Source organism: Haliotis cracherodii, unplaced genomic scaffold, assembly GCF_022045235.1.
Source record: "Haliotis cracherodii isolate W230 unplaced genomic scaffold, xgHalCrac1.p SCAF_8, whole genome shotgun sequence".
Lineage (NCBI taxonomy): Eukaryota > Metazoa > Mollusca > Gastropoda > Lepetellida > Haliotidae > Haliotis > Haliotis cracherodii.
Window position 1 is genome coordinate 22,761,360 of NW_027266341.1, and position 137,885 is coordinate 22,899,244.

A 137,885-nucleotide genomic window follows, 5' to 3' on the forward strand; every position below is an offset into this window, starting at 1 on the left:
TAAGTGTTCGAAATATGAATTCATTAAGACAAAAAACATGTTATTTTGTACCTGATAAACAGAACAGAACACCCACACAGGGATTTATGGCCATATGTGGTGATTTCTGGTTGAGATATGTGTCCCCTATGCTTGTAGGAGATGATTAATTTAGGGATTAAGGGATCACAGTAGTGGCTTCCTGGGATATTTCTTTGGCAATTCCAGCAACCCATGCTTTTCATCAAGCTCCTTCCCAGCACGTGACACCTTTGTCACACTCTCAGTTTGTTTATTTGTTGTTTAATGCTGCACTCAGCAATGTTACAGCTATGTATGAGGGCGGTCTGTAAATAATCGAGTCTGGACCAGACAATCCAGTGATTGATATTATGAGCATCAATCTTTGCAACTGGGATACAATGACATGCATCAACCAAGTCTGCAAGCCTGACCACCTGATCCCGTTAGTTGCCTCTTACGACAATCATAATCGCCTTTTATGGCAAGCATGGGTTGCTGAAGACCTATTCTGACCTGGATCTTCAAGGGTCTACACTCTCATTAACATCGCTGCCACCAGTGTGGGAACGGCCATTACAGGAATCTTGAAATTTGCCCTCTAACCCCAAAAGTAGTGACATTTATACTTTTGTGTATTATTTGGGAATGCCATCACAGTTCATTTTGAAAAGTTTTACGATTGACCATATTTCCCAGATGAATTTACCTTTTGATGTTTGATCAGATTGGTAGATTGTAGACGAACGGAAAGTCAACCAACTTCTTCCTTATATTCTTACTATACCAGTTACATGATAGTTGTAATGAAATAGAAATTCAAATTGACAAAAAAATAATGTAATTTAGCAGGGTAAGAGTATTCGGCATAGCAGTCATCACTTGTTTGAAAACATGATGGTCAGTCGGTTGTTAGTTCAACTCCAAGCATGGTTGTAGCTACCTATCACAGTAGGGAGCTTTCACTGGTGGCAGCGATAGTATGGAGAGCTCTGCAAACGGGATATCGCTGTGAGGAGCTTGACTTGTCATATGCAGCGATTAATGGATAGTGGGGTCAAACTCGATGACTTGATTGACTGAGCCATCATACTATGAAGGCATGGGATGTTGCTCATAATATCAGTCACTGATTTGTCTGGCTCAGACATGATTATTTCCTGGCTGCAATCATATTGCTGAGTATGTGAGGTGAGGTGAGGTGAGGTGAGGTGAGGTGAGGTGAGGTGAGGTGAAATTGGGTTTAACGTCGCGTCCAAGATAATTGCACTTATATAGCGACATGCATGCACGTGTGTGTGTGGCTGCTTGTACTAGTCTGGACTGATGCCGATTTATAGTGCTAGCCCACTGAGATACCATGCCACAGTTTAACATGAATACCCCACTCAGATACAGTATACTGGCTCCGAGCCGACCAGTCCTTGTTTTAGCCCCTAAATGCCCAGCGCCAGACAACAAGTACCATCTTTTAACGTCTTTTGGTATGACGCGGCCGGGGATCGAAACCCTACCACTAGACCACGGAGGCAGTCGCTGAGTGTGTCATTATTCAACAAGCAGAACATAATGAATAACGTGACACCAACTCTCACCTGTACTCAGGCCAATATAGCACCATCTCCTTCTTAACTACTGTTGGGTTGGTGCATGGTTAAAGGGTTCATCCCGTCAAATACACAAGTTCAATTCCCCACATTTCCACAATATGTGCAGTCAGTTCTTTGTCCACTGCTGTGATATTGCCGTGTTACTGCTGTGCTTGGTTATGAAAGCATAAAAGCCTTTAAATAGAGTTAGGTCTAGACTTGATTGCATTACAAGCCCCTGTGACATATTAGCTGTGATATTCCTAAGGTGCAGCACTCCATGCTTTCACAGTCGTTCATCGTGTAAAAAACGTATGCATGCTTGGTTTAGTAGATATTTTTTGCATCACTAAACATTAATCCATCTATAGGGTGTACCATCATATTAATATACATTTTTAGTATTATTTGATTTCAGATTTGAAAACCTAAAATTTGATAAATGAAATAAAAAGCAACAATAAGAACTGTTGTTTTTTTTCCTGCCAAAAGTGTCACCAGATTTAAGAAATAAGAAACCCTTAGAATAGATCAATATCAGGAAGTAACCAGATTTTTTCAACTTTTTCATTCCAAGACATATCTAAGCAGCATGCATCTTTCATGTGCTTTTTCACAACACCCTACAACCATACTTTTAAACAATTACTGTAATGTGTTTTTGAATTTTAATACAACAAAAACAACCGTTCAATTTGAAAGCCAAATGATATAACAAATAGGCCTTACATCATACAGAAGTAATTTGCCAATATACAGATGTGATTTTTCCATCAAATAACATAGGCCCCTTTCTTGATTACAGACTTGGGGAACTAGCAGTGCCATTCCTGGATCTAGTTTAATGAGTTCCATGGGCTTTCATGCTAGTCAAATATTATGGGAAACTCCAGCGCAGGAATTGAAATTCAGCTTCATGTTGGACCTTGTTTTTATGTCCCAACCTCTGTGACATTTATGAAAGAAAATATCACTGAATTGAAAGATTGGAAGTGGAATTCTCTGTTTGAGAGTGGGTAGACCATCAAAACGGAATGCCACATGAATAAAGCAATTAGAAGCTATTGATGCTCTTCTAATGTGATGTCTTAGGATGGAAACAGCATTACATTTGCATGCCTAAAACAACAAAACAATCATGTTTTTAAAAAAAGTATTATGTAGGTGGCTGGTTTTGGCATGAATATATGATCCTGAAATATAGATAGAATGTTCGAGTGTTGTCTGCAGCAGAGAACTCCATTAGATTCTCAAAACGGAACGGTAATTTCTTTCACATTTCATACATGGCCACCTAGACATGCTACTGCCTGTCGGAATAACAATCAACATTGTTGTACATCAATATCATTCTTCCGTGGGTTATCACATGCCTTCCTCAATGGGGTCGTTATGATCAGCGGTTATGAACAATTAGTCCCTAGGGCACAGCAAAACCGATGACGATTTCCGTCAATTTTGCTCATAACAGTAGCACCAAGAGACATTAAACAAGGGGCAGCCGTGTAAAGTGTAGATTCCCTAAGCCTGGACATGTATAATAAACAACCAGTTTTCTGCCATTTGAGTGACAGATGGGATGTACTCCACTCTGTTGGTTTCATTGTTTATGGTCTTTGAATTGTAAATGAAACATTTATGTGTTTATTTTCTGTTGGTGATTTTTATAGAAATAACTTGTTAAGGTTTGTTTTAAAAATGTGAAGAGTAATTGAAAATTGTGAATCGGATAAAACAAAATTGTGGATTAAAAATTGTCCACGCATATCTAATGCTCAGTTGACAAAGAGCAACTATTGGAGAGTGCAAACAGCAAGTATATTGATTTGCCATGCTTGAGGGGTTTGTTGTGAGAATTCTATCTTATTGTAGTGGATTGTGTGGAAAATTTTGCAAGTTTCGGATGTGAGTGTGTCATGGCTTGAACCAGTTCTGTATTGGAGGAGTTTCGATCGAGACTGATTGATTATATCGGCTGCAGAATTAAATTGATTTTGTCGTGTGGACCATTCATGTCTAGTAATGAAATGGTTATCTCAGCTCTGGTGATAACTTACAGATCAAAGTACATGTCTGACATTGAGTTGCCGTGGATATAAACTTGTGATACATTAAAAGGTCAACGGAGCAGGATTTGGTGACTAAAATTTGAAGAAAGTGCTTCATGGAGGGATATTTAGGACTTGATGTATAGAAAATTCCTCGCTGTTATTTGATTGGGAGCTTCAAGAGGAATATGTGTCTTTAGGAGGTGGATTTTATGGAACTTTTAGAATTGTTGCTGCTATATTGCAGCAGAGTTGTGAGAATGGGCTTCTAAGAGTATACCCTTGTGGGGTATCAAACCAGGTCTCATGTGGGAGGAGTGAACGCCCTCACCACTAGACTATCTGACCGTGCTTGAAAAGGAAGTGACTGTGAGAATTGTTTTATAGCGGATGGATCATTGGTTCTTTAGTTGGTGGGTTGATTGGCGTGAGTTCCTGAGTGAGTGGCTTGGTGAGTGAGGGAATGAGCTTTGGGTTAGTGAGTAAGTGGGTTGATTGGTGTGAGTGAGTACTTGAGGGAGTGGCTTGGTGAGTGAGGGAATGAGCTTTGGGTTAGTGAGTAAGTGGGTTGATTGGCATGAGTGACTACTTGAGGGAGTGGCTTGGTGAGTGAGGGAATGAGCTTTGGGTTAGTGAGTAAGTGGGTTGATTGGTGTGAGTGAGTGCCTGAGTGAGTGAGGGAATGAGCTTTGGGTTAGTGAGTAAGTGGGTTGATTGGTGTGAGTGCCTGAGTGAGTGAGGGAATGAGCTTTGGGTTAGTGAGTAAGTGGGTTGATTGGTGTGAGTGAGTGCCTGAGTGAGTGAGGGAATGAGTTTTAGGTTAGTGAGTAAGTGGGTTGATTGGTGTGAGTGAGTGCCTGAGTGAGTGAGGGAATGAGCATTGGGTTAGTGAGTAAGTGGGTTGATTGGTGTGAGTGAGTGCCTGAGTGCCTGAGTGAGTGAGGGAATGAGCTTTGGGTTAGTGAGTAAGTGGGTTGATTGGTGTGAGTGAGTGCCTGAGTGCCTGAGTGAGTGAGGGAATGAGCTTTGGGTTAGTGAGTAAGTGGGTTGATTGGAGTGAGTGAGTGCCTGAGTGAGTGCCTGAGTGAATGAGGGAATGAGCTTTGGGTTAATGAGTAAGTGGGTTGATTGGTGTGAGTGAGTGCCTGAGTGAGTGAGGGAATGAGCTTTGGGTTAGTGAGTAAGTGGGTTGATTGGAGTGAGTGAGTGCCTGAGGGAGTGGCTTGGTGAGTGAGGGAATGAGCTTTGGGTTAGTGAGTAAGTGGGTTGATTGGAGTGAGTGAGGGCCTGAGGGAGCGGCTTGGTGAGTGAGGGAATGAGCTTTGGGTTAGTGAGTAAGTGGGTTGATTGGTGTGAGTGAGTGCCTGAGTGAGTGAGGGAATGGGCTTTGGGTTAGTGAGTAAGTGGGTTGATTGGAGTGAGTGAGTGTCTGAGTGAGTGCCTGAGTGAATGAGGGAATGAGCTTTGGGTTAGTGAGTAAGTGGGTTGATTGGAGTGAGTGAGTGTCTGAGTGAGTGCCTGAGTGAGTGAGGGAATGAGCTTTGGGTTAGTGAGTAAGTGGGTTGATTGGTGTGAGTGAGTGCCTGAGTAAGTGGACGGATGGGTGAGTGGGTGGATGAGTGAATGGGTTGATGGGTGAGTGGGTGGATGGGTGAGTGGGTGGATGGGTGAGTGGGTGGATGGGTGAGTGGGTGGATGGGGGAGTGGTTGGATGAGTGAGTGGGTTGATGGGTGAGTGGGTGGATGAGTGAGTGGGTGGATGGGTGAGTGGGTGGATGGGTGAGTGGGTGGATGGGGGAGTGGGTGGATGGGTGAGTGGGTGGATGAGTGAGTGGGTGGATGGGTGAGTGGGTGGATGAGTGAGTGGGTGGATGGGTGAGTGAGTGGATGGGTGAGTGAGTGGATGGGTGAGTGAGTGGATGGGTGAGTGAGTGGATGGGTGGATGGGTGAGTGAGGAAATGAGATTTGGGTTAGTGAGTAAGTGGGTGGATGGGTGAGTGGGTGGATGGGTGAGTGGGGGAATGAGCTTTGGGTGAATGAATGAGTGTTTGTTGGTTGTTTAACGCCTCACTCAGCAATATTCCAGCTATATGACGGGGGTCTGTAAATAATGTTGGATGGACCAGACATGATAAACATCACGCACATCGATCTGCACAATTAGGATATTATGACGTGCATCAATTCATTGAACCTGACCACTGATCCTGTTAGTCATAGTGAGTGAGTGAGTGAGTGAGTGAGTTGACTATAAGATATAGAACATTGCTAACTTGAAGCAACACACATTTGTGTTAACACACATACATACATAGACCAAATACATTAGTATTGTGCTGGTGACTATGGTGTATACAGGTAACACCATGGAAATAGATACTTACCACTCATTGGGATTTAGTTACAATAATGCTGACAGCAGTGGAAAACAAAACTCATTCTAGGTCCAGTATATACATTCTGAAGTTTAAAGTAAATGTGTAACGTCAATAAATGATCACCGTGTTACAAGCATTCTATCTATCTGCTTTAATTGGAAGTCCAGAATGATTGGGCAAGTCAGTTAAGCATTGTTCTGGGCTCCATTGGGATTTTGTATCTGGGACTAAATGTCAGTCTTCAGGGAAGAAAGACAGATTGACAAGTGAGGTGTGGTGAGGTGAAAGACTATTGCACTTACCGGTTATGTAAGAACGTGCATGCATGTGTATGTGTGTATGTGTATTAGGGCTGGGACGATACACCAACTGTGAGATCCAATATGTATCATGATACTTTACTAACGATCTGATACATATCACGATACTTTACTAACGATCCGATACGTATCACGATACTTTACTAACGATCCGATACGTATCACGATACTTTACTCACGATCCGATACGTTACGTATCATGATACTTGCATGTGCTCTTATCTGTGATGTGTAAGCCATCTTTTTCATAGACAGGATGGCCAAATACCTGGCACACTGACGATTTACATTTGGTAGTGTCAAGTATGACACAACAAATGAAAATATTTATGTTTTCACTATTAACTTGCGCTACTGATTAATGTTTAGTGGAACAGTTATTAAAGCAAACATGTAAGGCCAAATTCGATATTTTCTACTTTATGTGCGACTGTGATCGATATTTATATCGAAAAGGGAAAAATCGCATTCCATCGATGCATTGGTGTATCATTCCACCACTAATGTGTATTTGTGTGGCTGCTTTATCTAGTCCTGACTAATACCAGTTTTGTTGTGCTTGTCCACTGAGACGCCATGCCCCCGTTTAACATGTATACCCCACTCAGATACAGTATGCTGACTCCGAGCCAACCAGTCATTGTTATATTCCCTAAATTCCGAGGACCAGTCAGGGTAACAACAAGTATCATCTTTTAACGCCTTTTGGTATGACTCAACCGGGGATTGAACCATTCTCCAGGCAGACACTCTATCCACCAGACCATGGAGGCGGTCGATTGGAAAGTAGTTTGTTATGAGCCACTGTAATGAACACAACTCAAGATCCAGAAGTGGGTCATGTTTCAAAAAAATTAAGTAACAAGCAACGGGATTGATATTAAAATGTTGTTACGTCTTCAGGCGTGCTTACAGATTACTCTCTCTCAGTTGTTAACATGTCAAATTAATTCTTTTACCTTAACTTTCGAATTGAAATACTATCGTAACATCCCCAAAGACTAGTCAATACGAAGTACTAGGAATCGATGATCATGTTGGAATGACACGTTTTGTCAATACGAGATCTGTTTAAATCCAGCTGATCTTGATTTTTTGACAATGTTTTATCTTCTTTGATGAGGTTTTCTGGCCATGTTGATTTGTGTAATTGACATGTGAAATGGCGATAAAGATACTCTTTGGATTACAGAAAATACTTTTTTTAGTTTGAAGGTGATGTTTGTGAAATTTAACTTGTTTGATGTTGAACTGATTTTGTAATCATTAAGTTGACCCAACTAACTTCCGAAGGGAGTCTTATTACAAATATGCCTGATTAATGGATGTAAAGAGGCAGACGTACAATTCTCTGTTTGTCATATTGAAACCCATTACCATAGCCTTGGTCGGACGATGATCGCTGGTCGTTAGTCTCATTCACTTTTGCCTTCCTCACACTTCAAGCTTCAGACATGTGACTGAAATGTGTCCAGAGTGATGGTAAGCAGGGAGAGAACCGAGAATTGTGCCACTCTGGGATTCCCCGTGAAAAGGAGTTCCGGTCAAAAATCGTGTAAACGTCAAAAGGTGAAGTTTATACTTTGTAAACGTCATTTTTTTAAGTTTGTTGAAAAATGAACAGGTCATGTGAGCAGTTAAAATAATTAGAAATCACTTACATTTAAGAAATAGGAATTTATTCTGACCTTCCTCCCATAAAAGGCTGAAGACATTTGACCGAAATTCTGTTCAATTCTGTTCAAACTTAACAATTTGCTTCCTTCATAATTCGTAGCATAATTTTCATTGTATTAAAGTACTGTATATACCGTATTTGTTGTAATATGCACCCGAGTGCTAAGAAAATTGACAAGGGTGGCTGTTTATTGAAACCATACACGAGTTAAATTTGTTTTCAGAGATCGAGCAGCAGTGAAGAAAGCAATAGTTGAAGCTATATGAAACTAAACCATTTCGATAATAGTTACTAGGCAATTATATATCCTTTCTCCTGCAGTTTTCTGTACAAAACTCTGTAATATTCTGGTACAAAGAAAATATGGTCTGACATTTTGGTCTTAGTAAGGAGTGCTTTTAAAGATTACTTACAGATTCATCAGGTTGGTCAAGGGGTGGTTAATGGAACAGGGTGCTTAGTATAGTGATTACGGTAAAAAATAATAATAATACCTCACTGTTTGTTCTCACTAATTACAGAGGCTGATTAATAATTAAAGAGGTGACTGGTTATGATATATGATTATGATTACAAAATGAAGACAAACTTACCTGAAATAACAAATTATCAACATCAATATTGACTTTCTGTGATTTAAATGGTTTAAAAGAGAGTACTCTGTGTAATAATTGGCACAGTTGCTTCTGCATGGTTGACATGGTGGGTTTCTTGGCTCCAGTCTTTTCCATAATGGAGATGGGGTTACTTGCAGGTATTAGCCTAATTTGACTCAATATTTTTGACAATTGAATCAGATGATCTGGAATCATCACTGTTTTTTAGTGATTCATAAACACATGCTTATGATATCATTGGATTGTACACTGGACTCTACTTTTAGCAGAGATTTCTTGATTCGCTTTTTGTCAGACCATTGTGATGTCATTGGTTACTGGTTTTCAATTCGTCTTGATATATTTGATATCAAAAGACACTCAGGGGAGATTCTCTCTATATATACTCACACCGCCACATGAAATATGAATACCATACATGTTGGTTAATACTTGAAGACTTACTCCTGAGTGAGTGAGTTGGGTTTAACGCCGCTTTTAACATTATTCCAGTTATATCATGGCATGTCAGCTTAATGTGGGAGGAAAGCCCGAAGTGATGCAGGTATCAGACGTTTACCACATTGGTGAAACCCACGAGCACGGGTATGGTCCTGACAAACCTAGAAACATAATTGGGGCAAACCGGGATTCGAACCCACAATCATAGGTTTCTGGCGTGCCCAAGGGACGCAAATCCGCATAGCGAATCGCAGCGCCTTAGACAACTGGGCCATCCATGCCCCCACTTACTCCTGAAGACTCACGATATATATGTAGGTATTAATGGTACATCATGACTGTCTTTGTGTGTATTCTCCGCCTGGCGAAGCGACTTATTCAATGTTCAGAGATGCTTTGTGTGGTTGAGTTACATCTTCCTGGATACTTACTTCAGAGTATTCACTGATGTCTAATCTCTGATTATCTTTATACATGATAATATAAAACCAACAAACCATAGCACAAGACCATAAAGATGACCATAACATTTAGTTGTGTGGTAACATTTGAATACGGGCGTCATTTTAAAGAGCTTTTCTATCACTCTTGGGATCATAGGTGTCTCCACAACCAGAGAAACGATGGAGTCTTATGCTTGCATTTGGACTCTTCTCTACAAAAGAGTGAAAACTCTGCCATCAGCTAATGTGTTGGTATTGACGTTTAAGAGTGTATCTATCCACATGGATTAAAATGACCCTTCTCCTGTCTGCACAAATACCACAATCACATTAACTAGGCTTAATTTGTGATGGCAAGTTGACTAAGTATTTTTTTTATCAGCTGTTTTTTTCGGAAGACAGCCACATCGGATTTAATGTTGGTGAATATGTACCTTTCCTGGCAGCATAGACTGATTGATTGGGATCATAGAATATTCAACTGAAACAGGCTTGTATTAAACTGATAGCGTAAATAGCTGTTTCAAGACATTTGTGTTAACTATGCTGTTTTAGTCACCATTCTGCAATCACTCTCTTTTGTTTTGTCTAGATTATTAACTAACTGGAATCAGTTGCAATTGCACTTGGTCATATATACTCAAGATTAAAGACATTGTGAAGATCAAGGCTAGAATAGGTTCAGCAAACTATGGTTGCTGTAAAGGCGACTATGTTTGTCGTAAGAGGTGACTAACGGGATCGGGTGATCAGGCTTGATGATCGTATCCCAATTGTGTGTACTGATGCACATGATGTCAGTCACTGGATTGTCTGATCCAGACATGATTATTTACAGACTGCTGTCAAGTAGGTACAATATTGCTTTGTGCAACGACATAAGAACAAACCTGTCCAAGAGTGAGTGAGTGAGTTGGGTTTAACATCACTTTTAACAATATTACAGTTATATCACAGCGTGTCAGTTTAATGTGGGAGGAAAGCCAGAAGTGATGCAGGTCTCAGATGTTTACCACTTCAGTGAAACCCCAGAGCACGGGTATAGTGCTGACAAACCTAGAAACTTAATCAGGGCGAACAAGGATTGGAACCCACAATCATAAGTTTCTGGCGTGCCCAAGGGACGCAACTCTGCACAGCGAATCGCGGCACCTTAGACGACTGGACGACTGCCCCCTACTGTCCAAGACATCCAGCAGTGATATCTTACCTGAGACTGTGTTATATTGGAAAACAGATAGAAGAAACAGGTGACCGAATTCACCAAGAGTTAACTTCACGATCTTAACTGAAGAAATTTGAACTTGAGCACTCGATGAGCAACAATATGAGTTTATATTTTGAGATCCTGGTATTCTTAACTAGGATATGTGCCAGGATACAAATTATTTCCATTTGGGTTCCTTATCCATTCATCCAGGACTCTGGTATTCAGGTTCCCTCCACCAGGATCCAGAACTCATGACCTGGTGGAAATAAACAGAACAAAATGTAAACTAAATGTTGCATGTACTTACATCGGGCGATGGCCCAGGTGTCCCAATGGTCAGTTCAAAATATAGAGTTGTGCCCATTAGCTGCCATGGTCCACTGGATGTCAAAAGTAAACCCAGTCAGATACACTTAGCACTTTAGATAAACCCATGGGCATAGATATAGTGCTGACAATATCAGTTGGTGAGTGTGTGTGTTGAGTCATGACCACATGACCATCATCAGAACAGCACCTAATACACATGACCATCATCAGAACAGTACCTTAAACACATGACCATCATCAGAACAGTACCTTATACACCTGACCATCATCAGAACAGCACCTAATACACATGACCATCATCAGAACAGTACCTTATACACATGACCATCATCAGAACAATACCTTATACACCATGACCATCATCAGAACAGCTGGTTATACACATGACCATCATCAGAACAGTACCTTATACTCATGACCATCATCAGAACAGTACCTTATACACCATGACCATCATCAGAACAGCACCTTATACACATGACCATCATCAGAACAGTACCTTATACACATGACCATCATCAGAACAGTACCTTATACACCATTATCATCATCAGAACAGCACCTTATACACCTGACCATCATCAGAACAGTACCTTATACACCATGACCATCATCAGAACAGCAAGTTATACACCATGACCATCATCAGAACAGTACCTTATACACATGATCAACATCAGAACAGTAACTTATAAACATGACCATCATCAGAACAGTACCTTATACACATGACCATCATCAGAACAGTACCTTATACACATGATCATCATCAGAACAGCACCTTATACACATGACCATCATCAGAACAGTACCTTATACACATGACCATCATCAGAACAGCACCTTATACACATGATCATCATCAGAACAGTACCTTATACACATGACCATCATCAGAACAGCAAGTTATACACCATGACCATCATCAGAACAGTACCTTATACACATGATCAACATCAGAACAGTAACTTATAAACATGACCATCATCAGAACAGTACCTTATACACATGACCATCATCAGAACAGCACCTTATACACATGACCATCATCAGAACAGTACCTTATACACATCACCATCATCAGAACAGTACCTTATACACATGACCATCATCAGAACAGTACCTTATACACATGACCATCATCAGAACAGCAAGTTATACACCATGACCATCATCAGAACAGCACCTTATACACATGACCATCATCAGAACAGTACCTTATACACCATGACCATCATCAGAACAGCACCTTATACACCATGACCATCATCAGAACAGTACCTTATACACATGACCATCATCAGAACAGTACCTTATACACCATGACCATCATCAGAACAGCAAGTTATACACCATGACCATCATCAGAACATTACCTTATACACATGATCAACATCAGAACAGTAACTTATAAACATGACCATCATCAGAACAGTACCTTATACACATGACCATCATCAGAACAGTACCTTATACACATGATCATCATCAGAACAGCACCTTATACACATGACCATCATCAGAACAGTACCTTATACACATGACCATCATCAGAACAGCACCTTATACACATGACCATCATTAGAACAGTACCTTATACACATGACCATCATCAGAACAGCAAGTTATACACCATGACCATCATCACAACAGCAAGTTATACAAAATGACCATCATCACAACAGCACCTAATGACTTGACCATCATCAGACCAGCAACTGGGCCAACCCAACACTTAGTCATCAGAACAGAACTAGGTGTTAAAAATACCACAGTAAACCTTTCTGTCATCATAGTCTACAATCGGCTGAGACATCCCTCAGTGTCAGTGATCAAGGTGCCTGTATGGAAAATAAGAACCTTCCTTAATGGTTTCTGTTTGACGTGTTATGGTGCCACATCAAGCTTAATTGTTCATCAGACTTCATAAATAACAGTCATTCACAGTGTCTGTGTGTTTGAGTTTTTGCTGAGACTTGTAACTGAAAAACCTACTGCTACGGGAAGAACTCCTTTCAATGATATCAGTGTGAAACTAATGATGTAGACGCCATTTGTCAGGTCACATACAGACAGCCATCAGTAGTGTGGACAAATTGAAAATTGTGAGTAATGTTGACTAAGTGGGAAAGGATTTTCTAAATCCGATCTAAGTAGCACTTGTTGGTAACTGGCATTAGGAATTAGGTAGTTTTTTTAAACTTAATTGTATGAAAATTCAACCAGCCATGAAATGAACTATTTCATATTATTAATCGAAAAGTGGTAAACGTCTTGTTTCAGATTTCCGATCAGATAGTTTTTTTTGTAAATAATGTAGAGATTTAATACTATCAGCAATACAACTATGTATCAAAATGTCTTTTGTGAATAGGTCTTTTATAATGATGCCTATATATGAGAAGCAAACATGAAGATTTCAAAATAAGTTCGAACACTTGAATTCAAAAACTAATCTAATAAGCATATAGCTAGAGTTCTGTGTAAATCCATTGAATCCACTGGTTTAATCTTCTAGAACATAGAAAAGGTACATCCATTAGCAGTAACAGTATCAACTGATCATGGATTTAATTCCAAACGTGTACCAGTATTAATTATGATCCTTCGTTTGTTAGCGTCATTGTAGCCTATGGTTTCACCTCTGTTTGTTTGTTGTTTAACGTTGCACTCAGCAATATTCCAACTATATGATGCCAGTCTGTCAATAACTGAGTCTCAACCAGACAATCCAGGGACTAACATCATAAGCATAGATCCATGCAGTTGGGAAACAATGACATGCATCAACCAAGTCAGTGAGCCTGACCACCCTATCCAGTTAGTCACCTCTTACGACAAGCATAGTTGCCATTTATGGTAAACATGGATTGCTGAAGACCTATTCTAACCCGGATCTTCACGGGTCCCTTGGTCATAGTGAATCGTGAAACAGCTGTATAAAACCTAATGATTGTATTCAGTAAATGTCTTTAATGCTTGGTCATGGTGACTCAGCTCTTGCCTATGACCTCTTGCAATCTCAAGCGCAGACACCATTGATGAGACGCCATCCCGCATCTCATGTTTCCATTACACTGACTTGACCTGTGTCAATGAAATCCGGATTAATTAATTGTCGTTAACTATGCCCAGATAATTATGATGGACAATGTCCTTCCTGGATATCCGATGCTGTCTCTTTGAGCCTCCTTCCTCCAATTAGCATCCGATCCAGATCTTCTGGGTCCAACATGCTCTTGCACTATGATAGGACAATGTCGTGTGGCTGTTGTCCATTCTTCCTGTTTTCTTGACTTTCTCCCCCACATCGTAAACACCTGGTTTCATCACTGGAGCTGTAAAACTGATTCTTCTTGACTCTTGAATTTTGTGTTATCTCCATATTGTTCGGAATGCGACAGATATAGATTTGAATACCCCCTAAGGATTTGATGTTTTGGATTACGCCTACAACTTGTTTTTAGTATGTGTGAACTAATATTTTTGCAAAAACTAGTAAAATGAATTATTGCTCTTTGTCATGTGAGTCCTTTTAAATCTGTGGGGTTAATGCTTTTTTCCCTGGTTCTGAATTCACCGTTCTTACTAATTTTCCACATTTTAGATTAGTTGTTTATGGATCGCACTTTCAACACTTTCCTTGTTGGTATTAAATACTCTCATGTTTGTGTTTCTTGTTGGTTTCTTTCAATCGCTGTTTGAAAACAAGACCATGTACACAAAAATGTGATTAAAAAAATGGAAGAATGGGCAGGTCACCTTTTTCATTTTTCACTTTTGGAACTGATGAGAAACATTTTTTATGTGGTCTTACAGTGAAATCCTGAAACCATGCCTTACAAATTGTTACTGTAAGAATGTGTACATACCGTATTCGACATAATAAATGCCACGCTCTTATAAGCGCCCATGGTGATATTTGCCAATATATTGGCTAGTGAACAATCACAATTAGCACCCCTTCCTATTGATCAATGTACACAAGACTTATTTATTTGTGTATAGTACCACTCGTGTGGTGTTATATGCACCCTTAATTATGGGCAATTTAATTCAGGAATAATTATATATCTGTCGTACATTGCAAATATGAAAATTAGACTGACGTTGAAACTTCAACGTTGTTTCAACATCACTTTGCAACATTGTTGTTTGAATGTTATGTCAATGTTGTTCCAAAGTTGTTTCAATGTGTATGTGGGGCGGTCAGGTAGCCTAGTGGTTAAAGCGCCTGCTCGTCACGTCGAAGACCCGGGTTCGATTCCCGACATGGGTACAATGTGTGAAACCTCTTCCTGGTGTTCCCCTGCCGTGATATTGCTGGAATATTGCTAAAAGCGGCGTAAAACCATACTCAATAACTCACTCACTCACTCAATGTGTATGTGTCAGAAGACCACTTGTAAACCTTGACATTTGTCTTTCAGTACGGCATCCGCTCATGATTGGTTTAATGCCCTGCTCTGGAAAAATATATCTCTCGTATATAAACATTTCAGGCTGTCAGCATAAACCACGATATTTATCTTTCAAGTCTGTTTTTTTTCACCAAAATAATATTCTAATATGAACCCCCTATTCCTAATTTTGAGAGCGCCCTGGGTGCTTATTATGTTGAATACAGTATGTATAAACAGACATACCATTCCTGTGTTTCATAATCTGGAAAGGACAAGGTATGGTAAGGGCTCTTTTAGGCCCATGGGATATGCATGACTTGAGAACATGAGGAAGACGTTTACAAATTATTATGATAGTTATCAGATGTGTTAATACGAATGAGAATTGAACTTTCAAATATTTCAACAATTGCATGTTTGGAACTTATTGCAACATTAAATTTATATAGGTAAGGCTAAAATACACTTCACAATTTTTTATGGCATATTTTGAGTGTCCAGACAAGGACAGAATGTGACAGAAAGTTGTCATACAAATAGCATTCAATATTGCCTTGGAACTGACTCGTTTTCAACATCATTACAACTTAGAAAATAGTAAGAAAACATTAGGCTACTGTTCTCAGTTTTGTAACAATATCAAATATATCAGTATCTCTACCAAACATTGAGCAGTGTATGTCACAGAGGCTGATTTAAGAAGTTTTCAGGAAGTGTTTTTTTTATTTTTGAAAGTGAGCAAGTCTTTGATCCCGGCTTATCCTATTAGGCGTCATAGAAAGTAGCATCAGTAAATGGTAAAAAGTGTATTTTGGATCACAGACTTGCTCAAACTTAGATATGTTCTTCAAGTTTGATAAATTGGCCTTTAATTATCATTCATTTCAGCCACGCTTAAGTCCATCATAAAGCAAAAAGTCCCAAACTTCAAGTGTAAGAAAAAAAAGGTTAGGTGCCAGACATTTGGCTAGGCTGATATTTTTTCAAATCACTGTTTCAGAGGTTTCCACAACTGTAAAATTTGACTTTTCTGCCTCCATGGCCTTGTGGTAGAGCGTCTGCCCAGAGAGCAGAAGGTCAGGGGTTTGATCCCCAACTGTGTCATACAAAAAGATGTTAAAAGATGGCACTTCTTGTTACCTGTCTGGCGCTCAGCGTTAAGGGGCTGAAACAAGGACTGTCTGTAAGCTCGGTCAGTGTACTGTGTCTGAGTAGGCTATTCATGTTCATCTGCGGAATGGTATCTCAGTTGGCGAGGACTATATATTCCGTATTAGTCTGGACTAATACAAGCAGACACACACACACACACACACACACACACACACACACACACACACACACACACACACACACACACACACACACACACACACACACACACACACACACACACATCATGTGTCCTATATCCTACACCACCTCCTTCAGGATAGATGTTAGTAGCCTGATTAACGAGATGTGTTATATGATATTTATGGCACAAACATTGTTTTGCAGAACAGGATCGTGATTTTGATGTATGTAAATTTGATTGAATCAGTTATAGGAAATAAATGATGCTTTGCTTTGATGTTTCTGTAGATTTGTCAGCCACTCCAGAGATGATCTGTATGTAGTTATTGATTGGGACTGGCTTCAGACATGTCAAGTGTCATTTACTACAGCATGAATTCATCATTGACAGTGTAGTGGAAGTCCTGAATATCATGGAAATCCTGAGTTTTAGACTTGTGGAAAACGGATCTATATCTACCACATCCAAGATGGTTGTTGAACTTGACGCCATCTGTTAAGTGACCTCAACATTCACCTAGTTTGTTACCCTGGAACACTATAAGTTGTTGCAGGATTGGCTTGTAGTATAAAACCAACACTGGACGCATAAAACCCCATGTCCCTGAGTGATACTGCTGCAACAAATTTATCTTACCAACATGTTTTAATATGAAATTGTAAAAGAATTCAAACAAATTCAAAATTGATAGAAAAAAGCTGTTTGATGAGGCTTAGGTTAGCTTGCGCTATGTCACGTGACTTCCATTGACTTGGAAAAGCGTGCGGCTGTTTGCTTTGAGGTGGGGAATGAGGGATTTATTCTGCCTCTCAGAAATCCATGTGCAGCCTGACTTACTCGGGGTGGGGTATAAGTGATGTATTCCCCACTGAGAAATTTATTCCCCGCCCAATCTCATTAAAAACAGATTTTTTTTTTCTCTACCGCTAAACAAAGATCTGAGGACATCCCATTACGGGTCACGTCAGACCGACCTTGTGCGAACTTTGACCGACCAATGGAATGACCAATCAGAAGGCAGCTTTCTCGTGCTTTACGGCACTTATTTCAAATTGGCGACTAAGCTTCGAAACATATTTTGAGTGAGTGAGTGATTTGGGTTTAACGCCGCTTATAACAGTATTCCAGTTATATCACGGCGTGTCAGCTTAATGTCGGAGGAAAGCCCGAAGTGATGCCGGTCTAAGACGTTTACCACTACGGTGAAACCCACGAGCACGGGTATGGTGCTGACAAACCTAGAAACATAATTGGGCCGAACCGGGATTCGAACCCACAATCATAGGTTTCTGGCGTGCCCAAGGGACGCAACTCTGCACAGCGAATTGCAGCGCCTAAGACGACTGGGCCACCCGTGCCCCCTCGAAACATATTTTGACAAATTCTCGATATCAAATTTGAAACCTGAACAAAAGAACATTCTGAAATGGCTGATAGATGGTCGAGATTGTATGGATTCAGTGGTTAAACCCGTAACTATCGTTCGGAGTAAAGTTTTCGAGGTTGCATGATTAGAAATGACATTCCGACTGTCACTTTCATAATCTGATAAGCAATGCTCTGATTGGTTGGATGAAAGGTCGTTCTGACATGACCCCTAATGGGATGTCCTCAGATCTTTGTTCAGCAGTAGCGAGAACTGAGGTCTGATTTTGATGAGATGGCAGGATACATAGTATTTTATTAATATCATGTAGACCAATCAGATCTCATCATTCTGACATGGATGTATGACAAACATACATACCGGGGCCATCTGTAAAGTGACCACACCAATCACTCAGTTTGTTACTCTCGAACACTTATACTGACTACATGCAAGATGGTTGTTGAATTTAGGAAAATCAGTATAGTGATGTGAACAATAACTCAGGTTTTATCTGTAGGAAAGGACATGTCCGCCCATTTCACAGCTTGTCCTCACTGTAACTTTACAGTGATTTGTGAAACTGTGTTCTGGAATCTATCCCGTCCATTTTGTCCGGATACTGTTCCTTACACCACAACAAATTAATTTGATTTTCCTCCAGAATTTAAAAAAATGTGAGACTGGAGGCACTATATTTTTTATATGTTTTTTTTAAACAAGTAGTCTATGTACATTAATGTGATTCACTTAAAGCATGCGTGTTGGTAGGACTATATATATGGTGTATTTCATCAAGTAGAGAAAGAAGGCGATACGTGTATCGATTTTCTTCATCTGTAGGTACTTGGGGACTATGAAATGGTGTGAGATGGGGTGTTTGGTAGTGATGTGGGTGAGTTTGAAAATCTAATAACTGATTTATTGTGGCCTCAGTTTGAGTCAGATACATATATGATTAACCCTGATGTTATTTATACAATGGTTTACTGAGAATTAGATGTTGCAACCATTTACTGCCATTTGAACTGGGGAGACACTGGTAGCTCAATAATATAAGGCATTGCAATTAGAGTTGTGTAATATAACTGGTATACCAATATATTGCAACACAGCCATCAGCAATACATGTATCGCAATACAACTCTTGCGTATTGATATTTTCCAATACAGCCACAGAAGATATATATTATCTACTATCTTGAGGCATTTGGATAGACTTTGATCCTATCTAAACCATCAAAACAGCACACGCTTCACGCTGTTTAAATTAACATTCCATATTGATGACATTATAGGTAGTTTCGTTTATCCATACTACCTATCTTGCAATCTGAAGTCTGGATTATTGAATGAAGAAGTACCATTTGAACAGTAATATATATACAATTTGAGCCCAGTACATATTGCAATATGTATCGCAGTTTGATTTTTGTTTCAATACACCAACCCTAATTGCAAATAATTGTGCAGAATTACATCCCTTAGATGGGCCAGGATCCTATTGTCAGGGGTTTGAATCCCATATTCACTTATTTTTCTATTTTTTCATCACCACGCCCGTGTTTCACCAAAGTGGTAAATGTCTGAGACCTGCATCACTACAGTCTTTCCTCCCAACAAGCTTTGATATGAGTGAAATACTGTTACCGTATTTGACGTTATAAGCGCCCAGGGCGCTCTCAAAATTAAAAATAGGAGGCTCTTATTAGAATATTATTTTGGTGTAAAAAACAGAGTTGAAAGATAAATTTTGTGGTTTAAGCTGACAACCTGAAATGTTTATATACGAAAGATATATTTTTCCAGAATTTATTTGCCCAATTAATTAATTAAGGGTGCATATAACACACGAGTGTGTATCATACGCGAATAAATAAGTCTTGTGATCAGTTGGAAGGGGCGCTAACTGGGATTGTTCACTTGACAATATATTAACAAATATCGCCCTTGGCGCTTATTGGAGCGGGGCGCTTATTACGTCAAATACGGTAAATGTTGTCTACTACAAAAGAAGTATTTGGAATGAGGCATTAACACGCTCCCCAATGTATTGCAAAACGAACATATTTTTTAAACATCTTTCTTTACTTTTAAGCAGCAGAATCCCTGAGCACTTGTACACAGCAGACATAATTCAAACTTAACATATCGTTTTTAGTTTCAACAAAATCAGTAAATGCGCTACCGTGTTACTGGATTTGCGGTTCCATCACATTCATGTCTGGTTTGATTACAGGCCGCTGTCACATGGCAGGATTACTGCTGTGTGGTGTCGGGCAACAAACACTCACTTTTTTTATGCAAATTGTCTGAGTGGAGAGTGCTACTGGTAGGGCAGGACATGCTTACCCCTTTCTTTAACGCCTGATTTTCAGTGATCCATTCATATAATTTTCACTGCTTTTCTGCCTTTTACGCCCAATGGAATCTCTTTCAGCGGATAATCAAGACTGATTATTCTCTGGGTTTGACAATTTATACTCAAAGTGCCGTTAAATCATTCCCTCACTCAGTTAAAATGGGAAGTAGGACAGATGTCCCATATCATGCTGCAATTTGCTGTGCAGAGTTGCATCCCTTACTCATGCCAGAATCTAAAGATCAAAGATTTAAATTTAAAAAAATGTGGATGATTTTTTTTTTTTCAGCACCGTACCAATGCTTAAGGGTTTAATCATTATAGCAAACGTCTATGCCCTCTATCACTTTGGGATTTCCTCCTATATTAAGTTGACTCTCTTATACAAACTGAAATACTGCATAGTTAACCACAAGTCACTCACACCAAATGGCATTCAGTAAGATCGTGGTTGAGTCACGCTTGTTGTCTATTTGTTACATGTCACTGCCATTCCATGATAGCTGTAATGAGTGAGTGATTGGGGTTTTACACAGCAGAAATCAATATTACATCTCTAGCATGGTTTCCTTTAATGTAAGGGGTCCAGACGGGCCAGATTTCTGGTCAGTATTGTGAGCCTAGATCCATAGGATGAAACGCTTGCAGTCAGGTCACTTAAAGACTTGTAGTGGACGTAAGAACCATTTACGAATTCTCTGTTCTTGTATTTGAACTGTGCATGCCAATATAAATATGCTTTGCAGATTGAACACAGATTGAAGGTGCGCATAGTTTTTTCGTGAAAATTGGATTACAACGGAGACATATATAGGATAACTGTTCAGTGGTGAGGTGGGGTGAAACGGGGCTAAAAATTGTGTCAAACATTATTGCACCTTATATAGCTTGTGTGTGTGTGTGTGTGTGTGTGTGTGTGTACTAGTCTGGACTAATGCTGATTTTATAGGACTAGCCCACGGTGATACCATGCTGCAGTTTAATACCCAAACTAGGACACAGTATACTGACTCAAAGCCAACCCCAGTCCTTGTTTTAGCCCCTTAATGCCTAGCGCCAGGAAGGACAACAACAAGTACCATCTTTTAACGTCTTTTGGTATGATGAGGCTGGGGATTGAACCCTGGACCTTGTGCTCTCTGGGCAGATACTCTACCACTAAACCATGGAAGCAGTCAACTGTTCAATGACTGTGGGTTTATATATTTGTCTTAGGCAACTTTTTTGTGCTCATGTTTTGCCTGAAAGTTTGTATTACTGAAGCATGCTGGTCTTACTCAAGTCAATGTGGTAAACACACGTTAAAAATTAGCTTTAGTATTGCACAGACAATGTTCATCATGGTCAGTATGGAATCGATGTGTGTCATGTAGAAAGTAGTATTTTTGCACACTTTTCAGTCATATTTCGTTTAGGAGATACTACAATTTTCGTGTAGTGTTTTTCCTTCAGTAGTTTTGATTTTGTATGTCAATATATAATTATGGGTTATTAAAAGGTGAATTGAAATTAAATCATTGATTGCCAATCCACTGTGAAAAACATGTTGTTACCATGCAAATAAAAGCGAAAAAACTTTCCATTATCATTAGAAGTCTCTAATAAAAGCAGAGTCCTTCATACAATTCTAGCTCTGTCATAGGCATGTGTTTATGAGTCACCTTCAAATAGTGATGATAGCAGGTGTTCATGAGTGTATCCTGCCCCACCAGTGCCATCAATCACAAACACATGCAAAGGAAAGTCAATTGAACTTTCCATACTCAGAAGTCATTATTTAGATTAAAAATGGCACAAATACAGCATAGTGCTTGCTATGTATGTATACTTGTAGGTTATAATGAATTATAGTTTGCCAGGTCATCTTCCATATGTCAATGTAAGTTATAACTGTGATGCAAATATGTTTTTTATTCCCATTTTGGGGCAAATTCTGATGTGCCTGGATTAATTTTTGTCTTGTTTTTTCAAAAAGATTGCAAATTTGCTTATATTTTATTGACCAAGTTTGTTATCATTGTTTACTGCACATAATTTGTTTGTTTGTTTATTGTTTAATGCCACACTCAGCAATATTCCAGCTATATGATGGCAGTACTGCACATAATTCTACCCTAGATGAGTATGTATTAAATGCAGTATTTTGAGCACTATTTTGTTTATAGTTTTGTTTCAAAAGTATTTATCAGGAATTATTCTTAAAATCAAATAATTTTAGTTCTCGGTTTTGGTCTCCAGTCCTCCAAATTGGTCTATTAATCAAGATATAGTGACAGTGAAATTATAGTGAAATTCTTGCCTAAACACTGGAGATATAGGTCATCCTACAACAAAGAATGTTATTTTCAATGTGGATCACACCTACCATCATTCAATGACACATGTTTGTGTACACTTATAATCCCCAAGCTCTGCACAGGGTATTTATCTTAATCAAAGACAAAAGCCAGTGTGCAGCAAGCTGCAATGGAGTCCTAATATTCTGTTATTCTGATTCTTAAGTTTTCTTCTGTGATTTTTTATATGCAGTTATAGATTCTTTTCGCCTTGTATTTAAAGGGCAATATGTTTGAATAAAGCTGGGGAAAATAAACATGACATTTTCGAATTGAATTTTATTTCCCAATGTTAAAACAGAGCCATGCCATAGGGTATGATATTACTACAATGCTGATTTTAACCTTTGTTAAAATGTAATCTTTTGTGATATTTATTTTTGGAATAAACATTCAGAGGACATCTTGGGACAGTGGTGACAATTTGCTGTGTAGAGTTGCTACCTGTAGATAATCCAGAAATCTGTGATCAAGGATTCATATCCCATTTTCCCCTGATTATCTTTCTAGGTTTATCAGCACCATACCCATGCTCGTGGGTTTCACCAAAGTGGTATATGTCTGAGACCTGCATCACTGCGGGCTTAAATTTCCTCCCACATTAAGCTGACACACCGTGACATAACTGAAATACTGTTCAAAATGGCATTAAACCCAACTCACTGATTGATTAAACATTCAAGTGCATTCTTCTCCTCCAATGTTTGTTATTTGGAGGGAAATTAAGAAAACGTATGTCCTGTCTTATGTAACAGTAATATAAGTAAATGCATACAATGTAACCATTTTATGTATGAATTCAAAAAAGAAAGCAATACATATAGAACTACCATCACCATTTCACAACCAGGCCTTCACATCAGACAGAACTATATGTCCTTCATGTTTCCAAAACAGAATATGAGCTAGACATTTGTCATACACAACAAGGACTTATTATGTTACAAGCACCCTAAGGAATACAACTAATGTGAATATTGTGTTTCCATATCACACCAGGTCAACAAAAGTGTCATCCTTTGCCGTCCAACTATTATGTTATTTCCATGGCAGTAGACAAAAATAAGGATTAGGAAATAATAACTGCATGACGTTGTTTTCCAAACCAGGGGTTAGAATTTATTATTTTGCCATTTTCATCTCATTTTTCATCTCTTGATTCAGATATTCTATGTAAATTATATAGAGAATCTCACCCGTGTGTCTTGACATTTTCGAATTGAATATTTTTATTAATTAAAACAGAGCCATGACATAGGGTATGATATTACTACAATGCTGATTTTAACCTTTGTTAAAATGTAATCTTTTGTGATATTTATTTTTTTAATGAACATTCAGAAGACATCTTGGGACAGTGGTGACAATTTGCTGTGTAGAGTTGCTATCGCAGATAATTCAGGAATCTATGGTCAAGGATTTGAATCCCATTTTTCCCCAATTATGTTTCTAGGTTTATTAAGGGTTAGAACCAGGGGTTAGAACTTATTATTTTGCCATTTTCATCTCATTTTTCATCTCTTGATACAGATATTCTATGTAAATTATATAGAGAATCTTACCCGTGTGTCTTTTGATATCAAATATATCAACACGAGTTGATAAAAGTGGGAAAACTCCGAGGCTTGCCAGGGAGTTTTCCACTTTTATCAATGAGTGTTGATATATTTGACATAAAAAAGCACAAGGGTGAGATTTTATTTATCATCCAACATCATTCTTCCAACCTTTTCAGTATGTAGACAGTAATAAACAGGGTCTTAAGTGTAAAAAGTACTGCTAACAGCTTCAGTAGCAGAGCCATTAGAGGGATATGGCTGTAATATTCTGACTTCATCTTCCTGAGGCAAGAGAGTTAACTGACTTTAAGAGTCCAGTTTCCACACTTGCTGAACTAGGCTGGTATTATGGAGTTACATTTTGGCTGGACTAACGAGTCCATATCCATAGTCCAATCAAAATCTCGCAACGAAATCAAAATCCTATTCGTAAACTGTGATGCAGATTTTGGTTGATTGCAGGATTTGTAAAGCATGTACGTGTACCACCAACTTATTGTCAACACATATTTTTCAAATTATTTCAAGTTCTTAATCAAGGTGCTCACGTGATTTAATGCACTTCACGATGTAAGACTCTTTTTATCACAATACATAGATCTTGATTATCGATCAGATTGTCTAGACTGGGTGCCGCCATTTTGTTTGAAGCAAATGCAAGTGATACTGGAGGTGGAATCTGATTGGTCCATAGGGGAGGCATGGAAGGGACATAACTCGTAATAGCCACTGGTGGTGCTACGATCAAGCCCAGAAATTCAAGCCTAACTCAGAAAGGGTTGAAACTGGACTTTCAAAGTCACTTAACTCCCTTGCCCCGGGAAGATGTCAGACTGTGGCTTCACCTTAGCCTGATGAATTTCTAGCACACTTCTTGATAGTTCCTGCTGGACTTATTTCGGCATAAGGTGCTGAACACATCAAACATTCATTAAACAAGCATCAGAAAATACACTTTATTATCAGAAATATCCCAACATTTTCAAACATACATAAGTACAGACCAAAGCAAACGTAGTACAGACCAAAGCAAATGTAAAATTTGTAAATTGTCTTGATTTTAGCAGAATTGTGTGATCAAGTGTGGAATACATTTCATCTTAGGAACCTGTTTAAATTGTACAATTTGTACAATCTGATTTCAATAATCACATCACAGATATCTTAAATTTAACTGTGTTGAAACAATGTTTTCTCAATGGCCATGCACCATCACTGTGTTTGATAGAACAATAACGTCACTGTATTTGACAGTCAACAATAAGTCTTTACTGTATGTTTTATTGGCTAAGCTGCAATCAGCTCTTCATCAACCTATGATACCCTTGTGGACCAACCCAAAATATTAATCAGGATCTGCAAATAATCACAGCTCTACAATGCCATCGCGACTTTGTTTAAAGATATACCACATAAAGCAATGATTGCCTTGGGCACAGAGTCCCTTACCAATTTTTCTGATGCAAATATGACAATTGCGATTCAACAAATCCTAGATTTAGTTCTTGACTATCCAGATATTCAGTGTTATTAGAGTTATGCTCCTTAGCTGCCAGCAGGATCCACTGTTAATGGATTTGAATCCATATTTACATCTAACCATGATTCTTTGTCTGTTTTTGCAGGTTTGATCAAACAAGTGTGACCTTTGGCTTCCTCCCACATGAAGGTAATATATGATGATATAGCATGTAGAGAATAACCAAAGGGCTATAGTATATTTAAGGATTGACTGTGTATTTTTTTCGGTTCATTGAGGTATGAATCGAAAAACCGATGTGCAAACTGTATGAATCCGCGTAGCGGATTCTTACAAAAGTTTGCACATCGGTTTTTCGATTCATACCTCAATGAACCGAAAAAAATACACAGTCAATGCTTATAATTAAATTCGACAACGTAAAACATGTTTTATCTACAATAGTTTAACCCCAAACAGTTGCATATATCAAAACAGACAAAAATGACGGCATTGATGAACATTACAGGTGTAGGAATACATACAGTGGCGTGACATGAATCAGGTGATCGTTTAATTTATGCACATAACTTGACACGCCTACACAGTCAGTAGCCAATCAACGGAGAGTGGGATTAAAACAATGTTCATTTGACCTGTCAATTAAGGCAAGAGGCGAAAAGACTTGCAACAGTCAGACTGTAACGAACCGGAAGAAATATGTCCGAGAGAAGGCGGCTGTTTCAAATAACATGGTCATTTACTGCGTGATTCAAACATTACTTTTCTGATTACGGTAAAACAGTTGGAGAAATGCTAGTTAGAAATGAAACGCGAAGACATGAAAGTTGAACCGAGGCGAGCGGAAAAAAAAACTGGCGAGCGAGCCTGCACGTTTGCTGTTTCATTCATTCTCGGCCTTCGGTTTCAAAGGGTAGATTGGACAATGAATATGCATGAAAGTCGCTAAATGTCCTGTGCATGACGATACACGTGAGCAGAAAGGGAATTCCCTCGACTGTAATATTGGGATTCCCCGACATTCCGCAGTAATAAAAGTAGTGCGCAGCAGTGGGCGTGGCTTAATTTTTTACATTCATTGGGAAATGAATGCAATAACACGTGACCAATTCAGCTAATCAGAATGCAGGAATTTCCATGAACACAACGAAAATTTAATTATAAAGGTATATAAGCCATATTTTGAGGAGGTCAGCTTATGTAAGGTTTACACTTTCATCAAACGATTTTGTTGGTAAAAAAAACTACATCATATCCCGCAATGAAAGTGTGAAATTTGCGATAAAACATCACTGGACATGATAATTTATCATTTCGATTGTATTTCTTGTTATTACCCACGTGGTGAAGATACAGGTGGTAAGATACTAAATCCGTACGTCACACGTGTGTCTTACAAGGTTGACCTCGTTTTATTCATTTTGATTGGATAACCGTGACCTCTGTCACACAGGGACTACATTTTTCATTCATAAAAAATCGCGAGACGTCATTCATTTTGCAACTGCAAGGCAGAACTGAAGCAATCTCATGAGGGCGAGAGACATTTACAAACACTTTATGAAACCAAACAAGATAGTCCCACTCATCAAATTCGGTTTGCACTTTATAAAGGTTATGCATAGAGTTTCAACAGACATTATATAATCGAGCTATATCCATCCGATCAATAGATCGAGGGTCCCCATGAGCATGACGCATCCGACCACTTTCGCAACTTTCAATTTGATTTAACGTAAATGGATAAGTGTGGTGAAATGAAGTCAGTTTAAACTATCTGGACAGATATCTAGACTTACTTTGGATGGTTGGTTGTGCCATCAGTGTCCCCTTCGGAGCGTATTTTGTGGCACTGTTTTGGGAGTTGTTTGTTCACAACTGCACTACCAGATCACTCAAAGTGAACATTTCGATACAAATCTTTTGAAAACTGGCCCCAAATAGCCCAAATGTGAACAAAAACATTCCCTATCTCTAGCGTAAAACGCAGTGAGTAGATCCCGGTTGTCTTTTCTTACACCGGTGGTGACTTTGCCCTTCGTTCGAAGCTGTCACTGACATGCCAGCAGACTTGAGTTAATTAATTTTCACGTCTTCAGTATTGGGTGGTTCAGTTAGCATAAATGTCTATGCCGAACACTCTTATTTCCTTCTTCCAAACTGACACAGACATGATAATAATTCAGCTCACAGATCAGGGAAACCGAAAACCATTTTGACTGCACAGCCAGGACACCGGCAGTGCGAGTGACCAATTGTTGGTCCGATATTCAAAGCACGGCGCCAATGGGACTTTTCAAATTTTCGTATAGGTGCCCTTCGTACTAACAACATGGCGCTTGAATAACCATAAGTTGAAGAAATTTTGAGGACCAGAAATAAGATTCTGTAGAAGGGGGTCAGCTTATGTAAGGTTTACACTTTCGTCAAACGCTTTCGTTGGTAGAAATACTACATCATATCCCTCAATGAAAGTGTCAAATTTGTGATTAAACATCACTGGACATGATAATTTTTCATTTCGATTGTATTTCTTGTTATGCTAGGTATTGTTTTATATGAAGGGATTAAGATTACTGTGTGTATTGTCTCGCAAAGTAAGCTAGAATTTAATATGGATTTGTTGATATTCTGTTTCCGATGACGGATCATGACAAACATAGTTTTAGGTTGGGGGTCCGCCTGGCTTATATATCGCACTTCACATTTTCATGCAGATATCAAGGACCAAGTTAATACCTCGGCTTATATGAGACCGGCTTATCTACGGTCATATTCTGTACAAGGAATTACCGATTATTTGTCCTGAGTGAATAAATGGTGTTAGTCCCGATCTTTCAAGAAGGAACTTACAGCATTCATTCAAGAGGTACAGAGATACCATAATTCCGAGTTTCAAGTAGGTTATTCTCTGTACTCATTGTACATTTTGCCATTTCTAGAGAGGAGGGGGCGGTCGGGTAGCCTAGTGGTTAAAGTGTTCGCTCGTCATGTTGAAGACCTGGGTTCGAATCCTGACATGGGTACAATGTGTGAAGCCCATTTCTGGTGTCCCCCACCATGATATTGCTGGAATATTACTAAAAGCGGCGTAAAAGCATACTCACTCACTCACTCTAGAGAGGGAATGGGGACACAGGTGGACCAGTCATCTAAGACGCAATGATTCGCTGTGCAGAGTTGCGTCCCTTAGGCATGTCAGAAACCTGTGATTGTGGGTTTGCTGATAGGACGCTAGACCACGGAGACGGTCCAGTGAAGTACTATGACGTACTATGGCTTCAATTCACCAATCAACATTGAGAATCTCCAAAATGTACATGTGCAAATATGGGAAAGTAGTTACAATTGATCATTCCACCCTTATGGGTGTAAAACTGTTATGTGGTAATAAAACTAGTGCAATAAATGTCACAAAGATATGGTTAATCAAAAATGGGTTCAGAAACTCAAAGAGTGTCATAGAATGTTTTCTGGTGCCAACTATATCATGGCCTTGAACTTCACACATAGTCAGTGATACTGGAGTGAGTCAGTATTAAAGTTCAACCTACTTAGAACAAGGTGAGTGAGTGAGTGAGGTTGGTTTTACGCCGCTTTTAGCAATATTCCAGCAATATCACGGCGGGGGTCACCAGAAATGGGCTTCACACATTGTACCCATGTCGGGAATCGAACCCGGGTCTTCGGCGTGACGAGTGAACGCTTTAACCACTAGGCTACCCGACAGAACCCTTAGAACAAGGCTTCAGTAAGGCACAGCATGTATATTTTAAGTGGGAGGGAATCCGAATGGGATGATGATCTTACAGGTTTGCCTCTTGTACAGACAATTTAAAGCAGATTTTATAATCACGTTAAAACTGAGATTCAAACCCATGATCAGTGGATCCTGGAAAACTAAGGGATACAACTCAACACAGTAGACAAATCAAGGATCGTAAGCAGAGTGATTCTGTGCATTACTCGCAAATAATTTTTATATTTGAAGTTTGCATGATATACAGCTTTTCCATTTGATGAGGGGTAGGTCACATGAATGCGAAATTGACATTCATAAGTGTATGAACGACACAATTTGACGTTCATACGTTTTTCACAAGACCATGTTCTTGTAATGATGTAAACGACTTAAACACTGACGGACTACTTCCACATTCCTGGATGAACCCCTGGGAATTCCCTAGCACAAATACATACAGAAGCGTTCTTTCTGATCATTTATACCCTTTAATCTTGAACTCTGCGTTTTAGTATGCATTGAGAAATGTCAGAGGGTTTGACTGCATGATCGTTCACGAAAATCCTCGCTATGACCCATACTAGTGAACAAAATGATGAAATGCACAACCAAACTATCGTAGTATCGACTCGATCTGTGTCTAGGCTGACAGTGACAGTCTAGAGCAATCTATGAATTTACCTTAGTGCCTATATGGCACATCTTTATTCACCTTTCAATGATCGGCCATTTGATCAATGATGACTAAAACATGTAACCGCCACAGGTTCAAAAACAACTTCCTAAATCACTCCCTTCACGTTTATTGCGTCAGCCATTTTGACATCTTGTACTTGATGTAAATGTATTATGAGGCACTGTCATTGTGATTGACTTACAGAAGTAGTACTTAACAGACCTTTTTCATGTCATGGTGATGTTATAAGACATGTGTTGTGTAAGATGTTTCTAAAGAGCAAGTTGTGCATACATACGCTCATGTCACCTCTACTAATGAGCAACTATTCTACACCTTGTTGTATGGCGGTCAGTGTAAACATGAAGTCACATATACTAAATAAAATTAGAGACCTAGTCCTACATCCTTTGATTTAAGAAATTGTGATAATTTTTTTAAAAGAATTGACTTTCACATTATGTGAGTTCATTTGAGTATGAACCTTCATAGAGTGAGGGCCAAACTGTATGAACGTCGGGTGCTTGCAACTCACACAAAATGAACTCGCACAAAATGAAAGTCCTTGGGAGAAGGTTCTTGAAACAATCCTTAATTTTGTTTTTATTCTAGTGATGCAGATACCAACTTGACTATCCCTAAGGCTATTACTTTTATTCTCTCTCATTTTTTTCTTTGTGGATAAAGAACATTAAAGGTTAACAAAATAAATGTCATTTCAATCATATATTTTAAATCAAGATACGTAGTACTTTTCCTTAATAGAAATTATCTGAAAGAAAAGCAACTAAATGAAAATTCATTTTGTTCCTCACTTTGAACACTACACAAGGACATTTGAATTGTACATGAAGGCAAAAGCATCCTTGATTTAATATGACTTCCATGTTTTTACTCATATCTGAGACATAAGAAAAAGTCTTCAAATATTTCATCAGACATAATGTTTTTCATGTTTAGTAATTTACAAATGTCTTATAGAAGAAATTAGAATTATTATTCGGTCTGACCCCAGGGTGGATATGAAAAGACTTGTGTCTAGTCTGAGAGAAGAATCATCCCTTTAATGTTTTTTTTAAGTCAGGACCAGGAGAACAGAGCAGTATGGCCCTAGTTGTGTGTTTCCACACTTGAAAAGTGTCAGTTTGGTTTGAGAAACTGTCAAAAGATAAGAAATTTGTTTCTGAATACCTTCAAGGTGTTTTCCAAGTTTTGGAAAGTAGAAGCAATTAGCCTCTCGCTGCTGCAATACAAAAGGATTTTGATGGGAACTTGATACCTATGCAGTGTGTGAAGGCCGTAATAAGTAAGTGTTATAGGTTGTAGCTCTCTAGGTCCTGTCATATGATGAAATACCTTCTGTATCATAACTTCTGTTCCCATTGTGATGGTTTAAAGAAATTGTTTCAGAAATACTTACATGACATACTGGAGATGGTGTTGGATGTTTCGTTTTGTTCTTCCATTAGCGGCAATCAATATAAAGTTTGGAATAATTTTTAAAATCTTACTAACTTGGTTTACAAAAAAACCCAGTTTAATGTGTTCATAGCATACAAGAACTGCTCGAACAGACTCTGTGTGTGTGTGTGTGTGAGTGAGTGAGTGAGTGAGTGAGTGAGTGTGTGTGTGTGTGTGTGGGTGGGTGGGTGTTTGTGGGTGTGGGTGGGTGGATTGGTGTGTGTGTGTGTGTGTGTGTGTGTGTGGTTGACTCTGAGCTTGTTTTATGCCTTTAATGAGGAGCATCAGGGTACATATTTGGGTACAGGGATCCAAACCCTGACCTTTCGTTCTCCAGGCAGATGCTCTATCTGCTTCACCACGGAGGCAGTGAGTGAGTGAATTACACTACTTTGAACAATATTTTACTTAGGTCTTTATCACAGCAAGTCAGCTAAATGACGGAGGAAAGCCATCTTAAGATGTTTTTTGTGAAACCAACACGCAAAGTTATGATGGTGACAAAACAGTGATCATAACAAGAATGTTTCTGGGTTTCAAACTTATGATCATAAGATCCTGGAATGGCAAGGGACACAATTCTTCACAGCAAATTGTGGCACCTTACACAACGGGGCCACCTGTGTTCACTTTGTTTGACAGAGATAGAACGGTGGTTGTGTCGTCTAGTGTAGTCATATTGAAATCGGGGGCACGATTGGCGCAGTCGTCTTAGGCGCCGAGATTCGCTGTGAAGAGTTGCAGCCTTTGGGCACGCCAGAAACCTATGATTGTGGGTTCGAATCCTGGTTCACCCCGATTATGTTTCTAGGTTTGTCAGCACAATACCCATTGTCGTGGGTTTCACCGAAGTGGTAAACGTCTAGGACCTGCATCACTTCGGGCTTTCCTCCCACATTAAGCTGACACACCGCGATAAAACTGTAATACTGTTAAAAGTGGCGTTAAACCCAACTCACTCACCATACTGAAATCATATCGATACAAAACCCCAACTCTCTCCCTCCCCGCCTCACCTCACCAGAATATCAAATGGCCAGGCCAGGCCAGGCCTAAATACATGACTGGCCATTACAATATTCTTCTGAAATTATGTACCGGGTAATATTTCAATGTTTACAATGTCATGTCATGATATCAAGAAAGTGGTATTTTTTGCTGGTGTGTTCATATATCATGACATGTCAGTTCAATGTAGGAGTTAAGCCAAAACTTTTAAGGGGCATTTATGTTTAACATTGGTGAAACTCACAAGCATGGGTAAGTGCTGGCCTGTTACACAAGTGATATCAGTGCTGTGATAGAGGTAACTCTCACTGACTTCAGTCGTATTCTAAGATTGCTATGTGGAATGACACTTGGTGAATGACCACCTAATCTTGGCAGGAATGCAACTCTGCATAACCAGTTCTGGTGCCTTAGGTCATGGTACCACCATGCTTCCCTCAGCCCACTTATAAGTGTGTTCCTGCTTTTTGCATATTGACCCTACGTTACTTGTCTTTTCGTAATAACTTCTGAGGAAGTTTTACTTTTCCCCAGGTATGAGGTGTTACTTCTGGGTAAGACCTGGTGAGTTACATAGCAGATGAAGTATTGACTTCAAACATCCAACGTTGTAACTCAAAGACAAGAAATCGAAACATTTGTATTTTGGATGATGGGAATCGAACCCATAGTCTCCTGATCAGTTGTCAGACACTTTAACCAATAGACCATTGAACAGGTTGAAGACCGGTGGTTCAATAGAAAGTACCATGTTTAGTGTATATTTCCTACTTTCCAAGGCTATTTGCCCTTCACGCCAAGTGGAATCTGTTTCGGCAGAAAATCTGGGCTGTTTATTCTCTTGCAATGACAATTTATATTTACTATCATAACACATTTTTGTGCATAATATTAAAGAAATATTAATAAATGTTGTTTCAACAGTTTATTAGTCAGAGAAAACACTTCTCGGTTTTGGTTGAAACTGAGGAGGCGTGTTTTCACCTATATATACATAAAAACTCAACGACACAGAGTGAAATGCCTTGATTTAGGAGAAAACATTATTATTATTCAGTTCTAACACAATAGATTTTGGAGTGAGATATTGATGTTCCCGTGCTGAATGTAATATTTTTAAACTCAGGACATCATACTTGGTATTCATCTGCTGATAAAAACCCAGAAAATTTCAAGGTTTCAAATCTGATTTATCAATGCTTTCCAGCCAAGCAGCTTGCGGTACACACTATCATCTATTTTACAATTTTGATTTTTCTCAACAACCTATCTGTAACTTTATACCTTAAAACACCACTTTCTTAATATTTTATTTATAATAGTCATTTTTATCCTTCTTATTCTGTATTAGTTTTCTGACAAAGCACATTTCTCTTTGTTACAAATGACACATCTGTTTTTTTAATACAGATTTCAATACTGATTATCAAATGACAAATGAAAAGTTCTTTGATGACATTCACATGACATGACTCAGTACTTCCAACCATCTTTAACTCACTCACTCCAACCATCAGAAGGAACATACAGTATCCTAGTTCCAACTTTTCAGCAGACAAATGTCATATGTAGACATATGAAAATAAAAAATATATATTAAAAGTGATTCTATGGCCTTTGCTTGACTAATCAAGCCATTGTTTTGAATTTTTGTTTCCATAAGGACACGCACACTACAAGAACACCGCTTCCTGATTGGCTGAAAACAGAGTGGTGTGCACACAGTATCGTAATGCAGAATGCATATATACGCAAAACATTCTGTAAAAATAAAATGGTGCTGCGATTTTTATCTGTCAAATCAGACATTTCATTTCCAGTAACCATTTTGTTAAATAACTATATTTGAATATCCATTATTTTACTAGAAATCTAGACAGTCTGAATGCTGACAACAAGAAAGTATACACTTCGAATTTGGATTTGACCAAAGAATTACAAAGGTTATCAAAATGTTACTAGGTTTAAAACAGTCGCCAAAACACGGTAAACTTATAAGGTCCAAAATACAACCATGATACCTGTATTAAAAACATCACCATCTAACCATTTGTACTTTCTCTGCCATAGAGGTTATCGCGATTCTTGCTCGATATTAAGATATACACATGTATAACATATAAACACACAGATTTTTATGTTTGATATAAAACTAAAACATAATTATCTTCTACGGGCATAAAACTAAAAAAATAGTTTATCATTTTATCCATATCGATACCAATAGATTTAACCCAGTATTTTCTTGGCTTGTTAATCCGATTGATTGCAGATATGATTATTTTTTTCAGAAAGAAAAAAGGCAGATTTACATTGCTTGGGTACTTTGACGAGTCGAATCACCTCATTTTTTTCCTTTTATTTTTTTTGTGGATTACTGATGTCATAGATATTTACGAGGTATATCCTGATAACACCATCATCAGATTTGCCCAGTCGGTGGGGCAGGTGTTCCAGCTGCTGATAGTGGGGAAATTGGGTCACAGAGAGAGATGGTTATGTTAAGAAGTGCTGCTGTTTTTGTAGTCTGAGTACGCAGATAAATCTGGGGTGAATAAGATTAATTAATTGTATCCTTTGTAGATAGTCAGCACTTATTAATAGTATACACGAAAATAGATTACAACATGATTGGTCTCTTTATCTGTTGGCAATACAGGGAAACTTCATTAACGTGAATGTCATTAACCTGCTTCTACGATGAGTAGATGCATTGAATTAGACAATGTGTTTTCAGATGAGGCCAGACCTTTGTCAAAATCTGGTTACGAATTTGGACTCCCCAAAACTGAAATGTGAAGAAATTAGAATTTTGAAGAGCAGTTTTTTTTATTCCATCAACCAGAAATAAGTACAATGTTTAAAAACAACTCATTTACTGTCGCTATCAATATAAATAACATTAAGGGCATCCATCCTGCCGTCCGCTGTGAGCTAAAAGTTTGAAAGAAACAGGAATGGTAGATTTTGGAAAGTGTACATTCAAGATTTGTTTCATGATTTTTCATGATGGAAACAAGTAGTTGTCCATTTCCAGAGCAAAACTCCAAACATTTGAATATTTCTAAATGAAGCTTGCTATACAAATCAGTCTAGTGTCTAGCTGGTGCCTTTTGATGATTTGGGATTTTTGTTTATACATTTTTTAATGCTTTCATCATGATAAGTTGGACTTTACTGTAAATGAGTGAGTGAGTGAGTGAGTATGGTTTTACGCCGCTTTTAGCAATATTCCAGCAATATCACGGCGGGGGACACCAGAAATGGGCTTCACACATTGTGCCCATGTCGGGATTCGAACCCGGGTCTTCGGCGTGACGAGCGAACGCTTTAACCACTAGGCTACCCGACCGCCCCTTACTGTAAATGAGGGTAGTGCTTGTTTCCAGGGCAGAACTCCTAAACCGCAATCTCATTCAAATCAGACCTTACTTCTCGCTACCGCTAAACAAAGATCTGAGGACATCGCATTTGGGGTCACATCAGAACGACCTTTCATCCGATCAATCAGAGTGTCGCTTACCAGATCATCAAAGTGACAGTCGGAATGTGATTTCTAATCATGCAGCCTTGAAAACTTTAAAACGGAGTATTCCGAACGATAGTTACGGGATGGATGACTGAATCCATACAATCTAGACCATATATTAGCCAATTCGAGAATGTTCTTTTGTTCAGTTTTCAAATTTGTAAGCGAGAATGTCTCAAAATATGTTTCGAAGCGTAGTCGCCAATTTGAAATTAGTGCTGTAAAGCAGGAGAAAGCTGCCTTCTGATTGGCTAATGTCGACTTCTTGTCAGTAATTCCATTGGTCGGTCAGAGTTCGCGAAATGTCTTTCTGACATGACCCAAAATGGGATGTCCTCAGATCTTTGTTCAGCGGCAACGAGAGCTAAGATCTGATTTTAATGAGATTGTCCTAAACTGTGGAATATGTCGGGATGAAACATGCTATACAGATCAGTCTAGTGGTGAACTACTGATGATTTGGGATGTTTACAAATACTGTAAAGCATTATTTTTTATTTCACTGAACTGAAAGTATCCAATGGCAGTGTAGCAAAAGTAGCTCCATTTCTCAATTTCACCAGACCAGGGGGATATGTCATCTCCTAATGTCTCTTGTTCCACCTGCACGTTATTTTATTCCCTACCTTTTTCAGGAAATCCAAAAAGCAATATTTGAAAACAATTTTTTAAATGTTTTAATTCTTTGAGCGACTAACCAGGATTTAAGGGCAAAAAATCCAATGGCCAGATTTTTGCCTGCTTTTAAAATCTTTCCAATCAGCTATCAGCTTTAGGGACCAACCAGTTAATATTCTGGTTTGGGGTGAGGGGGGGTGTTTGGTGTTCGGGATTAGATATTTTTTCAACTTAAGCTGCAAAGACAGAATCTTTGTTATTTAAAACTATGAGCCGGAATTTCTATTTAAGTATAACACCATGCATTATAATTTTTTTGTGACAGGAAATTTCTTTTCTTCCAAAGATTTTAAACATAATTATTTTGTTCAAGAATTTTCAGGGAATGGTTATTTTTTTCGATAAGATGACAGGCACACCCAGAATTTTAAATGATCCCTCCCTTATGTGATAACAAACCCCGAAATGATGCAAGTGTGAAACCTGTGAACATTGAAATATGGAGCTTTACACAGCAAATTGTGGCACCTCATAAGATGGAGTGAGTGAGTTAGGTTTAAGGCCGCTTTTAACAGTATTCCAGTTATATCATGGCGTGTCAGCTTAATGTGGGAGGAAAGCCCGAAGTGATGCAGGTCTCAGACGTTTATCACTTCGGTGAAACCCACGAGCACGGGTATGGTGCTGACAAACCTAGAAACATAATCGGGGCAAACCGGGATTTGAACCCACAATCATAGGTTGCGGTGAATCGCGGCGCCTTGATGACTGGGCCACCCATGCCCCTGGCACCTGTGATGACTGAGGTGTGGTAAGGTGAGATAGGGTTTAACATTGTATTCAAGATTATTGCACTAACATTGTGATATGTGTGTGTTCGTGTGCAACTAAAACTTTTACATAATTTGTAGAAATCTCTACAATCAATGCTTAAGAATAATATTGATTATCTACAGAAACATACTATTGTATGTAAAAGGCAAAATAGTGATGAAATTTATATGGATGGATCGCTCAAAATCAGTCACAACACCAGGTGTTCATGTGTAAGTATGTCCTGCTCTACCGGTAGCACCCCCGCTCACACAATAAGCACATCTTAAGTCACACACATTATAGTATTGGTGATATTATTTGATATTTTAGATCGATATTATGGCATAGTTTATTACCCATGTGGTATTATGTAAACATAACAAACTGTTATGAACTGTATGTGTCACAACACTTGCATGGAACTTCAACCTTTCTGGTACTCCTTTTCATTCATTCATTCATTCATTCATTCATTCATTCATTCATTCATTCATTCATTCATTCATTCATTCATTCATTCATTCATTCATTCAACTGTAATCAAGAATTTGATACCTTAATATAGTGTAGGTTTATTCATTGAAAAAAAATTGCATACATGATGCATTTCATAGATTCATAAATGAATCATCAGTAAAGCTGAATGTTCTAGGTCCAGACAGCTGTAAATACAATTTGATTTAGAATTGCCTGTTGTCTGATCATCTGGAAAAAAATGCCCAAACAAAGGGAATCACTGAAAATCCTGGACATGTCGATGTCAGTCTTCGGTATTCGTTTACATTTATTTGTACAGATGGACTCCATGAATACAAACTCAATGTAGACGGATACTGATTTACTGTACTTTGTGTAGCTTTCAGTGAGAATAATGAAGCAGATGTGAGGAGATTTAACTATGAAGTATCTCAGATATATTCTTTTCCCTTGAAAGTCTAACATATTTGTAAAAGTAGGCTCCATGGACTTAAGGTGATACCAAAGCTGATGAGGTTGTTAGGCCAACTGAATAGGACTGCCTCCGTGGTCTAGTGGTAGAGCACCCGCCCAGAGAGCCCAAGGCGTGTCATACAAAAAGACGTTAAAAGATGGTACTTGTTGTTACCCTGTCTGGCACTAGGCATTAAAGGGCTAAAACAAGGACTGGTCGGCTCGGAGTCAGTATACTGTGTCTGAGTGGAGTATTCATGTTAAACTGCGGCATGGTATCTCAGTGAGCTAGCACTATAAATCGGCATCAGTCCAGCTAGTACAAGCAGCCACACACATGCATACACAACGCTATAAAAGTGCAATGATCTTGGACGCAGTGTTAAAGCCTTTTTCACCTCACCTTAACTGAATAGCATGGTCTATCATTTACGAAATCCAGAGAGATAGGTGGTTGACCTACCCAACACAACATTTGAATCCCACACTTTTATATGACAGTCTGTTTCTTGTGATTGTCAATTTAAATGCAGCCACTGGCTGACCTACTGCATGGGAATTCTCATACGAAAGACGAAAACCAACGATTATCCACAATCATGACTTTTTCTATGATTTGCTTGTAATACTAACATGTCTGTGAGCTCACTGTTATGATATTTTGAAATAGTGCAGTCTATGAACATGATCCTGACGTGAGCATGACTCACCAGCCTGGAAGCATCTGCTTGCCGAGCTGTGGGTAGTTGTGACGGCAAATCAAATTATTTCAATCATTTCAACGTAACACGTGTTGTTTCATTGTATTAAGATAAGTACCATATTCGACGTAATAAGCGCCCACGGCTTTCTAATAAACTGGCTTGTGAACAATCCCAATTAGCACCCTTCCGAATGATCACTGTACCCAAGACTTATTTATTCGTGTATAATACGCAATCATGTGTTATATGCACCCTTAATTATGGGCAATTAAATTCTGGAAAAATATATGTCGTGTATAATACGCACAAACTTTTCTTTTGTAACATTTTGTCAGCATAAACCACAAAATTTAGAATCTTTCACCAAAATTATATTCTAATAAGAGCTCCTTATTTCTAATTTTGAGAGCACCCTGGGCTCTTATTACGTCAAGTGCGGTATATATGGTGATGAAACTATCCTGTGAGAACAGTTTGCAATCAGTTTATATTTCCCAAATAATTCAGCGGCCTCTATACTTAGTTTGCAGGGATGTTATGGTATGCATGTGGGAAGAGATTGAGTTCTTTGTTAATATTATTTACATACTCATCTTAGGAGGACACTTGGAATTTTTTGTTAATAATTCATTCAAAATCACTATGGCTAATAAATGGGATACATAACCCACAAGTATGTCTTGAATACAAAAATGTCACTTTTCCAAACATCTCCTGTAAGCAAGGTGCTCATATTATACATGTATTTATATTTCAATTATGGAATAATGATAGGATATTGAAAAAGCTTTCCATTTCATATTAATTCATAAATTGAAACATAGTACATGTATTATACCAGGACGTTGCTTCTCTGGATGTGTGTGTTTACATGTGTATAGACATTTGTGAAACTGGTTGAGTAAATTATACAGCACATCTTTGCACTTTTGTACATATACCACTCAAAAGATGTTAAGGACCACCTTTTTTTGTAGTTATTTATCTATTATATATAGTTATATCCAGTCATGGCATGACAGTTTTTCTATAGTAATATGAAAGAATCGGGGGGTTCTTTAACTTCTTTTGAGCAGTATATCACAGGTCAATGCTGATTGAGAAACTTTTTTTTAATAACACCACATGTAAATGATTAAGTCAGAAAAACCAGTGGCTGAAAACATGAGCATTGATACAAGCCATCAGGAGGTGAGGACATTCAGTCTGTCAAGTCATGGAACCATGATGAAGCCATCCAGTTTAGTCCTCTCCCATGACAAGCAGTGAGGTGTCTGTGGACCAGGTGAACACCAGTCCTTCTGGGTAGGAGGCAAAATATATTAACAGGGTGATTACGATGATCATTTATGACCAATGTTAATCAATCATGAACAGTGGTAATCAATTATGAACAATGATGACCGATGTTAATCAATGATTAATTAGTTATGAACAATGATGATCAATGATGACCAATGATGATCAATGATCAATCAGTTATGTACAATGATGATCAATGTTGATCAGTGATCAATCAGTTATGAACAATGATGACCAATGTTGATCAATGATCAATCAGTTATGAACAATGATGATCAGTTAAGAACAATGATGATCAATGATAACCAATGTTGATCAATGATCAATCAGTTATGAACAGTGATGACCAGTGTTGATCAATGATCAATCAGTTATGAACAATGATGACCAATGTTGATCAATGATCAATCAGTTATGAACAATGATGATCAGTTATGAACAATGATGATCAATGATAACCAATGTTGATCAATGATCAATCAGTTATGAACAGTGATGACCAGTGTTGATCAACGATCAATCAGTTATGAACCATGATGACCAATGTTGATCAATGATCAATCAGTTATGAACAATGATGATCAGTTAAGAACAATGATGATCAATGATAACCAACGTTGATCAATGATCAATCAGTTATGAACAGTGATGACCAGTGTTGATCAATGATCAATCTTGATCAATGATCAATCAGTTATGAACAATGATAACCAATGTTGATCAATGATCAATCAGTAATGAACAATGATGATCAATGAAGACCATTGTTAATACATAATGAGTGAGTGAGTATGTTTTTATGCCGCTTTCAGCAATATTCCAGCAATATCACGACGGGGAACATCAGTAATGGGCTTCACACATTGTACATATAGGGGGAATTGAACCCATGCCTTCGGCATGATGAGCGAACAATCAATGATGATCAGTTTTGAACAAAACAGCTGTGTGAGATTGGCATAGGAAATCATTTTGAAAAAGCTTTCAGGTAAAATTTAGGATACATTCCTTCTAAAGATATTGATTAAAATAATTCATATGAACACATCATTATGCAAGCAGTTACATCATTTGTATAAAGGACACCAGGTGTCAAGGAAGTTTAGATGGTGGTTTCCCCTAAGATCCGAAATAATATTCAGTAGGATATGTACACACAATGCCATTTAGAAAGTGTTCATTAATGTAACAAATGTTACATTTGGGATAATGCTTTCTTCCTTAAGTACAAATTCTAGTACTAATACAGGGGGCTTGGGACCCATCCAGGATTTGAACCAGTAGAATATATATATTTGAACTGTATAAATACCAAGGTGGAAAATGTATATTTCAAGATATTCTTTTTTTGCTCATTTTCATACGTCAGTAGATATATCAAATGAATTATGCTTACATGGTTGACTGTTGGAATGTATTTGTTCGATCAACATCACATATGTATCTAAAACATTTTTGATGAATTGCTTGGGTGGGTTTCTGTCTAAAAATGCTTCTTTTCAGTCATTTTCAAAGGCTTGGTGTGTTAGAGCTAGGTCCATGGTGTATTTTGACATTTGCCAATGAAAGGGCAAGTGAAGTGTTAAATTTGAAGCCACTTCGAGCATTTGATACTTCTGTTTCTCATGGGATTTATGCTCTGCCTACACTCAGTTAAGTTACCAGCAATCTGCCTGGTCACATTGAATATATGAATTTTATGTGTAGGGTGTTGGCACAAATAGAAACATATATCTTTGTATTCACTGTGTTGGATGTGTGGTATAGCCAATTTGTGAAGCGGTTAACTGTTACAGTGTGTATACTCGAAAGTATGTTTACTTGTGCCAACGACAACATATGAATCGTGTAAATACAATTTGATATGGCGCAAATCAACATTCACATTTGTGTACGAGCTATAAAAAAATGCTGTTGGTGACTTTCATGTGAATGTTTATTGTCCAGTCGTGCAGTGTGTCTCAGCTCAGCTGAACATTGACTTGTCAAGTTTGGCAACTCTGTGGTGGAGTAGCTGAGAATTTGTCCAGGCAAAGGTTAGTGATGAATTTTATGCTCAAATTGAATGAATTAGCAAGATTTATTTTGACAGATTGAGGAAAGGTAAGATTTTGAGTTGTAAATTGCTCTTACATGAACAAAAATATGAATGGTTTCTATTTGTCGTATCTAAATTTTATTGTTTATATTATTTCTAAAATTTACTTTTTTGGTAAACAGTGAGTGAGTGAGTTTTGATTTTACGCCGCATTTAGCAATATTCCAGCAATATTGTGGCGGGGGACTCTAGAAATTGGCATCACACATTGTACCCATGTCGGGAATCAAACCTGAGTCTTCGGTATGATGAGTGAACACTTTTGCCACTGGGCTACCCGACCGCCCCTTTTGGTAAACAAGTAGATAATGGCTGAAATGATGTTATATTCTACGTTGCTTTCTCGTTATTTTTTTTACTTTCTTATGATGTGCTTATATGAAAAAGACAACTAGAAAATAGTCACTGATTTCAACTTTCAGGACAATTGCTGTAAGGTATACTGTGAGCAGTCGAAAACTACATTGTATGACTTCAGGAGATCAAGAAATTATGTGACTAGCAATCAAAATGTTGAAATATTCATGGTCAGATTTAAGATTCTTACACTGAGAGATTACAAAGAGAAACTGTAGGATTTTTCTTTGATATTTGGAAATGTTCATTTATCATCCAAAATGGCTTGCACAGGAAATAAAACTTAAGTGAGATCAAGCAATATCTTCTCGCAGATGGGCATGCCAGAAACCTATGATTGTAGGTTCGAATCCCAGTTCGCCCTGATTATGTTTCTAGGTTTGTCAGCACCATACCAATGCTCATCTAAGACCTGCATCACTTTGGGCTTTCCTCCCACATTAAGCTGACATGCCGTGATATAACTGGAATACTGTTAAAAGCGGCTTTAAACCCAACTCACTCACTCATTGGTTACCATGACGTCACAACCTAATAACTTCAATAATCTCTGCTACGGAAGCTGGTTAGAGGTACATTTTCCACTCAAGACACAGGTTTACTGTTTACAAACGGAAAACACTGGACGAAAAGGATGATAGATACCTGGGTCCTTTTGATATGAAATATATGAACATAATGTAATAAAAATTCAAATATTTAAACCATAATTTGTGTCACAGACTCGTCTAAGTTGTACCCTGAAATTGGAGTACAAAAACTAAGCTAAAATATAACTTAGAAGTTCATTGTTATATCGTTTGTTTACTGGACAGGAATTAATATGAACACGAGTTGACGTAGCACTTCCCAGTGCAATACATTGCCTTTATGATATTAAAACTATCAATAAAAGCCAAATTCATTTAAGTATTTTTTTCTTTGTGTTATTTCCACTCATCTTTCGAGCATGCAGTGAATGGAGACCAGTCATGTGAAAGATATATTACACACCTGTACAAAAAATAACCTTCATCAGCAGCTCTTGGCCTAATCTTTGTCCAAAAGACAGGGTCTTTTACCAGGTATTTAATCTGTGGACAATGACATTGATCAAAGTTGGGATAACCTTACACTTTTATGTCCCTCGGTAACCTGACACTTATTGCGGTTGGGTTCAGGAGTTTTATGGGATAACCTCATAAAAGGTGTTTATTTCAACCCTCGTTTCATCAACCTGCACAGCTCTCGACCCATTTAGGAGAATGTTTAGAGGAAATATATTTACTTGTTGTATTAAGGCAAGGGTTAATATCCAGTTAAGTGGTCTTAAGAGATAGTTAAATGATACTCAGGGGATGTATGTATACAACATTTTGTCAAGTGGCCCTACTGTCTTTCTTATGACCAGTGATAAGGCCGTCTGTCATGCTACATGCAGTGTGGGGAGTTTGCTGATTTGAAATATTTTGCTGTTTTAACATTTTAATATATATGAGTCTTAACAACTCAGATTAGTTTTCAGACCGCCTCCCAGGTCTAGTGGTAGAGCATCTGCCCGGAGAGCGGAAAGTCCGGGGTTCGATCCCCAGCCACGTCATACCAAAAGACGTTAAAAGATGGTACTTAATGTTACCCTGTCTGGTGCTCGGCATTAAGGGGATAAAACAAGGACCGGTCGGCTCGGAGTCAGTATACTGTGTCTGAGTGGGGTATTCATGTTAAACTGCGGCATGGTATCTCAGTGTGCTAGCACTATAAATCAGCATCAGTCCGGTCTAGTAAAGGCAGCCACACACACACACACACACACGTGCATGCACGTCGCTATACAAGTGCAATAATCTTGGACGCGACGTTAAACCCAATTTCACCTCACCTCGCCACAGATTAGTTTTCATTTTTGATTGCTTTCATTTTAAATTATTGTCCTTAAAAGTGTTCAGATTTAAGTGTGTTTTCTTATAAGATTGATAATTTGAACATATTACAGGAAAACTTCATTGTTCTGAGAGAAATTTCGCAAGAGGTGATAGCGGGTTTTATGGAACAGACCTTTAAAGATTGTTCTAGTTATTGCAGATGCCGATAAATTTGAATAATTTTTACATTTCTTAAACTATCATGGGTGCTTTTAACATATTAAAAATGCCTGTGAGGCGTTTCTTTTTTTCTTGTAATATCTCCCCAACCTTGTTTTTTTAGCTCATTTAATACAATTAGCTGGGATGATTTCCTCAGCCGATGGGATTTGTTTTTTGTTGTCTTATTGAGCCCAAATGATAAATGACAACTCAATATGACCTCTTAAGTGGTTTTGGTCACGATGAATTTTGACATAAATTATTTGATCAAAAAGGCATTTTTGATGATTTATTGAAAACAGCAGTCAATAATGTTGTAATCTGTTTTTCGGACGAGTATTCCAACTATTGTAAATGGCAAGCTGATGAATGGAAACTGTTCTCAAAGACAGATGTCTTTGGTCGTCCAGAGATTCCTGGAAATAATGCCAATTAATTGAAAGCCGAGGCTATGCACTTTAGGAAGGAGGACTTCTCCTTGTTTAAAACTACAAAGAGAAATAAAACCACACTTCTGAGACCAGGAGCATTTAACAGACAAAATTCATGTGTATTTTAAATCAAAGTTTTGTCGAAACCAGACTAAACTCCTTTTACAAGCGACAAAGAACCCGATAAATTGTCCCATCCCTGACATGCTTTTAGCATAATCAGAAATTGCTATAGAGCACAATAGGGAGAGACCTGGGGATTCGGGGTTTGTCCCATTTTCTATTATGGTATAGACTGTGAAAAAGAGAGAAAACTCCTAATATTGATAAAATGTGCCTGATTTCACATGCCATCGTATTGCTCAACGCAATACGCAGAATCAAGACTTTGCTCAAGATAAAAGAGGCATTTGATTTTATTGCGACATGAAAGAAACTATTTGGCTGAATTTGTTGCAATCTGATTAAAAAAGTTACCGTTCCACTTTCCTAAAATACAAAGAACATAAAGAAAAACTACTGATACATCACAAGTTTAGATTTCCACAAAAAACAAAGGAATCAGATACAATTTGTTCTCATTTGGGAAGACATGTGGAAATGGATCGTGGTTTTGGCAATCATTTCTGTTTTGTAAAGGTTAACTAATTTGTATTTAATGATTGTTCTAGATGAAAGCTCCAATTCGTTTCAAGTAGGTATGTTTTTGCTTTTTTACAAAAACAATACATGTCATATATTTTAGTTTCAAGAGAAATCTTCCAGCTTCTATAGATCTTGCTTTATGCATCTTAAGACATGTCAGAACTTTTCATGTAATACACTGGCTCCCAGGCTGTGCATCATCTGATCAAACATATGTAGACATGTATCGAAGTTTGTAAGTTGAATTGGTTTCATTGAATGAAATAAATACATTATTAGATTTCCTCTCCACTTATGGTCAATGTATAAACAGGGGAGACAACTTTAGTATATATATCTTTTTTGCATAAGTAAAGAAAAGAGAAAAGTTTCAAAGTTTAAAGGAAGGTATTGAATATTTATAAGCAAGTGTTTTTATAGTTTTAATTTGTGGTATCAAATAAAAACAGTTTATAGCATTCGCAGTAGACTATCATTTAGTCTCTGAAATCTTATATTACACAATAACCTTCTTGACTCAAAAAATCAAAACGAAAATCCCTATGCTAATTTCATCGAGGAATTGAGCTAGCTAGAGCTGGCTAGACTTGCTTTTTTATGTGTTTTTAGATTTCTTTTTTTTCATAAAATATATATATTCCACAGGACTACATTCACAGCTTTAAGCCAATATGACTTTCTTGTTAAAGATTTCTTGATTTTCTAGATTGCTAGACAATGACTTCAAGATTCATCGAAAATAAATTTGTTATCATTTTGGTCATTTGGTTTTGTGGGGATGTGTATTCATGTGTTTTGTTGGGATGTGTATTCATGTGTTTTGTTGGGATGTGTATTCATGTGTTTTGTGGGGATGTGTATTCATGTGTTTTGTGGGAATGTGTATTCATGTGTTTTGTGGGGATGTGTATTCATGTGTTTTGTGGGAATGTGTATTCATGCATGTGCTTATGATTATGAAATAAATGATGCCATAAAGTTTTATCTATCCATACTGGTTATAAGACGACTGCAAGTGATCCAAGTTTCAGTTGACAAATGAGGTTAACTTTCCATTTTGTCATCAAAATGTACAGTACACGGTATAAAGGTCTATTGTTTAGTGTGTAAGAGTTTGGACACACTTATTGAACAGCCAAATTTGTAGCTCGATCTGCATCACCCTTGAGATTATTAACCATTCGAGGTCGGTAAGTACTGTTATTCTAAAGTTTCTTTTAGCTTTGACATAGAAATCGAATAATGGATTGTCTGATTATGTGGTGTGTGATCGTGATCACTGAAGAGATTCCCACTTCGACTTGGTCTCACCCTCTCACCCCACCCACATATCTACTCCCCAGAAGGCACCCTGAATATATACATACAGCCTTGTTTCCCTGACTCGTATTTGACCGCCTCCGTTGTCTAGTGGTAGAGCATCCGCCCTGAGAGCGGAAAGTCCGGGGTTCGATCCCCAGCCCATCATACCAAAAGACATTAAAAGATGGTACTTGTTGTTACCCTGTCCAGATGTAGTTAGTCGACAAGTATGGGTTGCTGAAGTAATTAGTCCCATACCAAACCAGTGGTCAACGATATGAACCATTCTCCACACAAAGGATTGGCAAACAATACCCTCAAATAATGTCATAAAATCTAAAATCAATATCTTTTCTTTGGTATCAGTTTGTGAGATACTTAACTGTACCATAAGAAAATTTAATTTCAGTACGTGAAAGCAACAAATATTGTAATTTCACTCAAATATTTAAATAAGGACATCCTCCATAGTTTCCAAAAGATCCAAGGAAGAGATAATCACTTTGTTGTGACAAACCCTCTCTGTAAACCAGTGTGTGCCCTTTCAAGTTGTTCCATTGGTAATGAAGGCAAGAAACACGCTAATTATTGAGAACAATTTCATAATTAGTATTCACCTCCACAGGAACCATAGCCAGATTTCCATACATCTCCATCAATTACAACCATCAACTCACAAGGAGCGGGCAACGGTTCAAAGGAGGAAATGGGATCTTAAGTTAAATTTGAGGGTAGATTCCGGCCAATGGTCAGTGTAGAAGAAATAGACTGATCAATTGTTCATTGATTGACTTCATTTAATGGGCGGAGGGGCTAGGGTGTGGAGAGTTATGTTGAGCTGGTCAGATTGTGGGATTTGGATGGAGGAGGTAGTTTACCCCTTGTTGAATCCCATGTTTCCCTAGTGCTGAAGGAATGAAGGATGTGTGCTTCTAATCCCTGTGTAATTATGTATGGATGTGCAGGAAGCCCTATGTTTGGTGTGAGAATTAGTATGGAAATTGTCGGGAAATCACTTATTGTGAAGCTGGTTATTGTCAAATTGAATCTGATGGATGGTGAATGTTTGAAGTCAAGGAACAGTGTTTGGCAAGGCTGTGATCATCTTGTACCTCTTAGTCATTGGTTTGGTAATAAGCTTTGTGGTGAAGTTTTATTATTTATACTGTGCAGTGCTGTAAGTAGTCCTCTTGTAATAATGACGCTGTGAAATTATGAAGGTCAAAGTAAGTGAATAATCTGATGAACTTAACGTGATAGCATACATTTCAAATTTGAGATAATTGCATGATGGAAGCAGTTAAGCTGCTATTGATCAATGTGTCATATAGTGTTACACAGTACATTCAAATACTACTGCATTCAAATACTACTATCTCATACACTATCACTATATAGGCATGTTTATTTATTTATATTATTTTTTAAGCTTCTTATGCAGTTATCTAATATGGCCTACTCTGTAACACAATACATGTAAATACTACTACAGTACCACTATTTTCAACAGAGTATGTATATTTTTTTTATATTTTCTTCTGCTATTGACTGAAGCACTACATAAAAATTGCTACACAGTACATGCACATACTACTACTTTTCTACTATTTCCAACAAAGTGTTATCATTTAAGATATATTTTTACATTTTCTTCTTCTATTGACTTGAGTGTAATAGTATATTGTTACACAGTACATACAAATACTACTACCACTACTACTAGTTCTAAAGAAATAAAGAATCACTGATGCATCAAATTTGGAAATGTCCTCCACATATCTACCATAATACTTTTCAAAAGTTTTATTGAGGTCTTGAATGTTGTGACCTTGATCAAATAACTTTTGCGGAAGAGTCCTATGATGGTCTTTGAAATCATGGTCGAAAGAGTGGTGAAAGGTAGACACCAAAGGCTGGAGCTGCCATAATTTTGCTCAACATCAAAGAGACGTTGATTATTGGAAAGTTGAAGTCAGTTGAGTGAGTGAGTGAGTGAGTGAGTGAGTGAGGTTTTACGCCGCTTTTAGCAACATTCCAGCAATATCACGGTGGGGGACACCAGAAATGGGCTTCACACATTGTACCCATGAAGTCAGTTGAAGTACTGACATATTAAGTTTTCCTTTTATGGTTTCATATACTATTGACTGATATACTTCATATCATAATTGTTTGGATTCTGTTCTTTTCACAAACTTACCCCTGAGGCATTGACATTTTTTAATTTCAACATAGTCATATAGGTACTACTACCACTACGACTACTTTCAAAGTAGAGAAGAACATATTTAGATTTCTTGTTACAGTGCAAGTGCTTTTGTCAACGCCTTTGTCATGTATGAATGACTTCATAACCATCCATAATCATTAATTCCAACCCATTTCATTTAACATAGCAATAATAGACATTTCAAAGATGTCATTCTGCAATACCAACATGTTTTCGGATCTGTTATTCTATGACTGGCATTACAAACCTCTCTACCAGGGAGGCACAGTAAACAGTATACACACATACATACAGATAGAACTAGTTATTGAATTTTCAATAGAAGACATTAACATTAGGAATTAGGGTATTAGCCAAGCATACACTAATCTCATTATATTGTCCTTATAAAGGAAGTCTTATAATCTATACATACATGGCTTAAAACGTCCTATGGGTGTCGTTAAGAACAGATCATACCCCAAGTGTGTTCGAACTTTTAATGTTGCAATAGGACTCTGATGGTGTGTAATCGGTGAAAGCTAACGTTTTATTTGTCCGTTAATGCTTAGTAAAAAGAACCCATTCAGATTCACAGTCGCATACCCTTTCAGTGGCCAGTGAGTGGCACAATACCCTGTATACAACCAGCCGTATGGCTGGGGTTCACCTAGGGACGAGATGGCTTTTATTTGCGCAAACCCTGACGCCATGCTATCAGCTACATCTCAGGGCTGAATACCTCTCATTTTCGACCACTTGGATATATGTTTTAGAAGTCCACTATTTCCCAGCTGGACATTAGTGAGCAGGTAAGGTCTTAAAGTTGTTGTTTTGCGAGTTTTAGGTGAAATATGGGTTAGAATGGTCAGCTAAGGACATACAAATGTTAAGCCAACCGTACCTGAATCTTTTGTGTGTGGGTGACAGTGTGTTGCGAGTTGCTACTCACTGGTAAATGTTATCCTAACACTGTGGTACGATCTACTTAAAGGCTTAGCATATCTACAGTGTTGGATAGGGGTTAATACCACTAGCTTTACTCGGTAGATACCCGAGATCTTGATTATGCAGTCTCTGATTTATATCAGGAATTTATCTTTTGGGGCATGTGATATTGATGACTTTGAACCACGTATCCTTTCTCAAAATTCTCGGATGAACATGCTTTTTAATGTAATTGCTATGAAAGTTATTATTTCTATTTCAAGAGAAAATCATTTTTTTAAATTTGAATTTTAGGAATAAATGTCTTTGTTATTATTTACTGACTCTATAAAGTTCAAGTTAAGTTGGTGTTGTCAAATAATGCCATTCTTGTTCTAAAAGGAATCAAAGAAATGATTTTACTAGATTAGGCAAAAAGCTTTCCGTTTTCTCTAACAATATTTAAATCAATCCACAGAGCAGTGGATGGGATGCTTTGTTGAACAACTCTCAGACTTAAAGCTTTCTCTGCCAGAAGTATTGATTAGAAATCATTTTATTGTCATGAATTTTGTACTCTACTATGAAATTATCAATAATATTGAACATTAAGCTCTCACTCTTCCATGAAACATTGATTAGCAATAGAGACATTTGGTTCTGTACATCTGATAATGCCAGAATGCCAACAGCAGATTAGATGCTTGATGGAGGATTAAAGGTATGGGACTGATTTTGTAGTCTTGATTGGATTTAGGTGGATAAAGAACTGAGCCTGTGTGTGTGTGTGTGAATTCTATGGTTTGTGCTGCAACGTCGGTGCATGTGAGTGTTTGTGTTCATGCATATGGTTGTGTCATTGTGTATATTCATGCATTTGTGTAAATGTATTCATGCATGTAATTGTGTGGATTTGTGCATGGATATCTTTGTGTGTGAATGTGAACCTGTTTAACTAAGTGTGTGAATGTGGACATGTATGTGTGAATGTTGACATAAGTATGTGAATATGCATGTCTATGTCATGTCTGGTTGAGTGTATGCACATGTTGGTAGTGTGCAAATCTGGGTTGATGGGTTTAAGTGAGTGAGTGAGTGAGTGAATGAGTGAGTGGGGGACACCAGAAATGGGCTTCACACATTGTACCCATTCGGCGTGACGAGTAAATGCTTTAACCACTAGGCTACCACTGCCCCTGATGGGTTTAAGACAATGCATACTTCTATGAATCTTGATATATTAGCATACATTTTACCAACAGTGGAATTATAAAGACATGACATGAACAAACATGACGTGAACAAACATGACGTGAACAAACCTTTTTTTTTAATCCTTGTCATAAATCTGAATATTGTATATGCATGCATACATGCATACATACATACATGCATACATGCCTACTGATTCTGCTCCTTCATTTATGGAGGACACAAGTGGCCCAATTATCTAATGCATCATAATTTGAATCCAGAATTGCATCCTTTAAACATGACAGAAACCTATGATCATGGGTTCAAACCAAATAGCACCCCTTGCTCGTCATAAGTGATGACTAAATGGATGAGGTGGTCGGATTTGCTGACTTGGTTGATGCATGTCATCTTATCCCAATTGCGTGGATAGATGCTCATGATGTCAATCACTGGATTGTCTGGTCCAAACTCAGTTATTTACAGACCACAGTCATACAGCAGGAATATTGCTGGGTGTGGTGTGTTAAACAGCAAAATAAACAAAACTAACCATATCACCCTTTCAAGTCTGTAGGTTTGTCAGCATATATATGCCCATATTGGTGATTTTCATTCTTGGTATCTGTCTGGGTCATGCATCACATTTGGCTTTCGTCCCACACCAAGCTGACATGTCGTGATATACTGAATTACTTTTCAAAGCTGTGTTTCATTTTAATCATATGTTGAACCTTCTATAACAATCTGTTGTACAGAATTGTGTCCCTTAGACATGCAAGGATCCAATGATCTTTGGTTCGATTTTGATACTTGGCTTGTTAGCACCATACCAATGCTTGTGGGCTTCACCAATGCAGTAACCGTTAAGACCTGCCTCACTTTTGGCTTTTCTCTCACATCAAGCTGACAAGCTGTGATATAACTGGCATATTGTTCAAAGTAGACGACCATATTTACTCATGACATCATAATGGATTCCATCAACAGGTAAAATGTCTTCTCTTTGAATATCTGACAGTCAACAATAAACATTTTCCTCAAAATTGAACATTGGGGCAGTGAGTGAGTGAGTGAGTTGGTTTATGCTGCTTTTAGCAATATTCCAGCAATATCACGGCAGGGGACACCAGAAAAGGGCTTTACACACTGAAATCATAGGTGGAATCGAACCCAGGCCTTCAGCATGATGAGTGAATACTTTAACTACTAGGCCACCCTACTTCCCCAGAACAATGGTACAGAGATAACCTTAATTGTTGACTGTTATTAATATTCGACAATGAACTTAGCTTGTAATAGCTTGATAATGTCAGGGGGAGTATTGTTGGTGAAAGCAACACATTTTCGTTAACAATGTGCATCCTTGAAATATGAAATACCATCTCTGTGGTCTAGTGGCAGAGTGCTAAAGGTCAAGTGTTCAACTCCATCTGCATCATACCAAAAGAAGTTTTAAAAATGGTACTTGTTGTTACCCTGCCTGGTGCTGGGGATTAAGGGGCTTAAACAAGGACTGGGTGGCTTGGAGTCAGAATACTGTGTCGGAGTGGGGTATTCATTTAAACTGAGGCATGTTTCTCTGTTGGCTGGCACTATATATCGGCATCCGTCCGGACAAGTGCAAGCAGCAACACACACGTGCATGCACATCGCTATGTAAGTGCAATAATCTTAGGAGTGAAGTTAAACCCCATTTCACCTCACCTTTAAATACTCTAAACATTTAGACTTTTTCTGGACTGGTTCTCAGCAAAAGTCGCCATGTGATTATCATGGTGAAGTCTTTTTACACTTAAACAAATCGTAAATAGCTTGAAGCATAAGACTCATCAGGTCTTTGATCATGTTGATCTTAAAGAAGGACTACCTAGAGACAGAGAACTGCCCCTGTATGTAGCACATACTGTATAGTGTCTGTGTGGTACAACTATTCTGTTGGTATCAGAAGAGCTCCTTTAAATGTGAATATCTTTGTTATTTGTCCGTGATTGATGACAATAAATTTTATGGAGTATGGTATTAATATACATATTTGATTGTTATAGTGATTGATGACAATCACTTTCAATGGGTATAGTATTAATATACATATTTGATTGTTACAGTGATTGATGACAGTGACTTACATTGAATATAATATTGATATATATCTTTGATTGTTTTTGCAAATGATGACTATGATTTACAATGACTATTCTTTCAATATACATCTTTGATTGTTATAGTAATTGATGACAATAAGTTATATTAGACTGATATTATATAAAACATCAATGCCAGAAATATAGTCTCAATTATGTGCTAAAGCAGGTTGCACTGAGTGTAAAAGGCAAAATAGCTGTAATAATTATTTCAATGGATCACTGAAAATCAGTGATGACACCAGGTGTTTGTGAAAAGGGTAAGCACAATGTCACAATGGGAAGAGCCCCTTTAAGTGTGTATATCACTGTCTGAAGCATGATGGACAGTGACTCAGAATCTTAGACAGAAAGAATATAAAGGATTAGCCCAGATCTAATTGAGACTTAAGAGTGTCTTTGAACTCGCCAGTGTTCTTTTTAGAGGATATCAGCCCTTTCTTGACTAATACTGTTTTGTCTCAGCAGGGTTGAAAAGTTTGTATTTTCTTGAACAACAGCAAGGGAAAATTAGAAATAGAAGGTGAACGTGGTATTCCAACACAAGAGTACACTTTTCGTTGTATTCCTGTGTGTCCTTAAATTTGAAGAAGAATCAATAGTTTTTAAGTTCATTCAGTTCTGCCGACTTCAGTTTTCAAAGTTAACTTTGTCGATATCAATAAAACACAGAAAAAAATGTCAGGTTGTAAGGTAAGGTTAAATAAGGTTTGAGGTCATGTCCAAGATTATCACACTTATACAGTGATGTGCTTTGCTTGTTGGTTTGTTGTTTAATGCTGCACTCAGGAATATTCCAGCAATATGACGGTGGTCTGTAAATAATCAAGTCTGGACCAGACAATCCAGTGGTTGACATCATGAGCATCGATCCACACAATTTGGATGCGATGACATGCATGACCCAAGTCAGAGAACCTGGCCACCCGATCCCGATGCATATGTGTATGTGTGTTTTGCTGCTTGTACTTGTCTGGACTAATACCAGTTTTATAGTGCTATCCCACTGAGATACCATCCTCAGTTTAACATGAATATCCCACTTAGACACAGTACAGTGACTCCAGGCTGACCAGTCCTTGTTTTATCTCAAGTGCTGATCACCAGGGCCCACTTGCACAAAACAATCTTAGCGCTAAGACTATTGTAAGCCTATGCTAAAGTATGGGAGCTACGATCACCAGGGCCCACTTGCACAAAGCGATCTTAGCGCTAAGATGATCGTAACTCCCATACTTTAGCATAGGTTTACAATAGTCTTTGTGCTCAGATCGTTTTGTGCAAGTGGGCCCTGGTGATCGTAACTCCCATACTTTAGCATAGGCTGACAATAGTCTTAGCGCTAAGATCGTTTTGTGCAAGTGGGCCCATACAGGAAAACAACTACCATCTTCTAACACCTGCATGGTATGACATGGCCGAGGAGCAAACCGCTGACCTTCTGCACTCATGGCAGACGCTCTTTCCTCTTGGCTACGGAGGCCATCCTCCTATGATGATGAAGGAGATCCATGAGGACAGTAATTGTGATGTGGATGATTATTTACACATTCAGCAACCATATTTCAGAAGCTTATGGGGTGCAAATTGATAATTAGCACTGTTTGTTGCCTATGATTGATAAGTAGTGTCTGTTTTTTGTCAATCCCAGCAATTTACTGATAAATATATAATTGTTTCATTTCCTTGTTTCATGGAGCCATCATTGTGGGTGATAAAGTGGGAGGACTGTATGGTCCTCCTGGAGAATCTAGGAGTCTGTGGGCAAAGTAAACACACAGGCTGAGGTGGAGGTGTTAGGGAGCACTGATAGAGGTCTAGATAGCCAGGAGTTTATATTGCACAGTCTCGATTTTGTGTCTCCCAATTTACCCCATGGGGAATATAGGTCACGATATGTCAGTACCTCAAGCTGGCTTGAGGATTAAGTGGTTGAAAGGTTTGAACTGGCTGATTATGTGTCACTGCTCCTGATGGTGTGGATTGCTGCTCATGCTGTTGGCCTTAGGTAGGATGATTCAGATTTGATTATTTATTCAGTCACTCACTCAGTCAGTCAGTCACGCACGCCCACAGGCTCGCACGCATGACGCATGCACTCACTCACTCACTCACTCACTCACTCACTCACTCACTCACTCACCTACCCACTCACTCACTCTCTCACCAAAACACACACACACACACACTCGGTCATCTTCTCACCCACTCACTCATTCTCTCACCAAATCACACACACACACACTCACTCACTCACTCACCAAATCACACACACACACACACACTCACTCACTCAACCACCCACTCACTCAGGTACATCCCAAGATTTCTTTGTAAGGGTATCTGTAGTTATCTGGCATGAAAGTCTAGGGATAAAACCAGGGTTACTCTGATGTAAACTGTGCCTTGGTCTAAGCCAATCGCACTCAAGCCTCCTGGTTGTCTTAGCATCACGTTTCTGAGAATTGGAACCTTTATACCTTGACCTGTCTTCGTAGATCTAGTTTGCATGTGTTAGGCCATGCTTTCTTTATTTTATGGTTTAGGGACTTTTTATTTAAAGAAAGAATTTTTATTTTGTTCAGCACATTTTATATATTTCATCTGGCTTAAAAGTTTAGGTTAATCAGTTTGGTGAGAAAACAGACATGTTAATTTGGTTTTAAATGCATGTTCAATGTTGTCACGGTAACACCCAGGTGAATATGTATATCAAAGAAAGTGAGTGAGTATGGTTTTACGCCGCTTTGAGCAATATTCCGGCAATATCACGGCGGGGGACACCAGATATGGGTATCAAAGAAATCTCTGTGTAAAGGGCTTGCATTAACCAGAGACTGTTTATACAGTGTTTGTAATGTTGCACTCGGCAATATTCCAGCTGTATGATGGCGTTCTTTAAATAATCCAGCCTGGACGAGACAATCCAGTGATTGACATCATAAGTATCAATCGATTCAACTGGGATATGATGACATGCATCAACCAAATCAGACCACCCGATCATGTTAGGTTATACAATGTATAGTTTGTATTATTTCGTTTATATTTCTAATCCATTGGGAAATAAAACTAAATTTAAACTGTTTTGTTTTCTGATTTTGATGCAGGTTAGTTGGTTCTGTAAACTTAAAAATTAAAAAAAAGGTGTCTCTTTTATATTCTTCCCTGAGTATCAAGTGGATCAGGGACCACGAAAATCAAGAAGTGACATACTGCATACTACAGTATTGTCTCAATTGAACCAATACTTGCCATCTGCCTCCTCCACATTTAGAGACCTTTGAAGATTAGGATTAGAATAGGTCTTCAGAAACCCATGCTTGCTGTAAAAGGTGACTATGCTTGTCGTAAGAGGCGACTAACGGGATCAGGTGATCAGGCTTGCTGAATTGGTTGATGCGTGTCATCGTATCCCAATTGCGTAGATCGATGCTCATGATGTCAATCACTGGCTTGTCTAGTCCTGACTCAATTATTTACAGACTGCCGTCACATAGCTGGAATATTGCTGAGTTCGCTGTTAAACAGCAAATAAACAGACAAATAAACACATTCACACTGGACTTTTCAACAGACGATAATTTAGTAATTGATAAATTTCATTCAGGGCCTAAAAAACGAACTTGAAGATGAATCATTCCATCAGTTGAGATTATAGTGGCCCAGATATGGTTGACTTTCAATGGAATGGAAAGCACGTACATGACCTTTGGCAAGGGAAACTAGGAAAGAACTGGATCGATTGGGAATTTGATTCCTTTCAAGAAGGTCAGTGCAATATCCTGATCATTCATTACACTGTATTAGTTTATATCTGAACTTATTACTTTTAGTTTGGGTTTTAAGTGTATGGGTTTAACAACTGGAAGAAGAAGAAGGGGGCTTTAAGTATAGCAGTGTCAAAGGCCTTATCATGTTAAAGGGGCAGTCAGGTAGCCTTGTGGTTAAAGCGTTCGCTCGTCACGCCGAAGACCCGGGTTCGATCCCCGACATGGGTACAATGTGTGAAGCCCATTTCTGGTGTCCCCCGCCGTGATATTGCTGGAATATTGCTAAAAACGGCATAAAACCATACTCACTCACTATCATGTTAAAGGGGGACTGGCTTGAAGCCCCATCTCAAGTCTAGGTCAGCACTTTGTACCATTTGAACCATTTGGAAAACTGAGACATTGCCTCAGTTTTATTAGGGGTGGTCTGGTAGCCTAGTGGTTAAAGCGTTCGCCCATCACACCGAAGACCGGATTCAATTCCCGATATGGGTACATTGTATGAAGGCCATTCCTGGTGTTCCCCTCCCCCCCTATGATATTGCTGGAAAAGCAACATGAAACCATACTCACTCACTCACTTGAATAAAATTAGGTTAATCATTAACTGTTGGACAGATTATCATGATGGAGTTTGGATTAACAAACCAACAAAATGGTGTTTGAAGGAATTGTGGAATTTTCTGGGAATGCCAACTGTCCAGAGAGTAGGCCCTCTTTAAGAAAACTTTCTTTTACAAATGCTACATCCTGTTCATGGACTGTGTATTGGACAAAGGAGTGTTAAACTCAAACTCCCTCCTGTACATTGATTTGATTAAGTTTAGAGAAGTATGATAAATTTCTTTTAAGACTTTGCGATAGTTAAAATAACCAGTCACATCTTAAGGCATTGAGATTTTAATTCTATACAAAGGGGAGGATCTTTTTTCAAACTGTAATGCCTCAACCAAGCCAGATTTGTTTACACACAAAAACTTGTTTAAGCTATATCAACAACTCATTGAAATAAGATCCGATCAGTCAGGTGCTGAATCACAAAGATTTCCTCTGAACTTTACTCCTTGGTGTATTGCAAGAATAAAATTCTCGTGAATTTGCTCCCGGCTTCTGAAGATCATTCAATACTTGCGTCTGTTACAAGTTGAATACAAATAAAAGCAGCACTGTTCTGCTCTGTCATAACTCGCCATGGCTTTGCCAAACATTGTAGGTTTGGACAGAGGCTTCCTCAAACGGATTTGAAGGACACTAATTCAAGGTGTGCCCTGGCACTAAGTGTCTGGTTGGTTGATAGAGGTTTCGTTTTGTACAGCTCCTGTATGGTTTGCAAGCTTTGCTGTGTCGCTTGGGCAACACTGTTGTCAAAGTTTTTTCTTGTGTCAAGTAACGTCACGGATATGTTCCATTTACAAGACGGAAGGGTAATTGGGGTGACTTTGTTGTCATGGCAATTTGAAATGTGAATGCATAAGGGGTAATAATACTCATATCTCTGTCATGAAAAGAATAGAAATTTAAATGAAGATTTTTTAGGAGTTAGTAAGTAGCTGATATTATTGTGATGTAGGGGAGATGTTGGTGTTGTTATTGATGAAGATGGGTTCTTTAGGGAGATGGTGACCCGTGAAGATCCTTGGTAGAATAGTTCTTCAGCAACCCATGTTTGCCATAAAGGCAACTATGCTTGTTGTAAGAGGCGACTAACAGGATCGGGGTGTCAGCCTGCTGACTTGGTTGATGCATGTCATCATATCCCAACTGCGTGGATCCATGCTCATGATGTCAATTACTGGATTGTCTGGTCTAGACTCGATTATTTACAGACCGCCGTCATATAGCTGGAATATTGCTGAGTGCGGTGTTAAACAACAACAAACAAACAGGGTGATGGTATATCTAGAGGGTGGTAGTGGTATGATTGTTTGGTGGATGGCGTTAGTGTATATGTTGCACCTATGGTGTAAGTGATGACGTCCTCTTTGTGGCTAATAAAGGTAACCTGGTTTAGTGTGAAGAAGACTTGTGCTCATGCTGTCAACCATTGATTTTCCTGGTCTCTACTAATTAAAGGTTATTATCCAACCATATGTTAATAATTTGCAAATTATTCCATGACATTTGATTTGGTAAACAATGCTATTTTTGTGTTGATGTTCCATAAACAGAAAATATATTAGTAGTGGAGTATTGTTTTGGTTGGATGATTACAGAATGGCCTGGGCTTGTGCATAATTCCACTGAATGATGACACTGTATACAAATGTATTTTGTGTACAAAAAATGTGTTGCATTTGTGATGGCTGCCATTGGTGGGCCAGGATACGCTCACCATTTAGCAAACACCTGATATCATCATTGTTTGATAGTAATTTATAAACATATGCTTATGATGTAGTCAGAATCCTACAATAGACCGCTTTATCCACTAGGCTACCCGACCGCCCTTGGGAGTGTTGAAGAGTATTATAACATTGATATTGATAAATGGATTGATGGTGTAGAAGTATTACAAAACTGGTAATACTGAGATTGTGTTTTTACACACAAAACACAAGACAATACTATTTTAAAGCCAAACAGACAATATGCTTCTTGTCTGATTATGTAATCTGTGAAGAAATTTCATATCCCTTAGAGTAATTTAAATTTGAAAAAGATATAGAAACAAATAATATCTTTCCTATTTTTTGCATTTGTTTCCTCTTTGAAAGTTGTTCGAAAGCAATTATGAACTTGTGATGCCACCATGAATTGATTACTATTGTGGTTTTTTGTCGTCCCTTGTTCATTGATGACATTTTAACTCTATCAACAGCCTTGGAGGTTTTGCTGAAGGAGTTACCTTTCAAAGATTGATACATAATCACATACAGAAGATTTTTTTCCCAACAAATGAAATTTCAAAATGGTTTCATTCACGATAACCTTGTGATATGAGTGAGCAATTTTGGGTGGTTACCAACTGAATTATTTAAAGATTAGTTGTGTTTTTGTGTGTAAAATTCCAGACAGATATATCATTTCAGCTGAAACGTGTGTCAAAACGTCAGTTATGACAAAGTGACGCATTAGTTGACGCCCATGATATAAAAATATGTTCTCTAACACTATTATGTCAAACTGATAGCTGTTTGGGATAAAATCTTTAAAGGCATATTGTAAATTAAAGGGAATAAATTTGATTGGTAGAAGAATGTGGTTAATTGGATTTCATTGAGTCTAGAAATAATCTGTTCTTCCCCCAGTGTACAATACCTTGCCTGCTTAATTATACACATTGATTATTGAATTGTTTGATAGGCATTATTTAGAAGTTGACGGATGACAAAGTAGACACAATTTATGGATAACAACTTCTTTATTACTGTATAGACAATGTTTTGGTATAGATTCTTATACTGTTTTCAAGCAAGACTGAAAACAGAGGCCTTTGGGGATAATGTTTTGATCTCTCCATCTCACGAGGAAGGTGAGGTGGTGACTGGTTTGAATGTGTTTCTTCTCTAGTTGGGTGAGGCTGTTGATGGTGTTGACTGCCACGTCTCCATGGAGACAACGGATGAATTGTTGATCAGCATTACATGTACCTAGAAATTGACGGATGACAAGATAGACACAATTCTGTCTTGCTTGACAACGGTATACCAAAGCATCGCCTTTACAGAAATTAAAGAAGTTGTTATCTTTAAGTTGTGTGTACCTTGTCAGCTTGATTGTTGTATTCATTCTGTATTCTGCGTACCGAGCACTTATGCACAGTAAATGATGCGCTGTACAAATCGTACAAATTATTATTATTATTATTATTATTATTATTATTATTATTATTATTATTATTATTATTATTATTCAACTTGACCGAAACCTTCACTTTACATGATATTACACGTCTGTCTACTATCTAGGTGGTTTGGATATGTTATGGAAACATGTGACCTCATTTCTTCAATGACATCACTGCCTTCAATGGTGATATCATTCAGAAAATGAGTTCTTGTTTTGAAAACTGATAACATTGGTATTAACTTGGTGAATATATAATGTGAACACCAGAGGACGATCAGTCTCGATTATGTACCATAACAGATTCCACAAATAACAAAATAGTGTTGACAATTATATGAATGGTTCACTGAAAATCAAGTATGTCTTGCTTAAATGTCACATGTATATTTATTTTAAAACATCCCAGATAGCTTTGTTTTTAACATAACATCCATTTCTTTCTATGTAATTGACCTAAAAGAATTCTTGACAACTTTTTTTTTATCTATCTCCATCGTCTTGGCATATTGGGCAAGAAAATGTGTAAAAGATGAAAAAATAGATTTGGTTTAATCAATTTTCATCCTCTTTAGACTTGGTTCTAAAAATACTATTCGCTTAAACTGTTCTTAAGTTCTCAAGGTCAGACCAATTTTCTCCTCTGGGGACCTTCATGTAGAAACTGATGAGACAGTAGAAAAAAATTATCTTTTGGATACAGAGAACCATGCCTTTTATCTGAGTTAGGTGTGTACAGCAACACGTCGTCCCATCAGATCAGCTCAACACATAAAACAAAGGTTGATTAAATAGTATTCACAGCCATCGGAACAGGCCTTAGATATATGAAAAGGGTTTTGTTGCGTTATTTAACCAATCAGATATTTTCCACCATTGTTATCGTGTCAGGTATCTGTGATAATTAAAGTAGGATTTGTTCCATTTGGAATAAACGAGGGCCTTGGGGGGACTCAAAGGAGTGTTTTCTACAAAGGGGAACATGGCTTAATTTCATAGTCAAACCATGATGTGATATGACTGGAAGAGCAGTAAACGGTGGCATTGAACCTTTTCTTCTCTGTCCTATTCAGTAAGTATTGTCTCAGAAGAATTTATACCATGAATGCGAAAAACTGTTGTTTGCTTAGAGGAATAATTACTATTGACCACAAAACTGGAAGTTTAGCATCCTCACAGTCGGTCTTGAATGTATTAATACAGCAGTCGAACTGTGTTTTGTGCCAGTCACAAATCATCTAGGTTAGGCAAACAGTGCTATGTAAGTCCGCTGTATACCTGTTTGGTTTAAAAAGAAAAAAACAAAAGTTTTTCTTTGTCTCATTGTTGCGGTAGTTTGCTCGGCTTGGACGATCTGATAAGCGGAGAATGTGGGAGTTTGGGAATATTACAAAGATGGTGATTCAATGTAGCCTACCTGGGCCCTCTGTTAACGAGCTTACCTATTTACAGGTGTGTGAACTGATTGGGAGAAAGATAGAAATATCAGATGAAAAACATTGTGATTTTCGCTGTAATTAACTAGGAATTTAGGGCTTAAATCTTTTTGGCTCATGTTCGGCTTTGGTAAAAGGTCAATTTGATTAAATCGTGTGTTAATTGCAGCATTTTTAGGTCAAGATCAATAAGTTTTCCTGAATAGTTTGTCATCTTTTGACTAAGTCATTCTTAATTGTGCTGTCAATTATAAAATGCTTTCAATCAACCCTTCTTGATTGTGCCCAATTGCTTCATAATTGACTTGCTTTTGCATGTGTCTGTGATCGTTGCCACCAGTAGGGCAGGATTTTCAATTTTTGGCTATACCTGGTATCATCACAGTTTGATAGTGATTCCCAAACACATGCTCATGATATGATCTGAATCTAACCATCGACTCTGCTCTTAGCAGAGATTTCTTATGAATATAGAAAGATTTTTATCGCCTTTTTTTCAAAAATTGAAATTATATCCATATTGTATGTAGAGTTTGAAATGATATGAAAAGAAATCCTATATATCACTGATAAATGAAGTATAAGTTATATTAAACAAAAGCTGGGAACAAAATTAACACATTTATGTTGGTTATACTTCCTGATTGAAAATGTTACCATTTTATAAGTAGTAATTTATCTGATATTGAAATATAGCCCATATATTACTGATTAATTAACAGATATCGAATGTGCATATAATATGTCCAAATACTTTCAACAATGAACCTAAATATCAAGGGTATAAAATTTCAGGGTGACAAAAGCCTTGCACAATGAAGTGAGTTGTGTTCCCATGGTGGTACACTGGCAGACTTGTGTGGTTCACATACCTCACTATTACACTTACAGTATCACATCACCATAAGCTGGTGTCATGTTCATGCAATGTTACAAAGCCATGTACTGCAAATGGAATAGTGTTCTTAGTATCAGTTATATTAGTGAATAGAGGATTAATATTTGAAATTCGAACGTTTACGAATACTAGTAGATCATATGATTTTTGTTACCCATTATTTCTTCATCATTTTTAGCTCTTTAGAAAGATGTACTGATCATGACCGCAATCTTAGAAAACAACAATTGTTGAATGAAGTCAATAATCTTCAGCTAACTGTTTCATTGGCATGTTTAGAAGTTGATAAATAAAGACGAGATATTTTATGGATGACAATTTCTTTATTCTGTTATGATGCAACGTTTCGGAACGGATACTTATACCGTTGTATAAATCTTAATACCATTGTCAAGCTATACCGAAATGTCTCATCATAATAGAATAAAAAAGTGTCGTCCATATAATATCTTGTCTTTATAATTATAATCTTCAGCTATGATGTCATTTCTAGTGTGACATCATTCCAACCTTACATCACAATAAGATTTGAATGATGTCAACAATGATGTCCGGAGAACATAAACAATACATGAGTGCACATGTGATTTTTATGAACCCAGTTATTTCTAACCCTATGGGCAATAATTACAAAGTGTCCGACCCGTGAAGATCCAGGTCAGAATAGGTCTTCAGCAACCCATGCTTGCCATAAAAGGCGACTATGCTTGTCATAAGAGGCGGCTAACAGGATCAGGTGGTCAGACTCGCTGACTTGGTTGATACATGTCATCATATCCCACCTGCATGGATCGATGATCATGATGTCAATCGCTGGATTGTCTGGTCCAGACTCAATTATTCACAGACCACCATCTTATACCTGGAATATTACTGAATGCGGCTTTAAACAATAAACAAACAAACAAAATAAGTGTCCACAACATTTGTCAAGTTAGGCCAATGCTGAGTATTATTTATGTTATTGATTTTCTTGGTCAATTATTGTCATAAAGAAACAATATGACCAAGTCTTTGGTCGGCATTTTTTAGTTTGAAGAACATAAAGACCTGGAACTTTTACGAATAACAAGTTCTTTTTTGTTTAAAGACTTCTTCTTTAAAGAGCTACTTCTTGCCTCTTTATCAGGAGAATGATGAAGGAGCAGGAAGTAGCCCCGAAACATGGTTACAAACAATAATGAAGTTGCTATGCATAGAAGTTTCAAGTCTACGAACAATATAACCTAACAGAACACAAGTTATTTATGCAAGCTGTGTTATTTGTACATGTTTAAGGATAGATTGTTTGTATTTTATTAAACATATTGAAATAAATGTTAAACAAAAAATATGCACATGTTTCAATCAACCACATTATTTTCAGCTTTCGCAAAATGTAGACCAGGTGCATATAAGACAACCAATTTATCTGGTCTAAGCAGTGTACAATTTGTAAAGATCAGTTTGGTTTGTGGGATTTAGCAGAACCATCCCATGTTTAAGGACAAACAAGTTAAGTATAACACCACCCTTTCAATTGATGAAGATTATAATTAGCATGATTTCATAATACCCAGGATCTAACAGGATATAAGCCTGGCTACTCTCTTGAAGTCAATATCATCCTCCTGTGCAATTGTCTCTGTAGAAAAATATCAGACAGTGGTTATTCATAATTGATCTTTGACAATACTTGTCTTTCCGAAATGAAGGACAACAGTCAATTTCATAAGTACATCCTGTGGTTGAGGTGTTCATGCAATTTCCATGGACAATCAACCACTTATAGAGAACAGCTGTGTCAGTCTACAGATTTGGCAAAAGTTGTCACATCAAAGATTTTCAGTTTCTAATTCTGTATGAATAGAAGATTGTTAGAATGGCTAAATAAGCTACTTCTTCCAATTCACTCCTTCAAACATAGATGGCCCAATGAAGGGTTTAAGTTGCTGAAAAGCATCGGAGCCCTTTAATCTTTGTAGCCATGGTGAATGTCTCGAACGTGTTATACACCTGCCGAAGCGGACATTGTTAAAAGCGCTATGAGGCTCTTATGTCAATTAAAATCTCAACGTAACAGGAATTAATCGCAAGGGGTACAACAGAAACATTTTAACATTTAACCATCCCATGGTGTGGCTGAAATTTAGCGTAAAACAGCCTTGAGTGGATGAAAAGATAGCAGGTTAGTTTAATCAGTTCTGCTTCCATTTGATGTCATTATATGACCCCGGGACTATAGCAAGTCTTCCCCAGGCGCTTATTGTCACGTCTTAATTACAACTGCCCGTGCAAAGGATTTAGGGTTAATGAGGCCGAAGTAATCATTACCTGAAGTCTAGTGGGTCGATGATGACCATTGATGGTCAGACATTGTGACAGATTTGCTCCTGTGGTGGCTGCGGACACACGAGTGACCACCAGAGTGACCATCAGACACAGACATTGTTGCTCAGCCATACAGGCATTGTCCTAAGTTGTTGAGTGGCATCTTGGATCGAGTCTCTGTTGTTTGGGACTCTTTATGTTCGATATTTGTACTGTCGGGATTGTAGTTTGAAGCTTTGATAAAACAAATTCTTACATCGTGTAGGTGCATTTGTTAGGGATTGAGAATGTCACAGACAAAACTGACAGAGAACTAGGTTGATTGGGCCAGGTATTGATGCAAGTTTATGATCAATAGTAAGAATATAAGATGAGGGTTGTCATATTGAAGATGACAGAGATGAGGTTGCTGTGAGGATGTTGACCATGAGGATGACGGTGATGATTAGGATGAGGATAATGGTGTTGAGCCCTACGACAGACTACAAATATATCAATTTCATTACATTTAGAACTAAAATGGCTAAGTAATGTCTATAAATAGGTTTTTCAATACACATAGATAGGATTCAAACCCTTTGGACAACGCTCATGTAGCAGTGAGTGAGTGAGTGAGTGAGTGAGTGAGTGAGTGTTGTCTTTTAGCAATATTCCAGCAATATCATTTTGGGGGACACCAGAAATAAGCTCCTTGCATTGTACCAATTTTGGGAACAAACCCAAGACTTTGAAGTGATGAGCAAGCGCTTTACCCACTCAGCTATCCCACCGTCCCCACGTAGCTTTCAGCACATTTTACACAACACGCCACCTCATCATCATAGATTACAACAATCAAATGACATTACCTGAAAATGGCTTATGGTGAAAGGGTTAACATGCTAATGACTCAATCTGTATTATATCAGTACAATGGTAATTATGCCTTTAACCTTAACATGCCCAGATTACGACCTAGACATGTTAATACGTCCAGAGGCATGAGATAATGAATGATCAATCCCATGGATGGTTACCCTGTGACATGACTAGCTTGTTCCATAAACGTACAGTCGCTGTTTGTCATTTTGCCATGATTGTTTCCATTTTCACTAATGAAGCGAATCAAACTGTCCTACGATGGTAAATGTTTGGACCTTTGTCTTACAGCGTGTTACAAGATCCTATTACTGACTGTCATGTAAACCTATGTTGAAGCGCCAAGGGAGTTTTTGTTTTGGGAATTTTTTATAAGGCTTTCTTTGTTTGTTTGTTGTTTTACACTGCACTCATGATATTGCTGGAATATTGCTGGAATATTGCTAAAAGTGGTGTAAAACAACACACACACACACACACATATACATCATGTATCATGTTCCTGTGTTTTTTCAGGTGAACAATTGACTTGCCTTTGCATGTGTTTGTGATTGGTGCCACCCAATGTGGCAGGATACGCTTTATGCAGAGGTTTCTATTGGATATGGAGAGAGTTTTCCCACTTTATTTATTTGTAGCGTATACTGAGTTTCTTTAAATGTGTTAGTCCATAAAAAATGTTCATGATCCCTAACATATTTTGTTCCGTATATATGGGATAGTGTGATCAACATGAGTATCACCCATCTGGATTGATGCATCAAAATTTGTTGAATAGTTCTTAAAAAAACATTTTACAGATCAAATTAGCATGCTCCCATATGAAATCTTAGTCCATCACATGGCATGGGAGGCCTGATGGTTTAAAGCACTGCAGTTTGCTGTTCAGAGTTGTGTTGCTTAAACATCCCAGAAGCCTATCATCTATCCCACAGTATTGGTTTCTCAGCACCAGACTCATGGTCATAGCTTTCAACAAGTGTTTTACTCATTCTCTCAGTCGCTCGGTCGGTTGCTCACTCACTCACTCACTCACTCACTCACTCACTCACTCACTCACTCACTCACTCACCCACCCACCTACTCACTCACTCATTCACTCACTCACACGTAGGTTTACTTACAAATATACTTACATACATAAACTTAAAATTGATACTTTGAAAGCATCCATTAATGTTACACCTATGATGTGAGCATCGATATCATTAAGTCTAAAATGTCATATAGCAGCACCTGTCGGAACTGTGGAACAAGATCATGTGTCTCCATGTTCCTGCAAAATAATTCTGAGTCATTTGTCAATGTAACATTGCTACACATATGGAATCCTGTGTTGGAACCTAGCTTAATGCTGTCTTACTGAATGACTGCTTACATCTGTTCTGAATAATTATATGACTTACTGTTCTTAATGGTGCAGGGTGTCATGGCATGTCAGATTAGTGGTGGAAGACATTAATCCTCAAACGACGTATGTCAATGGTGTTTTACCACATTGGTAATACTCACAAATACTGGTTTGGTGCTTTCAACAGTATTTACGTTTGATCATGGCATGTCAGTGAAGTGTGGGAAGTCAGATCATTGTGGGAAGAAAAACGTCATGGTGGCAGGTGTAGCCTGTCATACAGACCCTGAAACAAATATATCCAATACAGCCCATGCAAGCCTATAAAATAGTTGGCAAGTCTAGATTACTGCAGTATCACAAATGAAGAAAGTCTCTGGCTCCTTTTTATTATATTTCATAAAAACTATAAACTATAATTTAAAACCTTTTTTTTTCTGTAAAATATTTCATTCCAGAGACTTAATGATAGTCTAGTGCCTGGTTAGAATAGGTCTTCAGCAACCCATGCTTAATTGTCGTAAAAGGCGACTAACGGGATCATGTGGTCAGGCTCGCTGACTTGATTGATGCATGTCATCATATTCAAATTGGCTAGATTGATGCTCACGATGTCAATCACTGGATTGTCTGGTCCAGGTTCAATTATTTACAGATCACTGTCATATAGCTGGGATATTGCTGAGTGCAGCATTAAACATTAAACAAACAAACAAAAAGTGTAGGAAGATATTAAGCCTAAGGTGACACAGGTCTGTGACAATTTACCACTTGAAACCCTTGATCACTACAAGGTTCAGACAAACAAAAGCTAATTATCTCCCTTTTCCATTATGATGCCTTAAAATAAATGGCCATGACTAGTGGATCCTGGTGAGGCTAAGAGATGTAACTTTGCAAGGTGAATTATGTTGCCTTAGAATAAATGGCAACCATGCCCTTTCTCCTTCATTTTGATTTAAACAATACTTAGTCATAGAAGGAATGGGACTGGCAAACAGGCAAAGGCTATTTGAACACCTTTTCAGTTTTTCTTTGACCATTTCATATACAGAAAAGTTATTCAACTATACACTTGATTTTTTAAAAGATTTTTGTATGACCATGAAATATTTTTGGTTTGTTAACCATGCACAAATCATCATTCATAGATGCCTTTGATCACAATGTCACTGTGAGCGCACAGATTTCCTCCAAGCTCCATACAGTGATAGCTCCATCCCCCCAAAGCATAATGGATGTATCACACAATGCAATGGAGCTCTTCTTACTGACTGGTACTTGGCAGTATATTATGCCTGGCTTCACATTTATCATGTGTAGAGATGGATTCTTGTCGCCATCTATTCTGATAAATCTATTTTGAACTGATGACCAATTTAAGTTTTTCTTTTTGTTCCACACACAATTTCTCGAAAAAGGGCAAAGTAATAAATGACATTTCTGAAAAATTATTTTCTCATGTATCAAATATAACTCAGATTCAAAATGAAAAGCATGGAGATCTTATCCTGCACTAATAAATGAAAGCGGGAGTAAATTCAGACATATAGCCATTATCATCCTCATCATCATCATCCTCATCATCCTCATCATCCTCATCCTCATCCTCATCCTCCTCCTAATCCTCATCATCATCATCATCATCACTTTGGGTTTCAAGCTTAAAACCCCTAATTATGTACCTTGAGACCAAATCTCAAAATTAATCACAACTCCCAGTATTTTCAATTAATCCTGGAAGTTAATCTGATTCAAACCTGACAACATGTTGGAAAATGATTCACATGGGAGAAGTGGATTCTGTTGTGTCAAATATAATATTTCATAAAAATGACGCAAATACTGGCGTCTCACTATGTCAAGAGGGAAATTACAAGTGGCGTGTAAGCTGATTGTTCTGCCTCACCTTGTGAAACAGCATTCACAGCACAAAAATATATTTCCGTCGAATGTCAATATTAAATTGCAAGGATCTCACCAGAGGAAAAGATTTGTACAGTCAGTATTAAAGCTAAGAAATATGAATAACAGAATGATAAATATTTAACTATGTCTGTAGTTTAAGTTAATCTGCTGATGAACAGAGGGAAAGTGCATTACTGAAGAGCGTTTCCTGTATAATCAACTCTATTCCAGCAAAATTAAGGTACAGGCATATAATGTCCATTTGGATTTGGGCAAAAAACGTCTGATCAGAATTAAATTAAAGCAACAAAACCATTGCCTTAATCGTAAGACATAAATGTTTGTTTACAATTCTGACTAGATCCTTATCATGAAAAGGTAAACATTTCCTGACCCACTTGTGGCACCTGTCACAAACACATGCAAGGGCAAGCCAAGTGGTCACCTGAACAAACACGGCAATTGCATTCAGCATCATTTTGGTCACTGATGTGTCAAATTTGGACATGTCCTCTGCATGTCTGTCTTAAAACCTTTTTCAATATTTGAATGCTCTAACCCTAATTAAATAACTTTGAGCAAAGATGCTCTTTGAAATCTTCATAAAAAGATCATGCTTGGTTGTACCTCAAATATTGTGAAATTTAGATACCAAGAAATTGCTTGACATTAAGGAAACGTTGGCTATTGGAAAGTATTCTTACCCCACAGCCACTGGCTGTGTTAGCTTCAGGTTAGCTTCAGGTTAGCATCAGACTACATGCTCTCAGTAGCAAGTTTCCTATTGTTCTAGCTAGACTCAGGATAGCTTGAGGTTAGCTACAATCAGTGGTTAGTTTACCTTGCAAGTTTCCTGTTGTGCGAGCTAGATTCAGGTTAGCTACAATCAGTGGTTAGTTTACCTTGCAAGTTTCCTATTGTGCGAGCTAGACTCATGTTAGCTACAATCAGTGGTTAGTTTTCCTTGCAAGTTTCCTGTTGTGCAAGCTAGACTCATGTTAGCTACAATCAGTGGGTTAGTTTACCTTGCAAGTTTCCTGTTGTGCAAGCTAGACTTAGGTTAGCTAAAATCAGTGGTTAGTTTACCTTGCAAGTTTCCTGTTGTGGGAGCTAGACCCAGGTTAGCTACAATCAGTGGTTAGTTTACCTTGCAAGTTTCCTGTTGTGGGAGCTAGACTCATGTTAGCTACAATCAGTGGGTTAGTTTACCTTGCAAGTTTCCTGTTGTGCAAGCTAGACTTAGGTTAGCTAAAATCAGTGGTTAGTTTACCTTGCAAGTTTCCTGTTGTGGGAGCTAGACCCAGGTTAGCTACAATCAGTGGTTAGTTTACCTTGCAAGTTTCCTGTTGTGCGAGCTAGACTCAGGTTAGCTACAATCAGTGGTTAGTTTACCTTGCAAGTTTCCTGTTGTGCGAGCTAGACTCAGGTTAGCTACAATCAGTGGTTAGTTTACCTTGCAAGTTTCCTATTGTGCGAGCTAGACTCAGGTTAGCTACAATCAGTGGTTAGTTTACCTTGCAAGTTTCCTGTTGTGCAAGCTAGACTCATGTTAGCTAAAATCAGTGGTTAGGTTACCTTGCAAATTTCCTGTTGTGCGAGCTAGACCCAGGTTAGCTACAATCAGTAGTTAGGTTACCTTGCAAGTTTCCTGTTGTGCAAGCTAGACTCAGGTTAGCTACAATCAGTGGTTAGTTTACCTTGCAAGTTTCTTGTTGTGCCAGCTAGACCCAGGTTAGCTACAATCAGTGGTTAGTTACCTTGCAAGTTTCCTGTTGTGCTAGCTAGATTCAGGTTAGCTATAATCAGTGGTTAGTTTACCTTGCAAGTTTCCTATTGTGCAAGCTAGACTCAGGTTAGCTAAAATCAGTGGTTAGTTTACCTTGCAAGGTTATTGTAAGCTTGAGTGTCAGATGTTGTGCTGTGCTAGCATCAGGTGAGCTGCAGTTTAGGGATAGTTTAGATAGTGGTTGTTTTGGTGTCTCCCCTTGTGTTGCATTGAGTGTTGTGCTAGCTATTTAACTCACCCTGGCTGCTATGCTAGATTCTGGTATCTCCCCATGTGTTGAATTAAGTGTTGTGCTAGCTATTTAACTCACCCTGGCTGCTATGCTAGATTCTGGTGTCTCCCCATGTGTTGAATTAAGTGTTGTGCTAGCTATTTAACTCACCCTGGCTGCTATGCTAGATTCTGGTGTCTCCCCTTGTGTTGAATTAAGTGTTGTGCTAGCTATTTAACTCACCCTGGCTGCTATGCTAGATTCTGGTGTCTCCCCTTGTGTTGAATTAAGTGTTGTGCTAGCTATTTAACTCACCCTGGCTGCTATGCTAGATTCTGGTATCTCCCCAAGTGTTGAATTAAGTGTTGTGCTAGCTATTTAACTCACCCTGGCTGCTATGCTAGATTCTGGTGTCTCCCCTTGTGTTGAATTAAGTGTTGTGCTAGCTATTTAACTCACCCTGGCTGCAATGCTAGATTCTGGTATCTCCCCATGTGTTGAATTAAGTGTTGTGCTAGCTATTTAACTCACCCTGGCTGCAATGCTAGATTCTGGTGTCTCCTGTGGTGATGTCCTAGATTCATGTTAGCTACAGTCACTTGTTGTTTTGCTTACTCTGCATGTCTCATCCATGTAATTCTAGAAATATGATTAACCGACTAAAATGTTTTACAAAACTTATAAAGATGTCACTCGAGGGCTTTTTGATTAATAAAACTGGGAATTGACTTGGAAGGATAATGTCAAAGTTTCAGCATCCACTTACATTGTACACGACTGCAAGCTAATGCGTTTCATTGTCATCATTTTAATGTTTAAATTTGATACATGAAAACATAGAGCTATTGTTGTACAATTCACTTATATGTTGGCCAGATGCTCTGGAACTGTACAATGCTAATGCGAAATTAAATTTTGCATTCAATGCCATTGTTTTATTGGAATCCATTGGGGACTACTTTAATTCAAAGATTGAAACATATTTATAAGATTTAAACATATTTCTAATATTGGAATATTAATTGAAAGCTTTGAACGTTATGTCAGTTTTAATTTAGTGACACAAATTGAGGTGTTTTAATCGATGAGTGCAGTTCAATGTCACTTTAACGAATATTCTAGCATTCCCACAGCAGGTAGCATCAAGAACAGGTTTCACATATTGTACCTGTATGGGGACCCGTGGCGATCCGGGGTAGAATAGGTCTTCAGCAACCCATGCTTGCCGTTAAAGGCGACTATGCTTGTCCTTTAGAGGTGACTAATGGGATCGGGGGATCAGGCTCACTGACTTGATGCATGTCATCGTATCCCAATTGCATGGATTGATGCTCATGTTGTCAATCACAGGATTGTCTGGTCCAGACTTGATTACTTACAGACCGCCGTCACATAGCTGGAGTATTGCTGAGTGTGGCGATAAAAAACAAAAATACAAACAAACCTGTATGGGGGTTCAACACAGGTTTTTGGCTTGATGATGTTTTCTTCATTATGCTAGGCCTGTGAAGATCCGGGGTAGAATAGGTCTTCAGCAAGGTATGCTTGCCGTAAAAGGCGACTATGCTTGTCGTAAGAGGCGACTAACAAGATTGGGTGGTCATATTGCTGAGTGCGGCGTAAAAGAACCAACCAACCAACCAACATTATGCTATCCCACTGAACCAATACCTTTAAACTCCTGTGTGTATAACATTATCTGTACATTGTATATGCATTGTAATACATGTGCTAAGGCCTGTGGACTTTCAGTACTCTCCAAATTTTAAAGTGTATACAAATACTTCCCACTGTAATAAATAATTATTCTATATTGATCATTATTAAGTGAAATAACGCTTATGTTATTCAAAACAGAATTATTATCAACTCACTCACACTATGTCAAACATAAAATTTCTATGAGTGGTGTAGGTCATAAGGAACTCACTTCGTGTCATGTAATGCCAAACATCAATAAGATCAACTTTACTTCAGGATATTTTTTGGAATATGATTGATGTTTTTTAAACCAGCACCATTCCCTTGAATGCTTGTCCCAGGAGGTTTAAGAGAGTCCTCAGAACATTCTCACTTAGTCCTCTCCAATGCTCCACCAAAGCCTTATTAAAGATAATTTCTTGACTGAAATCATTCCAAATGTTCTAACATCAAATAAAAGGGCATCGGCCCAGCTTTTAGGGGGACTCTCATAATCTTAAACCATATGTAGAAATTAGTTCACACAACATTCATTCTGCTCCAACTTCTAAAGAGATATTACAGATAGTTTTATAGCTGTTGAATGAAGCAATTGGAGTGTATACCCATTAAGTGTAATTTCATGTATAAGAAACAAGCCGAACTGAGATCAGTTTGCAATCGTACCATCCCACATCCCAAGGCAGTATTGACCCTGCGTCGAACTGCCTCATCAGCTACTGGTATGAAACTCCACACGAAAGAGAATCTGTTGAAACTACAAACTACATAAGCTAGGGAGTTTCATATTGTGTCACAGCGTAGAGTACAAGAAAAAGTTGTTGGTAGGGACTGCTTTGCCTTCATTCATCACCAGTGAATAGGATGAGTGCTACTGAAAAGATTCGATCCATGAGCCTCAGGTTAATTTATTCTTCTCTGGCTGGCAGCGTGTGTTTGTGTGTGTGTAGTTTCCTCAAACTGCCGAACGTCTTTTGTCATTTGTGAGGCGATAGTGCAGTACAAACCAGCCTTCATTGTAGCTGTGCTCAACATGTAAGGATAAGTAATTCGGAGTTTACTGCTACTAAGAGCTGGATTCATGGGAGAATGATTTTACTGGAGAGAGCTTGCATTGAAGCAAGCAGAGGAAAAGTGCAAGAGCTGTTCATGAATATATTCTCATCGGTAGAATAATTTTAATCTTGTGAAAGTTTATACCTTTGAGGACCAGTATTGAGAAGTGCGTGCAAGTCACATGACGAAATACAAGTTTTCACATTACTGGGACTTGAAAAAATGACTCACTTTTTATGATGGTTTTGTTTACCGTGAAGGAACGTCTAGATATGACTTTGTTGTGAAATAATCTAATGACAGGAGGATGTTCTCAAGGGAAGTTGGACAATTAGCACTGTTACATGATCATGAATGAGGCACCGTCATCTCATGTCGTTCTTGGTTGTCTCAGCCTGGATAATCGTGTGTTGAGTTCTAATGTTGAAACGGACAGAACTGCAGATGTGGCACTGCAATACACTTTAATTGGCCGTACAGCTAGTTGTGTTCGTATTTGGATGTATTAATTGCTGTGATACACTTTGATTGGCTGTGCTACAGAGTGTAACAGTGAGATGTAACATTGTGCACACTTTTAATAGCTGTTATACAGTGTGTAACATCAGGATTCAATATTGTGTGGCACTATTATTAGCTGTTATACAGAAGTGTAACATTGGGATGTGTTACAATTTAATTGGCTGTTTACAGAAGTATTAAAATGGGATGTAACATATTTATACACTCAAAGTGTCTGTACTACAGAGTGTAACATTTGAATGTAACATAGTGACACTTAAAGTGTCTATTTTCTAGAGTGTAACATTGGAACGTGACATAGTGAAACACTCAAAGTGTCTATTCTAGAGAGAGTAACATTGGAATGTAAAATCGTGATACACTCAAAGTGTCTTCTCTACAGAAGTTTAACATTGAGATGTAGCACTGTGCGGCACATTAATTGGCTTTCTACCTGAAATGAATATTTTTTTTAAACGTGTGAAGTGGATGCCAAACTTTGAGATGGAGTGAGTTCACATGCTGCTGAAGCTGAGCCACAATGATAGACAGGAAGTAGCAGGGAACGATGTGTTTAGCTAATGAGTTGTACATGATTCATAGGCTGTGTGCACTGGATAGATAGATTCCATTACGATGGTTGTGGCTCAGGACACATGGTAAGTAGTGATTGACTGTTTAGAGGTCATTTTGCAGATTTTCTTTAAGCCATGAATGACATTGTCAATTAGCCATGTCGACACTGGGTGTGAGAATTGTTTCAGCGAAGGCATGTAAAACTGACAATCTTTACCATCTCTAACAATCTAGATCTAATTTCTTCAGTGCAAGATGCTTTCTTTGATGTTATTTTACAATTGTTTGACATGTCATGCCACATCGCCTGTCATGCAACATCATCCGTCATGTCTGTAACGTCGCCTACTTAGCTAAATGGGGTGAACATGTTACGAGGTTTCAATTCTTTTTCCGGAAGCAATATTTTGAGTAAAATTTAAATGTTATAAAATGTTTCTAAACTTTCTACTCTGAAACCTTTAAAGGCTTGGAGTGTTAATACTTCCTGAGTTTGATTGATTGCTGCTATATATATTCCATTTATGTAAGATGTCATGATCAACATTCAACTGCGCTGTTGTAGATGTTGCAAAATGACTTTTTGACCCAACATGACTTTACCAAATGAATCGAAATTGTGTAGGAATGTTGGGATAATGGATGAAATTGATATATGCTAGGTGAGCTACAAGGCATGGTTCTAGGTCAAGTTGTGTCCAGTGGTTGTCTTTGACCAGCTTCAAAATAGGTTTTGATGTAAGTGTTCGTGCCAAGGCAAAAAGTTTTACAGCACAATTACTTCGAGAGTATGGCTCCTGCAATCTTGGAGCTGTCTGGAAACTACAGATCCTCAAAATTATTCCTGACAATTTCAGCATTTTTTATCATTCATGAGAGGCACCATTGTCATCAGGGAAGCATCATAGCTAGTATATGATTTAAGCTACACTGAATGGCTCCAATGATTAAATGCAGCACAATTTAAGCAGCCAAGTACCATCGATGCTGCGTGTGTATGAAATGAAGCCTATCTCTTCTAATATGGATGGTTTTATTTCCTGACATACAAAACTAAAAAAAGAATCTAGGTGTTGGAAAAGATTGTTTTTCGGTCAGTGATTGAATAGCTTGGGAATAATTGTTGAGACAAATTTTGGTAACATGCATGAAAAAGATTTAAGGCAGATATCCAGTTTTAGTTGAAACTGTAGTTATTTCACTTTTTAACCTTCAATAATGGAATAGAGAGTTTTCAGAGAAGCTTTGTGAATGTTATGGTCGGTATCAATAATGGCAAGCAAATCTTCTGAACACGTGGTTTCAATATTGTGGAGATTTACATCAGGGCCCGATTCCACAAAGCAATCTTAGCACTAAGATCATCGTAATGCCCATAGGTTAACATAGACCTACGAAAAAGCTCCAAAGTCACCTTGTGAAACAGGGCCCTGAAAGGTAACCAATGTTCTCTGCCCTTAAAAATTGTAGTGAGTGAGTGAGTATGGTTTTACGCCACTTTTAGCAATATTCCAGCAATGTCACGGAGGGGGACACCAGATAGGGGCTTCATGTCGGGAATTTTACCCATGTCGGTAATTGAACCTGGGTCTTCGGCGTGATGCACGAACGCTTTAACCACTTGGCTACCCGACCGCCCCTTAAAAATTGTAATATTACAAAACCCGTGTTTACACCTGGTGTCATTGTAGAGACATATATTTTGAACCAGAACAATTGATTTCAGATTTTAATCATAAGAACCTGGGACCCGTTCCACAAAGCAATTGTAGTGCTACGACTGTCGTAAGTCTATGTTAAAGTATGGGAGTTACGATCATCATAGCACTACGACTGTCGTAAGTCTATGTTAAATAGGGAGTTACGATCATCTTAGCGCTACGATCGCTTTGTGGAACAGAGCCCAGATGTAGAATTTACTGTTTTCGGTTATATATAAAACAAGAAACGTCAATGCCAGAGAAAAAGGTTTTATCCAACGAAACAGAGTCCATCGAGTGTAAAATTGGTATTTAAAGAGTATCACAGTAAATGGCCAACACTTGATGTAATGATCATTAGTGTAATTAAAGCATCATCATCTGATGAATATTTCTATGCTTTACTTCAGTTTGTGCACCCCTGCAACCCCCTCTGGATCCCCTTCAAAATCACATTACACAGCCAATTAACAACAACCTTTCCTATTTTGATGGCTACATATTCCCTGTATAACATTCAGCTCACACTGAATGTACATGTACCTTGTGAACAAGTGCTTTGGCACTATTTTAATATCTTGTGAAAGTGTTTTATGATTGTAAATAATAAAAAATACATTACTTCCTTATCAAATATTATGACAGTTATATATGTACAATCCACATTTTTGGATCTTTATGAATTTGAGACGACCATACTTCTTTCTTACAAATTTCATTCAAATACCATTATCTTCAGCTGTTACATATCACAGAATGATTTATGGCATGTATTTCCTTTTTTTAAAAATATGGATTACACAATTTGTATTTCAACACTGCACCAAACTTAATGACATTATTCGTTATGATAAAACATACAAGCTAGTTGTCAAAGCTTTCCGTCTTTTGTGGGATTTATGGATAATTTACTATCAATTTGAGATTTAGTTTTGAGAGTTTGAAACTGGCATCTAGAAAAAATTTATAAGACATGAAGATTGATTAAGCTGGCAAAGTTATAAACATCTTAGAAATAGTTGAATAATAAATTCTCAATCTATGAATTTTTATTGTTCAGTGTGCACTTTTGTAATGATGGAATGATCCTGATATAATAACATTTAGAAATAGGAACATAGGAAAGAGAAAAATAGGTAAATGACAAGGAATTGATAAAAGTGACAGAATGGACTAAACAACCATTAGTTGGTAGTGTTGGAGACATGGCAGCCATATTGATGGAGAATCCTACCATTTGAATATGATCTTTGAAACTTAGGGAAAATAGGAACCAATACTGAATACATTACGAAAATTAATGGTTGAATTAGGTCTTCTTGTGGACTTTATCAATTCTTCATAGAATTTCAGTTTCTTTCTGTATGATCAATGGAACAAATTTACATTCATACCTAATTGAAAATGACATCATTTGGTGCTCAATCATACACATGATATCAGACTCCTTGATGCAGACTTATTTCATCAATCTCATTAATCTAGTGTCTACTTCTTCTTAAATTCAGCTCAAACCATGTTCAGAGAAACCAAGTCTGGTATGAATCATAGAAGTAGCGAAAGTAACGATGATGATGATGATGATGGTTGTGTTGGTGATGTTGATGGTGGTGTTGGTGATGATGATGGTGATGAAGACAACGGTGATGATTTCTTGTTTTTTTAAAGAGCTGAAAGGTTGTCTTGCCCAGGTTAACTAGTGTTAGAAAGTGAGTGAGTGAGTGAGTGACTTTGGTTTAACACCAATTTGAACAGTTTTCCAGTTATTTCATGGCATGCCAGCTTTAAGTGGGAGGAAAGTCCAAAATGATGCAGGTCTCAGAGGTTTACTAGTTTGGTGAAACTGACAAGCACAGGTATGGTGCTGACAAACTCAGGTACATTATTCAAGGCAAACCAGGATTTGAACCTACAGACAGTCATAGGTTTGTAGCGTGCCATTTTCATATAGTCACATAGTGTGTGTGTGGTTGATTGCCGATTTCATAGTGTTACCCCACTGAAATACCATGCCTCAGTTTAACATGAATACCCCACTCAGATACAGTATACTGACGCCGAGCCAACTAATGCTTGTTTTAGCCCCTTAATGCTGAGTGCCAGACAAGGTTACAACAAGTACCACCTTATAACATCTCTTGGTATGATGCGGCTGGCGATCGGGCCCCAGACCTTCGAGTCTCCGGGCAGACGATCTACCACTAGACCATTTAGGCGGTCTTCAGTGTTTGGCAGTGTTTCGAATGCATTTGACCCGAGGTCATTATCTCATAAAAATCTTTTACTCTGATATGATACTTCACTGCATCAAGATCAGATCCATAGAGGGCTTGTCAGGTGAGCCCATAGCCAACTTTGACTGCCCAATCTAAATCAAGGATGCATTGGTTCTTGAGCCAATGGATGTCAGCTTTCTAAAATGATTCGTCTTCCTTTCTGTACCACCTCAATTTCTACAAATGAAAACCCACACAGAACACAAATATTCTTTTGACTGTTACCGTATTTTCTTGAGTATAGTGCGCACTTTTTTTCGAAAAAACACAGCTGTGTAGAAGGGGGTGCGCATTATACACGAATTATGAGTTTGGATGTTTTTTTCCCCCATGGAAAGACATTACCGTGAGCACGAAACACCGGAAATACCATGTCAACAAATCCATACTGAAGTACGCAAAATAATTATATAATTACACTGTCTGTCTATAAAAAGTGTTCTATGTATTTCTGGACTTATGTTTGTAACTTACTTTATTAATTTTATTCAAAATTCCTTATAATATTGTTTTTATTAATTTTGGCGAAATCGTGTGTGAAGCGATCGGAAGATCGCACAACTCACCGTTATTAACAGCAACCACGGTCAGAATACCGCTATTGACGCCTTGAAACGAACTTTAGTTGACAGAGAATGGATACATATATCATAAATGACATACTTTGACTCGTTAAAAGTCATATTTGTTTTTGTTTGACGATTCTATGTCAACATGAAATTCTCGCGCTCACGTGATCCCGTGCGCGTGAGCCTTGACGGTGACTGGTCAGACATGTTCCATGTAAAAAATAATACCCGGGAATAGCGATCAGCTGCTTCGCTTAGGGTTATTATTATTTTAAATATGTTTAGTAAAGGCTGCATATAATTAAGAAAGTAATGGAATTTATTATTCCTGATAAATAAAATAGTTTCAGATACAATTGTTGCCGATCCTTGCATTAAAAATCCTATAAAGTTATTTCATTGGGTGTGTCTTGACCGAATCACCGGCCGATTCCAAGAAAACGTGTGTACAGCTGATTGCTGTTTTCGGCTAAGTTTACGAGAAAATACACAAGGTAATCTTAATCCCTAGATATAAAACAATGCCTAGCAGAACAATCAATACTATTTAAACGGTAAATAAACATGTCTGGTGATTTTTTATCTCAAATTTCGAATTTGTACTGACGAAGTTTCTCAGCACCCGTTCGTTTGCCGGACTTCGCTGAAAGGGTACGGTGTAAATTTTATCTGCGCATAATATTCAAATTTCTTTTTTTCCAAAATATTGAACCCGCTCTAGGGGGGTGCGCATTATACATGGGTGCGCACTATACTCAAGAAAATACGGTAGTCCTTTTTGGTTTAGAGGCCATGTTGCTAAAAACAGGGCGTATAAAATATCCACAATATGATGGCCCTGGTTCATTTGATGGCAATCAGAAGCCTACAGAAGTGTTTAGACGCTTCAGCGCTGATTGGGTGATCAGAAAGTACACTTGACGTGTCTATGGAGGTGTCCTAAGATCTACATGCAGAGACACATCATATCAGAGCAAAAGATCTGTTTTTAATAAGATTAAGGTTTGTTTGAGACTAATTTTCTGCTGAGTGAATGTTGTGACAGTCAGGAATATATATTGCAGCTATACCACATCAGTTCATAGTGAGTGAGTTCAGTTGTACTTCAATCTGAAGAGTGTTTCACATTTGTGCATAACATGTGTCAGGAAAGCCCAAAGTGTTGCACGTCTTCGACTTTTACCGCTTTGGTGAAACCTTAGATTTTTATTAAGATAATTTTACAACTGTTTTTTTTTCTGTAAGATATGCTAGTTATAGAGACTAGATGTAAGCCTAGTGAAACCCATGGACTGGGAAATGGTGCTGACAAACCTAGACACATAACAGGGTGGGCTGGGATTTGAACTTGAGATGACAGGTTTCTGGCATAGGTAAAGGGATGCAACAGCAGCGCCTTAGATGACTAGACCACCAGACACCCACGGTAGTCTGAACTAGACAACGTTGGTAGTATTAGCAGCAGCAGTGAGTGAGTGAGTGAGTATAGCAATATTTCAGCAATATCACGGGGGGGGGGGGGGTGTAAGTTGTCGGGGGTGACACCAGAAATGGGCTTTCACACATTGTACCCATGTCGGGAATCGAACCCGGGTCTTCGGCGTGAGGAGCAAACGCTCTAACCACTAGGCTACCCGACTGCCCAGTATTAGCAGCAATCCACACAATCAGCCAGGGCTCACACTGTATCCCATTGATCCTCATTTCAGTCAGCTCTTGTGACATGCATGGGGTATTGGGACCTTCTTGGACCCAATGTCCAAGGGGTTCTCACAGTGTGATTTGAGTGCATTTTAAACACATTGTTTAGAACCTGATACTGAGTAAGTAATAAATATTGTTAGTTACTACCATCAATAATCAGTCATAATGTTCTTGTTCAGTCATCAGGAAATGATATTTGTCCAGTGCCTTACTAATTCTACATCTTCCCAATGACCGAATAATCAAGAGTTTGTTTGATCAGCTCCTCCTTTGAGACTTCCCATCAGCACTGAACTGAATGGTTGCCATGGGTTACCGTGACGACACAAAAAATACCTTTTTTCTCTAGTATTATTTTTTCATTGTCAGTTTAAAGAATAATACACATACCTCAAACACGAAGTATGAAAACAAGAATTTTTCGTACTGTGTTTAACAGAACCTAGTGCCCTTAAAACTTTTAATAGGCCAAATCCATCGACATTTGTGTGGAGACCTCTCGAAGTGTGCTACCCATACGGTTTCTGTGGCTTGTTTTTCATACCGCTTTTTCACCTTCGGAGAGACACCTGAATAAATAATAGGCGATGGGGAGGAGTTTTGAAAGTAGGTATTTAGAGCAATGGTCAATGTGCTCTCCCCCTTTCCAAACTCTGTCAACAATAACACGACCCTGAGGCATGTACCTAGTCCTCAGTCATGTTGTGCAAATTTAATTTATGATATCTTTGTGAATGCCGGTACTTGTAATTACTTACTTAGGTCTGGTTGAATAAACAAATATGGTCAGACCTCCTAAAGAGGGGGTCAAGGCGATTAAGGAAGCGCTCTGTTAAAGCAAATATATTAAACTCAGATTTAAGCTTGATTTTATTGTTTCTGTGACTGACCAGTCTGGGTGTGTATAGTTCAAATGATGACCATTGGCCATACTGGTCAGGATGGATACAGTTATGATTGTGAAAATCGTTCTGGGAAGTTTCAGGTATTGCTTTTTGATTTCTTTGAGTATGAATATTAAGTGAGTGAGTGAGTGAGTTGGGTTTAATACCACTTTTAACAGTATTTATATATATCATGGTGTTGGGTGAAAGTGGTTGATACAGGATGCTAGACTAACATTTAGTCTCTGAAATCTTATATTACACAATATCCTTCTTGACACTAAAAATAAAAAAAATTCTTTATGCTAATTTGTGGAATAGAGCTAGCTTGAGCTGGCTAGACTTGCTTTTGTATGCATTTCTAGATTTATTTTTTTCATAAAATAATATATTCCACGTTCATGGTGCAGGACTAGCAGGATGCTTGCCATGCACTTTTGTTAAAACCAGCAATGGTATTTCAGGCTAGATTTGGGAATCAAACATTAGATCCTGGCATGTCTAAGGGATGCAATTCTGCAGAGTGAATTGTAGTGCCTTCGATGGCTGGGCCACTCACTGAAGAATGATAGAAACATGGAGACCGTGGGTTTCCTCATGTTAAATGTGAAGAGTGTGATGGCTTAGATGGCTGGGTTATTCAATCCTCCCATCTCCCACACTTCTAACTGTAGAACGATAGGAACAGACTGGCAGTGTCATTTTATTCATTAATTTTGATCTTTGCTCCAATCTGGTATTTGATTTTGTTTGTTTGTTTATTGTTTAACACCGCCCTCAGCAATATTCCAGCTATATGACGGCGGTCTGTAAATAATTGATTCTGGACCAGACAATCCAGTGATTGACATCATGAACATCTATCCACGCAATTGGGATACGATGACATGCATCAACCGAGTCAGAGAGACTGACCACCCGATCCAGTTAGTCGCCTCTTATGACAACCATAGTCGCCTGTGACGGCAAGCATGGGTTGCTGAAGACCTATTCTACCCAGATCTTCATGGGTCAGTCTGGTATTCGAGTCTACATTCAGTCGATCAAGACATGCTGATATATATATTTTAAATGGGACACATTTTGCAACTGATGTACTCAGAGTTGTTTTATTTAGTTTTAATACTGAATCAATATAGTCATTATTTGTCTCAATATTAAATTGTTCTTTCAAGTCCACCAGTTTTCATAAGAGAAGGAGTAAATGAGTATGTTTGTAGGGAAATGCTTTTTGCAACATTCAACACTTTTGAATTGTTAACCACTAGACTACACCACCCCCTCATAGTAGAATGAAATATAGAAATAAAAAAGAAACAATTATTACCACTAGACTTTCTTGGAAACTTTCTTGTTAGGGAATATATACACTATATATGGGTCATTCCAACACAAAAAAATGATCTAAAAATATCTTGCCGTTTTCTTTGAAAACTTGCAATGACATTTCTTGGTATTTAAACTGGAAAAGATCCCATGCTGCAAAAATGAGATGATTTTAGAGGTTGTTTGAAACTAATACTTAAAAAAACATGTATAAAGCTTGAAAAGCTATCAAAATTCACTATCCAATCAACTCAAGTAACGTAATGAAAACCAGAAACATGAAAGAGGTTTTGCGTTTTTCATAATTTCTAAAATCATATCACGATTTATCATCCATCATCGCTTGTTAGCACATGCATGTCATCGAATTCTTTTGAACAGAGGAAGGATTTATTCAACTCTTGAATCTTAAGCTGCCATCATTTCCCGAAGGAGCCTGTGAATAAATATAGCAGGGATCTGGTGTTGAATCGCTGAAAGAACATGAACTACCTTTGTGAGAATTATTTGACAGGCTTTCGATCAAATTGCTGTTTTTCTGTTGTATATGAAAGTACATGTCATTGTTCCCGTTTCCTTCCTCTTATGCATATCGGGTGTTTAGTCCAGGGACGATGGTGCATACCCCTGTTCCTGATGGCTGGCTGCCTCACATAAAGCGTCTCCATGATGCTAAAGTTCTGGGTTCTAATAAGTGTTTTGTATGTCTCACTGGCTCTGTGGGAACATATCTATGTCTGTCTGTCAATCTGTCCAAATTAATAAGCTGAATTTGTACATGTCAGTGACTCTTTGTTCATGGCGCGTGTGAATATTGTCAGAGTCGGTAATATTCCAGTTATGAGATGGCGGCTTGCAAATAATCAAGTCTGGGCCGGGCGAACCGGATATATACAGCCGGGCAAAAGAAAGTATACACCCATGTTCCATAGTGGCTAAAAATGTAACAGACAAGAAATGTTTTTTTGATGGTGATGTATTTGATAAAGTATCATAGTTGTGTTTTGGACCTTGTGTGTGCAGTGTTTTAGCGACTGTTTTTAGGCTGGTAATGTTTTGATAACGTTTTGAATGTCTTTGTTCAAATCCAATTCTCAGGTGAAAACTCTCCCTTTCTCTGAGTTTAGTAGTGACCTGTCTATCAGCCTTTCGACAAATGTTTCAGTGAAATAAAATATTGCTTGTCATGAGTCAGCTGTTGATAGGATGAGCAACATGCCATGAGTAAGTGAATGAGTTTTATGGTCTGAGGCCGCTTTGAGCATGGCGGTTGATACCAGAAATGGACTTGACACATTGTATCCACTGGGGGTCTTTGCATGATGTGATGAGTGAACACTTTAACTGCAAGGCTACCTCCCCCTTCCCCCCCCCCCCCCCTCCTCCTCCTCCCCTTGCCACACACTGACACACAATCAGTCAGATCACCCCTTTCATGATAATCATGCGATACTTCAGAATTACATTGTGCCTAGAATCCCCGTAAGGGTGCTTGTCAGGAGAAAATCATCAAATAATGACTGTCATACTATGATGAATCGTTATTTGGCTATAAAACTGTTGATCATAATTTTGATGATAATAAAAACTTTGACATATTGGTACCACAGAAGGGCCATGAAAAAATGAACATGCATCTTGATCACTTTAAGATCTTACATTAACTTACTCACTCACTCTTGCATTCTTTCACTCGCTACTTCACTTACACATGCACACTTCACTCAAACACACTCACTCACTCTTTCATTCAATTGCTCAGTCATAATTAATGTCATCATTTTCAAGTCACAGGGGCAGGCGGGTAGCCTAGTGGTTAAAGCGTTCGAATCCCGACATGGGTACAATGTGTGAAGCCCATTTCTGGTGTCCCCCGCCGTGATATTGCTGGAATATTGCTAAAAGCGGCGTAAAACCTAACTCACTCACTCACTCAAGTCACAATATGGCTGACATGCTGCCGATGTGAATATAAATTTTCACTCACTAACTCACTGATCATGGGGAGTATTAAATGATGACAGCATCTTACAAGAATCATAATAAAGAAACTACTCTCATCTATTTACACAACATTTTTAGAAACCAAAAGTTTTTTAAACTCATATCCTAATTACACCTTATCATTTAAAAAAAAAATAGTCACTCTGTTTGGTTTTTGTTCATTTATTCCTTGTGTCTAACATATCCCATGGTTTGCACTGTTGTCTGAGGTGCGCAATTTGCTGTGCAGAGTTGCCTCCCTTGGCATGTCACGATCCTATGATTATGAGTTTGAGTCCCAGATTTGTCCTGATTATGATCATTAGTTTATAAGTACCATGCATACCCATGCTTATGGTTATTACCAAAATCGTAACATATTAAGACCTGTGTCCTTTAAGTTTTCTCCCACGTTAAGCTGAAATGGAGTGATATAACTGAAATGATATTCAAAGTGCCAGCTCACTCACTCACTCACTCACTCACTCACTCACTCACTCACTCACTGTATACTATCAGTCCCATATCAGACATTGTCTCTAGCCACATTCTGTCCAGCTGAAAAGGGCTGCTACATGCATTGCTACAGCTTGTATGAATATATGTATTGGTTGTATCTCACTCCAACAGCTGCAAATGTAGCGCGCTACGATGACTCACGTAATTCCGATTATGAACAAATCCTTTATGATGATAATCAAATTTCCCCTAGGGATCACGGTTATTGAAATGTTTACTTTGTGTTATTTCCCAATCAAATGCAAGTAACTTTAGCAAATACAATATAAACGTGTGTATGGAGGGTTTATGGGCACTTCAAGCACAGCTGGGGGATAGGTGGACATTTTTACTGTACATTTATAGGTATAATTCATGCATGGTTGGAGTAAAGGTGGACATTTTAATTCACATTTATCTGTGCAGGGTGAATGGGATATTTCCATGTCGATCTAAAGCTTTCTTGAAATGAGAACTGAATCACTTGTCAAGTATACACAAGCATATTGAACAAGCAAATACTTACGTCAAGCCCAATTGTATGCGATCTATTCAAGCCTGAGCTGAAACTGTCAGTAAGACGCTACTTTGTCCTGTAACCTGGAGTGTAGGGTGAAGTGTGGTGTCCATTTAACCAGTTGTGAATATTCAAGTTGTGACAGAGGCATATTTGTTAAGTCAAAGCTACCAATGTCTGTCTACAACCTTTGACTTTAATTTGTGCAATTTGTTATTTACATTTGTCTTTTTCATTTCAGATAGCCAAACCTGTGGAGTGATAATGGTCGCAGCCTAGAACCACACTAAATGGAACTGTGTTTGTTCGCTGGATAAAAATATTGGTTTGCAGCTAAGCACATGGATTGAAGCAGGCAATTTCAATGTGCAAGTATTGATGCTTGTAGAGAGGACATGTATATCGCAAAAACCTTGTTTGGATAAGAGGACTCTGAGGAGAGAGAGACTACGCACCCAAAATGTTTGTCATCGATAGATGGAATAATTGAGCAGAAATCGGGGATAATCCTTGTTTGAGTTTCTAGAGACTGTGTTTGCCTTGCGGTGAATATTGGTAAAAATGTGCCTGCTAAGCATTGTGAGGAGGATGTTGGTGGTGATGGTGGTAGTGTCGTCTTTGGTGATGATACAGGGTCAGGAGTTTAATCTGATGTATCAAGTTCTTGAGGAACAACCAGAAGGAACGTTTGTTGCAAATATTGCCAATGATTTGATTCGTAACTTATCGTTCACTGCTGAAGAGCTTAACAACCACAAGTATTCCATGTTTACAAAGGATGTTTTGATTACAAACAAATTTTCTATTGATGAAACAACAGGAATTATTACAACTGGGATGAGGCTGGATCGAGAAACTGAATGTGAGATGAAGAAGGATTGTGAATTGAGTTTTGATGTAGGCTTCTACTATAGGCCACCCAATAAAGATACACTTGCAGTGGGAGAAAGAATAGTTCGGATTGCTGTCAAACTGGAAGACATCAATGACAATTCTCCCACATTCCCAGAACGAGCCATCACACGGAACATATCTGAATCTGTCTCTGTTGGACATATCATTGCAATTTCCCCAGCAATAGATAAAGATATGACAGGCAATAATTCTGTGAAGACATACAAACTGTTTCCTAGTGATGGAGCATTTGGGTTGAACATCGAAGAAGATCTATCAGGTAATCAGGAGATTGGAATTATAGTAAAGGAGGTCTTGGATAGAGAAACCAAGTCTTCCTACCGACTAACCATCTTTGCAAAAGACGGAGGAAGTCCTCGAAGATCTGGATCTGTTGACATCAACATTGTGGTGACTGACGTCAATGACAATACTCCCCACTTTGACATCAGAACCTTCACAGTACTGGTGAAGGAAGATCATCCTGTTGGTTCCACCATCTTGACACTGACAGCCATGGACGAAGACATCGGGAAGAATAGCGAACTGTCGTACAGCATCAGTCCAAGAGCTACAAGCAAGGTCTCAGAAACGTTCATGATCGATAGTGTAAGTGGGGAACTTTACCCTATCAAACAACTGGATTATGAACAGGAGAAGCAATACCATTTCCCTGTTGTTGTTCAAGACCAGGGGAACCCTGTCCGTTCCACTGAAGCATCTGTGATTGTGAATGTGACCGATGTCAATGATAATGCTCCCCAGATCAACCCCAAACAGTACCTGTTTAATCTGTCTGAGTCTGCCAAACCCGGATCCTTCTTTACTGTGTTCTCTGTTGTTGATTCCGACCGAGGTGACTATGGACAGGTGAATTGTTCCATCACAGATCCACGTTTCCGATCGGAATATTTCCAGTACAATTATTGGCGTATTTACCTTGACAAGCAGTTGGATTACGAACAGACAAAGGTGATTGAGGTGAATATCACATGCAGGGATTCGGGCACACCTCCTAAGAAAAATATAACCTCAATTGTTGTACAGGTTCAAGATGTCAATGACAACATTCCAGTCTTCCCAAATTCTACAATGTTTGCACATATATCTGAGAACAACAATGTTGGGGATCATATTACAACACTCAAGGCTATTGATATAGATGGCCCAGGCAATAACAACATGCGTTATGACATCGTAGGATCCTCGCGATTTGTCACTTTAGACAGTGTTACAGGAGAAATGAAAGCCAAGAAAGTTTTTGATTGTGAGATCCAGTCATCGTTTGAAGTTCCTGTCATAGTTATGGATGCCAAATTCCCATCTATGAATTCTACAGCATCAGTTGTGGTTACGGTCCAGGATGAGAATGACATGCCGCCCCGATTCACCAAACCCCTTTTCAAGTTCAATATCACTGAGAATCTTCCTGCCTATTCAGTTTGTGGTACACTAACGGCAGTGGATCCAGATGCAAGTAATAATTTTGTGTTTTCATTCAGGGACACAGAAGCAGTGAGGAATTTGTTTAAGTTGGATTCCAGAACCGGAGATATTCGTTCAGCAGTGAAACTTACAAGGGAAGACAACATTCAGTACAATTTCGGTGTGAAAGTCATGGATCCTGATAAGGCATCTTTCCGAAACACAGCAGACGTCACTGTGTATGTAATGGAGGATTTGGATAAACCGCCAGTCATCACATTCCCAAACCGATTTAATAATTCTGTTAGTGTCCCATTCAACAGTAAAACTGGCACTCTGATTGGGACAATTCAGGCCATTGATGATGGACGTGATGGTCAAATCATTCTCACGTTTACAATCGAACAGGGTAACGAGAAGACGTTATTTCGGTTAAATCCTCTGACAGGAAAGTTAACTCTGGCCCGAGCCATTACTTCTGAAGATGAAGGTGACCATGAAATGCTCGTAGCTGTTCACGATAATGGCATTCCGAGACATACTACTTATTCATATTTCACAGTCACAATTGAACATGACACAGCAAATGCATCCTTCGATTACCTGCCCATTGTGATTTCTCTTTCCTGTCTGACAGTGATAATTGCACTCACAATTTTGCTGGGGATCCTGTGTATGAAGAAACGAGACAAGAAGAGGAGAGAGGAGTTGAAGAAACAGGAGCAGGGGGTGAATATCTATACCCTACCCCCTGGGAATGACCCAGACACCCCCAGGTACACCTCCCACAGCAGTCTGTCCCGGAAGAAGGTGTTTGACGAGATTGAGAGGAACAGCTATAAGTTCAGAGATGATGTCATGGAGTCATCCTTCCAGGAGGAAGAAGATGACAAAATTTCAGATGTGAGTTTCTCCAAGTGACTTCTTTTGTAGTTTATACCAGCCAGATGGTGATGCCATGGCAGGGTTGGGTTGGATTGGATTGGGTTGGATTGGGTTGGTTGGTTGGTTAGTTGGTTGTTTAATGTCACACTCAGCACTATTCAAACTATATGATGGCATCCTGTAAATAACTGGTTATGTGATATGGTTTAATATCATGTTCAAGATTATTGCACTTATAGAGCAATGTACATGCACGTGTGTGTATGACTGCTTGTATTAGTCTGGACTGATGCCGATTTATAGTGCTAGCCCACTGAGATACCATGCCACAGTGTAACATGAATACCCCACTCAGACACAGTATACTGACTCTGAGCCAAAATGCCAAGCGCCAGGCAGGGTAACAACAAGTACCATTTTTAAACGTCTTTTTGTATGACATGGTTTATGGATCAAACCACTGACCATATATTCTCTGGCTAGATGCTAAAGCCACAAGACCACAGTGGCATTCTCATCAAGTCTGGACCACTCAGTCTAGTGATTGATAATATGAGGAACAATCCACTCATTTGGGGGTATAATGTCACCCAAACAACCATGTCACAGAACCTGATCCTTCAATCCATTAAGTCACTCCTTATGACAGGCATAGGTTACAGAGAACCAGTTCTAAACTGACATGGCCGAATAGCTCCCCAATACTCCATGCTTCTTGTTGTTAACCGAAAAGGGAATTGGTTGGTCATAATGTGTGACAATGCATTTAAGTGACTTACATCCTCATACCCCTTTGTCATGGGTATTTGATGTGCCAGAGAATAATGCCAGGGAATAACCAGTCTTCATTACCCTACAAAACACTCCATTGGGTAGGTACACAAGGCAAAATAGAGGTTAAAATTATATGAATGGATCACTGAAAATCATTAATGACATCATTGTGCTTTAGCTGGAATAGGGCTGTCTGTGACATAAAACAAATTTCACTCAAGCACTTTCAATATGACCAAGTACTGGGTAAAGTTTTAGATGTTCAGTATAAGTGTGATTGTCATATTTGGATATAATACTCATGATGTAAGGATTTTATTTCCTGAAAGCAATATTTTGATTTGACATTATGCAAAATGAACAATATTCCAAAATTGAAGCAATTTGTGCATGCAGGCTATAAATGCCTACTTTATATTTAAATACCAGTGCTCAGAAATATGTATTTATACAGCTATGTCTCTGCTACAAGTCTTTCATTTCCTAATGCAATGTAGCAATTTTGTGCAGTTTAATTTTCCAATTGATAATATTGAAGTTTGTTTTGCAGTTATCCCACATAAAAGACTACAGCTCACACGGAAGTACATTTGACCCAGGTCGGAAGTATATGAAGTATAGGCAAAACTCCTTCTTGGGCAGAGTAGACGATGGTGCCAGCGATGTCTCCATGGCAACAGACAGTGGGCGTGGCACTAGTGATGAAGACATCAACAGCAACCGTGCCCTAATGCTGATGCATACTGATTCAGGTACTGATTGCTCTTAAAGTCGGAATTATTGCCTACCATTAGCCTATGCTGAATACAGGCCTTCTTTCAAATAGTTTCAGTCTGGTTTTATTTTGCTCTCACTCACTAACCTTTTCTTTTCACGTAGTGACCTCTTCTATTTGCATGTTGCTTGGCAACCTTTTGTTTCTATAATGTAGATCGTATAGCTACACACAAATCTGAAATGCTAAACTCTAGCCATTCATCCTTCTTAATAACCCTGTATACTCGCTGCAAGATAATTTCACAAGCTTTAAATTTGGGGGAGAAGGGCAATGTTTGGATCAATGGGGACTACGCATTCCCAGTCTAGATCTAGATGTTGTAATTAGTGTCTGTGTTAAACTGCGACATGTGTAATATGAGTCACCAATGGTAAGATTGGCCCCCAGGTATATCATAGAGTCTACCCTGATTTGCCCCGATTTCGATCCTTGTTGTGTAAGCACCCATCCCATGATAGTGAATCTAACCAAAGCGGTGAAAACCTGCATCACGTTGGGCTTCCACCTACATTAAGCTTACATACGAAGATATAACTGAAATGTCGACATTAGACCCGACCACTATAGTACTATGAACTGCTTTATAGCAAACCCAAAGTTTAACGTAATCACTTCCTTTATAAACCACAAAGTAACTCCTTATTCATGTTCTTAAGGGAGGTTGGGTAGCCCAGTGGTTAAGGTGTTGGCTAGTGGTGCCATATATCCAGGTTTGATTCCCACATGGATGTGAGAAGCTTATTTGCTGTCCCTAACTGCGATGTAGCAGCATGGAATATGCTAATTAGTGGCATTAAACCATACTCCCTCATGGCCCAAGAATGTTATCAACCCAAAGTTTCTAACATTATATTTTTAGAAATACATAGTATAAGCCTGAAAAATTGTTTTGAAGTTATTTAACCCCTGTTATTTTTAAACATTCAGATCACAGATAACTGAATTCCTTTTGAAGTTAACTGAAACTATGCAGCTGAACATTTGATGCATGCTTCATTCGTTATGATGTATGTATCAGTTAATGATTTGACAACCACTATATCCATTGCCTCTTGAGGAAATAAGCCAACTGAAGACCACGATTTCACTGTCGACCACAATTTCACTGTCGACAAGCTTAAAATAATTTTTATTTTTTTTATTTTCACCTGTTTGCATGTTTCTTTAAAACATGTGGCTGATTTAATTAAAACAGGGGCCAGGTTGGAGAAATAAAATCTATTGGCAGAGATAAGGTAATGGAGGTTAGAAATACTCCAGCACTAATTGGATAGAGGCAATCTAGAAGCAGATACTCGAAAATTGATGAATGGCGCAGGCTGCCATTCTTGTGTTATAAGATTAACCTGCTTCATTAGCAGCATACCTGTGATCCTCTTTTTTTATGAAGCTGTAGGACATAAATCTAATAACATACAGACATAAATCTTTGTATTAGTTTGACAGAGACCTTTCATGTTAAGATCTCATTCAGTTCTATTCCTAGAATTGCTTTGAAGTTTACATACAGCCCCGTTGCAAAAAACGATCTTAGCGCTACAACTATCATAAGTCTGTGTTTAAGTATGGAGTTATGATCACCTTTGTGCTAAGATAGTATTGAGCAGCTCGGCCTGGTATATATTTATTAAGATTTGTTTATTTATTTGTTGTTTTACGCTGCACTCAGCAATATTCCAGCTATATGACGGCGGTCTGTAAATAATCGAGTCAGGACCAGACAATACAGTGATTAATATCATGAGCATCGATCCATGCAATTGGGACCGATGACATGCTTCAACCAAGTCAGCGAGTCTGACCACCTGATCCTGTTAGTTGTCTCTTACGACAAGCCTAGTCGCCTTTTACGACAAGCATGGGTTGCTGAAGACCGATTCTACCCCGGATCTTCACAGGTCTCATAACGGTAATTGACAAGGTTAAAACGGTAATTGACAATTATGACGAAAAGTCACACTAGAAATGATGTCATAGCTGAAGATTGTTGACAAGTTTGTTTTTTCTAAGACGGTGGTTGTGATCTCTGCATTTTTCTAAAGGGGAGCTCAAAAGAATGAAGAAATAATGGGTAATAAAGAAATAATTACATTCGCATACATGTGTGTCAAACTGATCTTGCGAAACTCATGTAAGAATTAATATATTACCTTCTTATAATACAAGAATTCTGACACACATTTCATAAAATCAGTATGATGCACATGCTCGTGTAATAATATCTAATTACTACTATCACTTCCTGATGGTGACAATGGTATGATGTATTTGGGGTCAGCTTCTTTATTATAAGGACAATCGGATGCCCTTTTTAGGGATGGAATGTATTTGTTGCATCCTTCAAACCAGGCATTCCATCAAACGGGACTCATTTAGATCTCATGTGTTATAGTAGGGATATCCAATTACCACAAAAAGCACCTTGGGAAAAAATGTGAATAAATACATGCAGTTTCACTCCACAAAGTGAAACAGTATCTCCCAGTAGTATCTTGATATGCAGTTTTATTTCAACTTGCATAAATACGATATAGTTCTTTTCCCATATGTATCTTTCAGCTAATCAGGCAATTGCACATCAACACAGATAGAAACATTTACGAAAAAATCAATACGACCCACAAAATGTATACCATCTACTTAGGACCACCTATCAGCGCCCATGTTCAATATTCTTGGGTTATTCAAAACTGGGGCCGTTCAATTGTGTTAGTATAGGATTTTACATAAATTGTCACCTGGTCTGTTTTGTATTGGGTGTCAGAGGAGGGCATTATTAAGGGGAGCAACTCGATAATGTATAATGTGCAAAATCTAAATGTTTAAGTAATATGTTTAAATTGTCAGTGTGACATTTGAAATTAGAGATGTTTACAAAGATAAAATTTAAATGATGGATGTGTAAGGAGGGAGTGTCCTTGTTAGAAGGTCACTTATTCCCCATGAAATCCATCTTCCCGAGGCAAGAGAGTTAACTGACTATAAAAGTCCAGTTTCCACCCTTGCCGAACTAGACTGGGATTATGGAGTTACATTTTGGCTGGACTAATGAGTCTATGCATAGTCTAATCAAAATCGTGCACCAAAATCGTGCACCAAAATCGAAATCCAGTTCGTAAACTGTCATTCAGAGTTTGGTCGATTGCAGGTTTTGCAAAGTATGTGATGAATGTCATTAAGTACGGTTAGAGGGGAACACAAATAGGAGTTTCCTGGCATGTAGTAGTCCTGTGAGTGAGTGAGTTGGGTTTAACGCCACTTTTAACAGTATTCCAGTTATATCACACAGTGTCAGCTTAATGTTGGAAGAAAGCCCGAAGTAATGTAGGTCTCAGACATTTATCACTTCGGTGAAACCCACGAGCACGAGTATGGTGTTGACAAACCTAGAAACATAATCGGAGTGGACCGGGAAACATGTTTAAAACATGTGGCTGATTTTTAAACATGTTTCCCGGTCCACTCCGATTATGTTTCTAGGATTCGAACCCCATTTCACCTCACCTACATATGTGCTAATGTACACTAGTGAATCTCACCACATTATTTCTTCTCCCATTTTCTTTTCTAAAAGCTTAGGCAAGTCTAGATCAAACTAAACCAAGTCATGTTCCCAAACAGCACAAGAGTAAAGGTTCTTTTCGGGAAAAATAAAACAATTAGTTTAAAGAAATGTTTTCAGAGATTAAGTGTTAGTCTAGGCCTGAAGGTGCTTAGGTACAATAAAATGATGTGAGACATGGTGTTTGGTATCACTATTTATAAGAATCTATATTTCATCAAGCAAAGAAAGAATGGAAAATACACAAAGTGATTTTCTTCGCCTGTAGGAGCCTGGGGACAGTAAAATAATGTGAGGCACTATTGTGAGATAGACAAAGATGATCTCTCATAATTTATTCTGTTAGTAAAGCTTATGTTTTACTGACCATGGCAAAACCAAAGAACTAGACAACCGACTTTGATTTCAGATGACTTATTTATTTCATTTAAACCTGCTACTGAATCTGTCCCCATTTCAGAATCTCCCTTTTAAAAACCAGACATGTATTATCTTTAAAAGAAAATAATAATCACTAGGAGATTGGTATTTGTCTCACAGTGTTACTATGTTCCTTTGAAGACTGACCTAAGATTGATGAATGAATCAAATTCTCCAATTGTGACCTTTGATTCAAATTGTTCAAACAAAACCACATCAGTAGTTTCGATAAACTTCTTTTACGATTACTGCAAGACTTCATCTGATTGGCTAATATCTTTGTGCGTATTCACTAAACTAATTAGAATGGAGACTGCTCTAGTGTGTTGTCATGAACAAGGATATTAAAGGGCAGGACCTGTCTCATCCTTCTTCTGATCCGGGTTTGGAAACTTCCCAAACCAAGGTTTCCACCTTCTAAGCTTCATTTGCCCAAACACCCCTTGCATCACCATGGCAACCACCCAGATCATGCACCCTGTCTCTGTAATTTTCACAATAGCAACACATACTGTTTGACATCATCACTGATTTTTAGTGATCCATTCATATATTTTTCACCCTTATCATGGGTTGTTCTCTAGCATTGATGTTTTCTAATTAAATATTAAAACTAAATTAAAATATTTGTTACTGTAAGAGCAAGTAAAGCAGGCTTGTCTGTAACAAGAAATTTGTCCAGCTTCACAATGAATACAAAATGAGCATGTTGGATATTGAGGTTTTTATTATCAGTTATTATCAGGAATGACTGGACATCAATAGAATACCTCACACAAGTTTGATTCATTACACATTAAAGTAGTAGAATTATTTGTTGTTCAGTAAGACCCTGGAACCTCCAACTAGACTGATAGTTTCCTTTCAACCCCAGTACTTGCTTTTACTGTTGTCTGGCCATATATTCCTGTATGATCTCACAACTTTCACAAGGAGTTGTAATAAACCTCGAGATATAAAATAGTTCCTCGGGAAATTGCTTATACAAATATTGCGTGTTTATTTCATGAGGATATAGTGCAATATTCAATATTTTATTATATTTGTAATTTTGATAAATCTTAGAAACTATCAAGTTTTACATTTGATGAGTTAAGTTACTTTGATAATCATAGCAAGGGATAGTTGAATGCATTTCATTTTAGACAGAGCGCTGGGGCACATACAAGCTAATCTTTGTATAGCCATTAATTCATTCTAGTCTAGGGTAACACAAAAGCATACTCAACCATGAAGATGAAATATGCATTTCATGTCATTAAAATTATGTGACTTATTTAATATATACATGCACTCTTTGTTTTCTAAAATGCACCTAACCAACCTGTTCTTCATTCTAACATATATTAGAAACTAACTTTATTCATGACAAAACGTCAAGATTTCAACTTGTATATGATTCTCCTGCTGCCAGGGCTTTCACATGCTCCTTCACTGTTTGCTGGAGTGAGAGACGTCCCTGGACATTGGGGAGGAAGGAGAGATAGGTTGTCATCAATACGGTCTCATGTCTTGCTCACACGCCATCTCCTAACTGACTAACAACCACTTCCAATGTCATGGCCATTGTTCAGATTGTGACTGTGTGGTGGAAAAACTGTGTGGGGGATGATCATGACTGCATGTGGTGATAATCCTGTCTGTGTGTGGTGATAATCCTGTCTGTGTGTGTGTGGTGGAAAAAACGACTGTGTTGGGGGATGATCATGACTGCATGTGGTGATAATCCTGTCTGTGTGTGGTGATGATCCTGTCTGTGTGTGTGTGGTGGGGGTGGGGTGGGGTGGGGTGGGGGGTGATCATGACTGCATGTGATGATAATCCTGTCTGTGTGTGGTGATAATCCTGCCTGTGTGTGGTGATAATCCTGTCTATGTGGGGGGATGATCATGACTGCATGTGATGATAATCCTGTCTGTGTGTGGTGATAATCCTGTCTGTGTGTGGTGATAATCCTGTCTGTGTGGGGGGATGATCATGTCTGCATGGGATGATAATCCTGTCTGTGTGTGGTGATAATCCTGTCTGTGTGTTGGGGGGGTGATCATGACTGCATGTGATGATAATCCTGTCTGTGTGTGATGATAATCCTGTCTGTGTGTGGTGATAATCCTGTCTGTGTAATCATAAATCTGTTTGGTGATAATACTGTCTGTGTGATGATAATCCTGTTTGTGTGTGATGATAATTGTGTCTGTGTGTGATGATAATCCTGACTATGTTATCATAATTCTGTGTGATGATAGTCCTGTTTGTGATGATAATCCTGACTATGTTATCATAATTCTGTGTGATGATAGTCCTGTTTGTGTGTGATGATAATTGTGTCTGTGTGTGATGATAATCCTGACTATGTTATCATAATTCTGTGTGATGATAATCCTGTTTGTGTGTGATGATAATCCTGTTTGTGTGTGATGATAATTAAAACTGTGTGTGATGATAATTCTGCCTATGTAGTGATAATCCTGTGTGCAAGTGGTTATAATCCTGTCTGAGTGTGATTATAATCCTGTGTGCATGTGGGGATTATCCTGTCTGTGTGTGGTGATAATCCTGTCTATGTGGTGATAATCCTCTCCATGTGATTATAATCCTGTCTGTGAGTGATGATCCTGAATGTGCCTGATAATAATCCTGCCTGTGGGTGATTATAATCCTGTGTGCATGTGGTGATAATCGTGTCTGTGTGGTGATAATCCTGTCTGTGTGTGAAGTTAATCCTGATAGCTCTGACTGTGTGTGGTGTCCACGCAAGGGCCCTTCATTCTCTACCTATTCTGTGACATTCCTTTGCCTTTCCCTGCTTTTAGTATAGGAGATTTAAACTTTTAACACTTCATTTCTAACATATCCTAAACAATCACAAATATTTTTCATGTAATGATATCTATGCCTCAATTAACTCTCATATCAATCAATCTATCACGTGAATACAAAATACATTCACTGTTGGATAAACATGGTAAACGATAAATCAATCATGAAACATATTTTCAATGTAATTCACAAATCTTCAACATCTATTTGATCAATGTGAATGGTCGTAAAACATACAGCTAACAACAGCACCAATTATAAAGGCGATTCCTAATTGCTTGTGATCAATTGTCAATATTGTATTAATTGATTTTGTTTTCAGTAATCAGCAACTGCAGCAACTGCAGTCTTGTATAGGGGAAATCCAGTAACTAGCTGAGCCTTGGTGAGTTTAGGCATTAATTATGCATCCAAAATAAACCTTGATATCAGCAATTCTAGGATAATGAGACTGTTTCCTTGGATTTCCTCTTCTCCTGTGTCCGCAGAAAATCATTATAATTGTTTGTGTAGCAGGATCCTGTTTTGGAAAATTGAAAAAAATGTTTGTGTTTTTAAATATTGTTAATGAGACTGCTTCCTCAGACACTGTTCCTCTTGTGTCGGCAGATTGTTAACTCTTTTTTGGTTACTGTTTGTGTAGCAAGATCATTTTTGAAAACTGAAAAAAGGGTGTTTTTAAATATTATAAAGTTATTCATATTTCAAGTTTGAAAACATGATGATTTGTACTTTAGGCTTAACAATCTGTGTCAGCTGATAAGTTCAACAAAATGTGATCAATTTTTCTTCTGGCTTAGAAATCAACAGTAATGAGTCATTTTGATTGGATATAGCCTCTCTGTGAGTGAATTAATTAATTTTTCATTGCTTAAATTGTCCTCAGGGTCTTGAAAGTGAAATAAACTTTGAGAAACTGGCGAATTAGAAACAATCTTTTGACATAAAAGTTAAGGATACATATAAATAAATTTAAAACATCAATGCCAGAAAATAACCAGTCTAGATTATCTGCTGAAACAGATTCAATTGGGCAAAATATCAGTGAGAATTATATGTATGGGTCACTGAAAATCATAGAAGACACCAGGTTTTTGCAAAGACATGAAAAGGACAGACTTTTACAAATAGTGGAGCCATCTTTACTTTCTTTCACTCTACCATTTTGATATAAAGTGATCATTGTTTTATTTTTGTTCTTGATCAAAGAGCTGTATATTTGAGTATGCATTTCCAAAGACCTGGCAGAAGACGAAAAAAACCTGAATACAAATAGGGATTTATGTGTTCTCAGGACTACTGCAATTTACAGACACTTCTATGATTAAAAAAAACCTTCAGAACAACAGTACACTCTTGTCATATCAATCCCAGAAATTACTGATTTTGATTTAGAAGAACTCATTTGAAAATAGGTGACTATACAGTTATGCAGACTATACATGTGTATACTACTCAAAAGAAGTTAAAGATCACCAGATTCTTTCATATTACTAAAGTTCATCAGTCATGCCATGACAGACTAACACACTACTCAAAAGGAGGTAAGGACCGCCTGATACTTTCATAATACTATAGATAATCTGTCATGCCATGACAGATGAACACACTACTCAAAAAAAGTTAAGGACCACCCGATTCTTTCATGTTACTATAGTTCATCTGTCATGCCATGACAGACTAACACACTACTCAAAAAAAGTTAAGGACCACCCAGTTCTTTCATATTACTATAGTTCATCTGTCATGTCATGACAGATGAATGAATGACTGAGTGAATATTGCTATAAGCCACACCAGCAGTATTGCAGCTATTCACGTCTAGATAACAGATGAAAAGAATAAAAGAATCGGGTGATCCTTAACTTTTTTTGAGTGGTATAATGTGAACCACAGGGGCTATCATTGCAGTTATACTCAAAAATTCCTAATTATTTGGATTAACATGAAGTAGAGCGGAATATACAGTTGGTGTACCATCCGGGAGTGTGTGTCATGGATTTTGGAATCTATGGTAACGGTACTCATCATGCTATACATGCAGTCCAGGTGTAGCTGGAGACTCCTGCGAGATGTTACCCCTTGATTAAATGGAACATATTTCTATCCTGGTACACATACTCCAGAGTCCACAGTAAACAGACTTTATGTGCTTTTGTTACAATAATATTCAAAGGAGATACGATTGATAAATCATTAATCCTACTACCGGGCATCAAACGGAAAGTTAGCTTACTCAATGTTTTAATGTCATCTGCCATTACTTGATTAGTGTAAAAAAAACTATAAATATGGCATTTCATACCCCTCATTTTGTAAATGTATAATTTGTAAAAAAAGGTAAGTCCCAACATAGTAAACAGCTAAAAATAGATTTATCAATCTAGATCTTAACAAGAATCCTTTCCTTCAAATAATCAACATGAGACATGACATATACTGTCATGATATGGCATCTGCCCGGAGAGCATGAAGTTGGTGGTTCAATTCCAGGATGTGCCGTACCTAAAAATTTTGAAAGATGCTACTTGTTGATGGTAAACACCTTTTCACAATGCAAGGCCTTGTGCAAGGACTCCAATGTAGCACCTGACACATTCATTAAGCTTTTAAGAGAAGCCATCCTGCTGCAAGGAGCTTCAGAGGGAATCTGACACAAACCAGGATATCATGATCAGATCATGACTGAGGGTGGGGGTGTTCAGTGTTAAATTACATACTTTGTGGTAATACAAAAACATGGAATATTTAGTATGTAGATAATTATTTGTTCTCCAATAGAATATGCAAAAGAAATTCATAAGCATAGAAAATGAATGCAAATTTGATCCGGTATGGTGATATTCGTGAAGATCTTCTGAGTCACTATCTCTGATGTCAATCAAGAAGTCTACAAACTATAGGTTTGGTCCTAACTTGTTGACAACCCATTGTAAAGAAGGTCTGTGTTTCTTTAAGAAGAGTATCTAAATATTACTTCAGCACTTTGTGAGTGATGTCTTAATCACTCTCTTTATTCCATAAACTTAGGTTTGTGTTCAGAGGAAGGCCAACCAATATCTTCCTTGTTACTGTGAAATAACCTATATTTAATTTATGCGCTCTCTAATATCATGATGTTAAATTGATTAAAACGTAATTTCAGTCCTTTAGATGTCAAGATCTTTTAATCGTAATTTCTACATAGTCCTTTCACAGTTGATAGTCGGTTTGCCCGATTGTTTCTAAGTTTGTCAGCACCATACCCGTGCTTGTGGGTTTCACCAAAGTGGTATACGTGAGACCTGTATCACTTCAGGTTTTCGTTCCACATTAAGCTGACACGTTGTGATATAACTGGAATACTGTTCAAAGCAGTGTCACAGTTGATAGTGGGATGATATGTCATAGGAATACAATGATAATAATACAGGGCACTCTTCAAAGATGGTATTAGCATTGCAGGTCACATTGCTGACAGGGAAATTCTTTGGTAACAGAATCTTTAATTCAGGCATTTTACCAAAATCTAATCTTTTCGAAGATTCTGTAAGTGAACTGCACAAACCTTCCTCAGACTTTTTCTGGGATAGAAATGTGGTATGAAAAATCTTTTAAACTGTCAAAGATTTGACCTGAATCTGTTACATTTCAAGGTTCTAAAACGTTATATAAATGAAGATGTCTCGGAGTTGGTCGTTGATGAAGACATTTCTATGGGAATCTTTCTGCGTAAGGCAGCTGGTTCTCTCAGACTGTTAAACACAGGATTAGTACATTCAATCTGTCAATTAATACTATGAGGAGGACCACTGATATCAATAACCCTCTCACTCGAGCACGGATCTCTAAAGTGTTACATGCCACTGACCCAATTCCTTCCTGTGATGTTCTTTTAGAAACACTTTTTAGGAAAAAAACACTTTGATCTCTAATGTCACTGAATTGAATGATTCTTTAATGATAGGGGAAATGGTGCATGATCACTTTGTTCCCAATTTGCATGCTTGTACAAAAAAGGCATTAAGATTAGTTGTTACCAAGATAGTTTATATATGCTCCATGTGATTTTTTTCTCTCATATTTTTATGTCTAAATTTGTGCCCAATTTCGCTTTAACAGGAGACTTGGTGTAGCCTTGAGTTGAAATTCCAATCTAAATCTGACAAACAAATGTTTTTGTTTTCAACACTAGGCAAGATGAAAGTCGAAAATGTTCTCATTTCAACTCCAAACCCTGCTTTTCCTGATCAAAGAAAAATGTTAGATAAATATCGTTTAATCCTTTTGCTTAGTTGTGCTCCAGATGCTTGAGTGCGTATCAATACACCCAATACTCCTTCCCACACAACTATTTCACTGTTATAAGTCTAATAAGCTTGGGACAGGTGCAGCTAACACGCACCAAGTTTTGGAGGGCAGTTTTTGTTAATTGTGCAGAATAAAGTAAATTCCTCATTTCGCAAGAACATTCCCAGAAATTTCCCCATGATACTAATTTACTGGGAATGTTGCAATGAGGATACAAAGATTTCTACTTCCTAAATCTGGACAAATTGCAAAATAACCAATAATTAGTATTGATCTTGGTCTTCTGTTTCATGGAATTACATACACTAGATATACTATTAGGATGTGGCAAGTGCAATCTGAGTTGAGGAAACAACAGACACTTTTATTGATTCATAGGGGAAAAAATATGAACTCATCAGCCGACTAAACCCATATGGTGGAAAAAAGAATTTTTCATTATTCATCAGGTCCGTTTTTATTATTTGACATGGGTATAACTTAGGACTAATCGACAAATTTTGATGGTATTTTTAACCTTGCGGAAAATCTCATCAAAACTAAAATATAAATGTCTGCGTATATACTGTACATTCCAATAACTGTTGGCGCTAGAGGCACCCTGGTCAATGTGTGATGTTTTCAAGTCAAAATTATTTTGCAGTGTAATAGTGATAATAAAAATCTGACAGTTTTGATTGTATGATTCTGTGTCTGTTAAAGTGCATGTTATGGATGGAGCCTGGCATGGAGACAATCTAAATACACATCCAATTGCTCTTCAGCAAACAGCCATACATATTCAAAAAGATTCCCAGCAGCATGAATCTTAATACAGCTCTATGTATTTGGAACCAAATAATTTGGATTGCTTCAATTTTCATAGTATTTTACACCTTGTGTCATCCATTCATATATTTTTCACTGCTATTTTGCCTTTCACGCCCAGTGGAATCAGGATTATTCTCTGGCAATGATGTTTTATATTTACATTGCTGTATGTGTCACAATGATATATGAGCATAAATAAAAGTGACCAAACCATTTCTATAATCATTTAGTGGCGGTCGGGTAGCCAAGTAGTTAAAGCGTTTGCTCATCACGCCGAAGACCCAGCTTCGATTCCCGGCATGGGTACAATGTGTGAAGCCCATTTCTGGTGTCCCCCGCCATGATATTGCTGGAATATTGCTAAAAGCGGCGTACAACCATACTCACTCACTCATTCACTATGATCATTATATATATAAAAGCGACGGAACCCTTTCCATAATCATAAGAAAGCTCTGCTAAACAGAGTCCTTTGTATGATTCTGACTAGATCATAAAAATGTGTTTGTGAATCACTTTAAGATAGTGATGATACCATGTGTTCCCAAAACGGAGAAGCATGGTTACATTTTCAGTTCTAATTTCCTTTACAGAACGGGAAATGTATATAACACTGTTCAGATGTCTCCAAAAGTAACCCAGGAGAGTTTTCCAGATAAAAGGGACTCCAGATGAATAGAGTTGAGTGATAAACAGGGATTCCAAGCAAAGAGATTTTCCAGATAAACAGGGATTCCAGACAAATAGGGTTTCCAGATAAACAGGGATTCCAGACAAAGAGATTTTCCAGATAAACAGGGATTCCAGACAAATAGGGTTTCCAGATAAACAAGGATTCCAGACAAATAGGGTTTCCAGATAAACAAGGATTCCAGACAAATAGGGTTTCCAGATAAACAAGGATTCCAGATAAACAAGGATTCCAGACAAATAGGGTTTCCAGATAAACAAGGATTCCAGACAAATAGGGTTTCCAGATAAACAGGGATTCCAGACAAATAGGGTTTCCAGATAAACAGGGATTCCAGACAAAGAGATTTGGTTTCTAGGTTTATCCACATCATAACCCTGTTTGTGGGTTTCATCAAAGTGATAAACATCAAAAACATCCTTACCACATCCAGCTGACATGCTGTGATATAACTTCCAGAAGGATGAGCATGATGTGTTCAATCTTGAGCCACAATTGAATTACCAGTTTACATTTCTGTGTTTTTAATCCATGTTTGTTTTAATTCATTTCAGATCAAAATTCTAGTGTTGAGAGATCTGCCCTTAAGCGTTCTGTGATAGCATGTTGATGAGGTGTATGAATGTCAGGGGGAACTGACTTCTTCCAGTGTCAGAGCTAGGTATCTCAGGACTAGATCTGTTTGAAGTTATATCTCTCATCTCAGGACATCCGATTATATGGGAGAAATTTGTTTCTCTTTCTACTCCAGTGTTACAGTCTATGCCTTGTGTATCTGTGTGAATAGATGAGGACTCTTGGCATACATGTGTCCAGTGGAGAAATATGTGACCACGTCTGTGATCATGTGTCACAGTGACAAATGGAGAATATGAAATGAGGAAATAATGTGATGGTATGGGAAGTCGTGACACTTGTGTTCATATGAGAATATAATGTGAACAACGGTATGAGAAAATGTGACATCTACAGTGGCCAAAGGAGAAAATAATCTGAGCAGCAATTGAAATGGGAAAATGTGACCAAATGAAAAAATAATGTGAACATGTATGGTATGGGAAGATGTGACATATGTGCCCAAAGGAGAAAATAATGGCAACATGTATGGTATGGGAAGATGTGACATATGTGCCCAAAGGAGAAAATAATGGCAACATGTATGGTATGAGAAGATGTGACATATGTGCCTAAAGGAGAAAATATTGTGAAAATGTATGGTATGGGAAGATGTGAGATATGTGCCCAAAGGAGAAAATAATGTGAATAACAGTACAGGAGTATGTGTCATCTGTGCCCAAATGAGAAAATGTGATCACCTATTCAGGATATATACCCATGAAGAAAACTGTGATCCAAGTCCAAGGAGGAAATGCGATCACTCATGTGAATTGTTTTGTTCCATTTTGAATGATTGTGAATATTAAAAGAACACATGTGTCAGAATGAGAACACATTGTTATAAGATAGAGACTAAATAACACAATGTATCTAAGCAATTGACATGAGAAATTTGTGTTTAAGAGAGCGATAAGACTTCTCATAGTAGATCATGTTACATTGTCTCCAAAGGGGCAAGATCATGGAAAGCATGTTGTGACACATGTTTTCAGACATTAGGGGATTCAGTCTGATAAAAATGGGACTGCCTAAAGTTCATTTGGTCCATATTAGCCAACAGTGACAGATGTGCCGTCTTGTTGCATCTGGAGTGCAAACGACATTACCGAAGTGAATATGTCTCATCAGTGAGACGTGACTCATGTATGTGAGAAATTGGTGCTACAAAACATGCTGGGAGCAGGACAAACTCCCAACAGTGCTCAAAGTGCATACTCCTGACTCTGCCATACAGGACACCGCTACCGTTCCTGTGCCTACAAGAAATGGATTAGTTTTCGTACAGCAGGTAAGACAGTTAACACAAGTGACATTCAATTTTTAATTGGAATAAAGTCTTTAAATTCAAGTTGATTTCAAAGAAAGGTCATCCAATGAATTGGTTGAACATTGCCAATATGTGGATTATTTTCAGGGCTTTAAAGTAGGAGTGTGGCTATATAAATATCTCACAAGTATAGATCTGGGCCCTGTTCCTCAAAGCGATCTTAGCGCTACAATGATCGTAAGTCTATGGTAAAGTATGGGACTTACAATCACCTTAGTGCTAAGATCGCTTTGAGGAATGGGGCCCTGGGATACAGTTGCTCTGGTTAGATTTCAAGCATCTTCAGATGTTCAGATTCAGATGGTTGTAGAGATGTACATAAGTTTGATAAACAACCCTAAAGTGTCTAACTGAGGAGAAATATACATTGCCTGAAAGCTGCAATATGAGGATGTCATTATTTGAATTTTTACATAAGAACAAGATCCCTTATCTAGGGCTGGGACGAGTCCAAATTTACTACCTAGGTACCCATCCCAATATTACCCGGCCCTTCCAGGGTACCCGCTGTAGGTCTCAAGAGATAGGTACAAAATGTACGATTGGGAAACGTTTGACCATACTCCTGTCAAAATACATTTAGATACAGGTATAAAATGATCTGGTCATGCATACACTGAAGTTGACTGGAGTTTTATCTTTATGCAAACATATAAAGTCAGAAGGAATATGTGCATAGTCGGAAAGAATTGTGAACGTTTGTTACTTATAGTGTAACCATAGAGTTCTAGATAATTTTTGCCATTAAACAATATAATCACATGACTAACCACGGGTCCGGGTAGTTCTGTGGGTACCCGGGTACTACTCAGTACCCACCCGGCCCGAATACCCATCCCAGCCCTACCCTTATCATATTTGACTTACATGGTTGTCAAAAAATCTACTGCCTCTGCAGTGGAATGTTGCTTTCTCTAAAACAACAAGCTTTGGCGCAGACATTTTGAGGAAAAACATTTTAGAAAAATGTTAAGCTGATACTCCTTAGGAAAAACTGACCTTCATTGCAAAGCAAGGAGTTAAACCAGCAAGTGAAGTCATAGGGTTTGTACTTTGTTGTCTTTCTGAATCTGTTGTTATTTATACTTTAGAGAAAAATAAAGATGGACATGTTTGGTTTTAAAACAAATATCATGATTCTGGACCAAAATAATTCTTTCATCTCAAAATTACAGCTGTCATTGAGTAAATGTTTTTGTAATGTGTTTAAGAGCTTGTCATCACCTTTTTTCTTTGTAGTCTGGTTGAGATATTTGAGAGGAGAGCTTGTTAAAATATATGAGTAAGGGAGGTCACTGTAAAAAAATGTTTCCCCTTCCTGAAGATTTAGAATGCCAAAAAAGGATGACATTTTTAAGTATTTTTAAACCTACTCTTTTGCCAGCTTGAATATTTTAAATCCTCTTATTATAGAAACTTTACCAAGATTTTACATTTCAGAATAATTAGAAACTAATAGCTGACATCTACTCCCAAAATTGGCTGGTTAGTGATTAAGGCATGTCCTTTAGCCATGCAGTGATCAGTTGGTTATCGTTGTTAATCCCACATGCTTCTGGCTGATAATCAAGAGAAAAATACAGTTTAAAGTGCACTCACTCACCCACACACCTCACTCACTCACGAATCCCACATGCTTGTGGCTGATAATCAAGAGAAAAAATACAGTTTAAAGTGCAGGGTGTTTAGTATTTTATAGTCATATGTACCTCTGAGAAAGCTTTTGACTTTTTTGATTGGAGGATAGATTAAGTTGATATAACTTATGCTCACTCACTCACTCACTCACTCACTCACTCTTTCACTCACTCACTCATCAACCCACCCACTCACCCACCCACCCACTCACTCACTCACTCACTCACTCACTCACCCCCCCCACACACAAACCCACCCACCCACCCACTCACCCACCCACTCACTCACAAACTAGCATGTGTATAGAAAGGATGCAATCAAACCTGATTAGAATGTCGTGTTAGAAGTAGAAGTAACTATCATTTAAAAAACCAAAAGTAAATAGTAAACAATCATGAAAAAGCAATTGAACTAAGATATATTTTTTGACTGGAGGTAACATTGGTGTTTATGCAGTCACTCAAGGATAATCCAGTAAAGGAAAAAAACCTTCCTAGGCCTAAGCAAAAATAATTTCAAGCTCTAAGCATTATTTTGATCACCTTAAAATCCATAAAATTGTCCGCAAAACACCATGAAATAACACTAAGCCCATTCGGAATTAATTCTGGGTTCAGAGAACGGTGAAAGGGGACATAAACAGGGTTAAGTAGACCTGTAATGGAATAGTAGTTACACACCACTGATCATCATTTTAGCTCCGGTAATATTGTGGTTACACATGGCTGATTCTTGTAATATTGCCATTAACGATATACTGACCAATGGACACAGACTGTTGATTCTGTCGATAACTGGACATGCTTGACCAATACCACATTCCCTTATCTGTGTGCTATAACAACGGCCTCTCTGACTGCGATGCTTATAGGTGTTTGTATTCAAATGAAAGGAAATGTTTCTGTCTCGATTGATACTATAGGATCACAGTCTGGCGGATTAATATACCTTTTCTCCTTCATAGCACTGGCGCTAGTCTTTGGCAAATGGGCCTCCATGTGGAAACTGATTTGTGTCAAGCGTATTGACAACCTGTCCCTGACTAAATTGTGCACATGCTGATGGCTGACATTAGCCCACGGAATATCAGGAATCTTCGCTTTACTGATTTAAGGCAAATCATTGGAAAATCTTGTTTCGGCTAGACCAATTTTATTTGTTGTTTTTCAGACATTCTCGATCAATATGTCAAGAGGCTAAAAAAAATTAGTCGAAGCAAAATTGATAACCTAAAATGATTTTGATTATAAAGCTATTTTACAAAATTTTCCTTTGAAAATGCCTAGGAATGTGATTAGGAAAGGATGAATTGAGTAGGGATTGAAAGAAGAATACTTTCATCAAAGATAGCATTTTGCATAAGTGACATTTTAAAAATATCAATTGTCAAATCTACTTTGAAATACCAATTTTCAATTACGATAAGAAGATATATATTTTTATCTACTTCAAAAACAGATCTGTTTGTTCCTTAAGAACTCAGGAAAATGTCTTGTGAAAATTCATGAAAATCTACATAAGGTGTCACGTTTGAACTAGCTAGTTGTCTGACATGTGGCATGTGGTCCTGCACACAGCACACAGATCACAAATCAGGTAGACTTGGGTTGTATACTCCCCAGGGAGCTGAGAATGAAAATCGAGCATACACTTATCCATTGACTGGGGTATTAATGTAGCACTTTGAGCATACTTTTGGGGTACTTTTAACGAACAGTGCATTAAAAATATGCACAGTATACTGGTAGTACAACATTGACATGGATCATCGTTCATGCTATGTCCGCTGTATGATTATTAGAAGGATGAAAAGTAATACAACTAGAAATAATCTGATTGATGATCATGCTTGACATTAGTTTCAGCTTGAAAAGACATAAAATACATTAGTCATATTAAAGTGCATTGGAGGAAATATCATTAAGCTGTTTTTAAGTCATTAGGGTGGTGGTTTCTAGATTTCAAACGAACACAAATGGCAGTACGTAAAAGATGAAAACAATAAAATGTTGAGTTTCAGACAATCTGTGTCTAATTATGTTTGCTTTATTACTTAAATTTGAAATAATTATTTGAAAACCAATTTTTCCTACTCTACTTTTGAACGTTCCTGAAACCTATATGGATATTCAATGCCAATTTCACAGTATTCACAGTAATAACCAGGATTATTTCCTTCTATGATTTTCTAATTGTGTCCCAGACCCTAGAGAATAAATTAAAAATGGAATCCAACTGAAGCCTCAAATTATAACTATATTTCTGGGGCTAAATGTTCATCTAAATGATATCACATGTGAACCCTCTCCACAAAACAACAAATATACAGAGGATATGGTTGGTATTGGTCACATGTCCAATTATATCACCCTCAACGCCAACCACCAGGCAGGGTAACAACAATTACCACCTTTTGACATTTCTTGGTATGACGAGACCTGGGATCGAAACACAGACCTTACGCTCTCTGGGCAGACACCTTATGACCATTTGACAATGGAGTGACCTTAATGACCAATAGCAAAGTCTATATAATTTATGAGTTGTATAGACAAATGATTTTCCACATTGTAAGTATGTTAAACACTTATCATATTGCTCAGAGTTAAACAATGACTTGATGGCTACCAACAAGAAAACAGACAATTTTGTCATAGGAAAAAACAATGAAAAACTGTTCGTTGAGACACTGAATCTGAAAACTTTCCAGACAGTTAGTGTAAGACAACGTAATCCAAAGTGAAGATTTCATATTATCATCTATCATAGCATAAAGACTTCAACAATAATATCTTAAAGTATGGTGTGTTATGACAAGAATGGTCTTAATTTCATTGCAAAAAGAGGAAAAGGACAAAAGTCATGTGTAATGTAAATTCCATTAGAATTGACCTTTTGAAGGTACTGGAAGTAATTATATAGACAGCTGCTTTCCGAAAGCAGGGTGGGAAATAAAATGCTTATAAAGGCAGTAGTGAAGAATAAACCTGAAATTGTCTGACTTTGATTGAAAAGTAGGCCCCATAGCCTGACAGGGCGGATTCTGCAGGAGCTCACAATTCTCATTGATTTTAGGAAACCAACTCATTTAATCTCTATTTGATGTATTATTCATTTGATGTGATTGCATTTACTTCAACTTGAAAACTTAAATATTTAAATACAGGGTTGGAAAGAAACAAGATAATGTACCGACATGATCACAGGGATAGTTTTGGAGTCGAAAGACTGGTATTTTGTCCAGGAATGGTGATAATTGTACTGTTTCATTCCAATAAATTTTCGAAAAATATGTAACAGTAACAGGCATTAATTGTACCTTTAAAGGTCTGTTCTGAAGTATTAAATTAGCACTTCCAGATATTAATTCATATGCTTTCTTGTAAAGACCTTAACTAATTTTTTTTAATTTGAATTTGATACTGGGTCTTTGATCTTCTCAAATGTCATTAAATTGTTTGGAATTGATGGTTAAGTTGGGAGAGCTTACAAAAAATAGATTAGTTTACATAGCTTTTCATAAAGAAATAAGGAGCACAAATAGCTTTTCTTATGGGCTATTCAAATATGCATATTGTTTCTTACAATTTAAAAGAAAATTCATTTGTTCTATGATCTTTTTATTTTGTGTCTTTTAAGTGGTTGTTGAAGTTAAATATTATGGTAGAGATAGAGTTTGCTAAAAAGAGAGTTTGCTAATAAGATTGTTTAAATTTCACAAATGGCTGTCATCGAAAGGGAGATAACTTAGGAAGGAATTACATTAACTAATATTTTGTTAAACTTTCTATGTGGTTTCCCTGAAGTTATACAGAGACCATATACCGATATGGTCTCTGGGTTATAATGCCAGTCTGGTTATGTCATGATATCATACCATTGAATATCATGCTGTTTGATCTCATGTTGTCTTTTATTCTGATGTTGTCACACCAAAGACCTGGCCATTTCTGGCGTCCCCTTCCATGATATTGCTGTTATACTAAAAGTGGTGTAAAACTATACTCACTCACTTATTCTATGTACAAATGGCAAACCTAATTTACATAGACTTTGGGACCAGTTATTTATTACAGGGTGGGTCTGAGATTTTTTATGCACTACTGTAAAGAAAATAATGACTCTTCCCTTATGCTTGTCATATTTTTGGATGACCCTAATGTCCTCGTACGTTTTTTTTTAACCCTGAAAAGATAAAATGCAAATTCACTATTTATTTTTTTATGCAATGTCCACTTTTTCATGACCCTCCCTAAACGTGTGTATTTCGTATGACCCTCCCCTGGAGACTGTCCTAATGTTTTGGGCTTTCTGACTCCCTTTCATCCATCCCATCCTATAAATAGCTGGTCCCTTAGTGTTTCGAAAGTAGGTTTGTTTTTTAGAAAAAGTATATATGTTTCAATAAATATTCACCAATTAGATGAAATCATTTGTAATTCATGGAATAGATTTCATATTCAAGAGTCAAAGAATGTATAGATAGGCATTTTCTGATCATCTGACCGAGTCAAGTGAGTTTGTCAAGCCTTCTGGGTGTGGTGGCCCAGTAGTCGCAATTTGCTGTGCAAAGTTGCATCTCTTGGGCATGCAGATCCTATGATCATTTGTTCGAATCCCAATTCGACCCAATTATGTTTCTAGGTTTGTCAGCATCTTACACATGCTCTAGGGTTTCACTCAAGTGGTAAACGTCTGAGACCTGCATCACTTCCGGCTTTCCTCCACAATAAGCTGTATAAGTGGAATACTGTTCAAAGCAGCATAAAACCCAACTCACTCACTTACTCAAGGCCTGCTTGTCCCGCTCGACCCACAATAATTGTCTCAGTCAGCATGAAATGAATGTTATAATACGATAATCTTTCCTCATAAAACTCTTTTCAACATAGAAATATTGGATGTTGTTGATTTTATATTTCCTCCATTTTCCCAAACGTTTTGGTCAGCATTTGACTTTTTTATAAGATTTATGTAAAATAAAAGTCATAATTTTATTTGTACAATATTGATTTGAAGTGCAATTATTATTTGTAAATTTTCTTTTTCAGATTAATTTAAAGAGTGCTATGGACCAAATTCAAGCTGACCTGCGAACATGAACTCAAATATTTTGCCACACAGGAAGTTAATTTTTCGACGGAAACAAAAGAAATACACATACTGATAGTCAAAATCATTTATTGTGAGAGTCGTTTTAATGATGCATGCATAGACCTTTTGCAGATTAATGAGCATTTCATTGAAACATGAAAACTGAAAAATTCACGTCTTAGATTGACGTACATTCTTATGGAAGCTTCTGACTTAGTTTTCAATTTCTTCTCCAGTTACTAATGCTGTAGGATCCATTCTGAGAGTAGAAGTAAATATCCTCAGGGTGCTGACCAATTTGAATATTAATCAGATACTTGCTCCAGGGGCTTATGCTTTGGTTTACAATCCATATATTGAACTCAAACATAGTGTGATGAAATTGACACCATCATCAAAATGCTAAATCTTTAAGGAAAGTCAATCCCCGCCTCCTTCTTCAACTCTTATCTCCGACATGCGGAAGCTATGGCAATGGCTGCTTCTCGAGATGGAGATTTTTCACCACAAAAGCCTTTCATTCTAAAGGTTAGGCCATATGCCTCTAATTAATGACCTGGTCGCACTGGAGGTATATCTACTACATTTTACAATCTATTTTTTGGTTAAATTGCCTCTGCACTTCTCAAGATGTTTTGCAATTACTGAAGATTCAGCCATTAGTAAATCAATACTTGGTAGCACCAGTCTAATGTGGGGACTAGGTTCTGTCTATAGATAAAGGTTCAGTATCATTGAATGGTACCTAGCTTTAAATGGATTTCAGATCTTAAGCCTGGTTTAACTTTGAACGTAAACAGTGATTTTTTATATGGGTTAAGGGTCTCTTGGAAAACTTTTCAATGAAGGGTGGGAAAATATATGTTATTAGATTCCATGGTGTATTAGTTTCACAGCAAGAAATTCACAGATCGGGGGATTAAGGTGTATCAGGTGACATTAAGGGGAGATGATAATGAAGTCTTACTGTTATCATTCGGCAAACATGATAACAAAATACAATCACTCTTTCAATACAGATAACAAATTCATAGTAAGATCAAAATGAATTCTAATAATTTGTTGAAAAAAACACTTTAAATTCATACTGCAATGGTTGAAGATGAAATACTTCATCTATAAAATTAAAAGGGCTCAAAAGGTTTGGAAATATGAACTGCTAATGAATCAAATTCATTTTTGTCAGATTTACATTGAATGATTTTATTTCATGATGCTGCTGTAACAATTAAATGAATCTTGCTGTCCATCCTCCTGAGTGCAGGGGTTTTATATAGTGCTATGAGCGTGAGAAAGATTGAGCTATAAATGTGTTACACTTACGGCAGACTTGCTCAACATCCAGTGTCTTTCATTTGCTGATGTCACAATGCTGTTGCTGATGTCACAATACTGTTTCTAATGTCACAATGCAGCTGTTGCTGATGTCATAATGCTGTTGCTGATGTCACAATGCTGTTGCTGATGTCACAATACTGTTTCTAATGTCACAATGCAGTTGTTGCTGATGTCATAATGCTGTTGCTGATGTCATAATGTTTGATGCTGATGTCACAACGCAGCTGTTGCTGATGTTACAATGCTGTTTCTGATGTCACAGTGCTGTTTCTGATGTCATATTGCTGTTGCTGATGTCACAATGCTGTTTCTGATGTCACAATGCTGTTACTGATGTCATAATGCTGTTGCTGATGTCACAATGCAGCTGTTGCTGATGTCATAATGCTGTTGCTAATGTCACAATGCAGCTGTTGCTGATGTCACAATGCAGCTATTGCTGACGCATAATGCTGTTTCTGATGTCATAATGCAGCTGTTGCTGATATCACAATGCTGTTGCTGATGTCACAATGCTCTTTCTGATGTCACAATGCAGCTATTGCTGATGTCATAATGCTGTTTCTGATGTCATAATGCAGCTGTTGCTGATGTCATAATGCTGTTTCTGATGTCACAATGCAGCTGTTGCTGATGTCAATGCTGTTGCGGATGTCACAATGTAGTGGTGCTGATGTCACAATGCTGTTGCTGATGTCACGATGCTGTTTGTGATGTCACAATGCAGCTGTTGCTGATTTCATAATGCTGTTGTGGATGTCATATTGCTGTTCATTTGTATATAATTGCGCATAAGGATGTGAGATACAACATTTCTAGTGTACAAAAACGAATACATGTACATGTATGTTATGAGTCAAGCTTTGTATTATTTTTCCAGCTCCAAGTAGCAGGTTTTTGTTCTTTCTTTGAACTTAATTTGGATTTGTAATTTAATAATCTAGAATGATGGACAAGTCTCATATGTTTTCTGCTGTTTTGTTGAAAAATCTGCTGCTGTGACATGAGACAACATGTGAAATAAGGATGTAGTAATGTCAAAATGCTTCCATTCCAGAGAAGTCTGTGAGACATTTATCACATGAACTTTAATTTGGTTTGGTTTTCTCGGATTATTTTACTGTCGTTATGCCATGCAGTTTCATTTCATGTGTCATGTGAGAAGGATATTCCCCGACACACTGCAGTCACAAGACACCAGGTGTACAATGACTTGAAAAATATAAGTTTAGTGCTAAGATGGATTCAAATTATTTTTATATCAAATGTAAAAGAGTCCGTAAAAACTGAAATAGCAAAGCATCTTCTCATTACTGTTATTTCAGCAGCAGTAGGGGAAAGCAAGTTGTCACAGTTTTAGTGATACTTACTATGTACTCAGTTGGGTAGATCTTCGCTCAGTTAATAATATGCTGTATATGGAGTGCTATATTTATAACATGAAAACAAAGTTTCATCATGCTCAATTTAGATTAAGTATTTGATATCATTCACAGGTTGATGTATATTGTTCTTTGTTTTTTTATCACATAACTGCATCCTTACATTAAGTCGATAAAAATCGTCATGTGGTAAGAGTGCTGAGTGGACTCAGATCATCTGATTAAGAATGTGTCAGTGCCGAAGAGATATTCATAATCATATCTCTGTGAAAAACAGACAAGATCAAAGTAACAAATTCATGAACGCCTAGGTTCATGATACATTCATTCACTGTAGCACCTGCCATCGTACGGAGGTCAAGCTAGGTCACTGTACTGTTGTCATCAAAAATATAATCTACTGACTTTCCAGTGGCACTTGCACGTAAGTGATTGGAGTGTTACGAAGTTAATGTTGCGAATTGTGGGTTACATAGACTTAGCGCTAAGATCACTTAAATGAGTGGGCTCATCCTTTGAGTGTAGGATGATGCTATATTAAGCCTTATTCATACCAATGGCTTTGTGACTCTTTTATAAGTATAATACTTTATCTGGTAATTGGATGTCCAGAACATTTAAATAGTAAATTCATATAAAGTACATGCTTTTTTTACCCATTTCAAAGATTCTCTCTTGCATGGAACCACATGTTCACCAATGTTTCTTATGAGTCCAATCAACATTAAGATGGGATGGGTCCACCCACGTCATTGCTTTTGAACACACAACAAAGTCCAGTCATTGGACAAAACACCAGTATTTTAGTTTAAGACTTATTTAATGCTAATCAACTGTATGAGTAAGTATTGTTTAGCAGTTACTTAGCAGAATACATCCAATGCAAGATTTCTAGCATTTACTTTAGTGATATGTCTCAGTATTTAAACATATGAGGTTATGATATATAAGGTATGTAGATAAGATGAATTGTTATGTTTTTGTCCATTTTTCTAGCATTTTAGTAATGATTATTGTTTCTTTAAGAATATTAGGTTTCTTATGGCTATGTTATTATTTTTGTTGATAGTTCATTGATGAAAACAATTTGTACAAATTTCTGTTGATAGTTCATTGATGAAAACAATTTGTACAAATGTGAAAATAAATTTTTTGAACTTTTTATGTGTTTTTTCTTGTATTTAGATGTGTTATAATCTCATTTTTTATAATCATCTTGCCATAATGAAGAAGTAATATTTGTTTGAAACCAATCAAACTTTATGACAGATGTAATTGAAATATATTGTTGTAAAACATGCCACTGTTCAGAGGTATTCTGTCACAAGAAAAAGACCATGGAGCCCACAGGAATTCTCGGTCATCATGTAACATTAAGAACTTACAAACAAAATTGGGCGGTCGGGTAGCCTAGTGGTTAAAGCATTCGCTCCTCACGCCAAAGACCCGGGTTCGATTACCGACATGGGTACAATGTGTGAAGCCAATTTGTGGTGTCCCCCGCCGTGATATTGCTGGAATATTGCTAAAAGCGGCGTAAAAACCATACTCACTCACTCACTCACTACAAACAAATTGGATGTAATAAGTGTTCAGAATTAATTGTTGATTGATGATACTTGGTGTTTGTGACACGGGAGCCTGTCCTGCCAAAAGGTTTCTGGTACGTAGCTCACCTGAATTTTTAAGGAATCATCTAAATGGTGTAAAATGTAGGAACTACAAACAAAACTGTGGTGACAAATTTAAAAACCTTCACTTACTGTCAATTTCCAATGATGACACCAGGTGTCCTTGATTATCCAGAGTATCAGCTAAACATTCTATTGACACATGCACCGCCATAGCTCTATTTGGAGTCCAGTTTACATGTTTGTTTGTTGTGTAACGCATCGAGTATGGACCAGACAATCCAGTGATTGACGTCATGAGCATCAATTCACACAGTTGGGATCAATGACATGCATCAACCAAGTCAGCGAGCCTGATCCCATCGCCTTTTATGACAAGCATAGTCACCTTTTACAGCAAGAATGGGTTGCTTAAGACCTATTCTACCCTGGATCTTTACAGGTCCCAATTTAAATGACACACTGCTAATTATAGCCAACCAATGAAATTGCACTGTTCGTCCATGATTGAAGCATGTAGCTATATCACCAGTTCTCAACTCACATTGTTGCGTGCTGGCTCAAATATGACTGCAACCTTCTTGTAGCATCATGACTTCGTTTCTCCGTCTTTTCCAGCTAAAGTTCATTTATAACTGTCTCCTGAAATTAATTACTTATATCAAGGGTTCACTCGTGTGTGTGTGTGTGTGTGTGTGTGTGTGTGTGTGTTTATTGTTTTTACGCCACATTCAGAAATATTCCAGCTATATGACGGCGGTCTGCAAATAAACAAGCCAAAGCCAGACAATCCAGTGATTAACATCATGAGCATCAATCCACGCAATTGGGATCAACGGCATGCATCAACCAAGTCAGCGAGCCTGACCAAAAGATCGTTACTCCCCTCTTACGACAAGCATGGGTTGCTGAAGACCTATTCTACCCCGGATCTTCACGGGGAGACAAACATGGGATGCTGAAGACCTATTCTACCCCGGATCTTCACGGGGAGACAAGCATGGGTTGCTGAAGACCTATTCTACCCCTGATCTTCACGGGGAGACAAGCATGGGTTGCTGAAGACTTATTCTACCCCGGATCTTCACGGGTCAAATGGGTCTGGTGTACATGTTGAAATAGAATAGATACATCATGCACTTGACCATTGAATCCTAGGTATCATTTTTAAATACTACAACAAAATGGAAGTAATATGCTGAAGAACCTACACCCACAAACCACGGCACAATATTGACACTAGGTGTTTGTGAAATTGAAATTGGAGCCTGTCCTGTTTAAAGGCTATATGGCTCACCTGAATTGTAGCGAATCATCTGAAAGATGTCAAATGAAGAAACTACATGCAAAGTATTTAAGACCTACACTCACTGACAGGTTCCAATAAGACCAGGTGTTCCCTCGTAGGTTGATTATGAAAAAATAGTCATATACCTACCTCTGGAGTAAAATGCATCTCACACATTAGACAGAATGGTAGATTGACATCTCGTCTCTGAAATCGACATATTTTACAGAAAAAAACAGTTGTTAAATTATAGTTATAAAATATAATAAAAAGGAGCCCTGAGACTTTCTTGACACTGCAGTAATCTAGACTTGCTAAACATTATAGACTTGCATGGGCTATATTGGATATATTTGTTTCAGGGTCTGTATGACAGATTAACAGAATGGTTGAGTGTAGGTTAACATTGAGTTCATTTTCTTTTTGCTCTCTTTACTGCAAAATAAAAAAATTCCATCCTCTGTCCATGCTAGTTACACCAGAATGTAAAATGATATTCCACAGTGAAGGATTTGGTTGTGTGATAACGGTTATAACGAACTATTGGTATACCCTGGTATATGGCATTTACACACATCCATTGTGTACAGAAACACAGGTGTGTCATCATTGCAGAGGTAGTGTTCCCTAATCCCCTAGTTTCACAAGAGAAGTATCATGTGTCAAAAACTATTACAAAGAGACAACATACAGTCTGTGATCTCTGCATCTCATCTTTATTCTGCATCAAATTACGCTCTGATTCCTACAGAGAACGCCAAGAAACCGACAGTCTGCTGTACACATATGAATAATGGCTGAACATGAGGCCAAATTGATGTAGTCCATGGCCATGTTTAGCATTGAATATTAGGTAAGCCTGTCTACCTCCAGCATGGCTAGGTTCACGTACACAGAATTAAGGTCAATGCAGGCCATCAGACTAACATCTAGTCTCTGAAATGAACATATTTTACAGAAAAAACAGGTGTTAAATTATATGTTGTAAAATATAATAAAAAGGAGCCGAGAAACTTTCATTTTCAGATACTGCAGCAATCTAGACTTGCCCAACTTATAGACTTGTATGGGCTGTATTGGATATATTTGTTTGTATGACAAACTAGCAGGCCATGTAAAGTAAGGCTTAGGTCTAAATATGCAGTAAGTGTATTGTGTGCCAAATGCATTCGGATAAACAACAGTTCATTGCAGCTGAACAATACTTATTCGAGATGTGCTAGTTACCTCAGATATTCGATTGATTTCTCAGCGGGACACATGAGCTGATTATGTATATGCCAAATTCAGTAACATTAACACAGCTTTACATTATAAGTTGTCAACAGATCTCGAGGGCTATATGGAGTGGTGTACCCTGTGCGTGAGCCTATATACCCAGAGCCAGGATGACAACGAATTTATCTCGCCAACATTCATGCAGGACCTGAATATAATGGGGTCCGCAGTTTCACCGAGTTAGCAAAACTTGTAGCAGACAACCCAAATGAACCAAGTTACTTCCCTTTATCCAGTGCAGTCGGATAAACATCAGTTCATTGCAACTCAATTACACTTATTCGAGATATGCATGTTACCGAGGATGTGTTACGAATGATTTCTCAGCGGGCTATATGGAAAATAATTGCCGGCCACTTAACCTATCAGAAGCTAGTATTTTAATGTAAGGTGAGTTAAATGGTGTTATTCTATCATGTACTGTGATGTTAAGTCTATTGTGTCTTATTATACAGCTATGATATCACTTTATTTTTTCAACTGTTGATTATCTGTAACAAATTGCGATTTACTTTTCTGCAATGCTTATTATAAGCTCAAGCATAATTCCAAGTGCATTACAAACTGGCTACGACAAGAACATACAGTACAAATATACAGGCTAATTCAAATGCAGCACAGATATCAAAGCACAAAGTTAAAAATTCTCAAGTATTACGAATGTGCTGCATGAAATTTCCACACAGCATATTTCTGATGCATTTATTTTTATTTTTTTTAAACTTTCAGGCAGTATTTTGTTACCTTGATGCTGTATTTTAAGTCAGATAATGGACATGTAACTGGACATTTCATTACAAATAATACTTGCCAGCTTTTCTGACTCATACATTTTTTGTAAAAAATATCCAATTACTTGAGTGTAATCCTAAACATAATGCTTGCGCATCGTTCCTTGAAGAACATTATGACATCCTAATAGTTGTTTGTAATTTAGAACTGAAGGTTAGAGGGTCGCTTCAGTTATCCTATGGAGGATGTTTATGACGGAACAATGCTTACAGCATATATGTGCTAGAGGAGTTGTAGTCTCATATTGGAGAGTGTTGGTATTATGAAATAAATAGGGTTGGAGTATATAAAAGCTAATTTGACGATTCAACTGATCACATATATTAGACACAATATGTGCTACATCACTCATCGCTTACCGTATGCTTTAAATTCACTTTGTCATGGCAGAATGGAGATAAAGCAGCTGTCTTTTCAATTTAGAAGTTTTGAACACAAATTCTAAACTCGTAGATTTTTGCACTTTTGATTGAAATTTACTAGTATTAAACCAATGTTTTGAAATCATTAAATTAAAAAGATGGTTTCAGGGTTTCATGATTGAAGCAGCCAAGTCACAAAGTCTCATCATCTGATCACCATGTTGACCGACGCCTACAACCATGAGATACTTATATAGACAAGACAGATACAAGTTCTATCCCTATAAAAACACTTTGAGGGAAGGCTTTAGATTAACATCTAGTCTCTGAAATGAACATATTTTACAGAAAAAAAAAAGTTGTTAAATTATAGTTATAAAATATTATAAAAAGGAGCCCTTTCTTCATTTTCAGATACTGATACTGCAGTAATCAAGACTTGCCAAACATTATAGACTTGCATGGGCTATATGGGATATATTTGTTTCACGGTCTGTATGACAGACTAGGAAGGCCTGGCTATGATAGTTGGCAGGGAAACATTCTACAACTATCCAGGTTTCTTGTCTAGTCAGTCGAGATTCATTCAAATTTCCCCAAATAAGTACAAGGTCATGGATCATACTTCCTATTTAAGAACAATAAGAGGTTTAACTTAGCCCAAACATATTTTATTGATGGTTATTCCACATGCATATTTCTGTAAAGAAACTTTGGAGCTCAAATATTTATTAAGATTTGTTTATTTGTTTGTTGTTAAACTCTGCACTCAACAATATTCCAGCTATATGAAGGCGGTCTGTAAATAATCGAGTCTAGACCAGACAATCCAGTGTCCACATCACGAGCATCGATCCATGCAATTGGGATACGATGACATGCATCAACCAAGTCAGCAAGCCTGACCACCCGATCGTTAGACGTCTCTTAGGACAAACATAGTCGGCAACCATGGGTTTATAAAGTTTTGTGATGCCTAAGATCATTCCTGCCAGAGGTTGAAACAAGGTATGCCGTTAGACATCTTATTTATCACAGAGTTGTTAAGTCTGCAGATTGTCTCAGCATGTTTACCATAAAAGAGTTTGAACCTTTTCATGAGTCTCATAACCTTATACCCCTGATCAAATAAAATGTCTAACCTGAACCATGTGCTTTTTTCCTGATGTCAGCATTAAAGAATTTCTCCAGTACCTCAATATGTCTGAGGTGTAAACATCAAATGCTGGGGCCTATTAAGGGTATAGTGCTGGATACAAAGGGAAAATTGACAACTGGAATAGCATCCCTTTTATAATAAATCATTGTGCAGATGAGGTGACCGTCTTGATTATTTCTATGCATGGACATACGAAACTGATAAGCTTGCAATAGATTCAGTTTTTTTTATTTCCAATCCTGCGGGATAAAACATGGTCGTGTATTTCCCTACTTAGCTGCCGTACCGGAATATGAAATGACACAATTTTGACAAATATTCTTCGACCGTGCCAGGTAAGCTAGACATTCTGATTCATATATGCATTGAGAAGGTTGGCAGGAAGCAGTGCACAATTTGTACCCACTGGGATACCAGTGTGCTTCTTGTTGGAGGGTTTTGTTTCCAAATCTCACAAATGTCAATGAATAAGTCCAACATACTCCTTATAAAGAGAAAGAATTCTTTGAGCAATGAAAGATACAACTGCAAGGATCACACAAGCAAAGTATCAGCATCCTAGACCTCAATTAACTGTGCAATTCCCTTTGTAACCTGTACCATGTGTTCGTTCCTGTGTATTTGACTACCTCCATGGTCTAGTGGTAGAGCGTCCGCCTGGAGAGCGGAAGGTCCAGGGTTCAATCCTCGGCTGCATCATACCAAAAGACGTTAAAAGATGGTACTTGTTGTTACCCTGTCTTGCACTCGGCATTAAGGGGCCAAAACAAGGACTGGTCAGCTTGGAGTCAGTATACTGTGTCTGAGTGGGGTATTCATGTTAAACTGTGGCATGGTATCTCAGTGAGCTAGCACTATAAATCGGCATCAGTCCGGACTAGTACAGGCAGCCACACAAGCACACACACGCACAAGCACGTCGACATATAAGTGCAATAATCTTGGATGCGACGTTAAACCCCATTTACCCTCACCTCCTGTTTATTTTAAGTGCACAATTTACTTGCCTTTGCATGTGTTTGTGATGGGTGCAACCAGTGGCGCAGGATATGCTTGCCTTTTCGTAAACACCACGCATCATCATTATTTGATAGCGATTCAGAAACACATGCTTATGACATGGAATCATACAGTGTTTTCTTAGTGGAGATTTCTCAAAATGGTTTTGTTAGATTTCTTCAAAGGAGCTAGAGATGGTGAAGTCTTTGATAGGCGTTTAGAACCTGGGAGAACATAAATAGATGGCACTTTTAATGGATAGCAACTTCTTTTATTCTCTGTCACAACATTTCAGAGGTATACTTCTTGCTCCTTCTTCAAGTGAATGCTTAGTGAACTCCATGCAAGTACCTCTGAAACGTCGTGACAAAGAATATAATATGTTATCCCCAAAAAGTGCCATGTTTTCAATCTAGAAGGGAAAATGTAAAATATCTAATAAGCTCATTGGTTCCCATGTGGTAATAACAACATGCATTGGATCACAGGAATAGTAAAGAGAACTTAATGAAGAAGTCCTGCCTACTATTAGACCTGTCATGTGTAGAGGTAAAGGTTGATCATTAAAAGTTTATGATTCTAAATGATCTAAGTCTAATGGTTATATCTAGATTAGATTAGAACAATTGTCTGTCTATATTCAGAACTGTCATCTGTATCCTATAGTCATGATGATGATGACAATGATGATGATGATGATGATGATAATTGATCACGATGATTACAAAGATGATGATGATGATGATGATGATGATCACAAATGATGAACACAAATGATGATGATGATGATCACAATTGATTATGATGGCGATGATGATGATGATGATGATTGATCATGATTGATGATGATTGATCATGATGATTGATGACAATGATTACAAAGATGATGGTGATGGTGGTGAAGGCGATAAACAATAGTGAATTAAAGTACCCAATTTCTATGCTCTGAATTGTCAACTGAATCCTTCAGGTACTATGATGCTGATACAGTAAGAAGATAAGGAAAAGGCTTAGATTCTATACTCTGAAATGTCAACTGTTCCGAGGAGCAGTCACTGATAAAACATTTATAGATTTAAAAGTAACGATAACGAATAATGAATTTAAAAAAACATCTAACTTCTATACTCGAAAATATCTCCACCGCCTCCGTGGTCTAGTGGTAGAGCAGTTGCCCGGAGAGTGGAAAGTCCGACGTGCGATCCCTTGTCATATCAAAAGACGTTAAAAGATGGTACTTGTTGTTCCCTGCCTGGAGCTCAGCATTAAGGGGCAAGAACAAGGACTGGTCGGCTTGGAGTCTCTGTACTCTGTCTGAGTGCACGCACACATGCACACATGCATGCTTTTTTTTCATATTTCAACTGTATCCGAGATCCATGATGACGACTGTTTTAAGAAGCGCCTACATTCAATAAAACACTGGATTGTCAGCTGAATCCTTCAACAGTTATTGATCAAAATGACACAGATTTAAATGTGTTTGTTGATTTACTTGTTGTTTAACTCAGCAATCAGCAATTTCCAGGTACATGATGGTGGTCTGTAAATAATCAAGTCTGGACCAGACAATCCAGTGATTAACATCATGAGCAATCAATAAAGTCAGCGATTCTGACCACCCAATCTTGTTAGTCACCTCTTAAGACAAATTCTATCACAGATCTTCACGGGGTGATTTCAATATGATAGCTATATGATACAATATTGTTCACAGCTAAAATCAGAAGGGGTATAGCTGTGTGTTCACAGCTCAAATAAGAAGGGGTGTAGCTGTGTGTTCACAGCTCAAATCAGAAGGGGTGTAGCTGTGTGTTAACAGCTCAAATCAGAAGGGGTATAGCTGTGTGTTCACAGCTCAAATCAGAAGGGGTATAGCTGTGTGTTCACAGCGCAAATCAGAAGGGGTATAGCTGTGTGTTCACAGCTCAAATCAGAAGGGGTGTAGCCGTGCATTCACATCTCAAATCAGAAGGGGTATAGCTGTGTGTTCACAGCTCAAATCAGAAGGGGTATAACTCTATATTCACAGCTCAAATCAGAAGGGGTGTAGCTGTGTGTTCACAGCTCAAATCAGAAGGGGTATAACTCTATATTCACAGCTCAAATTGGAAGGGGTGTAGCTGTGCATTCACATCTCAAATCAGAAGGAGTGTAGCTGTGTGTTCACAGCTCAAATCAGAAGGGGTATAACTCTGTATTCACAGCTCAAATCAGAAGGGGTGTAGCTGTGTGTTCACAGCTCAAATCAGAAGGGGTATAACTCTGTATTCACAGCTCAAATCAGAAGGGGTGTAGCTGTGTGTTCACAGCTCAAATCAGAAGAGGTATAACTCTGTATTCACAGCTCAAATCAGAAGGGGTGTAGCTGTGTGTTCACATCTCAAATCGGAAGGGGTATAACTCTGTATTCACAGCTCAAATCAGAAGGGGTGTAGCTGTGTGTTCACATCTCAAATCAGAAGGGGTGTAGCTGTGTGTTCACAGCTCAAATCGGAAGGGGTGTAGCTGTGTGTTCACATCTCAAATCAGAAGGGGTATAGCTGTGTGTTCACATCTCAAATCAGAAGGGGTGTAGCTGTGTGTTCACATCTCAAAACAGAAGGGGTATAGCTCTGTGTTCACATCTCAAATCAGAAGGGGTATAGCTGTGTGTTCACAGCGCAAATCAGAAGGGGTATAGCTCTGTGTTCACATCTCAAATCAGAAGGGGCATAGCTGTGAGTTCACAGCGCAAAACAGAAGGGGTATAGCTGTGTTGGTAGGGTTTTGCTTATTATGGACAAGAACCAGGTTTGGGCCTGTACATGGATACAGCTCAATAAGCCCACACGAAATGTCCCCTACTGTGATATCACTGCAAGATTCCAATTGCACCTAGTCCACTTATCACAAATTGAGGTGATAGTGTCAGGCACTTGAATGTATGAAAGGATAATTGGGAAGTTTCAATTCAATGCCCCAGCTATTATGAATTTTCACACCAGAAAAAAACTACATGAAAAATACAAACAAATACTGCAACACAATAACATGACAGAAGACATTTGCCTTTTTGCCAAGTCATGTAGAACTGACACTACGTGAACACATCTCATGGGTCAATCCATCTTCACCTTGCACAGGTGGGTACGGGCTAGGCTGTGCTACCCCACAAGGGTAAACGATCCCTGCAACCTGAACTGTGATGGCCTCCTGAGAATCTATCAGGTCTACTTTCCACAAACAGCACTCTCCCTCTATTGTCCAGTGATTGATGCAGACGACACATAATTAAATGCAACTCGATTCCCAGGGACAAGAGATCCAGGACAGGAATAAAAGATATGTAGTTTCGGGAACACGAGAGATCTGTATTTCGAGAAACTGACCCCAAATCCAAAACATGCTACATGGCATCAAACCCTTTTCTTCTTTGCTGGACTAATCCTCTGATCACTTCAGGCACTGAATGGCCCCAATTGGGGATTAACTGCAACAATTTAGAAATAAGAGGACACTCCGATGGGTGTTTTCCTTGCTTATGGCTCACTGGGTACATGAAGAATCTAAAGTACGTCCACCAAGGGTGAATAGGATTGTTGAGTTCACTATCAGATCACAGAGATTGTGGATGAAATTGGTCTGGGGGATATCTCAAGCTCTTCCTTGCAATGTCGTGCTATCCAATGTCCCGTCACCCGTGCAAGAAGACATTCAATTGTGAACTGTTTACCATACCCTTGACCAGTCAAAGGACCACTTGACCGTAAAATCAGGTGTCGTTTAGTGTTTACCTTCAATCAAGCTGCTGACAACTGGCGTAAGATTTTAAATTTTATTTACCTGGAAGAGATTTGACAGCGTTTTTATGTGTGTTGACATTGGTGTGTTTGGGTAGCTTTCTGAATGTTTGTACGTTGGATTTGGTCTAGACAGGGTTGATTGACAAACTGTTCCCCAGTTTAGTATATTATTGCAGCAAAATGGCTGTAACGGCTTTGAAAAACTCTGACACTAATATCAGAAGTAATGGTAGTGTCATAGAACCAACAGTGTGGGCTGTGGTAAAGTACTGATGACATGCATTACTATTTGATAGCAAAGGTTAACCATTCACTTAAGTCATCTGGTTAAATAACAATCAGATTTGACACTAGTATTAAGTAGGGAAATAGATTTAAGTATTTCAAGCCAGACAGACATATTGATGTCAAAATGTCATAAGAGTACGGTATCTTGGTTATTGATTACATTCAATATTAAAGGTTCAAAATTATTGACATACAGCAATAAGAGTGAGTGAGTGAGTGAGTATGGTTTTACGCCGCTTTTAGCAATATTCCAGCAATATCACGGCGGGGGACACCAGAAATGGGCTTCACACATTGTATCCATGTCGGGAATCGAACCCGGGTCTTCGGCGTGACGAGCAAATGCTTTAACCACTAGGCAAACCGCCCTCCCTACAGCAATAAAAGATATTTAAGGAAGTGACATGTGGTCTCAGTCACAATACAGTTTGATAAATGCTCACTGGACTTGGAGTTGGCTCGTCTTGCCCAAAAGTCTATATTTATTATTCAAAGAACTTTTCTGTGTGAATCAGATGCTTGGCATCAACCACTATGATGTTGGTGGAATATTGTAAAAGCAGCATAGAACCATTCTCACTCACTCACTCACTCACTCACTCATTCACTCACTCACTCTCAGTGGATGACCTCAGTAGATCTGATGTTTGGAGAAGAAGTCGAATGAACCTTGCTCTGCAAAGTTATCTCCCTTGTCTGGTTTGCATACTGTGTGAATTCAAGTCATGGAAAGCATTATTTCACGATCATCAGTCAAGAGTTTTCCTTGTACTAAGGTATTCAGTGTGTAATCGTACAACAGACACGCTGCAATGAATACATTAAAGGTTTATTTAGTGAATGAGTTAATTATATTTTAACACCGCTTTCAACAGTATTTTAGTTTAATTACATGTCGGGTCTGTGTGGAGAAAAGCAATTATGGAATTAAGTCAGAGATGTTTACCATTTTGATGAAACAACCAAGCATAGGTATGAGATTGACAGATTTCTAGTCATAATCAGGGTAAACTTACAGTCTTAACCCAGCAGATCCTGGCCTGGGTAAGGGACACAATTTAGCAATTGAGTTATGGCATCCTTAGACTTCTGGGCCTACTGGGCTCCTCTCTACAAGTCAATTGTAGCAATACGACAGTCTTAATCTATGTTAAAGTGTGCGAATTACAACCGTATTAACCCCATAGTCGCTTTATTGAACAGGGCCCTGAATTATCAATATAGAAAGAAAACCTGCTTTTGTCCTGACATAAACATCACAACAACAAACTACTTTCATATCACCTTTCTGTGGAATACTAGAAGGGACATTGTTGCGTTCTCACCCTTACAAAAAGAAGCTAAAAGTGTCAAAATTGACCAAAGCCTGACAATGCGACAAATGGCCAAAATGTCGCGTTGTCGCATTTTCATGCTTTGCTTAATTTTGACACTTTTGGCTTCTTTTTGTAAGGGTGAGAACACCTGACAATGCGACAACGCGGCAATGTCCCTACTAGGATTCTATACCTTTTAGAAAGATAGAATCTGTGAACGTTGTAATTAAAAAGAGTCTAACTAGCATTCAACCTTTCCACACAGACATATAAGGAGAGAGACATACACATGATACATACAGTGGAATATGAAATAATATAAGATAGCTACGCGATAAATGGCAATGACAGAACAATGAAGACTGAAGTGTGGATTATTTCACAATAGAATATTGTTCTATCATGACATCATTTCTGGAGATTCTTACATACGCTCGCAACTTGATGCATTGTACGTTGGACGACGTTACTTTTATGGGGAAGTGTCTTGTTAGTTCTTAATTAAGCTGGGCAACGCAACTAAATGCAATGGCCAAGCATTTGCATCCCGAATGGGAAAAAAAGTACAGATATTCGTGTGAAAATTGTGAGAATATTTAGGCAACACCAAACTTAACTCCCCTGTTCATAAAATGGACTTTGGTGTGGTCAGATTGTATTCAGGGAGTTATCATTTTTTAAATACCGGTAAATATCTTTAACACTTGTACCTTCATTAACATCCTTAAGAGTCTGTACATAATGTTGATTTCTCCTATAAGAAATAAACGACAAGTGGGAATTGTTTATCGTACAATAAAATCACTGTAGGGAGGATACACTACTCAGGGCTGCGCCCCTCATGGTTTATTCTTCCTGCAGTGTTTTTTTTTGTATGATAAACAACTCTGGCTCATCGTTTATTTCTTAATAAAGGGATCTATAATCATATCAAATTTGAGGGTATGTTCTTTCATCAAATTTCAGTGTTAAAATGTAAAGTGACAGACAACAAAAACAGTTATGCAACTGACATGAAAAAAAAAAGTACATTAATTCTTAAGCTAAAGAAATACTCTGTGCTTTATATTTCTTTGGTTGCAATATAATTATTCTTGACATTTGAAATGCAGAACTATTAATTATCAAAGTGATGTTGAATATATAGGAATTAAATATGATTTGTGGATATTTATTGTGATTTTTTAAAAGGATGGTTTAAAATGTCATAGATAATGATTAAATATTTTAATGCTATGACATACACTATATATAAGCCTGATGCCAATTTTCTTACAATGTTAAAGTTTATGTCACAATGACTGATTTCTAATGGCTTAAATTCTTACGGCATGGGTGGCCCATTTGCTAAGCTGGAATGGAGTTGTGTCCCTTAGCTGTGACAGAATCCAATGATGATGGGTTTGAATCGCGGAATCCCAGATTTATCTTAGAACAAGACAATTTTACATATACTTTGTTCAAGCTTTTATCAAGAGGTTATTTGATAATCTCCATTTGTACCTTCAATATTTCATACCTATGACCTTGAAGTGAAATAAACATTTGTTGTTGTTGTTGTTGTTGTTGTTGAAATCCCAACATCATGTCAAGCCTGAGAATATTAACCACTGACTCAACCACTAACTCAACCACTAACTCAACCACTCACTCAACCACTCACTCAACCACTCACTCAACCACTCACTCAACCACTCACTCAACCACTCACTCAACCACTCACTCAACTATTCACTCAACCACTCACTCAGCCACTCACTCAACCACTCACTCAGCCACTCACTCAAACACTCACTCAACCTCTCACTCAACCACTCACTCAACCACTCACTCAAACACTCACTCAACCTCTCACTCAACCACTCACTCAACCACTCACTCAACCACTCACTCAACCACTCACTCAACCACTCACTCAACCACTCACTCAACCACTCACTCAAACACTCACTCAACCACTCACTCAACCACTCACTCAACCACTCACTCAACTATTCACTCAACCACTCACTCAACCACTCACTCAACCACTCACTCAACCACTCACTCAACCACTCACTCAACCACTCACTCAACCACTCACTCAACCACTCACTCAACCACTCACTCAACCACTCACTCAACTATTCACTCAACCACTCACTCAACCACTCACTCAACTATTCACTCAACCACTCACTCAGCCACTCACTCAACCACTCACTCAGCCACTCACTCAAACACTCACTCAACCTCTCACTCAACCACTCACTCAACCACTCACTCAAACACTCACTCAACCTCTCACTCAACCGCTAACTCAACCACTCACTCAACCACTCACTCAACCACTCACTTAACTAGTCACTCAACCATTCACTCAACCATTCACTCAACCACTCACTCAACCACTCACTCAACCACTCACTCAACCACTCACTCAACCACTCACTCAACCACTCACTCAAACACTCACTCAGCCACTCACTCAACCACTCACTCAACCACTAACTCAAACACTAACTCAACCACTAACTCAACCACTAACTCAACCACTCACTCAACCACTCACTCAACCACTCACTCAACCACTAACTCAAACACTAACTCAACCACTAACTCAATAATTGTCACCTTCGCTCAGTAAAGATCCATTCAGTTATTTTGGGTGAAATATCCCCAAATACATGGACATTATGTACATGTAAAACTATTCCGTTTATAATCCAAGGTAATTATTTTGTATATACCCTGTCTTTTTGTTCCTGTAGTTGTTCCTGTGAACAAATTGATTTGCCTTTGCATGTGTTTGTGATAAGTGGTAACTGCCATCAAAATGAGATTTAATCTGATGGTGGCCTGTATATAATCAAGTCTGGAGCAGACACACCAGTGACCGATACCAGTAACACCACACTATCAGGTATGATAAAATGCAGTCAACCAAGTCACTGAGTCTGACCACCCGATCAATTAAGTCACCTCTTATGAGTGAGTGAGTTTGGTTTAACGCCGCTTTTAACAGTATTCCAGTTATATCACGATGTGTCAGCTTGATGTGGGAGGAAAGCCCGAAGTGGTGCAGGTCTCAGACATTTACCACTTCGGTGAAACCCACGAGCATGGGTATGGTGCTGACAAACCTAGAAACATAATCGGGGAGAACCGTGATTCGAACCCACAATCATAGGTTTCTGGCGTGCCCAAGGAAAGCAACTCTGCACAGCAAATTGCAGCGCCTTAGACGACTGGGTGACCCGTGCCCCCTTCACCTCTTATGAACAGCATTAGACTGACATTTAGTCCCAGAAATAAAGTTATCTAATTAATAAATACATATCGACAAAATAAAAAATATAAAATCCAAATGGAGCCCAGAACAATCCTTTATTTCCAAGAACTGAAGCAATCTAGTCTTGCCAAGTCATTCTAGACTTGAGAATCCTTTTTATTTATTTTCTAGGGTCTGGGAGACAGATTAGATGAGCATAGAATGCTGAGGACCTATTCCTGGACCTCCACAGGAGGTCAAGCCGAGGTATTTTAGAGCTGATGTACAATGTACATGTTTAACATGTCTGCACCTCAATTGATAACTTGAGAACTTCCAGCTTAAAAAACACCCAACAAACATCTGGCTCTGTGCAGCAGGGGTGGTATCAAAAGTAACTCAACATTGTTTCAAACAGAAGTGTAATTTACATATTAATTAAACACTGAATAAGAAAGAGGTCTTATTAGTGGAATGGTTGCTTTCATGATCTTGTACAACAAGATGTCAACAATTTACCTGTTTAATTAAGAATTAAGATAAAACAATCTGAAACAATTTGAAACTGCCCCCAATGAATATATAATTAGAAATTCAGCTTATTCAATAAGTCCCAGTAGACAATCAACAGAAGCAAGTCAATTAGAAGAGCTTGATCCAATGAAATAATTTCTTTGATGCGGAATAGGTATGATAGAATTAGAAGACACTTAAGCTCCCTACAGGGAAGTCATTTTGTGGAGTTTACCAGTTAATGTGTGACAGTCAGCGGGTGGGGATGTAGCTATGCTTGAAGAATCCTCTTTAGGGATTATTGTATAGAGAGGCATTGAACAGTGAAATACAATTATCACTTCTTAAGTCATTGTAATCTAGACTCTATAATTGCCTTTGTTTCATTAACTTCCCATCTGTTGGCATGAAGAGCCATTAGACAAGACAGTTGTAGACTTCCTCATTGCATTATATTGGAATAGAATAGTTGAATACTTGCCTAAAGCACTCTTAGCAGTAAGCTACAGTTTAATACATTACGGCATGGTAGGGTGGTTTAATCATTACAGAGTTTGTACTTTCTCTATTAGACATCTTGGTGTCTATTAATTTCATCCAAGCCGTTGACCTGGTGTCCATGAGAGGCCCATCTATTCTGCTTAAAGCTGGCACAGTGACAACTCACTACCTTGCTGTAGTGAGTGAGTTGGGTTTAACGCCGCTTTTAACAGTATTCCAGTCATATCACGGCATGTCAGCTTAATGTGGGAGGAAAGCCCGAGGTGATGCAGGTCTTTGACGTTTACCACTTCGGTGAAACCCACGAGCACGGGTATGGTGCTGACAAACCTAGAACCATAATCAGGGCGAACTGGGATTCAAACCCACAATCATAGGTTTCTGGCGTGCCTAAGGGACGCAATTCTGAACAGCGAATCACGGCGCCTTAGACGACTGGGCCACCTGTGACCCCCCCTACCTTGCTGTAAAGTCATATAGAGGGTACATATGCAGAAAATGGTCATTAATAATTTTGTTTGTTAATTTGTTTGTTGTTTAATGCCACACTCAGCAATGTTCCAGCTATATGACAGTGGTCTGTAAATAATCAAATGTGGACCAGACAATCCAGTGATTAACATCATGAGCATCAATCCACGCAATTGGGATCGACGACATGCATCAACCAAGTCAGCGAGCCTGGCCATCTGATCCCATTAGTCGTCTCTTTCGACAATCATAGTCGCCTTACACGGCATCTTGGTGTCTATTAATTTCATCCAAGCCGTTGACCTAATGTCCATGAGAGGCCCATCTATTCTGCTTAATGCTGGCATAGTGACAACTCACTACCTTGCTGTAAAATCATATAAAGAGTACATATGGAGAAAATGGTCATTAATCATTTTGTTTGTTTGTTTGTTGTTTAACGCCACACTCAGCAATGTAACAGCTATATAAAAGTGGTCTGTAAATAATCAAATGTGGGCCAGACAATCCAGTAATTGACATCATGAGCAACGATCTACGCAATTTGGATACGGTGACATGCATCAACCAAGTCAGCGAGCCTGACCACTCGATACTGTTAGTCCCTTGTACAACAAGCATGGGTTACTGAAGCCCAATTCTAACCTGGAATCTTCACGGGACTCACTATTAAGAGAAGTGTGTAATCATTACATGCTGGGTTAATGTGACAGGGATGATTAATTTCATCAGTTGATGGTCCAGGCCTCTGTAAGAGACCAGAGTGTATAGGAGACACCTCTTCTAATAGAGGAAATACAGAATACCTACCTACTCATATGCAAGCAATGGGTGAACCCAGTGGAGAGTGGGATGATTTGTTGTACAGACTATCAACCTGGGTTAGGTCCCCAATCATAAATGTTAGGCCCATTTTCAGTGTCCCTTGTCATGGTATGGTATTGCATTGCATTATATTTTTAACACTACACTGACACATCTCCATGTTATATCCGACAGAGTCCATGTACATCATGACACTAGACTAGCACATCTCCATGTTATATCCCATAGAGTATATAACATCGTAACACTAGACTAACACATCTCCATGTTATATCCCACAGAGTTTATAACATTGTAACACTAGACAAACACATCTCCATGTTATATCCCACAGAGTTTATAACATTGTAACACTAGACAAACACATCTCCATGTTATATCCCACAGAGTTTATAACATTGTAACACTAGACAAACACATCTCCATGTTATATCCCACAGAGTTTAAAACATTGTAACACTAGACTAACACATCTCCATGTTATATCCCACAGAGTCCATGTACATTATAACACTAGACTAACACATCTCCATGTTATATCCCACAGAGTTTATAACATTGTAATACTAAACTAACACATCTCCATGTCATATCCCACAGAGTTTATAACATTGTAACACTAAACTAACACATCTCCATGTTATATCCCACAGAGTTTATAACATTGTAACACTAAACTAACACATCTCCATGTTATATCCCACAGAGTTTATAACATTGTAACACTAGACTAACACATCTCCATGTTATATCCCAGAGTATATAGCATCCTAACACTAGACTAACACATCTCCATGTTATATCCCACAGAGTTTATAACATTGTAACACTAAACTAACACATCGCTATCATATATCCAACATAGTTTATAACATCATAACACTACACTAACACATCACCATGTTCTATTTCCACAGCGGTAACTAAAGTGTGAGGACTTGTTTTCCAACATTGATACAAACGCTATTAAAACAATACTAATATAACCTATTCTAGACCATACCAGTCATTATATAGTTATAAGAGACCAGTTATAAGTATACTTACCACCAAAAGAAACGCGAACCATAGAAACATATAGAGGAATATGTACGTTAAGAAGAGATGTTTCCAATGTGTACCAATTAATGACAAAACTTACAATCAATCTAGTGTTACCACAGAGTGACTTTATTCTCATCACAATATGCTACACATGATTTCCAAACTTGACACGCTATTCCTGTGAGAGACAAATGGTGCATCTTGAGTCATGAATCTTTGACGTCACATGTGATGCGTTCATGAGCATCGGTCCACACAACATACCAGTATGGTCGTTTGTGCTTCAAACCTATCTAAAATCTCCTGAATATGATAAATTCTTCAGATATTAACCAACATGTATGGTATTCACATTTCTTTTGCCTATGAGTATATAACAATTTCATGAAGTTATATGATAGTGACATTTCTTGAATGCAATCATTGACTCTGTTTTTCTATCAAAATAGCATGAAGCAGATAGACATGACACATGGAACAAAATGTCAAACAAACAAAATGTGAAATCTGCAGATTAAATTTTATCTTCACGAGAAATGCGGCATCAGTTTTCAACTCCTTAGTCAAACTGTAGACAGAAAAAAAAAATTGACAGAATCTCTTGAAACGAAGAGGATGCTGTAACATTTATTACAGTTTGTAACCAAGAACGATGTGTTTAAGTCTATAACCCAGTAGGAGGCCCATTACATGCCTCCATCACAAGAATAAATAACAGGATAACGTGGATTCATTAGAAATTCAAGAATCGATGCTATGTGAAACATGATAGCACCATCATGGACAGAAAAACGGGCAAAGAATCATCGGAATGCTATGGTCTGATGGTTTTGTTGGTATATGAACCGTTATTCAAGTGAGGATGCCTCGTTAATGTTTTGTTTGGGCTGAGTTACTGTTATTACCCACAATTCCAAACTGGCGGAGATTCAGTTCGGTGTCATCTTCTCCACTATCTCTGACATCCCTTTCATTCCTCCTCTTTACACACTCATCCCATTTCAGCCGAGAATACGACAAAAAGGTTTCTGTTACACTAGTAAAATAACATCTTTCATATACAGTTAGAAACATTTCAACATTGCCCTAGATCCTGGGATAAACTGGTATTATTCAGCACAATTTTCACACTTGGAGGGAGTAATCTTGAAATCTTTTCAAGCAAAAGAACTTCACCTTCTGATTAAAATAATTAAATTTTATGTCTTTTTTTTTTTAAAAAGGAGGCTCTTGACAGTAAAACAGACATCAAATGTCATTATGATAATCAGAGCTTTGCATTTTTGTGATTCAAGAGAGGGTAAACTGAAATTTTGTTTCATCAATAAAATAGAGAGTTTGAAGTAATATACATAATAATATACTCAATACCCATCACCATAGTCATGTTTTCATTTATCCTATTATCATTTTCAGTAGCTTAGTATTCTTCTTTTTCTTAGATAGAGCTCATGTTAAATGAGATGAGTGAGTGAGTGAGTGAGTGAGTGAGTGAGTGAGTGAGTGTGGCTTTAAGCCGCTTTTAGCAATATTCCAACAATATCACAGTGGGGAACATCAGAAATGGGCTTCACAAATTGTACCCATGTCGGAAATCAAACATGGGTCTTCACTTTCGAACACTTTAAAGTTTAAACACTAGGCTACCCGACGGCCCCCTTAAATGAGATGAAGATGGACCACACAGGTCTTGTAAAGATTTTATTTTCTTTAAGATAAGATTAAAACAAATTCAAATTCTGCATAGCACAATTTGTGAGCTTTAAGAAAGAGAATTTGAGGTGAGACTTTATTTTGACCATAATCACAACAATTAAGCTTCCCTAGCTTTATTGGCAAGTTTTTGTACCCAACACAGTTAAAATAGTGATCAAGCAAGGTCTTATAATTCCGATCAACACAATTACTATTCATTTTAACTTATTATTAAATCCATATGATCACAGTTATAGTTGGCCTTGAGTATATATAATCTTGACCTCTTAAAATGATATAAACTTTTCATAAATTATTTT

The 137,885-nt window shown here is 38.0% G+C and overlaps 1 protein-coding gene across 4 annotated transcripts; it reads left to right on the forward strand.

Annotated features, from left to right (window-relative positions):
• The first annotated feature begins 42,652 nt into the window (after nt 1–42,652).
• Nucleotides 42,653–117,072, forward strand: LOC139450552 (protocadherin-9-like). 4 transcript variants are annotated; one of them, XM_071232306.1, is made up of 6 exons: nt 50,458–50,561; nt 87,864–90,844; nt 92,151–92,352; nt 99,503–99,565; nt 105,526–106,877; nt 113,606–117,072. In XM_071232306.1, exons 2-4 carry the CDS (start codon nt 88,184–88,186, stop codon nt 99,535–99,537), a joined length of 2,898 nt encoding a protein of 965 aa, XP_071088407.1. In that variant the 5' UTR covers nt 50,458–50,561; nt 87,864–88,183; the 3' UTR covers nt 99,538–99,565; nt 105,526–106,877; nt 113,606–117,072. The 4 variants fall into 4 exon arrangements, with proteins under 4 accessions (XP_071088406.1, XP_071088407.1, XP_071088404.1 ...); XM_071232305.1 differs by lacking the exons at nt 50,458–50,561; nt 99,503–99,565 and adding an exon at nt 42,653–42,680; XM_071232303.1 differs by lacking the exon at nt 99,503–99,565.
• The last annotated feature ends 20,813 nt before the right edge of the window (nt 117,073–137,885 follow it).

Coding starts and splice junctions, on each gene's coding strand:
- LOC139450552 (XM_071232305.1), top strand. CDS start 88,184: ATGTGCCTGCTAAGCATTGTGAGGAGGATGTTGGTGGTGATGGTGGTA. Junction 90,845..92,150: donor AAGATGACAAAATTTCAGAT/GTGAGTTTCTCC, acceptor TTTGTTTTGCAG/TTATCCCACATAAAAGACTA. Junction 92,353..105,525: donor GCTGATGCATACTGATTCAG/GTACTGATTGCT, acceptor AATTCATTTCAG/ATCAAAATTCTAGTGTTGAG.